This window comes from Lytechinus pictus, chromosome 5 (assembly GCF_037042905.1).
Source record: "Lytechinus pictus isolate F3 Inbred chromosome 5, Lp3.0, whole genome shotgun sequence".
Lineage (NCBI taxonomy): Eukaryota > Metazoa > Echinodermata > Echinoidea > Temnopleuroida > Toxopneustidae > Lytechinus > Lytechinus pictus.
This window is the reverse complement of record NC_087249.1, coordinates 55,106,219-55,250,397: the sequence shown is the minus strand read 5'-3', so window position 1 is coordinate 55,250,397 and position 144,179 is coordinate 55,106,219. Positions and strand designations below refer to the sequence as shown.

Genomic DNA, 144,179 nt, shown 5'->3' with positions numbered 1-144,179 from the left:
TGTTTTTAAACTATCAGTATTTTTATTAGAGCAAATGTGCTTTTTAAAACACCAAAAATGCGCCGAAGGCTTTGTATCTATGTGAAGAAAAAATCAAAACCACTCTACCATTTATTCAAACTCGGGGTAATATTCGTGATTCTTGGCAGCACTGCAGAGTAAAGTATTTTGAAATTGTAGAGAATCTTTTTTTTTAATGGTCCATGGAATAATTCCATTTTTTAGCTTCATGAAATAACGCAACCGATCTGCAGTTAAAGTGCAGAAGATGAGAAAAATCAGCACATACCCGCAGCTAATTAATCACCTGTTCATCCATTGTGACGTCAGCGCGCAGCGTGTAAACTATGCGCAGATCATAATGCGCACAAACTGTGGAACGTCCTTAAATGCCTAGTTTTGCGCGGTATAAAAGCCATGACCGCATTGCGCATTGGTCAGATCATGCAAAGAGGACGCGCACTATTGCGTATTGATGAATTAGATTGCGCGTTACATTTCAGATACGCGTCGGCATTTAAGTGCGATTTAAGTTATACTTAAATCTTTGTGAAACCCCCCCCCCCCCCCCCCCCCCAGGTTACGTTGACCATGTTTCAGTTTTAACCTAGTTACTCTTTAATGTTGGGTTACATTACAAGGCAAGATTAAGACTACATTATCAGGCCATGTTACACTTTTAGTCAGGTTACACCAACGAACGTAGAGGGCAGCAACACACAAGCGTGTTGCTCTAAGGAAGGTCAACTCAATACGCGCATGCAGCTGAGCTGCGCGCATATTTTATCATTTATGCCAACGAAATCATACGCCGATCTAATACAACAACAAATTAGTAGCGATCACGAAAACAATATGAAAGAATATGACTACAACGATATCAAAGATAACATTAAAAAATTATGTTGGAGAATATACATACATTTAAAAACATACGTTGATATTTAAAACTTTACAAATATAAGTTTTAGAAACTAAATCATTACCAAATCGGTGATTGTTGTTATCAGCGATTTCACCAGACGGCTGTATTAGGTGATTTGCGTCGAGACGATTTTGTGACCACTCGCAAAGCATTTCGGGATTGAATATGACCACCTTATTTTCTCTGAGCTCTTCGCTGAACCCATCATCACAGTGCAGCTGCAGCGCAGCGCGCAGCCAATGCAATGCATCCGATGCATGGGGTTTTTTCGCCGTCCATAGTCTCGGACTCGAAGTTGAAATTTAGACCCGGATTTCGGGGAAACAGCGCCTTTATTTCAGATTTATAGATTTAAAAGTCGAATGAAATTAAAAATTTGAAATCTAACCTTGAACAATCATCGTTGATAAACATCAGCCCTGAAGCACTTGCACTTCAAATCAGACTAGGCAAATTGGACGTCATTGTCTATGTTGCTAGAAGGTCTATGACGAGTCGCCTGAAGCCCTAGCGCATCATCAACGTCACTAGCTAGCTGCGCGACCGGCCCAGACTCGGCGCACCCAGGCCAGAAAAAGGACCTCGATTATTACGGTGGTTGTCTATGCATTTATTAGTGGTGCAGCGAAATTCAGCAGAAGAAAATAAGAGATATGAGGTATCCTCGTCATAGACTTAATATTCCAAAATGAGAAAAAATTTCAAAATCATTATTATTTAAGCTAAATATTTTCTTTAAAAATAAAAATAATATCTTTAATATTTATACCCAGAATAACCGATCTAATATTGTTCATTAAAAAATATTTGAAATCAACAAATGAAAAAAAATCAACTCGACAAATTTCCCAAAACCCCACCTTATTTTTTAGAGTGGTCACAAGATTCGAGCGGAGTTGACCTTCCTTAGAGCAACACGCTTGTGTGTTGCTGCCCTCTACGTTCGTTGGGTTACACTATAAGGTCAGGGGTGTTTCACAAAGATTTTAATACGACTCTTACATGACATGCAACGTGAATCTTTTTTATCAATACCGTACGCAGTAGTGCGAGTCCTCTCAGCATGATCTGACCAATGCGGTGATGTCTTTTATACTGCACGCAAGTAGGCCCAGATTACACTTATAGATCAGGATACATTCTAAAGCCTGAGGTTACACTCTAAAGCCTGGTTATGCTTTAAAGAAGGTAACTCTTTAAAGCAGGTTAAATTATTAGGCCAGGGGCCCGTTGCAGAAAGAGTTGCAATCAATTGCAACTCTAAAAATCATGCGCAACTTGATTTTCAACCAATCAACAGCGCGCATTTGGGACTTGCGATTGATTTTCTGACTTGCGTTTAAAAGCAACTCTTTCTGCAACGGACCCCTGGTTACACAATAATCACATGAATCACACTTAAATGTCTATGGAAGCCACATGACTTTTCAATTGCAGGTTACATTATAAGGCCTTATATTTGCCGAAAATAGCAACAACTAATGTATGCAAAGTGGATTCCAAGTATTGAAATACCATTAATAGGTACAGGTTAATAGAATAACTCGTTACTAGGCCCCTGATGGAAGAAACATCCATAAATTTGACTATATTAGTAAACCGGTCTATTCCAGGGCGTCACTGGTACCTATCTCCTGTTGGTGGTGAGCTGCTCATTGTTGGAAAGTGAACATTGCGCGTTGGATCTCAAATCAAAAGTTTTTTATAAGAATATTTCTTTTACAGTTTTATTGATCAAATTTGTATATATCCAATATATAGTATTCCTCTGGTAATTATGGAGTCAGAAGACATGGAACTGTTATTATTTTGGCTATATAGATCCATAATGTTTTGGATATTCATGTTTGTGCAATCATCAATTTCAGGTTTCTGAATGTATCAGGATTGGGTTCTGGCTTAGTGGTCGAGGATTTGGCTTTGCGTCCCACCCCCACCCACAAACAACAATATATTGTTGACTTGCCATATTATTGTATGTTAATAACTCGGGTATATGATTTTTTTTTGTATTCTAATAATTTTATGTCGTATATATAATGCTTTTGTCTAGTTTTGTTTTTAGGAGTTTCACAGAGTATTCATTTGCTTTATACTTTTTCTTTATAGATTTTTTCTTCAATAAAGTTACATCAGCACTTTATATGCACATGTGTTTCTTGAGTGCTTTATGTACTGTATCTTAAGCTTATTATAATGACTTACATTCATTCATTTTATAATGTTTAAGCCTGGTGATGCTTCAGTTACTTGATGTATGTCAAATTCATAGATGCCTTAAAATTAATGTTGGGGTGTTGCAAGAAAATATTTGCGATCAATTGCAAATTTATGATGCAAATTTACAAGTAATAGATCAATTCAAACTAAAGCAAATCAATTTATACTTGTTGATGCAAAAAGCAGGCCATCAGTCAGTTGCAAATTTGCAATGAAATGCATGAATTTCAATTGATTTTGGGACCTGAAATTGACTTGCGATCAATTGCAAGTTTCTTGCAACACCCCATAAGAGTACAGAATATATTAATAATGTGTGTGAGCACCAGCACTGGTATGAGGCAAGTAAAAGTATTGTGGAAATATGAAAAGATGTGACGAATATGAGAAAAGATGAGCATGAGAAGACTAAGAAACATCTAAAATTATCTTTGAACCAGGACTTCGATTTAGCTAATTTATAGAGAAATGCTATGCACTGAGGCCAAAAATCAAAAGAAATTAAGAAAATTATATCTTTGCAGATCTTGCTTTTCTTCGTTTACAAATAAACAATTTTCACCAAAGAGTTTACCTTATGAAGGGATGGTCCCAGCTGGAGATATTTACCTATCAATACATAGAGTAAAATTCACAAAGCAAAATGCTGAAAGTTTTATAAATATCGGATAACAAATAACAAAGTTATTGAATATTAAAGATTTGCATTTGCCGGTGAAATAGTTCTAGGCATGTATTTATGAATATTCATTAGGTGGGCTGATGATATCCTTTCCCACTTGTTCTTTTGTATTTCATTATATGAAATAAGGTTTATTCAAAAAAATTCTACCAAGAACTAAAACAATTGGATTGACAACTGATTAAGTGCATTAGTTATTTACCGCCGCAACTTATTTCATCATAATGGAGACACATCATTTACACATGTATGAAAAAATGAAACATTTATGATTTCATGTAATAACATAAGAAAAGGGAAGTGGGGATGTGACATCAGCCCACCTAATGAATATTCATGACGATGTGCATATAACTGTTTTCACAAAATATTGATAAAACTTCGTTATTTGTTATCCGATTTTGATGAAATGTTCAGCATTTTGCTCAGTGAATTTAACTATTTATTTAGATATAAATATTTTCAGCCCGGATCATCCTTTTAATGAGGATTTGTTTTGCGACTATTTGAAATGCTAACTTTCATTTCTGACATGGCAATAAATGCCTAAGTTTACAACAAATGTGTAATCCTGCTTTGTTTAATATTTATGAAAAAATGGTTAGCTTATTAAAGGTCAAGTCCACCCGAGAAAAACATTGATTTGAATAAGAAGAGAAAAATCAAACTAGCATAACTGAAAATTTCATCAAAATCGGATGTAAAATAAGAAAGTTATGACATTTTTAAGTTTCGCTTATTTTTCACAAAACAGTGATATGCACAACTCAGTGACATGTTAATAAGACAGTCGATGATGTCCATCACTCACTATTTTTTTTTCAATTGTTTGAATTATAAAATGTTTCATTTTTTACAGTTTTAACATTAATGACCAACTTGACTAAACCATATTTTGCAGGGCCTCTTTGTAAATCAGTTCTATAACTGAAAGGGCAACCCTGCGTGAAAACTGAAATAAATAAATATAGCATTAAATAATTCTAATTCCTCATGTTCAGGGAGGAATTAATCCTTGTATTACTTGACAATAAGGAGAAAATGAGAATGTTTCATATTTCAGATAATAAAATACAAAAGAAAGAGTGGATGACGTCATAAGTCTCCTTATTTGCATACTGACCAGGATGTGTATATAACTGTTTTGTGAAATTAAGCGAAAGTTTTAAATGTCATAACTTTCTTATTTTTCATCCGATTTCGATGAAATGTTCAGTGTTATGCTTGCTAGATTTTTATCCTTTTATTCAAATCAACTTTTGTTGGGGTGGACTTGTCCTTTAACAATTAAAACCACTGTCGTAAAGAAGGGGACTCTGGCTCTAGTCCCTCAAAAGTTCCAAAGTTGGAGATAGAAATAAAATAAGGAAGAGAAAGATATTGAGAAGGGAAAAGGTTCAATGAGTCATTTCCTTTTTTATATAAGCGCTAGCTACCACTTGGTACAAGTGCAGTACACAGGAGAAAGGCGTGCACCCCATGAAAGTTGGAGGGGGAGTAAAAAAGGGAACTTATGGGCATTTGGTGCAAACGGATATTTTCACCATGAGATTATCATCTGCGTGAAGTAGTTGTGAGTTTTGTGGTACTAAAGTTGAGCAAAGCCTTCAGGACTAGTGATTGATTGCATAATTTTACGTAGGCTTTATTTCTTCCGCGAGCAAATGGTCAGGAAAAATTTAAAACCTGAATATGTGAAATTCGATTTTTGGTCAATTGTGGTGATTACTGTCAAAAGAGCATCCTTGCGAGATGTTACAGGCGCGAATCACCATCTCAAACTTTTGGATATTTTATGTAATAAGACAAGAAAATTAAAAATTACTACCAGTTTTTGTTATGTGTATCAAATTAACTAAAGAATTTACACAAGCGCAAAGCGCGAGCATTTAGTGACTGATGAATAGGATACATCTAACAAATCGGATAGGGAAGAGTGGGGCTAATCCGCCCCAGGTTCAAGTCCGCCCACCACTTGATTTGACACTTTGCTATGACTGGATGTAGGTTTTGTTGATGTAATGTTAACATACCCAAGGTAGCAACATAACTTGGTGCGAGGTCATCTGTTCGGAATTTCAGAAAACTATTAAAGGCGGCTCCTCCATTTCGAGGCCATTTGTAAAATGAAATGTCTTGTATCTTTTGTATAGGCACTCATAAATGCAGTTATATATATATATATATATATATATATATATATATATATATATGCAGGAGTGATATTTGTTGCTTACTGAAATATGCATTTGATATTTTAAAATATGTAAGTATCTTGTAAGTTTTGCGAAAAACAAGAGAACAGAAAATGGCTGCATATATCATTTTGCAAAAAGGGAACTTTCAATTTTAAAACAAGTTATAGACTAAAGTGCGAGTCCAGGATTGTTTTCTTTTTGGGGGGTATCTTTTTATTCTTGTAATCGAATGTAGAATGGGCCATGAGGTATCAGAATTACAATTTTGTCATCGTACTCGCCAAATGTGCCAAATCATTTTCTTTACAAAACTTACCTGCATGTATCTAAAATAAAACAAGCCAGCACAACGCAGGAGGAAAGATGTACAATATCTTTATTGGTACCATACTTTTATTTGATTTGCATTGTTTCATTTACAAATTCATAGTAATAACTGGAGAATAATTATAATTCACAATAATACATACATACATACATGATAAACAAAGAACAATTGGATTAAAATGTCAATTTTAAAAAGTGATCATTGTATAGAAAATTAGCAACGTATTGAATAACTAAGTGCAGTATTAAGTCGGGGAAAAGGTCCCTAGATCCCGAAAATATGAACATGACGAATAGTAGGCCTATAATTTGTTTTTCGTAAAGTAAAATACATAATTAGCCAAACACTGTTTTCATGACTGCATACATTGAACACTTACAATGTTACATATAGGATGTAAATACAAATGACACGCACAAATTGAATTATATTATTGTGCATATTAGTGCAAAAATAAATAAAATAAAAAAGCTGATGTAAGAGTAAAAGAAAGAGGGAGAGAGAGAAAATGATTCTTCAAGTCAGTCACTGTTGAGGTTTATTTATTTGGAAAACAATGTGCTTTTCAATTTTTGTTTAAAGCTATGCAAGCTTTGGGGAACCTTTAAACTATATCATCTAATGAAATCCAGAATTTAATCCTAATTAACGAAAATATCTTATTTGCAAAAAGATATTGTCATTTCATCGTTAAGTTACACAAAGAAAATAATTGGATAATTTTCTCCTCTTTAATACTTCTTTATCCTTATCACTTGTTATTTTCATGAAATAATCTATATATTGGACAATTCATATTTTTATTGATAATTCAGTGTTTTATGTTGATCATTTAGTACCACAGGGAAAAGGAGGCACATGCCCCCAATTGCCCCCACCCCCTCCGCCTTGTCCCCCCCCCCCAAATAACCATAGGAAACTATTTTTTTTTCTCCAAAATTGAGGCCTTTTTTAAATGAAATATGTCTTTTTCTAACAATATACTTTTTAAGAAGTAAAATGATACATTTTACGTTAAAAAATCACTAAATTTTTGGCTCGTGCTTCGCGCTCCATCAATTATCATTATTCAGTAAGGTAGTACTTATCCTGTTTACGGTTTTCAAAATGTTTAGAATGTCCAGTGTCTAAGTTTCTATTATTTACAATTTTTCTCGCGTTTCAAACTTAAATAACTCGAAATAATGCCCTTTTATTTCAAAACTGATTAGCACCATGAAGCGGATTTCGCAACTTCAGATTTGAATTTTTTCCAAAGCGCTTGCATGCTATACTCTCTCGCGGAAAAGCGCCTATATATCTCAGAAATCACTGAGTTCAAAAGACTCTCCTCAACCTATAAATTACTACAAAACATCCAACTACTTCATGCAGATGGTAGTGTCATGGTAACATGTACGTTTCCACCAAAATGCCAATCTTGACATACTAAGTAGTAAGTACTCTTTTTGTCTTTGCCCCCCCCCCCCCCCTCCAAACGAAAATATGTTCAGAGCCGCCCCTGCTTTTACTTTTTAAATGCATGTTGATCTAATTTGTAAAATACTCACGCACAAACACTCTGTATAGGTTATGCTTTTTCAACTGGTTAAGTTTTTTTTGGGGGGGGTGGGGGGGGTTGTAGTCCATTAAAAAAAAAACATCTTTCTCATCACAAAATAAGAGATTAAAAAATAGTGCAGCATATTTTTCATTTAGAGAAAATCATAGGGGATCGATCGTGTACGTGTACATGCAGTGGATCCTATGCGTGCATCCGGTGCGTTGGTGTACAATCAAATGGTACCAAACAACACAGAGGCAGTGCGCGCACACACTGGACATATTTTCAATAAGCTAGGGAGCTAGTTACGCTATAGCAGGAGTTTACAGTTTAAGACCTCAACACACGACATATATTAGGCCGATTCTCGAATACGCTTCCCGTCTGGCACACTTCTATCACAATCAAAGAATCTGATAAACTGGAATTTGTTCAAAAGCGGGCACTCAAAATAATTGTAGGATAGGACATTCATTACTCTGATCAATGCTCTGGTAATTAGCAAACTCACTTCACTATCTTCCAGGAGGGATTCACTTTTATTAAATTTTGGACAGAAATTGATGAACTCTGATCATCATAAAACATCATAAAACATCTACTTCCAACACGAAGGTCCGTTTCTTGTACTAGGCAAGTACGCAACATGACTGGTTTCCCCACAATCAAATGCAATACTGAAAGACACCGTAAATCCATCATTCCTCACCTTGCAAAGATATTGAAGTAGTTTTCTGCAATATAGCCATTCCCTTTGTCACCATGTCAGCCCACGTTCCTAGCTGTCTCCTTTTTGTTAGTGTTGTTACTATGTTAACTTACTCTCTCACCTTATTTTTTCTCCCTGTCTTTCCCTTTCCTATAGTACTATGCTCTTTACCTATTTTAGTCCTTTCCCTTACACTTTTCTCTTTTTATTTCATTGTCTGTCCCTCTTTCTTTATTTACATCCTTTCCTAAGCTTTCTATCGGGTTTTTTGTAGGTTAGGCCTACGTACATGGAAAATTTGAAATGATTAGTTTTCGTCTTGCTAAAATGTATAATACTAATTGTTCTTATGTTAAATCTATTTATATATATAATTCATTTTGTATCTCATATAGGATATTCATATCTTTATGTAGTGTCAATCATAATTGACAATATTTTGTCTTCTATGTTCTCCATGTCACTCTCCTCTTCTTCACCACTTTCTGTTTATCTCTCTACCTCACTCAATTTTCTCTTTCTATTTGGAGGACATACCCCCTCTCTCCCTCTCTTTCTTTCCATTACTCTCATTTCTATCTCTCAATCTTCTATTTATGAGATACATCCTTTAATTGGATCTAAGTTTTGATATACAGTGCGTATAAAAAAAACGGGACAGATCTGACATGTCTGAAGTCTATAAAATTTTTGTTTCAAATTATGATGTCTATATTTTGGTGTTAATAGGTGCTCTGAAGTCTTATCTTTCAAATGCCATTAAAAAATTTAGTTTCGTTCATGCTTGAGCGAACACGGAATGTTTTTGTATGGGATTAAAAAGGAGGCTTGCGCCAGAATGGGATAAAATGATAAATATGATGATCGGATCGACTTTTTGCTAATCAGCAGACTTCCTCTTAACCTTTTCATTATCTTTGCCACAATTTTCAAATTATGCGGTCAAAATTCATTTTCAAATCTATTTGTTTGCTTGAATTGTTCGGTTGTTTGTTCTTAATATGTTCTCTTTTAGCTTTGAATATTCCTTCTTTAAGCAAAAACATTTTTTTTTTCAACCGAAGTATGGGAGAGCTTGTATTTTTTTTCCAAATCCTCTCATTGTGTACTACAAAGGTTATGGTGCCTTTTGAACAGTTTCATACAGATGGGCGGGGGTTCGGGGATGCCCCCCCCCCTCAATCTAAAAAAAATCATGACCAAGAAAAAAAGTGGAAAGGAAATTAAAAAAAGATAAAAAGTAAAATATGATATTATTTTCTGAGTATTATGTCAAAATCTATCACAAAATTTGATATTGTATTTGTAATTAAAAAATGGGAATTTTTGTGTGCTCGTTTCACTTGCTCACAACCTTTTATTACATTTTTTCCCGATCTGCCATATCTAGCTCCTTCAAAATTGACTCAATACACCATTGCCATTGAAAGACATGAATCCCTTCCCGTTTGTCCTGTCAAGCATAATAATTAAACTTGGTCAAGGAATCAATAACCCGTTGAAAATGGATTCATGTCTTTTACAGGTACCACAACATAATTTGTTTTACATAATAAAAGGACTTGAATAATACAAGTTTTCCCAATTAATAATGCAAATCTTCTTGCTTGGGTTGACAAAGTCTTCTTTTCTTCCTTATGAGGGAAAATTCAAAGGTAAAAGAGATTTATTTGAAAAAAGAACAAAATAATTCAAGTAAATAAATAAACAAATTTGTAAATAAAATTTGACAGCATAATTCGAAAATTATGGCACAGATAATGAAAAACTTAAGAGGAAGTCTGCTGATTAGCAAGAAGTCTGATCATCTATTAATCATATTCTGCCATTCTGGCGCAAACCTCTTTTTGAACCTCCGACAAAAGCGTCCCGTGTTCGCTCAAGCATGAAATAATTTTTTTTTTTATTGCATTTCAAAGATAAGATTTAAGAGCATCTATTAACATCAAAATATAGATATTAAAATTTGAAACAAATTTTGTATAGACTTTTCAAAACTGTCCCGTTTTTTATTATACGCACTGTAGAATACTGTAATTACGTTTTTATTCATTTGCTTTGTTATATCTGTATATTGTACTCCATGAATTTTTGTAAATTGGCCCTTTCAGCTTGTGCTGCTGGTCAATTTTTATTTGCATATATACCAATAAATAAATAATGATAAATAAAATTAGTAAAATATTTTTTCTTATCAAACCAAGACACCATAATACATAAATAAGGTAAATGCATTAGTAAACCCATGACTGTATAACCATGTCCTGAATAAACAGGGACATTTTATAATGAAACATACGCAAAACAATAAATCATTAACTTCACAAACATTAAAATGGACCGTTCCACAACCGTCAAAATAACAAGAAAGATTCTGTGCACAGTCAGGTGAACTGCTGACACACTGGATACCACATAGTTATGCTGATTAAATTACAAATAACGTCCCGTAAATAACAATCAAAGCTAAGGGATAAGTGCATATATATATACATCAATAGTGTGGTGAAAATAAACATGTGAAACACAGCAAATAATGCAGGATTCTTGACACACATCCTGGAAAAATGATGTTAGACATATCACATACAATCAAATAAGAAATGGATTAGAATAACATCTACATGTCACTTCCCCTCAACAAACAAATACTAAATGTAGCACACACAGCCAGTAAACACTGAAATGTGAGAACAAACAACGTTAACGCAACTCTGCCAGTCCATGAAGCCAAGTTAAATGGCATATTGATTACATGCACACATCAAAAATAAATATTACACACATCCAGCTGCGCCACTTGAACGTTTTAATAGGCTAATAAGGGGAAATGTGCATGGTAGATCTACAAACATACTTCCTAAAAATGCGGTAGTAAAGAGGGAATAAGACAAAATAAAACAAGACATCTTGCATAACATGTAAAGGACAAAAACAAAAGGAAAAAACAAAAACGATCCTACTGTACATTTTAAAACATAACAATATGTATGCAATAAAAATACATCAAACATGCAATTAAGTGTCCATAGTACGCTGCATCATAACAGTTCATAAACAAAGAATGTAGAACACCAGCAGTCCAAATAACATGTCAATAACATGCTCGCGAATGTCCAGATCCCAGAGTCAAAGGGATCATGAAAGTCTCTTGGTAAATCAGGACAATGTCTGGAGGCTGGCCGGGAGGGCGTCCTACAAATAACAAAAATGTTGAGAGGCCTGGTCGCTGTTGCGAAGGAGCGATGCTCGCGGACGACTTCCTACGACCAAGGAGATGAATCATAACTATAAGAACCGCTCCATGGGACGGGATAAGAAGAGTCATGAGAACAAGTATCCCACCGCTGCCACCACGACAATAAAGGAATGACACTTCACTCACAATAGTTGTATAATTGTACCTTAATTTATTAGGCAGCTCATGACTTCAACCGCGGCGCCGACAAGGGGCGAATTACCGTCGTTGCATTAACGCTAAAACTAATCCACCACAAGGTGGCGCTATAACACAAACATTGGCGCAGTTTCAATATCATTATTGGCTAGTCACACGAATGACTATGTGATGGTGATGCTACAAGAAGGCATGTCCCCTCCCCCCTTTCATTTCATGATAATTCACATAATTTTTTAAATATTTATTCAGCATTCAAAGGTTCAGAAAATCAGCTGCAAATTAAGGGTTCAACCGATACTGTATAGAAAGGCAGCTTGAAACGGGGCGAAAAGATTTTAAGGATTTTATTGTATTACTGTCTTTTCCTATTATCAATGTTTTATGTTATTTGGTTTGGCCTTTGCATGATGCAGAACATGTTGTGACGGCAGAATGTCTCTCATGGCAACATACCACTGCTTTACATCCCGTTTGGCGATATTTCATTTGTTGCCACACCATATTCACTTGTACAGTAACTTTATCGGTTTATCAAAATTTATCAAAATGTATAAATACAGGCTTCCTGAGAGAAAATATGATTCTTGTATAAAAGAACAAGGATTATTAGTGCCAACATTGGCCTGGGGGGCTGCGGCAAGCTGATAATTTTTTTCGTAGATCAGCCTGTGAATGGACGTTTAACTTTTCCTTCTTTGGCCATGTGGTAAGCTAGGAAATCTTGCCATGGTTTTGGGTAAGCTAATAAATGTTACCCATAAAAATTTGAACTTGGCAAGCGGTGAAATCTTGCTCATGTTTATGATTTCTTGATTTTGGCTTATCACTTATTCCCACCTTTTGGTTGAGTTTTATGTACAGTATTTACAGAAAATCAGTAGTAGTTATCTCAGGAGGCCTCCACATGTCTTTATGTGTTGCAAAATATGGTTGACATTTGTCAATGAATTGAGAATATGAATAAAGGCATGCCAACATTTGAAAATGAAAAAAGGAGTCCTAATAGCACAGCAAAAATTTTATCTGCTCGCTGGCGTGACCCCCGCACTTTTTTAATTAACACATGTTTAGAATTCTCATTAAATTACAGAGAAATTACATACAGATTTATGTTTCAAAAAATACATTTTAACACTCTCAAGCCTGGCCACGTACACCCACACAAATACAAATGCAGGCTTATATATTTCTCATCTTAAATCCATAATCCACCCCCCCAAAAAATAAAAATAAAAACGCATGTTTAACATGGGTGCGGTGTGGGTGAGTGTGTGTATATGGGGTTGTGTGTGTGTGTGCCTGTGAGTCGACTAGATATCCATATATAAGTTGAAGAAATTAAATCAATAATAATAAATGAATCTAAGTTAGTCACAACTTTAACTCCGGTTCGTAAAGATAAATCTACATGAAAAATCACAATAATGTACGGTTAGTATACTTGCTCATCTCATACATGGAGATCTACCTCCTGTACAATTCCACGACTGCATCACAGAATTGCGATATCCCTATTGAAAATATGTGTATTAGAAATTGCACATGGCATGGACTATAACAGCCCCCTAAAACAAAACTAATGAAGTGAAATGCACTGAAAACGGAGTGCTCCATTGATTGGTTGATCTGAATTTTACAAAAGGAAAAATCTGTTTTTAGCGGAAAAGTTTGGCAGGCCTGTGAATGTGACGATGCTACTCAATTATTTATTAAACCATAAAATACCGCATATAAGCGTTAAATTTTCTTTATCTTTGTGTCTGGGCTTGAATAATAAATGAAAATAAATCCAAGGATCTGTGAAGTCGTTGATATAAAGTATGAATAGCAGCAAACCCTGAGGAACCCCAAAATTAATATTTCTGTTGTGACAAATCATTTCCAATGCAACCATACTGGTGGCGTTCAAGTAAATAGTTACGGAACCATTCTAAACCAATACCTGTTATACCATGTGACAGTTTATACAAAATAATTCTATGGTCTATCATATCAAACACTAGAAAAATCTAAGGACATTCTTCTTGTGTGAGAACCCAGGTCAAAAAAGTTTTCTACTTTTTCGATAAGAGACAAGATAGCATGTGATGTATCATGACTACCGGTACCAGAAGGAACACTTAAACTATGAATGACAGACTGCTGTCACACTAGAAAGTCCAGATGGTTCTCAAAGACTGGCCAAATTCACATAAGAAAATCCTTGGCTTCAACTAGACACTGTGTTGCTTGATACTTCTTAAGCATTTCCTTCCATCTCTGATGGCATCGTAGCAGGTACTGGTTACCTGAAGTAAGGAAGTTTGAAAGATTAAAAGACAGTGTCAATTATATCATAGCAAGATATTCCAACAAAATATATCTCATAGAAAAAATGCATTGACAGATTTAGATTTTAAAAACAGAATAAAGCAGATTATGGCATGATACACAGCAAAACTCAGTGCTGCAAGATCACAATTTGTTATTTAAAAGAAAGGCAATGAGACTAGGTCATTAGCAAACCACAAGTCTCATCTGATTTTGCAATCAGTAAAATATGCAATATGATCTTTTGACTCCTAGATGACCTTTGACATTATCATCCTCATGATCACACATTGTATTACCCAAGGATCATTTGTAACAAGTGTAAACACAAATGATGCAGAAATAAATAAATGAGAACAAGTTAAAAAAACCTTGATCTTTTGACCCTTATATGACCTTTGACCCCATCATCCTCAACAGCACACATCACTTGAAACAAATGTTATCAAAATTGGGTGACACAACATTTGCTCCGGCTACAATTTTGTCTAAGATACATAGGGTTAAGGGTAGGGTTTACAAAGGGTTTCATGTTAGGTTTAGGGCATTGTGTTACACCTGGGGTTGAAGTTGGTGATTTGATTAGTGAGTGTAGCAAATTGTCACTGGAGCAAATATCATGGAACCCCAAATTGTTGCAGAAAAAAAAAATTAGCGCAAGTTGAACACTTCAAAAAGGATGGACATGAACTCAGATCATTTGACCTTTTTGCCCCCAATGACCTTTGACCCATCATCCTCATGGACATACATGTGGTATAACCAAAGGATCATTTGTAACAAGTGCGAACATAATTGATGAAGAAATAAAGGAATGAGAGCAACTTGAACAAAAATTTAGCCTTTTGTCTCCTATGAGATGACCTTTGATCCCATCTTCCTCAAAAACATAATTGCTGCAGAAATAAAGAAATGATCGCAAGTTGAACACAAACTTTTTTAAAATATGGACATTATCTCATATAATTTGACTTTTTAACCCCTAGATTACATGTACCTTTGACCCCATCACCCTCATGACCACACATGTGGTATTACCCAAGGATCATATGTATATTGAAGTATATACTCATAGTAGGGTTGTAATAGGGTTTTATGTTAGGTTTTTAGGGTAGGGTGTAGTGTTAAACCAAGGGTTGAAGTTGGTAATTTGATTAGTGAGTGAAGTATAGAGCGAAGTAATTGCTACTGGAGCAAATGTTATAGAACCTCAAATTGATGCAGAAAAAAAGAAATGACAGCAAGTTGAACAAACACTTAAAAAAGGATGGACATGAACTCAGATCATTTGACCTTTTGGCCTCTGATAACCTTTGACCCATCATCCTCATGGACATACATGTGGTATAACCAAAGGATCATCTGTAACAAGTGCGAACATAATCGATGAAGAAATAAAGGAATGAGAGCAAGTTGAACACAAATTTAGCCTTCTGACACCTATAGGAAATGACCTTTGACCCCATCTTCTTCACAACAAAATTGATGCAAAAATAAATAAATATTCGCAAGTTGAACAAAAACTTTCAAAAATGGTGGATATGACCTCTAATCATTTGACCTTATAACCCCTAGATTAGCACTGATCCCATCATCCTCATGACCACACATGTGGTATTACCCAAGGATCATATGTACATGTATGAACATAATTGATACAGAAATAAAGAAATGAGAGTAAGTTTAAAAAACTTTTAACAGTTTTGTAACAGACCAAGAGACATAGCAGACCAAGAGGAAAAGTGATTACTAGGTCTCTGCCAAACTTCTTTCAGGCCAGACAAAAATTGCCAGGAAATGCAGTGTCAACTAGTTTATGTGGTGCAGATACACAGGGTAGTCAGAAGGACAGATTCTTAGTTTTAAATACGAAAACTACCCTGATCCTAGCTGCACCTTCAAACCAAGCTGTAGATGGGTCAGAGACAGGTGGTACCATAAGTCTTCAATGACTAAATCTATATACTATGGTATCTAAATACAGGAACTTCTTATACGTCACAGATATGAAGATTACCGACCATCTTTATTTAAAAAAGATCTATATATTGGGGGAAACAGCAGTCGCCTTTGATCCTACATGAAACATTTCGTATGCTGAGGGAGTTCTTTGATCTCTTTATACTTTTTCAGAACACTTAACATTAGGGTTAAAGAATCCAGGCTATTTTACACAAAGGAAATTAAGAATACTTCAGGGCAACAATATATAATTGTTATAATCATTGTTGTCAGCATTGTTAATACAATAATTGTCAAGAGATACATGAGTGTATATATACTAAGTTTTTTATGTCTCACTCTGTATAAATATGTGTACTTTTTAATTGATTTTTTACTTCATATATGTTTCTTATAACAGGACCACAGTAATTGAAATTTTGAATCTGACAAAATAAATGTATGAATGGAATCTTGCTATAGCTATAGCCTATACTTGTTGCTCACCTATGATGATAAGACCTCTCTTGGCTCTTGTCAAAGCCACATTCATCTGGTTCTCATCATTGATGAAACCCAGATGTTTTCTCTGCCACCCTCTGCTTGGCTTCTCTTCAATCTCAATCCGAGGTTTAGAGCGAACTGTTGAGAAGATTACATAGTCCCATTCACTCCCTAGATAATAAAAAGCGATTCAGACAATCAATTCAATGGTCAATATAACAATAAATGCATTGATTTAAATTGAAAGTTGACAGAGATATGTATTAATCACTGGAACAGAGTATAAAAATCTAGTGAAAATAAGAGCAAATTTTAAAAACCAATAACTAGTATCATCTTTGGTTCAATTCTCCTACTTGTATTTAATTTTCTCCAGATGAGAACATGTATTGATTGTTTGTGACCTACTTGAGACATTGCAAAGCAACCTCTCCAGCAAAATCTTGCATCAAATGGGGACTTCCGTTAACAATGAGACATCAGAATGTGGACAAGAAAATGAAGACATACAATATGCGAAGTTTTCTCCCATGTTTCCTTAAGCTCATGATCTGATTAAGGAATTTTTAATTTCAGTTACTGGGAACTCAAAAGGCCTTGATATGTGAGTGTTTTCTCATTTCAAATACATGTACTTTTCTTTTCCAAACATCCATACTCAGGAGACCAAATTTGACCAGAAGACATCATCAAATCATCGGGAAAGAAAATTGTTTGATTTTCCTCATCCCCACTTGTGTGCAGATACATGAATCAGGAAGTTTGTTCGAAAAAAAATAAAAATCATTTAAAGTTTCCAATTGAATACATTAAAAAAAAATTAATCCAGTGTTCAAACATGATATAGCATTGGGAGTTAACCGTTGAAAACATAGTATAGACACCACAATCATATCAGGTGGATTTTCAATAAATTTGTCTTTTTTTTTTCAGTCACAGCAGTCAATTAAGATTTTATTATTGGAAGCCATCGTGGATTTTTGGACCACTGGCTGTCCTTGTAACTTGTGTCAATATATTATTTGGCTCTTTGAAAACAGTTGAATTGGTCTATAGTCATATTTTCTCGAATACATTACAACATTTTAAAAACATTCTTGAAAGGCACAGACTGCCAAACTTTAAGCAGGATAAGAAAGAAAATTAATCTTAAAAAATAATGAGTGGAATGCCTCTGACAGTCTCGCGCCTGCATTACATGATTCATTTAGGAGCAGTGCTGAATTGCAAAATGAATAGTTTCTCATAAAGTGAGAAAAAACATTGATACTATAATTCTCAGTTGGTTGACCTCAAATGTTGTTTTACCTTGACCTATAAACTTGATATCATTAGCGGTATTACATAATCATCTCATACACTCTCAATTTATTTTGATTAATGTGTTTTTAATAATGAACATATATTTCTTTTTAAGGTTAATTGATATGAAAATACAATTCCCCTTATTTATGACACCTGTAAACCCTTATATCAAAGTTTGAAATGATTATTAGTCCTCCATTCCTTATAACTTCAACATAGTATTAAACATTAAGTATTTACATTTATTAGGTGGTCTGTCTATTCTTTACACCTATGTTTGTCGCCAAGTTTTCTCCAAATTGGCTGAATCAATTTGGCTGATTTTTCATAGAGACGGCATACTAAGCTTTTCAAGGTCATCTGATTACGATGACGTCATCTACGCGCCATTTTGTAAAATTCTCAATTTGATCATATCAACATAACGGATCATCAATAATCAACCATATTTACATCACATAAACTTTAGGTTAAATGTCATCTGTCAATGTCATCAAAGGTCATGTAAAGGTCATGACGCGCGCGTCAAAGCCAAAAAAATTCTCCAAATGGCCTATCAAAATTTTTGGGTACGTTTTGAGTCATTTTAAGCATTTCAAAAATGTCCGCGCGTAGCTCCATGACGCAACGCAGAAACACAGTTTTTTTATATCATTGCATTGATGATATAATTCTGAGCAATTTGATACCTTGATCAACCTTCTACGACCATTAATAACGAAATTAACACCCGTTAAAGTTTGCAGCACGTGTGCGCGCGAGCTCTCACTACAGGCCATATATGGGCAAAAACATGTCTATTGAAAATTCACTGTAGCTCTTTAAATAGTCCGTTGACCCCAATTTTTTTATCAAATATATCGATAGAGTATGAGTTGTAGATTTGATTTCATGTCACCATTGTCCCTCAATTTGATCATGACGTCATCAAAATTGCGCCTAAACTGAAAATTCCATTTTTTTCAAAAATGACGTCATCAAATTTATGCAAATTTGATCATAACTCCGTAAATATTGATCGTTTTTCGCCCAGATTTCGATATATTGTAGTTTAGAACGTACTCTTTCTCCTCAGTTACATGAATTTTCATTCTGAAAAACGCATCATGGCGTAAAACAGCGATGAAAAGAGGCATGTCATTTTTCCTCATTTTGCGTGTAATCTCTATGGGACATGACTTTTTCTCAAAACTAGATTCTACATTCCTCTATTTCGTGAGCTATATCTCCATTTTTTCTTGTTAGTTATCCCTGGGCTTTTAGTATGTTGTAGCTGAGATTCTTAGCTTTCGGAAGTGTTGCCTTAATTTCTCGATCAGATGCCGAGATCATGCCCGTTTTTCGCTTCCAAAATTGGATTTGTAATTCTCAAATTTCCTTACGTGTAATCTCTATGGGAACGTATAATTCCTATGGGGAATATCGTGGCTCAATGGATAACGCACTTGACTAGCGTCCTCGGGGGCGCAGGTTCGAGTCCTGGGGTGAACAAGATGATTTTTTTTCCTTTTTTTTTCTTTTTGCCACCTCGTACATGATCCTTTATGACAATTAAAAGGTATAAAAGTTAAAATTTAGCAAGATAAAACAGATTATACTTTTTTCATACTTCAATTGTCATATATCAATGAGACCTTTTTCTCAGTGCTTTATCATCTCCCCTCATCTCCCGTCTTTCACAACTATTCTATCCATAATGAACATTCCGTTGTCATCATGATTATCATATTGATCTACATGAACATGGTGATAGTGATCATGATGCCGAGAATAAGGACAGACTACCTAATTCGTCCGCATGACGAATTAAATTCTAGTTTTTCTTTAGTTTATTGACCTAAATGGGGCTTTGACTTGTGGCTAGTGACATATAAAATTGCATTTAACTATTTTGCCGATATTTGTTAACCTTGCATGTAAGTTTTATGCAATAGGGGATGAAGCTTTCAACATAGGCCAAGAGCATTAGGTTTAACATGGACATTTTTGGTACCAAGCTGATTTTTTCAAGATGGGTCCAAAAATATGTCTAGAATAACATACTAAAAAGTCCTCATATATCCTCCTTCAGGGTTCTCCATAATCCAAGATGGCGTCCAAAATGGCCGCCATTCACAGAAAATGGACATAACCCACTCATCATTCACCCTAGACATCCAATTTTGGTGCATATTTCATGGTTTAAAGGTGTTAAAAGAGCTATTGATACAGGTTAGAGTGAACATAAGCAGACCAGTATACCTAAGAATCCAAGATGGCATCTAAAATGGCCGCCAAAGCCTGAAAATTCACAATTCATCGATTGCTAATGTTAGTATCTTTAATTTTGTTTCTATTCAGTGGTGTTACGGGTCAAGTAGTACATTTGGACAAGTTACAAGGACAGTCAATGGTCAAGTATGTCAAAAAATCCAAGATTGCTTCCAAAAATGGGGTCTAAAATGGTCGCTATTACTTACAAATGGACATAGTATTTAATATCTGCTTGAGATATATGATTGTGGTATCTAAACCATGGTTTAAAGGGTCAATAATACATTAGGACAGGTTAAAAGGAGTTTAAGTGGTCCAGTATGTCAAAAATCCAAGACGGTTTCCAAAATGGGGTCTGAAGTGGCTGCTATTCCTAACAAAGGGACATAGTTAATTTTACATCCGCGTGAGAGATATCATTTTAGTGTCTAAACCATAGTTTGAAGAGTCAAATAATACATTAGGACAGGTTAAAAGGACAGTCAGTGGTCCGGTATGTCCAAAAATCCAAGATTTCTTCCAAATATGGAGTTTAAATTGACTGCTGTTACTGAAAAATTGACATAAAAATCGAACATGGCTTGTAAAAATGGAGTCTAAATTGAGATAGTCTATCTATTATCTGCCTGGGAGATGATATTTTGGTGACAGCCCGCTAGACCGAGGGTCCGCGAGACCGAGGGTCCGCGAGACCAAGGGTCCGCGAGACCGAGGGTTTGCGAGACCGAGGGTTTGCGAGACCGAAGGCCCGCAAGACTGACCTTTTTTCCCCTTCATCGGTTGCCGCGGTCGAGTGGTTTAAGGCACCTCGTTGCAGCGGCGTAACAGGTGCCTGTTATCAGAGGGGGGGGGACAGAGCCAAATATTTCCCAGTAATTCCGTCTACAATATAGGATTTCAGTTTAGGTGGCAGTAGTGAGCACGGGAAGCGCGTTTCTGGGAGGGGGGTGCAGGGAGGGGAGTGTACCTACCCCCCCCCCCTGCGAGAAGCGCGGAAGTTCCAACGTTCGTTTGAATTGTTCCTTATCTGCTCTCGCTCATCTTTTTTTTTATTTGTATGTTCTCATTTACATCGTCACTGTACACTGAACAAAAAAGAAAAAACAACAGCATGATATACATTAGAATTCAACATAAAAATTGACATTATATAAATATAGCAAGAAAGAATATTAGATACATGTTCAATAGTAAGCAAACATAATGCCTAAATTGACTTTTCAATAATTTTTCTGCAATTTTTCCAAAAAGTACTTTTTTTTATATTTGCTCTCCATTTTATTTCTTCTAAGAATATTTCAAATATTTCTATAAAATTTGATTTTCTTTTTTTTTAACAAATATGTATGTATAAGAAGCTAAATTGATTAATACATGTACATTAAAGAAAGATATAATGTTGGGTCCATTACCACCGTGTCTACCAATCACAATGTCTTTATAACTTATATCAATATTTTTAATATTCAGATTAATGGTAGCACAAAATTTACTGAATTTTAACCAAAAGAGTCTAGAATAATGGCAATCATAAAATAGGTGATAATAGTTGTTAATAGTTTTACATTTAAAACAAAGTGGAGATTCTGCCAATTTAAATCGAAACAAATATTCATTTGACATGAAAAGTTTATACGAAAATTTAAAGTTGAATTCAGCTAAACGATATCCTTCAATGGAAGTAACTTTTCCTTTCCAGATATTGTTCCAAATAAAATTTTCTTTGAAATAAAGTGACCAATATTGTTCAACATTTGCGGCTATAAACTTTTTATCCACAAGAAAATTGTATAATCTTTTAGAAAGTGTAATTGATAAATGTTTACTTTGTTTTATATGTAAAACAGGATCATGGTCCTTCAATTGAAAGTAGCTAACAATTGAATAATTTGAGCAATGTTTATCTTTTACCGTTTTTTTTTCCATTTTTCTGGTAAACAACTCCAAATTAATTTCGATTCACATAAATAATTTCCCTTTTTCTTTAATTTTGCATGAACACACAGTATATCAAATAGTCCATCGTTGTTAATATCTCCAATTACAAGAATGTCTGAGCATACCCAATGCTTCCAAAATAAACACTTATTCTTATACAGAATGTTTTTATTACCCTATAACAACTGCTGTGTAATATCTTCACCTGTATTCTCAAAAGATGGTTTGTTATTACACATTTTCCAAGCAGTTATACATTGAGGATAAAATAATGGAAGTTGTTTCATTTCAGGCATTTGGCTGAACTTCGCTAGATCACTGTATTGTAACTTCCGTGACTGGTTGCCCCAAGGCCAGAGTTCTTTGAGGCAATTGAGACACAGTAAGAGCATACGTGAAATCAAATGCAGAACAGAACGCTATAAAAAGAGCGTCTTACCCTATTTGGTAAGGCTCTTAAACCAGCAATGATATAACATGATTTTAATGATTCAAATTTTTACCACTTTTTTTAATGTATGATTACTTATCTAGTATGTATGTCCTATGTATGTATGTATGTATCTTGCAGGGCTATACCATTTTAATTTTTTTTGCCATATTCTAATTTCTGCTTTTGTTTGTCAAACTATTTTTCAATTTGAAATTCGGTCTACAATGTTTTAACAATGTGTACCGGGTATACCATAATTCTTTTTATGAAACAGGCAACATAATTCGAAAGTAGAAAACAAGTTTTGTACCGGCTGCGATTCAACTAATTTCTAAATTATACTGATCAAGAAAAGTGATTGGTAAATTAACTTTACCCTTACGTAATAATTCTATTTCTAAACATGTCTATTTTACATTTTTAAATGAATTTTATAATTGCCTTTCCATGATTACCAAATTTAAAATTTACCTTTTACATATCAGTACTCTGTATTCTCATTTTGCAATATCTTATGTGATCTTTTATCTTCTTTTTATTCTTCTTCAACTTTCTTTTTTTTTCTTTTTCATTGTCTTCTTCTTCTCCATCTTCTTTTCTCCTCCTCCTTTTTCTCCTTCTTTTTCTCTTTCTTCTTCTTCTTTTCTTCCTCTTCTTCTTCTTCTTTTTTTTCTCTTCTTCTTTTTTTCTCTTCTTCTTCTTCTTATTGTTATTCTTCTTCCTCTTCTTTGTTTTAATTATGGGTGGGTTTTACACTACTCTTTTATCGTAAATAATATGTATGGTTTAATATACGCAGTAGTATATTTTTTATTGCATTCAGTCTGATATACATGTATGTGTACTTTTTAATTATGTAATTAATTCCACTGTTTTGAGACTGTACATTTTTATATCCATGTGCAATTCAGTCTTTGTTACTGCAATGCATGATTTAATAAATACCATACCATACCAAAGACATTATTTTTCAAAAGACATTTTAAGAACAAGTGAATTCCATCCAAAGTAATTGAGGTGTAGTTCAGGAAGGCACTTCCACCTAAAATTGTGATCCTTGTTTTCAAAAAGATTGTTTAGCCAAACTGTTTTAGGGCATTACATTGTAATACAAAATCAGGCATATTCATTCCTCCTTTTTCAGTTCTACCAATCATTATTTTTCTTTTTATTTTATCACGCCCTTTCCATATAAATTTAAATATAATTTGTTCATTTTTTTATTAATGTGATCAAGCAGGGGAAATACAGTCATTAAATATGTTATTTTTGAAAGAATTAAATATTGTAGTACAGTAACTTTTCCGAAAAATGTTAAATATCGGCATTTCCACAATAATACTTGGTTTTTAATTTTTGTAACTTTTTCTTTCCAAGTTTTTTCATAAGCATCAAACATATTTTTACTAAAATACACCCCTAGAGTTTTTATAAACACACTTTTCCAATCAATCTTTTGAAAAAGATTGCTCTTAAAATTTCCAAAGCTAAAACTCGAGCTTTTCGAAACATTTAACGATGGTCCAGCAACTTTGCAAACCTTTGGACTCTTTCCATTACAGTTTTTAAAGACAGTTCATCTGTTACAAATACTGTGGTGTCATCAGCGACTTGACTTATCTTGATCTCAACTGAATTATTTACATTATTCGTCAAAATAATACCTTTAACTTTATCATTCTTATTCAAATCAACTGATAAAAATTCTACAACTACTAAAAATAACAGGGCAGACACTGGAAAACCTTGTCTTACTCCTCTAGTTAGAGGGAAATAAACTGACTGCCAATTTAAATTCATTATACCACTCTCTGCATCAGCATATAAATCTTTTATATAACTTATGAATTTATTACCAAAATTAAAATTTTCAAGGGCTCTATAAAGAGCTCTCGCTCATCTTATTACGTCCTCTGACTGTTATCGGAGGGGGGGGGGGGTAGAGCAAAAAAATTCCCGGTAACTAAGTCCAGAATCAGTGGCTTTGCTAGGATTTCATTTAAGGCATGTTAGGGGGCGGTGGTGAGCACGCGAAGTGTGAGAAACACTTAATAATGAGCGCGCGAAAGGCGATCCATATTTAAAGGGGAGTTTTCCCCCTCCCGCGCGAAGCACGGAAGCTCTGACGTTTTCTTTGAAATGTTCCTTGCCCGCTCCTGCTCTTCTTACGTTCTCTGCCTGTTAACGGAGGAGGGGGGGGGAAGAAAAATTTTGAATTGTGGAAGCTCCGACGTTTCTTTGAATCGTTCATTGTCTGCATCCGCTCTTCTGCCTGAAATGGGGAGGGGCACAGCCAAAAATTTCCCTTTAACTAAGTCTAAAAATATTGACGAAGCTAGGATTTAATTCAAGGGGGGCGGTAGTGAGCACGCGAAGCGTGTGAAACACTTACTGAGCGCGCAAAACGCGTTCCCGGGGGGGGGTAGGATCATGCATGGAGGGAGAAGCTGTGACGATCCCTTGAACTACATGTATTCCTTGTCTGCTCTCGCTCGTCTTACGTTCTCCTGTACCTTTTTATTTTCTCGCTCACGTTTCCCCCTTTTTTGGGGGGAGGTGGCGGTTTTTTTTTGTTGCTACGAGGGTGTAATCAATTAATGAATATAATTGTTTTTTTTTTAATTAATTCATTCATTCAACTAACTATTCATTAATAGATTCCTTTTTTCATATCAATTTTTTAGATAACATTTCAGCTTCTGCCGGAGTATTATTAGACTGGGAATAGTTTGCAAAATGATTTTCATAATACTACGAAATCGGGCATCCCATCCTCTCTCTCACTTCATCGTCTAACGAAATCATACCGTAGTCTCTGAAGAAATCTACACAACAGAGGTGAAACCAAAAAAAATGTTACAACAGTTAGACTGATAAACCCAAATACAGTGGCGCCGCATCGGAAGTGGGCTGTTGCAAATTTCAAGATTTTTTTAATAGAAATATCCTAAACATATTTTGCATAGAAACGCACACACTCATTCCACACACTGATAGACACAGAGCACATTCAAATAAATGGGATATTCTTCCCAGTTCTTTTCCTCTGTACTTTTCTCACAGCTCTTTTTACTTTCAATTTCTCCTATCGTTCCTCTTGAACCCCCCCCTCTCTCTCCAAAAGTCTCTGTTCCCTTTATATGCTAACATCTTATTCATAAATAATTTCGCTTCTTTTTTTCTTCGTGATTTTTGTCTACGTCTTTTCTCTATGCTCTAGGTGAACTCGGCGCTTCTATTAATTCATTTTCCTTCCCTTTTGCGGCCATTTTTTAAAATATCATTTACCTCACCTACAATTTTTTTCTTCATCTGGATTTCAGAGACATAACTTTAACATACAGGACTGTTTATAAAACATTGTCTGGTTTTAGAAAAGTATTCATCCATTTATTTGGAGTGTCGGTTTTAAAAATTGATTGAATAAACTAAAGTGATGAATAAAACAAAGGAGACAAAATGAAACAAAGCAAAACAAAAATGCTGAATAATGTTAACGATTTAAATGATAATAATAATAATAATAATATTAATAATAATGATAATGATAATAATGATGATAAAAACAACAATAATAATATAACTGCAAATACTACTACTACGACTACGACTACGACTACTACAACTACTACAACAGCAACTACTACGACTTCTAATTCTACTACTGCTGCAGCTGCTGATATCATGATAACAAAAATAGAAACAACAACAATAAAAAATGGGTTTTAGTACAACTCCCCGAGAGGACTACTCCTCCGGAGGGCGACTCATCATGACAACTCCCCAATTAAAACTCCCCCGAAGGACCATTCTCCGAGGACAGGCTTCCCGTAGGAAAACTGATTTAAACCGGCACTTCCATTTGAGTGACAAATTAATGTACATTCTTTTCTTTAGAACTTTCACCTTCTTGTTCTTATTATTCTGTTTAAATGAAAAAAAAATGCTAAGATAGGATTGCCCATAATGAAGGTTCAGTGTTCCAGGTGTATGTATTTCCATATTTCCAGTTTTCTTGTTAAACATTAAATGCACAAGATCATGAAGCAGAATTACCATAAACGTTAAATGAATAGAGTTAATGATTAAGTAGTGTCAGTGAAATAAGGCATCGGAAGTTTATACTGTAAGTAGCAGAAACACCCCTCCCTGCACCACCCCCCCCCCCCTAGAGAGACGTTTAGTGCGCGCAGTACGTGTTTCGCACGATTCGCGTGCTCACCACTGCCCCCTAAAATGAAATCCTAGCAACGCCACTGATTCTATTAAGTTACCGGGAATTATTTGGCAGCCCCCTCCCCCCCCCCCCCCCCCCCCCGATAACAGGCACCTGTTCCGCCGCTGCAACGAGGCGTCTTAAACCACTCGACCGCGGCAACCGATGAAGGGGAAAAAAAGTCGGTCTCGCGGGCCTTTGGTCTCGCGGACCCTCGGCCTGGCAGACCCTCGGTCAAGTGGTCGGACCCCGATATTTTGGTGTCTAAAGCATGGTTTAAAGGGTCTAATAATGCATTATGACAGGTCAAGAGGACATTCATTGGTCCAGTATGTCATAAAATCCAAGATGGCTTCCAAAAATGGAGTCTATAATGGATGATTTTACTTACAAATGGACATAGTTCATTAATAATAATAATAATAGTGATATATTATTGAGCGTGCACATTGTCCAGAGACACTCAATGGCGCTAGCGCAGCAACGTTCCTTTAGATACAAATAATTTATACACGTACATTACAAACAGCTACTTACATTGTAGATATAAATAGAAATCTTAAATCACTACCAGTACCATCCTGCATCACCATCTCTGAAATCCCTAGCTACATCCTGGTGGGGCCTGGTGCCCTTGTGCTTTATATTTTTTTTTATATCTGCCTGGGATATATGATTTTGGTGTCAACACCATTGTCAAAGGGTCAAATAATATATTATAAAAGTTCAAAGGACAGTCAGTGGTCCTGCATGTCCAAAAATCTAAGATGGCTTCCAAAAATGGAGTCTAAATTGACTGCTGTTACTGAAAAATGGGCATACTTCATTGAAAATCCACCTGAGAGAAATGATTGTAGTATCTATACTGTGGTTAAAGGGTCAAATAATACATTAGGAAAAGATAAAAGGACAGTCAGTGGTCCAGTATGTCCAAGAATCGAAGACGGCTTCTAAAAATGGAGTTTAAAATGGCTGTTTCTGCATACTAATGGACATTGTCCATTTAATATCTGCCTGGCAGATATGATTTTGGTGTGTGAACCATGGTTTATACATGTAGAGCCAAATAATATATTGACACAAGTTACAAGGACAGCCAGTGGTCCGAAAATCCAAGATGGCTTCCAAAAATAAAATCTTAATTGACTGCTGTGACTGAAAAAAAAATGACAAATTTATTGAAAATCCACCTGATATGATTGTGGTGTCTATATCCCTCTTGGATTTTAATGCAAATGGACAATTGCATATCATTGTGAGGGGTTCCAAAGTATTATTTGACTCCTGAAACTACATGTATAAACACCAAAATACTAGTAATATTTCTCACGCCGATGTAAAATATACATGTACTAATGTCCCTTTGTAAGTAATAGCAGCCACTTTAGACTCCATTTTTGGCATCCATATAATGTTGTAACCTGCAAGTGAAAACCCGAACCGTACCGTCCCGTATAATCCAATAATTTGCAAGCGGGACCCGCTGACCCGTCGGGTTTTAACCCCGAAGTCAATTTATCTTTGAAAAATGAAAAATATTATTTCTGCAATCCCCACACTATACAGGCTCAAATCAGGAAAATATATGCCAACTACTAACCTAGCCTAGAGTGAATTTACTTACAATTTGGATTTGACCTTTTATTCCGGAGAGAAAATATTTTTTTGGGTGACTTTGTACCACGAAATGGGTCCGCTCTGATCGCGAAATTAAAAGCATTACGCAATTAACTCCTCTGATTGGAGCCGCAGCTCAGGGCGCGCTAGCTAGCCCAGGCTGCCCAGCAAAGATCGGCTATGTTGTTTTTCATTCCAGGTCGGTCGACACGGCGACTCACAACAATCATAATTACAATATTCAATTCTATGGGACCTCGTCTATAAAGTAATCAAAATTGAAATAAATACCAGGATAATGATACAGTCAATTTTTTCTTGTATATCTCCATATTATTTCCTTCTGTTTTTGTATTTCTTCCAATTCTTTGTAAACTAATACAAACGTGCATGAGGGCGCCCATGAACTTACGTAAACAGCTCGTGTTACTAGTGCTTAGCTAGCATAGCTAGGCTTTTATTTATTTTTTATCTCTCTCGATTGATCGGTCAAGAGAGAGGTATTTGCAAGAAACTTGCAATCCATTGCAATCCACATTTACATCTTCAGAAATCTTAAAGACTTTCAATCAATTGTACATCGGAAAATTAAGAGATCTGGGCATTCAGGGTGCGGGGGCTTCAGTTTTCATCAGAAAATGTATGAAATAACGAAAAGGAGGGTTAGGTAGCCACTAGACTAGACCAGCTTAGCATGTCTTCAAAAATGGGCAGCTAACACTCTGACCTGACGGCACGCTCTATCAGGTCATGACCTAATTTGGTAATCCAATAAGCAAACAAATGTCTCACTGCCGTGCACCGCAAATCCCTCGAGCTCAAACAGCGAGCGTTGCCGTGGAAACAGGCTAGACTCGCCCCACTCCAAGTCATAAAGCATTTCTTTCTCTGCCACGTGGCCTATCACTCGCTCCTTGCCAGACATGATTACGCAATGTATTCTGGCTTCTGTTTACATTCTCCGAACACATCCCCTCCCCTCTCTCTCTCTCTCTCCCCCTCTCCCAGTCGTAAAACATTCCTTTCTCTGACTGCGCTGCACTGGCGCTCCTTTGAAAGAGCAACTCGGTGTATTATGTTGAACTGTCTCAGTCCTGTTCACTGTTCACAAGACAAAAATACGCCGGCATTTTTTTAAAGGAAATATCTACGTCTCTAAAAGAATCCGCCACGTAAGAAGCACATGATTCTAACTCAATTTTCATTGTTAATGTTTTTATTATGTGGCGTTACTTCTCCCTTTTTTCGTATGAGGGTCTGCGGGTTTGAGAATGAACTCGGCCCGGCCCGCAACCCGCGATCGGGGGCATACCGGCAGGTTAACCCGTACCGCAACGGGTGCGGGTTACAACATTACATCCATATTTGATATTTGGACATACTGGACCACCGAGTGTCCTTTTATCTTCTCGTAATGTATTATTTGACCCTTTAAACCATGGTTTAGACACCACACTATCATCTCCCAGGCAGATATTAACCCGTTGCCAACTGGAACCGGGTTATACATGTACAAAGTCTATGGGAATGACAGAATTCAGTATTCAACGGGTTAAATTAACTTTGTGAATTTGTTTGTAACAACAGCCATTTTAGACTCCCATCTTTCAAGCCGTCTTCGATTTTTGGACATACTGGACCACTGGCGGTCCTGTTTTTCTTGTCCTTGTGTATTATTTGACCCTCTAAACCCATTTCGAAAATTTGTGTTTATACATGGAGCTCATCTGAAACCCCAATTTTAAATTCCAAGCCACTGGGTACGCAGTTCCGAAATTACGCAACATTTTGTAAGTATGATTAGAATAAGATCCCTGACGAATTCCATGAAAAGAATAATAAAACACAAAGATTAAAAAAGCAAAGAAATACATTAAGAAATAAAAAAGATAAAAAGAAAATAATTGTGATAATGAAATCTTTTTGTAGTTCTTGTTGATTGGTTTTTAACAGCGCTTTCATTTAAAAAAAAGAATATATGCGACAAATAAGATCGATGTGTGAATACAGAATTTGCATCCTAGGGGCATTATTTTGTTAATTAGAGCAAACTTGTGATTTTACGTATAAATTAATTTCTAATTAATTAATTATAATTTGCTATGAGATTTTTCGTTTATATAATTTACAGTTTTGTAGATTATGCCATGGGTAACATGCACGCCAATTTTTGTCACGATCGCATGATTGACGACCGAGATCATAAAAGGGGCTAAATCAGCCCATCCCCCCCCCCCTCAATCTTCTTAGGCATCCTTTTAGGGTTAATAACATACATGTAAGACATACATGTAGATCTTCTGACCTGAAAATCATATAAAATGATCAGTGATACATGACCATCTTCCTCTCCAAGTGTCATGAAATAGGATACAAATCAAGTTATGATGACATATATTAAAAACTTAACCTTGGTTAAAACTTAGTGTTGACGACAGCACTGCGATTGATGCCGCAGTCAAATGCAGCGCCTATGTCATGCTTCTGTCTTGCAAGCTAAACAAACACAGTATGCAATCTTACTGCACCTTGACTTTTAACCACCGTGCTGACTTTGACCTGTTGAAGACGTCGATCCCTGTCATCTCGGAGCCTCTCTTCAATCTGAGCACACTGAAGACGATACTGAGACAGGATGATTATCTTAGCAGGTGATACCTTCCTGCTGATCAATGCTTGGACGATTCTCATCTGCAGTGGTTTATAAAAAGGTAGGAATGGTCTCATCAGATCAGTAACCAAAAATAAGAGAATTACAGAACTTCAATGGCCAATCAGAATTCTCGCTACCCCAAATAGGAACAAAAATCTCATAATGCGCGAGACGAGATAATTTTCACTCCGTCGGGTCGTCATCACCACTTCCGGTTAAGAGTCATGCTCGCGCGGGGTTCGCGATACTGAGTTTTCCACCACGCTGAAATCGATGCCAATCAGCGTAATATGTACAGATTATAATACTTTTTATTTAATTTGGTCAGTTTTTATTCCATTTGAATTATAAATAAAAATAAAAAATATATTTCACGTGAAATTAATTTTTATTCATGTTTTTATTTGGTTATAAAAAATTAAACAAAAAATGAATATCTTAAAATTTTGCATTTAGCGACCGGCCTGACACCACGATCGTATTCGACTAGACGCTAAATATATACAGCGTTCATTCCGTTCAATTTTTTGTCGACCACAAAATGGATTAAAAAATCAGTTTCGGAACTTAAAAAAATCTTAACTGACAAAGGAATACCTTGCAATGGAAAGCGTCGGGCAGAATTAGTGACTTTAGCAGAAAAGGCCGTTAAACTGTATCGTGAAAGTGAGGGTTGTGATCACGAACTTTCCGAGCGAAAGCGACGTTGTGTTGTAGTGCATGACGGCACTGTTGATCTGAATGACAAAACAGTGCATTGGACTTCCGAACAGGAAGTTGTAATACCGAAAAAGCTATCCCATAATGCAATGCGCGTTACAGGGATTTTCCCGGATCTCGGCGAAATCGCTATTTGGGGTAGCGAGAATTGTTGCATGCACATTTTATTCAACATGCCCCTAAATTAAAACGAGTGGAACGCCTCAGGCAGTCTCGCCTGCATTACGCGATTCGATATAGCAGCAGTGCCCACTTTGAAAACAGATTGAATAATTATTTACAAAAGAAAAACACTTGTATGATAATAAAATACTACATGTATGTCAATTGACCAAAACTGACATTTGACCATGGTCATGTGCCATAAGATGTGTGTGAAACAATCATTCATACTTGCTTGCCCTTATGTCTATGTTTCATGAATGTAGATCCATAACTTTTTTTAGTTATGATGCCATTTCAACAAATACCCCAAAAATGACCTTTGATCTTGGTCATGTGTCCTGAAACATGCACAGGATATTCAGGGATACATGTACATGGTTACTCTTATGTCCAAGTTTCGTGAACTAGATCCATATACTTTCTAAGTTATGACAACATTTCAAAAACTTAACCTTGATTAAAATTTCGACATTGATTCCCCCAACATGGTCTAAATTCATTTACCCTAAATGACCTTTGACCTTGGCCATGTGACCTGAAAGTCAGGCAGAATGTTCAGTAATACTTGATTACCCTTATGTCCAAGTTTCATTAACTTGGTCCACATACTTTCCAAGTTATGATGACTTTTCAAACACTTAGGCTTAGCCATGGTTAAGAATTCAATGTTGACGAAGCCACCATCTGAAAAGTGGTGCCTATAGTCTCGCTCTGCTGGGGCACATGATGCGCTCACTTGTAACATGGAAAATGAAGTTATTGGTCAAGCAAGAAAAGAGGAAGGTGGCAACTTGACCTTTGACCTTTTGACCTCCAAATCAATAGGCTTCCTGGGATCCATGCTACATGTAATATCATACACACCAAATTATATGGGCCTACATGTAGCTGTAGGTTAAGTTAAAATAAAGTTATCGCATTTACAAGGACTTCAGAAGGGTAAGATGAAAATATGTCACTGTGACCATGACCTTTGACAATTTGACCTCAAAATCGATAGGCTTCCTGGGATCCATGCTAGTATCATACACACCAAATTATAGGAGACTAGATTATGTTAAACTAAAGTTATCGCGTTTACAAGGACTTCAGATGGGTAAGACGAAAACATGTCACTGTGACCTTGACTATTTGACCTCAAAATCAATAGGCTTCCTGGGATTCATGCTATTATCATATGCTTATTATCATATGCTTTGCTTAGCTTTGCTTAAAAGCAAACTCCCATCATTTGTTGTTTTAGAGATAATCATACACACAATGAAAAGTGTGTAAAATTGTGCCGTGGAACGTCAGTTACTGTGAAAATGCCCTTAAGTAATACTTGATTACCCTTATGTCCAAGTTTCACGAACTAGGTACTTTGTAAGTTATGATGACATTTCAAAATCTTAACCTTGGTTAAGATTTCAATGTCGACGACGCCGCCATCGCCGCCGCTGTCGGAAAAGTGGCGCCAATAGTCTCGCTCTGCTATGCAGGCGAGACAAAAAAAAACAATGTACCTAAGAGAGTTCTAATTCAAAAATTAAAATTACTTGTGATTCATTTTCCAGATCAATATCCCATGCATGAATATGAGATACGAAAATTCCTTTGTGCATTTTCAGATCGCACAATGAAATAAACACTGCGTTCCAACATCACGCAGTTGTGTAGTATATGTGAATTTAGTGCTGGGGTCAAGTTTATCCACCCCCCACCCCTTACTTGTTCTAGAGTTGAGCCAACAACCGGGACTATGAAATTTATCTTCAATTCATCCATACCACATGTTTAATTTCAGCACCATTGCTCTTTGACTGTTCATTGCCTTCTTCTGTCTTTACTGAAAGGGTTTCCTCTTGCCCATTAACATGACAAAACACTTGAGGTGTATTTCCATTATTGGGCCATATCCTCCAGATAGGGTCAAGACTGCGACGTCTCACTGATTCTGCTGTCTCTAGTCTGTTGTCATAAAATGCAGATGATGGAAATTCACATATCCGCTCGTGCTGTACATGAGGAGGAATGAATGAGGAACATATTTGGGCATTTTCACGGTAACTAACGTTACACGGCAGTTACCGTGAAAATGCCCATTTGAATAGTGAGATATTAGAAAGGAAATATTTCATGATTGGTGATGAATTGTAAAACATTGTTTTCATCTATATTGATGAAAACAATTTGCAATACATATTACATTAGTGGTAAAAATGACTTAAATGGAGAATACTTAGGACACTCTTTGATATGCTGATGTTGATCATGCCTTAAAAGAAAAAAAATTGTATGCTGCCTTCATCCGACAAATCAACCTTAAAAAAATGATTAAAAAACATGGTTACAATTCTTTCTTTTTTTGGGGGGGACAGACCCAAAATATACAAAGGCAATGTTTTTTATGAGAAAATGAAAGAATCTGCTCAAATTTGTATTCAATGGCTTAAGAAGGCACTTTAATGTGTGTCTTGACTGCATATACAAATAATCCTTTGAGTGATTTCCTTTGTGCAGCACAGCAGCAAAGGTATCCAAAAAAAAAGAGAAGAAAAGACAGATGATCCAAACTGTCAGATCGTCGAATTCACAGAGGCAACATAAAAAAATTTCTTAAAGGCCTTATAATAAGGTAGGATAAACATAATTTTGATCATGTGAATATAAGACATTCAGGAATCTGTAAAGCATTCAGTCTTTATTTCATTGCAGTGTGAATATTATGTGGCAGACTACACTTTCAACCCAATATATCACTATCATCACCATCATCATGATCACTACCAATATTATCATCAACATCAATCCTAAATCATTTTTATTATCACTATTATCAGCATCACACAAAATTTCCCCTCATCACCATCATTATCAATGTCAGTCTGACTTCATCTTTCATAAATCTTATACTCTGTGGAAAAGTCTTGAAAATTTAATATATCATACATGTAAGGGCCTGTATTGGGCTAAGCTCCGAAAATCATTTTCAGTCACTACCATTATAATCACTATATTATTGACACTACCAGTACCAAAATTATCATTCCATCATCATAATTATCCCTACAAAAAGAGAGCTGGGTTTAATATAAAGGCTCATCTCACAGCCGGAGGGGGGGGGGGACTTTTGCTCCCCCCTCCCTCAATGACTACCATCCACGATTCCCCATGCATATGCAACAAAAATTGGAATGCAAATTACCCAAGGTGTAATCTACAAAACTGTTCAATTTATCTATTATGCAATAAATGAATGAAAGAAAGCAAAAAAGGATCAACTTTTTTAAGTCTGAGTTACATGTATTCTGTATTTTTTTCTAATGATTTTACTTAATTTCATAAGTAATTTTTCAAAATTATAAGTTAATAATTTTAAAATTACAGTGAAAATAATGATAATTTTATGATCTTTTACTAAAAACACAATTCGTATTGGATTTGTACATGATATCATGTTTTTTAACAGTTTGTCGCAAATTTGGTCTGAACAGTTGCATATGACTTGAAAGAAAAGTATCGTGGAACGACACATCAGATCTTCATACTACAAACATTTTGTGTGAAATGTCAAGGCGCGTCATGAGCATCTTTTTATGATGGATATCGGCGCATTGCAAATGTCCATATTATCATTTATTATATTTTAACCCACCACCAGTACAGCACCAATTATTAGGCCTATCTTCATCACCAAAATAACATCACTATCATCACTATTATAATACTCACCATTCTGTACTGAATAGTGAGCATCTTGGCTTTATCCTTGTATTTTTCAAGCAGAGAAATATCCATTCCAAGCTGCTTAGCATTGGGTTCTGTGATTATCGACCTGTAAAAATAATAACATCACATTAGGAGTGGGCTATACATGGGTCAAAAATACTTTTTTTGTAATTTCAATATGACAACAGTTTTTTTTTATTCCTTGTAATGTATCTCAACATGAAATGACAATATTTTTTGTCTCGGGTCCGAGAAAAAAGTGTGCCGGGCCAAAATCCAAAATGGCCACCAAAACCCCCCAAAATCACAGTTTTGGCCACAACTTTTTTATTTGGTGGTCAATTTCTCTGGTTTTGGTGTCTATTCATATGTTTTGGGGGGCAGGCAATTTGTTTTTCCTATAATTAGTACTTTTAAACCATTATTTGTAGAGTTAAAAGGTAATTATACTTAAATTTAGCCTTTTTTCAGCCAAAAAGTAGGTTTTATCATCCTGGGGTTCTGGGATATTAGATGGTACGAGGTCAACAATAGCAAGCAGCTTCATATAGCTATATTGCTTTTATTCCTCCACTTTGGGTTTCACGGATATTTGTGAAATATATCTTATTAAATAAAAAAAAAGTCAATTATCCATTGGGGCTATACAGTATACATATATGTACAATGTACTGTACATACATACTGCACTGCATAAATGCATTGGCCACCATGACAGATAACAAGGCTTGTATAAACTATAGTGTCATAGAAATGAGCTCTCAGGTTTAGAATTAGATGCCTCAGAAATTGAAGATATGTTTTGTCTCAGAAATTGAGGACATGTTTTGTCAAATATGCTAATTCAGGGGGCGGAGAGGTAATTTACACTGAAGCTATTCTGGGCCCCATTGCATAAAAATTTACCATTATGTTAACTTAACTTAATGGTAACTTGCATGCAATCCTTTATTCTGATTGGCTGTTGATCAGCGTTACCATGATACTAGTAGTTACCTGACCCCATAAACATAGGCCAGTTAGACACCAGAACCAGATTAAAAAAGCCTCCAAATGAAGAAGATATGGCTAAAAATGTGATGTAAGTATATATACATGTATGTGATATTTAAATGTAAGTGTAATTTACGTTGCTGGTTTCACCATGTACATCAGCTGACAAGGAATCGAATTCACAATCTAATTCTAAACATTTGAAGCTCATTTCTATGACACTATAGTTCATATACAGGCCTTGTCATATGCCATGGTGGTCAATGCATGGATACATGTATATGCAGTGTAGTATGTACAGTGCATTGTACACCGTATAGCCCCTATGGATAAATGACATTTTCTTTTATTTGACAAGATATATTTCACAAATATCCGTAAAACCCAAAGTGGAGGAATAAAAGCAATATAGCTACATGAAGCTGCTTGCTATTGTTGACCTCGTACCATCTAATATCCCAGAACCCCAGGATGATAAAACCCACTTTTTGGCTGAAAAAAGGCTACAAAAATGGGAAACTTTAGGTATAATTTTCTTTTAACTCTACAAATAATGGTTTAAAAGTACTTATTATAGGAAAAACAAATTGCCTGCCCCCCAAAACATATGAATAGACACCAAAACCAGAGAAATTGACCACCAAATAAAAAAGTTGTGGCCAAAACTGTGATTTTGGGGGGTTTTGGTGGCCATTTTGGATTTTGGCCCGGCACACTTTTTTCTCGGACCCGAGACAAAAAATATTGTCATTTCATGTTGAGATAAGGTAAAAGGAACACAAAAAAACTGTTACCACAGTAAAACCAAAAATCACCCATTTATAGCCCACTCCTAATCACATGTGATTATCACAAACCGGTTCAATAGTATCCACAACCATACAAAAATTCAAATGAGGTAAAATCATATTAAAACTAGATATTTGACATGCCCCCACTTAATGCGATCAGAAATTCATTCAATATGATTGAAAGTAGTATCGTGCAGAAACCAATATGCATATATAAAATGATCAAATTTAGATCTCTGAACCAACTAGCATACATAATGAGCTGTGACCTTTGACCTGCAGACTCCAAATTCGAACTTACAATGTAACCTGTATTTTGGTGTCATCTACCTACACACCTATTTTTTTTTAATCTGTTGAACATTTCATAAGTTATCATGCAAAAACCAACTCGCATATTTAATGGGCTGTGACCTTTGACCTGCGGACTCCGAATTCAAACTTAGCCTGTATTTTGGTGTCATCTACCTACACACCCAATTTTTTTTAATCTATTGAATATTTTTTGAGTTAATGCATGGAAACCAACTCACATATTTGATGAGCTGTGACCTTTGACCTGCAGACTCCGAATTCGAACTTGGCCTGTATTTTGGTGCCATCTACCTACACACCAAAAATTTTGAAAATCCATTGAAAATTTTCAGAGTTATTGCGCGGAATCCAACTCGCATATTTAATGAGCTGTGACCTTTGACCTGCGGACTCCGAATTCGAACATAGCCTGTATTTTGGTGTCATCTACCTACATGTACACACCAACAAATCGTTAAATCCATTCAATATTTTTCGAGTTATTGTGTGGAAACCAAGTGGAAGGACAGACAGGGGCAACGCTTAATGCCCCCTCCAGATTTCATCTGCGGGGGCATAAAAATAATAAAATGAAACGAATGAAATACGAAAAAAATATGTAACCTTAAATAAGGTGTAATCTAGACATGACAAATTTGCATTAACACAAAATAGTTGCAGTAAAAAAACAAGTGGAGCGCCTCTGGCAGTCTCACCTGCATCATGCGATTCAATATACCAGCAGTGCTGACTTTGAAAACTACTATAAAATAATTATTCACAAAAAACACCATTCATATGATACAATACTACCTTCATTGACAATAAATGACATTTGACCTTGATCATGCGATCTAAGACTTGTCAGTGATACTTGATTACCCCTATATCCACATTTTACAAACTATATCTACATGTATGAACTTTGAAAGTTATGACAGCAATCTAATAATAACCTCCAAAATGGCCAAAGTTCAATGACCTTAAATGACCTTTGACTTTGGTCATGTGACCTGAAACTCGCATGAGATGTTTAGTTATACTTGATTACTCTAACGTCCAAGTTTTAGGAACTAAATCCATACACTTTCAGACTTATGATGATTATTCAACAAATACATGTACCCCCAACATGGCAAAAGTCTGTTGACCTTGGTCATGTAACCTGAAACACGCACAGGATTTTTAGTGATACAGTACTTGATTACTCTTATCTCCAAGTCTTATGAGCTAGACCAATACACTTACAGAGTTATGAAGGTAATTCAATAAATACCCCCAACATGGCAAGTTTATTGACCTTAAATGACCTTTGACCTTAGTCATGTAACCTGAAAATCACCCAGGATGTTCAGTGATACTTGATTACTCTTATGTCCAAGTTATATGAACTAGACAAATAAACTTTCAAAGTTATGGTGGTAATTCAACAAATACCCCCAACTTGGCAAAAGTTTGTTGACCTTAACCCCATGTATCTAGGCCGGGGTATTTTGGGAGTTCATATGGCCGGGTGGGGGGGCCTCCCAGGCCCCCCCTTGAGATCTCGGCCGTCGACCGCGCGATTGCGCCGAAAATTGGCACGCAGGTTGTCTCGGATATAATCTACAAAATTGTATAGTAATTTATTTCATGCGAATTTTTATTAAGTAATTATGCTAATTTATGCGTAATTAGTATGCGAAATCATACTTTTTCCTCTAACTCCATAAATGAAGCTCCAAATGTTCTAATTTTTGGCATAGAAACTCTTTGTGGTGTTCTTACCAGGTTTACATGAAAAAAATTGTGATATCAGATCAATTTCTTATGTATTATATTGTTTTTTGCAATTTCTTATGAATTTCCTTGTTTTTTGGACCCTTTGTTTTTCATTGTTTTTTCAATGAAATTCGTTGGGGATTCTTCTAAGATCATAAACAGCATAAAATACATACATTTAGACTAACAAAACTAAAAATAATGATACATTTATGATTTTCGGTTGAAAACACAATTTACATTGACTTTGTACATGAAATCACGTTTTTGAGCAATTTTTGATCCGACATGCACATACATAACGTTGCGTAATTTCGGAACCGCGTACCCGGGTGATGCAAAATTGGTCTCAAAAGTTGCGCAAGACTTGAAAGTAAAAAGTCAGCGAGCAGCGCGGTCAAAAAATTTTGCGCGGCGAAAATATTGCGCGACTCGTTGAGGGGGGGGCCTCCGAGGCCCCCCCCCCCCCTGGCCTAGATAGGGTTAACCCTAAATAGACTGAGCTATTTTGACACCTAAGAAGACTGGGGGGGGGGCTGATGATCTCGGCCGTCGATCGCGGAGTTAGGTGTCATAAGAGAGTCTTGCATGGAAACTTTAACGTTGACCTGAAAATGACCTTTGACCTTACCATGTGACCTCCCACTGCAGCCTAACATGCAGGTCCCCCAAGTCCATCTACAAGTACCATCCAAGTTTGGTTGAAAAGTGACTTACGGTTGCGGACTTACATGTAGGTGTCATAAGAGAGTCTTGCATGTAAACTTTAACGTTGACCTGAAAATTACCTTTGACCTTACCATGTGACCTCCGACTGCAGCATAACATGCAGGTCCCCCAAGTCCATCTACCATCCAAGTTTGGTTGAAAAGCGACTTACGGTTGTGGAGTTATGTGTCATAAGGTTTGTGACGGACGGACGACGGACGCTATTTGGATCCCTAAGTCTCGCCTTCACCTCTGGTGGGCGAGAGAAAAACCACCTTGCGATGTAGTTTTCAAGATTGCTTTTAATCCAGGATAGGCCCCATAGAGAAGGGGTCGAACCTTGTTTTTTTTAGATATACAATGTTTTTTTATCATTATGTTTTCTTGTCAATTCGAGGGTACTGATTCCGAATCTGAATGCCACTCTTGCAACCTTGAGCATTTTCCTCAAATTGGCAAAATCTAATATGGCCACCAAAATATGCAAATTACCCATGAAAATCATAAAATTGCCCACACATTGACTATAAATGCATGAGTGAAATACCAATGAGCATTTCACTCCGGCAGCACAACAGCCAATGTGTGGGCTGTTTTATGATTTTCATAGGTAATTTGCATATTTTGGCAACCATATTGGATTTTGTCAATTTGTAGTAAATGCTCAAGGTTACAGGAGTGGCATCATTCAGATTCGGAATCAGCAACCTCGAATTGACAAGAAGCCATCAAAAAACATTGTATATCTAAAAAAAAACAAGGTTCAACCATTCTATCCTGGACTATTTGTCTCGTTAAATTGGTTAGGCGTTCTTCAGGAAGCGATCTTTACAAGGAAGTATGAGAGCGTAGGCATGTTGGTTGCTACTCAGTACACACTGTATGTAGAATGCCTAGATCCTGCGGATTAAAATTTTGCATGGAACATGTGACTCCGAGAGCATTTTCATAGCAACATTACCAACTGATGTGAAGAGGTTCTGGAACCTAAATGAGATGGTGATGAGGAAGCCAAAAAAGCAACCTTTTATTGGGTTATTTCAGAACAGGATATATGGGGGGTAAATTTGACCCCCCCCCCCCCCCCATGAGTGTGGAGTGGGATGTAAACTACAAGACTATAGCACAAACTTTTAAAAAATATATATATTTTCCATTAATTATTTATGCAAAAATGCTTATGAAAATTGCCTTAAATTTGTCTTTGGTGTATATTTTTGCCTTTATCTCACTCAAGTACAAGTAGGTAGTACATGTAATATGCTAATTTTTGGTTTAAGTATCAATTTTTACATATCTTACAAATAGCTACGAAAAAAATTGCCAAAACATTTGCTATATAATTTTTTTTTTCAATTCTTATGTATTTCATTGCTTTTTCAAATGTTTGTTTTTTATTCTTTTTATCAATAAACTTTGTCAGGGACCCTTTTGCCATTTAAAATAGCATAACATAAATCCATTTCAACCAACAAAAGTAAAAATAATCATATTTATATGATTTTGGTTGAAAACGACAATTTGCATTGACTTTGTATATGGAGTCAAGGTTTTGAGCAATTTACAAAATGCTTACCCTGGTCTCAAAACATTTGCAAGACCTGAGAGTGAAAAGTCAGTAAACAGCACGGTAACAAAAAATTCATGCGCCGGCGTGGTGACAAAATATGTCGAGGGGCGTCAATTTGAACCCCCCCCCCCCCCCCCCCCAGTTAATTAAGGGTTAACCCTTAATAGACTGGGCTGTTTTAATGCCTAAGTAGACTGGGGGGCTGATTCAGCCCCCCCCCCCCTTATGATTTCTGCCGTCAATTACATGATCGCAACGAAAATTGGCACATGCATTACCCATGGCAAATCTTCAAAACAAAATATAAGATCAAATTCCGCGAATAATCTAGTTAATCATGCTAATTTACGCGTAAATAATTGTTCTAGTTAGCTAAATTATTGACCCTAAAATGCTAAGTTTTTTTTGTACAGACTCTTTAAAGGAATCTGATCAAATGTACGTTAAAAACATTTCAACATCACATATATTTTCATATGTATTTTTTTGTTTCTGTATTTCTTTGTTTTTTGACATTTTATTTTTACTATTTGTTTATGGAAGTTGTCTGGGACTTTGTTTTACCATAAACAAGATGAAATTAATTGATTTCAATCAGTAACAGGAAAATACATAAATGAATTTTAGCTAAAAACACTGTATTAAACTTGTACACAAAGTCACATTTTGAGCAATTTTAGGTCTGCATGCACTCACAAATTGTTGCGTAATTTCTGGACCGCATACCCAGGGTTTGCGATTTTGGTCTCAAAAGTTGCATGAGACTTGAAAGTAAAAATTCAGCGATCGACAAGATGAAAAAAATGTGCATGGCGGATTTATCGTGAGAATGTCGGGGGGGCTGATTCAGCCTTGTAAGGGTAAAGGGAAAACAGTTTAAGAAAGAAGATGAGAGCGGGGTCATATTATATTCCCATATTTAGACTTTCATGTACACTGTAGGTAGAGTGTGACATCAACTGAAAACGATCTTTCAGAGTTAAGGTAGAGGGGAGTATTCTTTGATTCTTGAGTTCCCAACTAGATCAAAACAATTTCACAGAAATGCAGAAAAAGATGTTTATTTCATGGATGTAAAGATGTGATGTGTAAAATTTCAACAACTTAGGGGGGAGGGAGTTTGTAACCCCCCCCCCCCCCATTTTCCCTAGCTACCCATTTATAAATAGTGTTTCAAAGTTTTTTTTTAATAAAAACAAGAATGAAACTAGAGATGCTCGGCAGGTCGCGCGGCCGAGCACATGTACATGTATCCCCCGAATCCATCGCATCATCCATCATTGCTATATAGAGCTCACACAAATATTTGACAAATAAATACAATTATCATGGCGACAATGACCCTGCCCACATTTTGCCTGTGGGTACCAAATTTGATGACAATAATATGATGTAGCAGCGTCACTCAGCAGAACCTAAAGTATTGTCCAGTATCACCTGTTGGGGAATACAATTATAGAGTAATCTGGATGTATTTTGTAAACCTAATCCTAAGACCTCCCACTAAAAATGATAGGCATCTTCGCTTCACCTTCTAATATTGCTTCTGTGTGCCAACTGTTATGACAAACTGGAAAAAAAGCAGAAGTTACAGGTTTTACTAAATTTTCAACAAAAATATGGTTACCATGGCAACCATGTCTCCACCCACTCCAAAATCATTAGGCAGCTTTGCTTTACCACAATGGACCGTCATGACAAATTTGAAGATAGTTGGAGAAGAAATGCAGCCAGTAGAGCACTCACAAGGAAATCTCTGCTATTTCCACAAAAACTCGTTATCATGGCAACGATGTCTCCGCCCACACCATAATCAATAGGCGGCTTTGCTTAATGGACCTTCATGCCACATTTGAAGATGATCAGAGAAGAAATGCAGCTGGTAGAGCGCTCACAAGGACATTTCTGCTATTCCACGAAAACTCTTGTTTCCATGGCAACGATGTCTCCGCCCACACCAAAATCATTAGGCGGCTTTGCTTTACCACAATGGACCGTCATGACAAATTTGAAGATACATGTAGTTGGAGAAGAAATGCAGCCAGTAGAGCACTCACAAGGAAATCTCTGCTATTTCCACAAAAACTCGTTATCATGGCAACGATGTCTCCGCCCACACCATAATCAATAGGCGGCTTTGCTTAATGGACCTTCATGCCACATTTGAAGATGATCAGAGAAGAAATGCAGCTGGTAGAGCGCTCACAAGGACATTTCTGCTATTCCACGAAAACTCTTGTTTCCATGGCAACGATGTCTCCGCCCACACCAAAATCAATAAGCGGCTTTGCTTTACCATCATGGACCTTCATGCCACATTTGAGAATGATCAGGGAAGAAATGCAGCTCACAAGGACATCTCTGCTATTTCCATAAAAACTCTTGTTACCATGGCAACGATGTCTCCGCCAACACCAAAATCGATAGGCTGCTTCGCTATACCATACTCGACCTTCATGCCAATTTTGAAGATGAGCGAAGAAGAAATGCAGCTGATAGAGTGCTCACAAGGAAATCTCCAAATCCATAGTACTGTACATGTACATGTACTGTACATGTACATGTATCCTCCGAATTCTGTTCGGTGGATACGACTCAAGCCTACAGTAACCCATAATGAAATTCAAAGGAATGCAAATAGCTCCACTGTTTGAATGAAATTAGATTTCAGAATATAGGGCAAAGTTTTCAACTTTACCTAAGCTGTTGATGATCTCCAACTAATACCACTTGATTAGGTTTCACTGAAACCAGAGGGATCATAGTCTCTGGCTCACTGCACATCCCGGCTTCATCAACAATCACCTGGATAACACGTGTCAGTCTTGAGATACGTCGTGCTCCAGCAGCATTGCAGGTACTCAGGACTATGTGATGGTTTTGCAATTCTTCTTTCTGTAAAAAAAAAAATATATATATATCTTATAACCGATTCTACAAGGAATGCTACTCTTTAGCTTTATGAAAAGGCTAGAAACCTCTTCAGCGCGTCCCCCAAAAAATGTCCCTCTGACATAGGGCTGAATTAATTCTAAAATGTGGTAGTATTCTCAAATAAATGTTCAAGAGTAGAAAGCACACTTCATGATCTAACTTTTATGAAAATTTAATTGGTCGCTCTTCAGCGGTTTTGAATACACACTCTGTTACATAAAAGTGGGGCAGTTTAGCCCATTCCAAGTTTGCAGCATTGATGCACTTCTGCATTGTCTATGGCATATTAACCCTCATTTTTACATCCAGTATCTGAGCCGGGACATAACCCTAATCATATCCAGGCTCATCAAATCATAAACTTTGGCATGTTCAGAAAGACAAGAAACATTAAAAAAAATAAGTTTGTTTGATAATTCATTAGAAGAATCAGTGCACCAACTTGGAAAGAAAATGTGAATGATGGATGAGTAAATTAAGCTGAAAAATAAAGGGGAATCCACAAGTTAATCACCCTTTTGAAAAAGGAACTATACCTGGGAACAAAAAATTACTTCCTTTTCTTTTAAAAAGTTACATTGAATTTACTTGACCACAGTAGCTTATTAAGTAAAATAAGTAATGAAAACAAAAATGCAGTACTAGGCATGAAGGAGGCATGAAACAGACATGACCCGTTGTCTTAATCATTGTGCCTCTCCTGTTATCAAATAATAAGGCAGCATATGTCATGATTTACCAGCTACTTCGACAAATTGGCTATGTCTGATTTTTCACTTTTATGTGATTGGTGACATCACAAGGAACAACTTTCAACTTGGTGACAAATTTCTAATGGTCATCTTGACTATGTGAGGGGTCAAAATGGGGTCAATAGGGGTCAACTTTTGAAAATTGCCTTGATTGTGTTGAGTGACACATCAAATTGTTTGTCTTGTTATACTGAACAAGAAAGTGTACACAACCATATACTCTTAGCAAGTTATGACCGAAAATGTCAAAAAGTCAAGGAACTTTCGGTAAATGGCAAATTACACTGAAAGCATTAAGAAAGCTCTTTTCCGTGTTTTTATGCATGTGTGTACTTTTTTATTTTCAATTTTGATAAGTCCATCGTCAGAAGTCCTTATCCAGAAGATATAAAGGGTAAAGACAAGGTCAGGGAAAGGTCAAAAAGTCAACAAACTGTCATTGGAAGCCAAAATACACTAAAAGTGGTTAGAATTTTAGAAGTCTTATTTTGTGTGGGTTCTTTATTTTGTAAAGTCTCTATCTAAGAAGACATTATATAAAGGGGTCAAATGTGCTTATTTAGGAACAAAATAGATAAACAGAGATAGACGTCGAATACATTCAGTGTGGTATCATGGTATTGCATGAATACCTTGAAACGACTTGACAAACCCTTATGCCATTGAAATCTTATCTTCATGATTTATAAGTGCAACCAGGTCTTTCCGAGGTTTTATTTATTTAGTAATTCAATTCAAATGCAATTCATTTTTCAATTTACTAGTCTTTGATATGTAAAGAAGTATTTCCTTCATTTGCTTTGTACAGAATATTTTAATTAACAGAAATTATTGTAATGTATTGAAAAGAATAAAAGTTTTGAACCTTTGTGCAATGCAAAATATTTCGTGAAATGAACAATTTAAAAGTAAAGAAATAAGAACATTCAAACTGTCATCACTTCTATATAAATTATCATTTCACATACTGATTACATAATCAATTCCAATGAATGAAAATAAGTCCTTTTAGAAATGCTGGTAAAGCAAATGCATCATTCCATTATTCATGGGTGCCCACTCACAATTTAACTTTTCACGATGCAGTGAAAGTGAACCACCTGCTATATTCCAATACTTTGGGAAAACAAAGTATTCAGTTATGCTTGATAACAGAAACTTTTTTCATGGTCAGGTATCACTCAAGTAACAGAAGTTTTAGAATTATTCTTTGGATAATTTCATCACAAATACAAATGAATGTTCATTCCTTCTTCATCAATAAACCCTGTACAAGCTTCATGGTATATGAAAACCAAATATTACATTTCAAATGAGGTAATTCATCTCTATATCAAGAAAATTTAAGATCATTGACATACATGTATTAAGCATTTGAAGTGATTTGTGATATCTAATAACCATCTCATACAAGGTTCATTAAATTTGATCAAACCATTATTGTTTCAAAATTACTGTGCTAATTCATAAATTTAGCCTTCAGTTGCTTTTTTAAGTCAACATTGCAACATGGTCAAAGTTCATTGACCTCGGGTGACCATCGCCCTGGGATTTGTGGCCTTAAATTCATGATAAGTAGTAACTGGCACTTCATTTCTCTTTTGTCAAAGTTTCTTTGAATGAAACCTTTGACATTTTTAAACTTCTCTTTCAGTTGAAAGATTTTGAATAGGACGACACTACGGCCATCAGTAAAGCATCCCTTTCTACCGCTTCTGCTAGGCAAGTGAAATAAAAACTTACAGTGGCCTCAAAAATAGTGCTTTTGTAGTCTTTTATGCTGCGTGGGCTTATTCTATCTGGACGAGTGCGAAATTTCCTCTCATAGCCCGCTAGCTCAGCTGCATGTGGCTTCCCACGCATTCTGATCAAGTGATGAAGAGCAATGTCTTTCATTTCCACTGGCATGGATGATTCTTTCCTTGACCACTTGGAGACCAGTCCTGGAACACCAGGGATGGGAAAGTCCTTTCGCTCTATCTGTTCACTGTAGACTCGCACGACAGAGATGTTTGGAAACTTCTTCAGGTATGCTGGTGAATGTCAACATGATTAAACAATGAAAATATCAGACATTCCTGCAATACCATAGCTCTGATGAGACAATAAGTGACACATATTTTGAACCAAATTCATGTTCTTAATAACATGTTTTCATATATATTTATTATATACCCCAAGAGAGGATCACCAGTCATTCTTAAAGCTGCTCTTAACTTATGATCAGCTATATGAAACAGCCCCCAGGGACTGTACAAACAATCAGGCAGTTTCTTAAGGGAGTAGAATTATGGGTGGAATTAACATATTTTCAAATTTCATAATTGCACCTCCTATGCCGAAGTAGCAAAGGGGCATAACTGTATCAATAAAATTGTGATAGTGCCCTACCTAATGAAATGATTAGCTGAAACCAATCACATAACCAGTCAATATATTTTAGTCAACAGAAAAATTTGCTAATGATGAGTTCTATGTGCCAGTCATAGTTTGGAGATGAAAATGGTTTATCAACTATCAATGATCCATGAAACCACCTTGCAAAAAATACAATTAACATAATTTAGCCCTGACATTAGAATAATTTCATAAATTGTTACCTCTGAAATTGTACAAACACTCTCAGCAATGCCCTGGTCATGCTAAAACATTTCCAATGGTAACATCTAATTCTTACTAATTCTTACTACTCATGTGGGGGCATCATGGGCTAGTGGTCAGGAATCTCGTCTTTCAATCTGAGGGACGTGGGTTCGATTCCCAGCCAAGGCGTGTTTTCCTTCGGCAAAAAATTTACCCACATTGTGCTGCACTCAACCCAGGTGATGTGAATGGGTACCTGGCAGGAAGAAATTCCTTGAATGCTTCAGCGCCTATGTGGCAGCACAGCTAAAGCCGGGGTAATAATAGCAGCGCTTTGTATCCTCAGGCAAAAGTGCTTAATAAATCCAGCTACTATTATTATAATGCCTCTGCTGGTGTGTATTATTTTTATACCATTCACCAGGGTTAAACTGCACTGATTGCAACCTATTATCAATCAAGTGGTTAAACATTAAAAAAAAACATACCAGCTACAACATCCACTGATTTGTTTGATGGTCCACAGTACAACACCTGAGGGCGCATTTTACCAGCTCGTAATTGTTGATTGAGGCGAGTGAAGAAATAAGCAAGGTACGCTCCAGTAACAGTTTTACCAGTGCCTAACAGAAAGAGAAACATTAATTGGAACAATATGTAATTAATACATTTCAATAGTAAATTTACATTAAGAATTGTGGTGAAAATATTTGTGGAGATTTGATGCATTAATATCAGAAATTAGCAAATATCAGAGAGGAAGATAAATGATTGGTAGGCAGGAGTATAATAAAATAATAACAATTATGTTCGCACTATCAAACTTGATTTTCAGTGAGCCAAGCATGATGACATTTGAATATGAAATCAAGCATAATTCCAAATGAATTTTATGATGTGCATTCAGTTAAAAATAGTTTTGTACTTTGCATGAAACTCATCTTCCTTTTCTTATTGTAGTTTTTTACAATGTTTGGGGATCCAAAACACTGTTTTTCAACTGAGTCAAAATAGGGATGGGGTGGGGTAAATTTGATAGGCTCCTGTCAGGTAGGCTTTAATTTGCCAAAACAATTCTTCAGTAATGTCTCCTTTATCTTTTCCAGGAGAATAAAACAGGTTTAGGTCTTGTGATGTGGTAGGATTGCCATTATGCAACATTGGGGCAGTCAGATGGTAAAATGGTCTATCTCGAAAATCGCAGTTCTGAGAAAAATGACTATAAAGTTTAGAGGTTTGAGCTTTTTTATGAGACGGGAATAATGCATTTTTAGCAAGAAGAAAGAAGAAGCACAATAAAAACTAACAACTGAACAATTTTGTGCCTATGTGGGGTTTTAATTATGAAATAAATGAGATTTTTGTGTAGATAGACTGTTTAACCACAGCACATGTACATGTACATGTATACACTCATACTACACATCATAAGATGGTAAAAAGGTCTATCTTCTAGATAGACCATTTTACCATCTTACCCCAAATAAGCACAAAATTCTTCAGTTATTAGTGTTTATTATGCTTCTTCTTGGCCCATTGCTAAAAATGCATTATACCTGTCTCATAAAAAAGCTAAAAACTCTAAACTTTAAAGTCACTTAAGACTAAGTTAAACACACAAATATATGTAGGTACCAGGGGTAAGCGATTTCCGAGATAGACCGTTTTACCATCTGACGGCCGTGTGATGTGGCGGTAAACTGGTCGAACTTGAAGATAGACCATTTTACCATCTGATAGTGATGATTCAAAAATCTCAATTAAGAAGGTTAAAAGTTTTTTTGGGGGAGGGAGGTTTTACCTCCAAAGGATATTACCGACAATGGGCTAACTCAAAGATAGACCACTTTACCATCAAATCTGAAGGAAAAATACAAAAAGTACCAAGATAGCGGAAATTATCTCTAAATCAAGACATGATGGGATTTTCTCGATAGCACCATTGGAAAGAGCGCCCCCTCACATTACCAGGAAAGTGAATTTACCTCAAAAAGTCAAATTTTCGAGTTAGACCGTTTTACCATCTGACGGCCGATTGAGGCCCTAAAAGCACCATATTTTAACAGAGTCAAACTATGGATAAGGATGGGGTACCTTCGACAGGCTCCTGCAAAGTTCGGCTTTGAGAAATCTCTCTTCTAACATTTCCAAGACGTTTCATAGAAATATCAGTTGCTTTATCATTTAGAACAAAAACTCTTTGCCCTTATATCCATCTTGACAATATACCTACGTACATTACATCCATTATGGTGTGTTAGTCACACCAACAAAAGTGATGCCAGATCAATCAAAGCTAATGATCTATCCCAACTGGCATACATACATGTACCATTGATTGCCTTATTGTTGGTTTAAGTGGTGTAAATGCAACAAGGTTATAAACTTTTGGTTTCATTTTAGTGCAATATTTTCTGACGTTTTTGCCCTTCCTTTATCTAGCAAAATATATCAATACGGTCATGAAGCATTTCAATAATCTTATTTCTCCTCTTTTGTGACAAACGCTGACATTATGTACTAATTAATGATGTTCATAATAAAAGAGATCGATAACAATGCACACGCAAATTTTGGAATTGAAAATGAGAGGATGCGTATGTGCAAGCTGAGAAAGAGAGTAAAAATGAGAGAGACAAGGGGGGAAGAGAAATAAATATAGAGAGATACATGTAGGTAGAGGAGCGAGAGATTAAAAGAGAGAAAGAAGAAATGTATACAGATGGAAAGACATACGTTTAAAGATTGAAAGAGATGGAGAGATAAAACAAGTGAGAGAGATTCGGGAGAAAGAGTTATCTTCACTTAAACTTTGTATCAGGGTGTATTTATGGGCAACAAGCAAATGAGGTTCAGCATTACCTGACTTACCCCTTCTTTGCACGATATTTCCGAAATGAGAAAAGAACACGCCGCAAAATGTTATGACTTTTTTTCTTTGAAGTCTCGCGCAACTATTGAGACCAAATTTGCAACATACGGGTATACATGTAGCATCACGATGCCACGTGACTTTTTACGAGACGAAGTCATGCCGAAAATGTTTTTTTCTTATACTTAGTGTACAAAGTCTATGGGAGATGAAATTTATAAAAGGGTGATTATTTTTCATTCTAATTGGTCTGCTTAATTAACTTAGGGTTTAATTTAGTTGTTAAATGGTCTGTAATAATTTCCATTGAAAAACCAATGAAAAACATAAGATGAAAAAACAGAGAAATACAATTCTACAAAACATTATACATGTCATAAATGAAGAAACAATGAATTACATGTACCAATAATTAAAATGCAGAACTGAAGTGATCTATTAAATAGCACAGCTTGTAAGATATAGAAGGAAAAAATTGGCTTTTGCAATTTTTTTTTAAACCTTTGAATTAGATTACAAAGATGACATCTGGAAAAAAAAAAAAATTTGAAGTGAAATTTGGTGTTAAATATGCAAATAATGTTTTCCACAAATGAATTTGCACATTTTATTCATAATGAATAAAATAAAAACTATTTTCAGAATTTTTTTAGACCGGATTGCAGTTTATGTGGTAAAAAATTTGCATGCCAAATTTCGACATGATCACAAGAACGGCGGCTGAGATCAGAAGGGGGGCCATCATGCCCCCACCCCCCAGTCCTCAATACATCTCAAATAGCCCAGTCCTTTTCAGGAATGAGCAAGTAGGTATATGAAGTTCATATTAATTTCTTATTCTGTTTATCTGTAACCTATTTTGTATGTAAATATATATTTCTAAAGTTGGTTATACTATTTTGGACTGAACCTTACCAGGGGGCCCTTGAATGAGAGAGAATGTATGTTGTAGTGCATTCTTGACAGCAGCTCCTTGGGAAGAATTCAGGGCAGGTAATGTACATTCTGGTACATTCAGGTCTGTCAGGGCCTCGGCTTCTCTTTTTAAGATTCTAAGGGTTTCATCTTGGACGAAAAAAATTGAAAAAAAGCAAATAGCACAAGAAAACACTCCAACAAGGAGAAAAAGAAAGTTATCATTATGAAGATGAAAATACCATGTTCCATATACCATCTAGTCTTGCCAGCATACTTCACTTTGTCCCAGTACCCGTTTCTAAAGTATGTCACTTCTTTCTGCCTATAGACCATACACATGAGTGAAGGTTTCATTCATTCCTTCTCTTGTAAAAAAAATAAAAATAAAATAGAAACATTAAAGAGGGGTAAAAGTTACATTTACTGGTAGGTTTGTCTGTTTCTATTGTTTTCTTAAGGTGCCGGGACACTTATTTTGTAACACTGTCAACACTTGACCTTGATTAACAGTTGGTATAAGTTATTGCAAGAATGACTGGTCTCTATGTTACAGATTTCAATTGTTTTTCAAGATAATTTTATCAAATGAAGGTGATTCATTAAACACAAATGTATGTATATTATGCATGTAATTATTTCCTATATTTTTCAAACAGTGTTACATGTACCATTACAAAAGAAATATATAGAAGTTTTTAAGTTACCTGAATGCCAATCAGGACGATTAGGGCGTTGCAATGCAATGTCTTTAATCAACACAGGCAATGATCCAGAATCTAAACCATCAATAGCTGTTTCTTCTCGTCTGCATAAAAATGTTAATACAAATAAAAAACAATCTTTACATTGGTAAATAAATTTATTCATGTGAAATGCAAGCATTTTTGATGGAATGAAGGTATATGAGAGTGTGGGTGTGTGTGAGGATGTGTGTGTCAGGGTGGGGTGGGTGGGTGTGTGTCTGTTAGATTTTCTTAACCCTAAAAAGACTGGGGGGGCTGATTCAGCCCCCCCCCCCTCGACATTTTTCGCGATAAATCTGTAACGCGAAAAGCTGACGCTGCGCCGTTCCATGACTTTCTTCTTTCAAGTCTTGCGCAACTGTTGAGACCAAATTTGCGACGCCCGGGTACGTGGTTCCGAAATTACACAACATTTTGTAAGTGCATGTCGACCCAAAATTGCTCAAAAACATGAATTTGTGTACAAATCCAATGCAAATTTTGTTTTTAGCCAAAATTCATGAATGTATAATTATTTTCAATTTTACTAATCAAACTCAATTAATTTCATCTTGTTTATGGTCAGAATAAAGTAGCGGACGATTTCCATTGAAAAAACAATAAAAAACAAAAAGTTGAAAAACAAGGAAATACATACATGTAAGAAATTTTAAAAACAATAAAATACATAAGAAAAGAATTGTGATATTGAATTTTTTTTAAAGTAGGGGAGACCGGGGTTAGTTGGAACATGGGGTAAGTTGAAACATTGTAATTTTCTTTAACGTCTTTAAATAAATTTCTGCAATACTGCCCTCAAGTTATTGTCATTATCAACGGCCATCCACCATATTACAGACAACACATGTGCAACAAGCCTGGTGAAGTTAGAAACAAATTTTTGTTTTTTGACCTTCTGAGTAAATTTTTTCTCATTCAGAAATGTTTGATTATCTCAGAGAAGTTTACAGATCAAGTTGGCCAGTTTAGGGGTATAATAGACACTTATACCAAGCTACAAAATGAGGTTATTAATATGCCATGGTGAAGTCCCTTTTTTGTGCTGTAAGCTTATAAACGTCAAATGAGCCTCCGGGGTTAGTTGGAACAAAATTGAAGGGGCTAGTTGGAACATGTTCCAACTTACCCCAAACATAATTATGAATGAAAATATTGGATATGAGAAAAAAAAAAAGTATTTCACACTCTTCTGAACATGTATTGTATACCATGCTTGTTTTGTTTATCAGTTAGGTCTGAGTGTGCATTTAAGGCCTATTGTAGGCACCTAATGCAATGTTAACCCTTATCAAAGGGGGGGGGGGGTCAATTTGAGCCCCCCTCAAGAAATTTTGTCACTACGCCGTCGCACAAATTTTTTTTATTACACTGCTAGCTGACTTTTTACTTTCAAGTCTTGCGCATCATTTGAGACCAAATTTGTGATGCCTGTGTGCGCGGTTTCAAAATTACGCAACAAATTGTATGTGCATGTTCGGACCCAAAATTGTTCAAAAAGGTGATTCCATGTACAAGGTCAATGCAAATTGTGTTTTTCAATCAAAAGTCATAAATGTAGGATTATTTTTTACTTTTGCTGGTTCAAATAGATTCATTTTATGCTATTTATGATCGCAAAAGACTCCTGACAAAGTCCATCGGAAAAAACAAAGTTCAAAAAAAAAAAATACATAAGAAATTATATTTTTTGCATTTTTTGGTGGATATTTGTTATAAATGTGAAAATTGATACTCTCACCAAAAATTCTATTAGCTTAATAAATAGAGTTAAAGGCAAAAACATGAAGGAAAAAAAAAATTCTGGAAAATTTTATAATCAATTATGAAAAAAAATAAAAACAATCAATTTTTGTCTTATATTTTGATGCAGAAGTACATGAAATTGCTGATAGTACACTTAATTGCATGTAAACTCAAACGCACCCAAATATGCGGAATTCTACTACACAGTCTGCTTGCGTGAGTGGCTGTATAATAGAAAACATAAAGTTCAACGAATCCACACTTTAATATTTTGAACTTGAATAAGATAAAGCAAATAGGCTAAAACCATGTAATATTACAGTTTTAAGTAGTTTTAGTATAATTCTTACATAAAGTTTAACGAATCCACACTTTAATATTTTGAACTTGAATAAGATAAAGCAAATAGGCTAAAACCATGTAATATTACAGTTTTAAGTAGTTTTAGTATAATTCTTAATTGACCATGCAGTGTTCCAACTTACCCCATACCATGTTCCAACTTACCCCGATATGGGGGTAAGTTGGAACATTTGCGATAGTCTTGTTCAAGGTGGATTTTTTCAGTAACCATAATAGAGTTAAAAATTTTATTGGGTACATTTGAAGCCCTGAGCTATATGCTTCAAGCTGATATATTGATTGTTTCTCGAATAAAATCTATTTGGATTTTACAGCCATTTTTGTCAAAAATGTTCCAACTAACCCCGGTCTCCCCTACATTTGATCAGAATCCTTCAAAGAGTCTGTGAATAAAAATTAGCAGTTTAGAGGCCTTATTTAGTTAATTAGAGCAAATCTTTGATTTTACGCATAATTAGCATAATTAATGAATTATGAGATTTTTCGAAAAATTTGATCCTACAGTCTTGAAGATTATGCCATGGGTAATGCACGTGCCAATTTTCGTCGCGATCAGCCCCCCCCCAGTCTTCTTAGGCATCAAAATAGCCCAGTCTATTTAGGGTTAAGATATGAGAATCAATTTAAAATTCTTTTTCAAAAACAATGCCCAGGCAAGTAGAAGCCATCTCTTGGGATCATATTTTATTTGGCCAATTATATTCTAATAGAAGATTTGATCACAGAAACTCACTGGTTTATTCTAGCTTTCTTTTTAACTAATCAAGATTCATTGACATTTCATTATCATTGGCTAGGCCAACAGGTCGGGGGGTGGCAATTTGAATTTCAAATTAAAAGTTAACACATTTTATCATGGTCCGTTGGGTTAGGGAAAATAAAGGGGTTTCTTTTTTCTTTTTAGGGGGTGTCCTTACTCATAGGTGCCCTCAGCTCCCACCCCCCCCCCACCCTTAACCCCAATAAAACTGGGGAATCAGACCACTTTACTTCCTGTTGAGAGACTTTTTGTTTTTTGTGGGATTCTGATCAAATGTACATTGTAAACATGTGTTTTCATTTTTTTTTTACTTTTTAAAATTATGCTACACTGACACATAAAACTTTTGGCTAGAAACAGAATGTGCATTGATTTGTACATATAATTAGGTTTTGGAGCCATTTGGGGGAGGACATACACTTTCAAAATGTTCCATAACTTCTAAACTGCATACATGCTCATTAATTCAACATTCAGTCTCAAAGGGTGCACAATACTTTCTTTAAAGAAAATATTCATAAAATATTGTTACATGAGCTTTTCATATCACAGGTTTATCAAGATAAATATTGAGTCATAAGGAGTCAGAAATACATCTGTTCTGCTACTGACAAGCATGCATTGATTTACATGTCTTTTCTAGTTTAAAGGTTATCTTCATCTGCCTTAACCTTAACACTAACCCCCTCCTTGACATTTTTCGCGATAAATCCGCAGCACGATTTTTTCTGTGTCGCTCGCAGGCATTATTTCATTTATTAGAGCAAACTTTTGATTTTACGCATAAATTGGCATAATTAATAAGCAATGATATATATTGCAGAATTTGATGTTATAGTTTTGTAGATTATGCCATGGGTAACGCGTGTGCCAATTTTCATATAAAACAAAATGAGTAAAACATACCGATTTGGCTCAGGTTTTGAAATGAATTCCACCGTGCTTGCAACATGACGACCATTGATCCTTTGTGGAAGAGGGACGGACAACTGATGAACAACAAAATGGACTACGATAGACTTCTCACTACTGAGTCGCTGGCAAGTACGGCAATCCTGACTCTCTTTGCCTTTTACTATCTGACTGTGTACAACACATGTTTGCTTCTTCCAGTCACTGGCATTGAACGGTCCTCGACATTCTTGTCTCTCTCTATCATACCCCATCATTTTCAAACGAGGTTTAGTTTCCACTTCAAGATTGGTCAGGTGTAGGCAGAGGTAATCATAATTGTTTATTGTTATTCCATCATTAGTTTCCCAGATTGGGATATGGTTCACTTCAAGGAATTCCCTGTCTAGCTCAATGTGGCCTGTGACTTCATTTGAAGCCCTATGCCATGTGACTGGAACATTCTGTAGAACAACGGTGTCATCGTTGCTAACAGCACTGTAGCAAGAGGTCATAGACAGGATTGAAAGCCACTTTGACTTGTACGTTTTCACATTTTTCTCCCTGCCTGGAATTTCGGTAGCTATTTTTGAGAAGCACTCAATGGGTTGTGCTCGATGCTCTGCACATACATCCAATTGAGAAGTCATGTTGAAGAGTTGTATCTTTGGTCTGAGCATACCCTTCATCATGTGTGCATGCATCTGGACCTTGCAGGGCTCACCTAATTGATAGTTTCGTTGGAAACTCATAATTCCCATTTCTTTCTTTTCTGGACCGTTTTCCTGATTTATTCTTCTCTTAGAGAAGGGGTTACCACTGCCTTGGGCATGGATGACTCCAGCCTCAATGGCAGTCTTGACTCCCTCTATGTTTCCATCGATGTACATACTCTTAATGGAATGCAAGATCTGCTGCCATTTATCTTCTGGAATAGTGTAAGACAGGTCAAGGTATGGGACTCTTGTGCTAACTGGTGATTCTGCTTGGCATTTAGTGCTGTAGTCATACATGCGACATTTCCATGCCATTTGGAGATTGGTAGATTCTACAGCAGGTTTCTCAGAAGGCTTCAGTAACTTAAAAGGGATGTTCCTCTGTCTAGATTGAATATATCGCCGATATGGAAGAAGCAATTTCATAGATGATTCAGAAATACCTTCAACAAAAGCTGTAGCCTGGAGAGGAGCTTCTTTCAGCTTCAAAGCCATCTTGAGTTCTTGCGTTGATTTGTCAAATCGCTTACTTTTGGCATTCTGGTAATTGCAATGATGTGTGATGTCGGCCATTTCTCTGGGGGAGTACGGACATGGCCGATTCTCCATGGAAGCAACAAGCAACCTGTGCACAACAAGGTCAATGAAACGTCTGATCGGTGATGTGAAGTGAGTGTATGCTCTCATTTGCAGAGAATAGTGTGCTCGCTTCTCTGGCTTGGTTTGGCTTGTTGAATCAACATATTCTGCAGATTCCATGATCTCATAGCAGCTAGACAGAGCCACCGCATGCAGAGGGTGGTTTTCGTCCTGAACAATGAGATTGGCAATAGACTCCATATGACCTTTTGACATTTGTGACTCACACAATTGCTTGACCATTCCAAACACTTCAGCAGCAACTACAACATCCTCTCTGTCTTCTGTATCTTGGTCTTCATTCTCAACACCATTGTGGTTATGATTGAGAAGCTCAGGGAGACGGATGCTGTTTCTTGCAGTCTTCTCATAATTTTCTTTCCATCTCTCAACCTGATCTTGAGATGGTGAAAGTTGTCTACGCAATGGAGCACAATCAGGATAACTGGAAAGAACATGTTCAGCAACAGCATTGTTTGTCATCAGCATAAGTTCTTCTATCAAGCTGTGTGCCAATGGATGAGAAAGTGCACCCCCATCATCATCATCTGCATTGTACACTATCCATCCATCACCTAATCGCTGCATTCTGCGGTGTCTTGACAGCGCATATAAGATCCTAACAGGATCAGCAACAGCCATGTATTCATTAGATTGTGTATCACTACTACAGTCAATCAATTTATCTGCCTCTTCATAGGTGAGCTTCTGACATGATCGAACTACAGATCTTGTAAACACCGGCTCCGCAACAATCTGTCCTTCTTGATCAAGAGTGAAAATGACAGACAATGCCAGCCTGTTTTGATTTGGAAGCAAGCTTAGAAGCCTAGTGACTATGGCCTTTGGTAGCATATGATAGGCATCACCTTGGAATGGATGATAGAACGATGTAGCCCTGCTGTAGGCATCTTTATCCATAGGACTGTCTTGTTGAATGAAGTAGGACACATCTGCTATATGTACACCAACTTCATAACGTTGTCCAGCAAGAGGGGTACAGCTGATAGCATCATCCAAGTCTGTAGAACCAGGAGGATCAATGGTAAAGATAACCTTTGTTGAACGGAAATCCTCTCTTTTCTGAAGAGCTTTCTCTGGAAGACACCATCCTTCAGGGAACTCTTGCTGCATTTGATCTCTTGCAGCTCGCTTGCATTTTGCTTTGATGCCGTACATGAGTCGCAGGATGTTCATCCCATTTTCTTGTGTATCTCCTGGTTCTAATTCTTCAACAACTACTCCTAGTGGATATGGATCTCTCTCAGCCCACTCCAGATAGCGAACAAGAAATAATTTCTGGCGCCTCTCTGATAACTTAACTTCTACATCTCTTCTAGAGCTACCTGGTTTCCGTGTTTGTGCGCTCCTTCTTGTTATCTCAAACAGTGGAACAACAGCAACATTATTGTTTTTACTGTTTCTTTTCCTTCCTTGTATTAGCATCTTGGGAGATGAACGGTCAAGAGGTACCATCATATTGTTGCTATAAGGATCCAGGTAGCAGACAAATTTTCGGAACCGGAGATTAGCTTTATGTTCAATGATGCCTTCAATTTTTCCATAGATCTTCCTTTCCGATCCACCCTCACCATCAGTTTCTACTTCTTGTTCTTCTCTGTTTTCCAAGACCTTTACAAGCACCTTATCATTGTTAAGGGCATGTCCACGACGTTTAATACTAGTAATGGTTATTTCATCTCCTGACTGTCTGTCAAGAGGAACAGCATAAGTATGCCCATTGATATCTTGGCGGAAGATACAGATTTTATATATATCAGGGCTTTGAACATTCTTGCGAAGAAGTTCATCAACATTGGTCTCCCTTGCTTGACCTGTGGCAGCAAGATTTGATTCATCATCATCTGAATCATATAACTCATCCTCAAGAAAGACATCGCGGTCTTCCCTCTCCATCCTGTGTAGGTCCTGTAGTAGCTGTTCACGTGTAGGAATTTCTACATTTTGCAATGCAGTTCTTGATGCAGATGGAGGTCTTTCTTCTTGCTCTGCTGTATGCAATCTTACCCCAGCTTCAAGCTCCTGGTCATGTATGGCTGGCTGCGTTGGTCCTTGGTCACCAGCAGCATCCCTATCATCAGAACCTTGTGTTAATGCATCTTCCTTCTGGTTTTCAGTCAATGTATGTGACCTTTTATATTCATCCACCTCCATCTTCAGATCCTGAAGCCATTCATCAATAAGCAACTCCTCTTCATCATCTTCATCATCACTTTCTACAGCAGCAGCACTAGTTACCAATGAAGGTAGCATTTCTCTTTGTTGATTTGTAGATCTTGAAAAGCAACTTTGCACTTCAATTGCTCTACTTACTGCAGATCTTCCAGTAACAGTAGATATTCTCTGGGAGGCTCCACTGGGAGCTGAAGCTCGAGGAACAAACGTCTTTGCAGCGGGATTGAGCAGATGTTTAGCACTGGCAATTTCATTCTGGATAGAAGCCATTGTTAGATCTTGTAGACTATGGATGCCACCGTTCTTTTCACATGTTTTGATATATCTCTGCCAAGTTTTCTGGCATTCTCCTGCAGAGCAAAGTGCAACAGGGTCTCCCATGACAGTTATGAGTGACTGTGCACGAGTGAATGCTGTGTTCAGTAGTCCTTTGTCCGATAAGAAACCGTACCAGATCTTGTTCCTCACATTGCGGCCACCCAAACGGGGAAGGGATGTCGTGTCAACAATATTCAACGAGGACCTTGTTCTCACTGTGCTCAAGAAGACGGCCCGATACTGCTTCCCTGTACAAAGTGAATGAAACATAAAGTACGTTAACTAAAAATACCCCTCATCCATTAATGATTTCAACAACTAAAAAAAGTAAAAGCATTCTTAAACTGTCTTATTTCAGTTTCTTATAGATAAGCCTGTAAATATATATTTGACACTTACTGCAGGAAATCAAACACATGCATTGATTGTCTTATAACTGTACACTAATTTATCCACTAGAAAGTAGCATTTGTCAACTCAAGATAGTGTACATGTTATTCACATTATACTCTTATTGTATGATTATAAGATTCAATTTTGAATAATCTCAGAGATGCCAACCTTTCAAAATCAGATCCAAACTATGTGTTAGATCTATAAAAAAAACTATTTAAATTATACTACTTTTTTCAGAGAATGTTTGTGGAATTCTTATCAGATGCACATTAAATTGCACACCTTTCATATGGATTTATCACTAAAAAATATATCAAGAGGGGCTAAGACCCCCCCCCCCCCCCCCTTCCCCTTTTTCAGCTTTTCAGGTTAAAGCAATACTTGATATCACACTAAATGAAGCACTACCTTGTACATTCTGCACTGTCTCTACTGTCACAGCATGGAGGCCTTTCTTCCTCATCTCCTGTCGGATTAATACCACCTTTCACAAATACAAAGATAATAATAATAAATATATGTATAATCACTAAAATACCCCTTAGCACTTTCTTTATCATGACTCTCTTAAGCACTCTACAATAAAGCAGCATTACTACCCTAGCTTTAGCAGAGCAGCTGTTTAACTGGGTTTCAAGGGAGAATATGCTGCCAGGTACCTGCAGCACAGTGCAGACCAATTTCTTACACTACATGTACATGTAGGTAATTAGGTTATGGCCAGTATTCAAACCAACGACCCTGTTTTACAGTAAGGAGACTTATCCACTGTGCCACTGTGCTCCACTACCCTTTTATTGAGATAAAACTTGATTAAATTGCACCTTTATCAGAAAGCAATCAACAAAATAGGAACCATAATTCTTGTTTTTAGCAGAGTTGCGCATGCTCTCCCATTCAAAGCAAGAAATAAATTTCATGCAGATTCACATGATGAAATCTTTAACAGGATTAAAACCAATGTCTCTTTAATCAAAACACCAGTCAAGAACACTACAACACTTCCTTCAAATATTCATTTTAACATTTTAATATAATAAACAAATTTACAGAAATGTACAAAATCTACCACTGTAATGCTTCATAGATTAGTTTGAAAGGCACATACAACCTTACAAATTTCTAAACAGTATAGACGAATTTGAAATATCATTTAAATTGTGGGAAATATACTATACACTACAGTAACAAATATCCTTATCATGAAAATCATTCAAAATGAGTTAATGTGATTGAAAATTATTATAGGCAATTCCATAGAGTATGTGGGACTTCGCTGAAAAGCCAGCCTTTTGTTTGTTCTTAAGAAAACCTGCAATACTCTCAAATTATCATGACTAGAGCAAAGCATGAATAGAGAAAACTAGGGGTCAGACATGCAATTTTTTTTATGTAATTGCCTGGGATAATGATTATCATGAAAGATCTGCCTTATGAACCTCCCCCCAACTGTTATATTTTCTGGTTGTATGAAGTAAGATATTGACAAAATTACAATTCATACAATGGTAAATGCATAGACCTGCACAGGATATCTTTACACCGTTTCCACAATTTGAATTAAATGCTAAGTGAACTTTTTTTGTTAAACATGCCATACAGCAGAAACACAAACACCTCTAGTGGGTGGAGGCATAATAATGTCTGAAATTTGAATTTTCGTTACGTTACTCGAGAAGAATGTTTCTAATTTGCATATTATTCGCATAAAGGTGTTTGGAATTCTCTTAATTGACCCAATTAGTTTCATAGAGGTCGGATGATCGATGTATGAACGCTTGTTCTAGTTTTTTGCCTAAGTAATTGATGGATTTTGAAGATTTGTTTTCTTTCTTTATAATATTAAGTCAAACAATGAATATAGCGTTTATTCTTTTTTCATACTGGCGATAAATTGACTTTTACTTTGAGAAAGTGTATCAAGTTTTTCGATAAGTAATAACTTGCAAAATGTGGGGATATTTATTTACAATTTTACTTTTTGCTGGACATTGTTTTAGCAATGTTATGTATAAGTAATACCCGATAATTTGAAAGGTCTGAAATTTCTTCTTCTCTAATTGAAGCGAAAGTTTTTAGATTATTCAAAAGACCATGTATGGGGTATTCTACAGTAAACATTGAATTTCAAAATGGCAGCAACCATGGTTTGTGTAAAGGCTTAATTGTCAGAAAAATGTAGTTTGACAGGTTCTCTACTTGATAAAAACATTAGAAATCATGAACCTAATTTTACTAATTTTTTTTTTCCATTCTTGTGACAGAAAATAACACTGGTATATGTAGGTTGATGTTCTAACTCATGATTATCTCAACCAAAGAAGTAAAAAAATATTCGAGAAATCTCTTTTTGGTTATTCAGGGAATCCTGAGCATTTATCATGATTAACCCTTTGCGTGCGGGCCCACAAAACCGGATACCTCTCCCTGCGGCGGAGCCGTTTTGGTACATTGCTGGTATTTGGATCTGTGGTGGTGTTTTCCTAAACAATTGCTAATTGCACCAAACTGAAGTATTTTCAGGATTTTTAGTAAATGTAAAGATGAAAGATCAGACATTTTTCTTTCTAGAAATGAAGGTTTCGCTTCTCAAATCAACAGAATAGTTAAGAAATTTACTAGGAAATAGTCGTGTTATTTTGTCAAATCTTCGCTTTTTCCCAAGTCAATAGGCACTGTGTACAAAAATGCGTAAGGGCATTCAGCACGCACGGACGGGTCGGGTTCGATCGATACCGCTTCGTTGTCTGCTCTAGTGCTTTTTTCTTTGCCTATTGTCACGCTACTCATAAATGGTCTCTTTAGCCCCTTGTATAGAGATCATTTGCAAAGTGTATAATTACGACGATAATCCGTTTTGGGTGAAATCACAGCATACCAAATACCTTTATTTTCCAGAATGAATAAAAAAGGGTAAATATTCCCTTGCAAGTACAATGATGATGCTGCGCAACGAAAGTCCGAGACAAATTTGTGATTTTTGGCTTCTGGGCTTCAAGACGGTGGCCTCAATGTTTCACTAAAAATCGCCTTTGGTTTCTTCTTTTCATGAAGTATTGTTTGTAATAAAAATACTTTTGTTCCTGAAGATTGCATACCAGTATTCGATCTGTTTTCCTGTTGCAATTTCAAAGAGTGAAGGGGATAAAATTAATGTGATTTGAATAGTGGATCTGAAATCATACCTCCCAATGCTCTCCTCGTCTCGTTCTACGTTTCATTTTTCTATCTCCCTTTTCCCTCCAAAAATAACCATGCTACCGATTACTGTTCGCCACAATGAGAGAAAGTAAATTATTTTTATCTATTGAAATTGTAGCATCTAAATTAAAAGTGTTTTATTGTGTTCTTTCATTTTATTCATTTTTTAACCGTTCTGGGTTTTTTCACAACCGAAAACAAAAGTAATAAATAAATCATGAACGTTTATATCCCATTTTGTCTCTATCTTTTTAATCGTACTATTAAATAGTACAGAGGCGTTGGAGTCTGTAGGAGCCTTCAGTCCACCCCCCCCCCCCCTCTCCATTCAGCAAAAGTACATGTATACAAAAACGCAACGTCCATAAACTTGTGATTTTGTTTTGGCCAGATCACTCCCTCCCACATTCAGCTAATCTATAATTCTCTATAAGTAAATATTCATGCAATAGCAAAAGCGCACATTATGGTTTACATTATACATGTACCTGTTTGGTCTATTTCCTCTTTTTCCCCCTCTCATCCTTCTGTCGTTTCATCATTCTCCTATACATGTATCTCGATTTGCATTTTCTATTCTTTTTTTAATCTCACTTGCATCTTCTTCCATCCCTATGTGTATCATCACCCAGGAGAAATTGTATTTTTAATGAAGAAAGCACTGTCATACTCAAGAAGAAAATGTTCTTGCCATGTCTTAAGCGCCTGCATGTTTTGTCAATAAGTGAATAAACATTTACTTTTTTTTATTTTACTGTCGTAATATGAAAAGCAGTGTTCCTAAGAGATTTTTGTATTGCTAAATACGAAAAGCATTCAGTAGGTCATCCTGACGAAATACACTAATCTTCCTTTTATTCAGGGCGTTGGCTATTTGTCTCCTGCTCTTTTTATAAGGAATTTGTTTGAGCGTCCACCATGACTTTCTTTTGTTTTGAGTGCCGAGATCAAGAACTGTGTGGACATTTTCACTTTCAAAAGAGCAGAGGATAAACGGTGTTCTAAATTGCTTTATTTTCTGTTTACTTCCTTTGAAATAGAATACAAAAATAAGAGCAATAAGATGAGAGAACGAGAGAAAGCGGGGGGGGGGGGTTCAAAAGTGTACCAGGGTCCCGTTTTAAAAAGCTACTGAAATCCTTCTATTTGACTGGCGGATGGTAAATTTGTTTAAATTATTGCGCGTTTGTCAATATAAGATGTACATGTATTTATAAAACGGTACCAATTAGGGATTTCCTTGTTTTCCCTATATCTGGTTTCTAACCTGTAACTAAATGTATTTTCTACCGCTTTCATTCCCTTTCTTATATCTATCGTCTTTCTATATCCCCTCCCTTCTACACCCTTTTTTTCTCTGAGTTCTTCTCATTTAAATTATATCTGTATCGTCTTCCTTCTCCCCGATTTGGATTACGAGGTATATACCCGCCCCCATCCCCCTCAATCCTTTCTCTCTATTTTTTTTTCTTCTCAGTACCTGTCATTTTACATTACATCTTACGTCTCCCCCTCTCTCTCTTCATCGGAAACGGTTCCGAGAGTATGCCTCGATTTTGCCAACTTGTATTGATTGGAGATGGTTGCATTTGTGGGCCTCTCGTCCAATTGCATTGTGGTCATCATGTCGAAAATTAAATGGTCCCCCCCCCCAGTTTCTCAAATGAATATCCCGAAAAACCTTTTAAAATCACTATTGTAACTGTCACTTCACAATAAATTTTATATCATCTTCCATTTTCTATATTGATAACGTACATGTAGGTAGATATCTTTCGCAAAAGACAAAATGATGATGAGGATCATCGTATAAAAATGCACGACTAAACTATTTATTATGAACTTGGGGCTTAGGGTTATGGCAAGACAGAGGCCTCAATCTTTCACTTAAAGACATTTTTGAGATTTTTTCATAAATTATATGTCTCATTTAATTCGATTTTCCACGCAGCTATGATAATAAAATAATTTTGTTCCTGAAGTTTGCGTACCGGTATTCAATTTGTAATATCCTGAAATTATTTCAAAGAGTTAAACGAGTAAAAGTGACTAAAATTGTAAGTCTGAAATCATACCTCCCAACTCTCTTCTTGTGACTTTCTACATTTCTTTCTTTATCTTACTTTTCCCTAAAAAAGAGCCATGCTAGCAATTACTGAAAGTAAGAGAAAGTATTTTTTCTTGAATAAATTATAGCATCCGCAATCAAAAGTGTTTTTTTTTATTTGTTCTTTCGTTTTGTTCTATTTTTAATTTGTCTCCTTGATTTCACAACCGAAAACAAAGTAATGAATAAATTATAAAAAAACATTCCTAATAGTGAGAATTCATTTTTGTCTCTTTCGTTTTAATCGTTCTATCTAGTAGTACAGAGGCTGCCGAGTTGGTAGGAAGTTTCAGTCCTCACCCCTTTTAGCAAACATGTACAAAAAATCAGAAGTCTATATAAATTTGTGATTTTTTTTGGCCAGTCCACTCCCTCCCACATTCAGCTCAACCCCTCCATTATCAAAACGCTCAGCAGCCCCTGTTTTTATTTTATAAATCAGATATTTTGGTTTTGATGCTAACCAGGGTAAGCGCCCCAAATGTTTGCAGTAACGGAAACAATTCTACTACGCTATTTGCCGGTAAAAAAAAAAGAAGAAAGAAATCAATAAAATTTGGGTCGGTATCAACCCTTTTTTTTGGGGGGGTGTAGGTCAAACATGAATAAAAGTTTGTAGGATTGAGAGGGTTCTGTCGGGTGACAAGCCAGACAAACGTGTTTTCTTTATAGTGGGTGCCTTAACGTAATTTCTCATCATATACATGTATCATTCTACATGTATTTCCTCCATTTCAGGTGAGGAAACTTTTTGTTCATTATTGGTTTTATCATTTGAAGTGATTATGTTTCCGTCAACTTTTCAATGCAAAAATTCTCATCTGGGAGAACAAAGGAGAATAAGATAAAGAGCTTCTAAAACCTAACCTATTATAAATTCAATCTGTAAAATGACATGAATTAAAAAATTTAGATTTTTTTTGCTGATTCACCCCCGTCCCACAGCTCAAACCCTGCACCATAAAAAAACATTGCTGTCCCGGTATAACATAAATCTTTTTCCAAATATTTTGGTTTGGATGCTAACCATGGTAAGCGCCCCAAATGCGATATTTTTTTTGTTTATTTTTATTTTTTTGGTCGTAACAGGGAAAAAAACTGGCCAGGACGGTCTTTATTCTTATCTTTTCTACCGCGTTACTCGCAATTAAAAACAGAAAATAGGAGAGAGGAGACAAACAAGCAATATTAGAGTGTAGGTCAGAACATTTCGATGGGGGGGGGGCTAGGTCAAACAAGAATAATAATAACAAGTCATCAGTTTGACAAGGGTCTGAGGACCAAGTTGCGACAAACAAACGTTTTGGGAATTTTTTTAAATTAATCTAACAAAAAATAAAGTCATGTTGTTATTCGTTTAAGTAGATATTCATGGAATTTTAGTAAAAGCGCACTTGTCTATTTCCCCTTTTATCTCTGTCTCTCATTGTCTCTCGTTCTCTGTGACATCTGAACATTTTTTTTCTATCATTTCCCTAAATGATTCTTCTTTCATCCTTATATGCATCATCACCCAGGGGAAGCGCTTTTATGCAATATGAATCACTGACTGATGTCATAAGCACCTGTGTTTTCGGTAATTGAGACAATTTTTTTTTCTTTAGATACGGTATGTTGGTCAAAAAAAAAGTATTCATAAAAACTTTTTGTACTGCTAAGTACGAAAAGCATTCAATAGGTAATCCTGCCGATAAACACTAATCTTCCTTTTGTTAGGGACGTAAATTGACCATCTGTATCCTACTCTTTTCGGAAGGAATTTGTTTGAGTGGCCGCCCAGACATTCTTTTGTTTGGGTAGTGCCGATATCATCAACTACATGGACGTTTCCCTTTTGAAAAGAGCATAAGATGAATGGTGTGCTAAACTGCTTTCTTTTCTCTTTTTTCAGAATAGTAGACAAAAATAATGAGAAGAGGGATGATGGGGAGGGAAAAAGTTCAAAAGTACACCGAGATCAGCTCAAAGTACTAAGACATTACAAGCTTTTTGTTTTTCTGAAAATACAATCGATCGATGAAACCAAGGAGATATCATTCTATCTAGAGTGATATCTCCTTGATGAAACAAATAAGACGAAAATGGTGAATAAACGCGTAGCTTATTACGTGACGATCTTGCAGAAAAGATTTTTAGCTTATCTTTCAGAACAACGATATGGATCAAATCACGTGATCAGAACAAAACACGTAATCAGGCCTAGTGCGCGTGCGTACGTGCACGTCACAAAATTTATCCTCCCCGTCTGACTCCCAACGAAAAATTCGGGTAAAGTTGAAATGATTTCCTATTTTGGGGATTTTTCCCCACGTAGCTGTATGTTTTTTTCATTTGGTTATCGAAATAGGTTTATAAAGGAAATAGTGGCAGAGGTTTTAGTACATAACAATTACAAAAAAGCTGAAAAACTTCATCGAATTAAACCAAACAAATCTCGGCTTCTGTAGAAGCCCGTTGTAGCTACATGTAAGTGAACAACTTGCTGGGCTTCTGTGGAAGCCCGTCACACGCAAAGGGTTAACTAGTAGATAAGATTGTTTGATGTTTTCCTTATAGCTGATCCTACCCAACATTTGATCCTCGTCTATGCTAAGATTAATGACGAGGTAGGATCTGCTGATTGATTGTGGTATAATGTGTGATGCCAAATGACTAAACCTGAGTTCTTATTTCTATCATATTGCAAACTACTGAAAAAAATTTGAGATGATAGCTACAAAAATAATGCATACAAGTTGTTCCTGAAGAATACCTGAATTAATTTGGATAAATGATAAAGATGAATACATTTCCCCTTCAATATCAATATTTCAAAAAATAATTGCCATATCTAACATAGCTTTGCAACAATGTATGATGCATTTGCAATAACACATATTTTGAAATGGTGGTATTGACATTCTGTTTAATTTCGCTGTCATTGCAGGGCTTCTGTTTTTGATGGTTCTGAATGAAGTCTATGAAGCTCAACCCATCCCTTGACAATAAATCACAAGACACTCACCTGTACTCTGTATGGTGATAGAACCACTACATCACTCTGTTTACATCTACCCCACTCATCAGGCCAGTGATCCATCAATGACTTGACGTATTCTGATATGATCTTTGCCTCTTCTGCATTCATGTATGACGTCCTGACAAGCCTATCCTCTCCCCTCACATCTACAAAGTTAAGGGGGAAGAGATTGGGATGCTCCTTGTTTGTGCTCTTTGACATGAAAGCTGTGCCATAGTGCACCTTTAGGAAATCTAGGATAGGTTGGCAGCTGCGATAGTTGATGATTAGGTTACAGCTTGCATGACAATCATTCTGTTTGTCATATTTGAAGAGACGCTGCAGGAGAGACATATTGAACTTGGCATCTGTGGTACGGGGAGAATACACCTGAAGTAAAAATAGATACATGTATCACCAAAGCTGATCAGTTTCAGAATTTAAACAAAAAAGGTGTCAAATTAAATCATCATTTTAACAACACTGAGCTTTATAGATGGGGAGAGGGGTCTAATTTAAGCCCCTGTGACCAGACCTTCATTTTGAGGAGCGCGATCGTGCAAGCGCCCCTACCGCGCTCCTAAAAAAAAATAATTAAAAAAAAATTGCTAAAATTTCACATTTTACATCTTTAAATCCATAAAATGGCCATCTACATGTACTTTCCATAATTCCTTGAAATTATTTTGATTTAGTTGAAAACAATCAGAAAAATGAAGAATATTCACCTCTATCCCGACTCTGATTTGAATTTAACTCAATAAATATTGTAGTCCCATATGTAGATTTTCATGGCAACACCATGGAAGTCTACATTTCAACTAAATCAAAATAATTTCAAGGAATTATGGAAAATAGATTGCCATTTCATGGATTTAAAGATGTAAAATGTGAAATTTTAGCAATTTTTTTTTTTTTGAGCAGGAGCGCAATATTTTGTAAACATATTGTCCCAGGCCTAGTTTCACCACAGATTAATAGCTACACAGCTATTGCATATACGATGTTAAGAAAAATCTACAATTTATCATACATGTATTGTATTGAATTGATTTGAGCTCCTCAAGGAGAGCGATTCTGAGGAGCTCAAAAATATAAGGAGAGCAATTTATTGAGCTCCACAAAATTATAAACGTGAAGGACTGTGTAACATGAGAATATTTTGAGTTCTTATCATTTTTTTAAGTCTCGCTACACTTATGATGTCAAACAAGGGTTTCATGAAATTTATTCAGGCGACAATTGCTCCGCTCTAGATTCCTCAAACTAATCGAATGACTAACTTCAACCCTGGTATTAACACAATACCCTATAAACCTAAACCTAACATGAAACCCTGTTGCAACCCTTACCCTACATCTTAGACCAAATAAAGCCCAGAGCACTTGTTGCAAGAGCAAATGTTGTGTCATTCAAACAAGCCAACCCCTCCCCCACCTGAGCAATGCAATTTGAAAATACTCTTGGCTGTAGGGTTGACATAAGTCAAGGCTACGTCTTTCAGTAGGAATCTTACACAGCATTATCTCCCCACTCATCCTCTCATTCAACGTTGAACAAAAAGCAATGGAGAATCCATGTACCAGCTGTCAAAAACATCTATTGGGATGGCAGGGCATAGGTTTTCATAATTGTCCTTTGCCTGCCTCATTGCTGACATGGCAATGCTCATGAGAATCAATATAAACTCCTCAAAAAAAAGTTTGGAAATCTCACTTTGATCGATAATCCCTCCTCGATTTTAGTAAATGTCAACGTGTAATTAATATCAATGAATAGAACATTTAATTTTCTTTAAAATGATACCCTACATGATGTGATTACGGTTCACATGGAGGTGCAGTGCCTTGAAATGTTAGGCAAGGTCAAAATTCAAAAGTTGCAAAATTACACAATATTGAATGTCACTGTTCTCTTTTTTCAGTGGTGATGAGCGAGTTTCTCAGCGGTTTCTTTTCATTATTCTCATGCACCTTCACAACGACATTAACATGGAATCAAACACACCTCTGCACAAGCAAACACATTACAAACAAACATGCATGGGTATTTCAAACCACGACTCAAACCATGTTATCTCACAGAACCATCACTACAGAAGCAGGGGCTTGATTTGAATGGATTTTCATCTGTATTGACACAGACAAAAGAATCATGTTCTGTATTGACCCTTCATGACTATTTCTGCTCGTTTTGCAGCTTTTCAGTTCAGACCTCATCCAACGCTTTTGAATCCTGCTCTTTTCGTGATGGCATGAATCTTAACAAGCATGGTATTATTTTAAGGAGAATTAAATGATCTTTTGAATGATATAAAATATGCATTGTGTAAAATTGGGAGTTGGGAGAAATTAATGGCCAAAGTCAGATTTCCAAACTTTTTTTGCTCATTTTGCAGCTTTTCAATTCAGACCTCATCCAACACTGTCGAATCCTACTCCTTTTGTGATGGCATGATCTTAACAAGCATGGTATCATTTTAAAGAAAATTAAATGATCTTTTGAATGATGTCAAATATGTATTGTGTAAAATTGGGAGTGGGGAGAAATTAATGGCCAAACTCAGATTTCCAAACTTTTTTTGAGGGGTTTATTTTCATTTTTTATACTTTCCTACATATGCATGCTTAGATTTGAAAATCATAATAATGACAATAACAATGCTAGTTAGCAGTCATTGATCATCAACAACTACCTAGGGAGCACATTATAATAAAGAAGTCCAGATAAGCACTCTGTAACAATCTGCATGTAACATGCATAACCAAGAACATCATTGATCCAATGACCACCAAGACCATTGCATTGAATGCCCCATAGATTGGCCATAAGACCCCTCTCATTGGCACGTCAGTTCCTTCATATAGAATTAAATCAATGTACCTTCGGGCTCATCTGTTTGGGATCACCAGCAAGTACAACACTTGTATGTTGCGTTGCTAGAGCAAGCGGAATGATAGCTTCCGTCTCTAGGGCTTGTCCAGCTTCGTCTATCAAAATGTGAGAGAAGTATCCATGCAGGGTTGCTGTCAGTGTAAGGCAAACTGCTGTGCTCAGGGTGACCACTACTATACTAGGGCCTTTACTGGACACCCAATCTGAAAACAGAGCAAATGAGTCAATAACTCATGGATTAGCTTGAAAGCTTACTAGACACACAGCAATGGAAAAAAACTATTTTAATTTCACAACCTTTAAAAGTCTAATTTAATGCCAACACCAGTGCCAGATCCAAATATTATCAATCAAAAAGCTAATAATGACCAGTGACCCTTGACCTTGTGAGCCCAAATCTATTCAGATCATTGGCCCTCTAATATGCATGTATGGACTAAGATGTCCCTCAGACAGTTCATAAGTTATTGTGAGGATGATGTATTCTTATGTACATAATGACCAAGACAATCTTTGACCTTTGATTTTTGGTCTCATGACCCCCACATTTAATCAAATAAATGTCAGTCCCATATGCCAATTTTGGCCTCGTTTGAAATTGACCACTAAAAGATTCTTTAAAGGGCAATTCAATCCTAACAAAAAGTAGATTTGAATAAAAATAGAAAATTCAATCAAAAGCGGACATCAAATAAGAAAGACAAAAGAATGAGGATTTGATGGAGTAATTTCAAAATAATAAACCAAAAATTATTAATCTTTAACAAGCTACACATGTTTCATCTTGGTTTGTGAAAATGTTAAAATCTTCAGTTCACAAAGCTAGCCAGTTTTTTTTTTTAATCTGAATTTATATTCAACCTTGACGTTGTAACATGAAAATGAAAAAAAAAATGTAACAATACTCATCTAATTTCAGAAATCTATTTCATTATATCCAGGATTAAAATAATGCAGATTTATCATTTCAACATTATCTTGAAAATTCTTGTTTTTGGTTAAAGATTGATATCAGTTTAACATTTTATGACCCTTGATCTTTTGCCAAGTGACCTGAAATTTCATTCACCTTTTTGCTGATGAACTGATAAAAATTTCACACAATAATGACTCACACTTAAATATTACCTTGAAAATTCACAATCATAGCACTGGTTAGGTTTTTGATGATGATATCATAGCATGGACAAATTACCTTGAACTAAAATGACCTTTGACCTTGTTCATGAGGCCCGAAACTCAAACAAAATGCTAAGTGATACAGTGATACTTTCCCAACCTTTAAATGTATACAAGTTTGAAGCTTCATGAAATACTAGTAGGTCCTCATGACATTGCAAAACAAGAATGTCACTAAGGCGAGCACAAAATGGAGTTATTGGTCAAGAGAGAAAAGTGGAAGTTGGCGACTTCACCTTTGACCTTCTGACCTCAAAATCAATGGAATTCCTGGGACCCATGCTAGTACCATACCCACCAAATTATATGAGCCTAGGTTAAGTTAAACTGAAGTTATCGCATTTACAAACACTGCAGAAGGGTAAGATGAAAACATGTCACTGTGACCTTGACCTTTGACCTAAAAATCAATAGACTTCCTGGTAATGTTGTAACCCGCACCCGTTGCGGTACGGGTTAACCTGCCGGTATGCCCCCGATCGCGGGTTGCGGGCCGGGCCGAGTTCATTCTCAAACCCGCAGACCGTCATGCGAAAAAAAAGGGAGAAGTAACGACGCATAATAAAAACATTAACAATGAAAATTGAGTTAGGATCATGTGCTTCTTACGTGGCGGATTCTTTTAGAGACGTAGATATTTCCTTTTAAACAAGTGGAACGCCTCTGGCAGTCTCGCCTGCATTACGCGATTTAATATAGCAGCAGTGCTAACTTTGAAAACTACTATAAAATAATCATTCACAAAAACACCATTCATATAATGACATAATACCACGTTCATTGACCATAAATGACATTTGAACGGTGACTTAAGACTTGTCAACTACACCCATGTCCACATTTCATTCACTCTATCTATAAACTTTCAAAGTTATGATGGCAATTCAACAATTACCCCAACATTGCCTAAGTTTATTGACCTTAACTGACCTTTGACCTTGGTTTTGTGACCTGAAACTCACAGGGGATGTTCAGTGATACTTGATTACTCTTATATCCCAAGTTTTATGAACTAGATCCATAAACTTTCAGAGTTACGATGGTAATTCAACAAATACCCCCAACATGGCCAAAGTTCATTGACCTTTGACCATGGTCATGTGACCTGAAACTTGTACAGGATGTTCAGTGATACTTGATTACTCTTTTGTCCAAGTTTTACGAACTAGATCCGTAAACTTTCAGAGTTAGGATGGTAATTTAACAAATACCCCCAACACGGCCAAAGTTCATTGACCTTAAATGACCATTGACCATAGTCATGTGACCTGAAACTCGCACAGGATATTCAGTGGTACTTAATTAACCTAATGTCCAAGTTTCATGAACTAGATCCATAAATTTTCAAAGTTATGATGATAATTCAACAAATACCCCCAACTTGACCAAAGTTCATTGACCCTAAATGACCTTTGACCTTGGTTACGTGACCTGAAACTCAAGCAGGATGTTCACTTTTACTTGATTAACCTTATGCCCAAGTTTCATGAACTAGGTCCATATACTTTCTAAGTTATGATGTCATTTCAAAAACTTAACCTTCGGTTAAGATTTTGAAAATAATTCTCCCAACATGGTCAAAGTTCATTGACCCTAAATGACCTTTGACCTTGGTCATGTGACCTGAAACTCAGGCAGGATGTTCAGTAATACTTGATTAACCTTATGTCCAAGTTCCATGAACTAGGTCCATAGACTTTTTAAGTTATGATGTCATTTCAAAAACTTAACCTTAGGTTAAGATTTGATGTTGACGCCGCCGCCGCCGCCGCCGTCGGAAAAGCGGCGCCTATAGTCTCGCTCTGCTATGCAGGCGAGACAAAAAAGCTGGCGTATTTTTGTCTTGTGAACAGTGAACAGGACTGAGACAGTTCGACATAAATACATCAGTTGCTCTTTCGAAGAAGGAGCGCGCGCCAGTGCAGCGCAGCACAGTAGTCAATCTAGTCAAAAGCAATCGCATAGGCCAATGAAACTCGATGTCGAGTTTCCCGTCCCATTTTTTCCAGCTCATAATGAGGATTTCATTATTCATTATTTTCCAGAAGATGAAAGTTTGACCTTTTGTAACCTTTGAACGCACGTTTATTCTGTGGAACTGTCTTGAAGCCAGGGAGCAAATCAATCATTTTTTTTCGGGGGTTCCATTTTCATTTTTTATAATATTTCAGGGTCTCCATTTCTACCGTTTTGGAGGCTACTTTTTTCATTTCGGGGGCTCTTTTCAAATGCTACGTTTTTGTATTTTGAGGAATCCCTGTTCACTTATTAAATTAATTATTACTTATTGTTTAATATTGCATGATTTTAAAGTTATTTTTTTCATGCTTAGAATCTTGGATGTGGGTGTGTTTGTGTGGGTGTGACTATGAGTTGAACTTGGATATAAATGAATTCAATATCTAATTTCTACTCCATCTAATTCCAGTACTTGGCCATGTAATAAAGGCCCACATACCCTAACTTTTCCTGATGTTCTTTGAAAACGCAGATCTCCACGAAAATTGCATTTCTCTATGGGGGAGTCTAAATTTGGTGAGAATGAACTCATTAATAACTTAAATATACATGACAATGAAGAAATCATCTAACTTTATTGGCAGTTTTGAATAATATCCCCGAAATATAAACTCTGTCTGAAACATAAAATCACCATCATTGAGGCCTTTACAGAGCGAATTGTCCCCCAGAGCTCTGGCAGAGAGACAGAGCTCAGACTGGCTAGCTAGTACAAGCGCCAATGCGTACGTGCGTGAGCCTCCCGTCGGCCTTGTAAAACAGATTGAGTTTTGTTTGATGATTTTTTTTTGTCTGATATGCCGTATGACAACTCACCAATGCGAGGTTACTAGACTATGGGATTTATTGAGGTAGCTCGACCAAAACCTCGAGCGATGTTCGTGCAGGCTCCACTCCACTTCACTACCGCTACATCGGGTAGGTAGAGCGTAGTGTAGCAGAAGTGAAGTTGAGTGGAGCCTGCACGAACATCGCTCGAGGTGTGGTTGAGCATGCAGTGTCATTCCATTCACAAGAAAAAAACAAGAAAAGAATTACAGGTATTTACATGATATACAAGTAATTGTGACTGAAAAGCTTATATTAATGTTTTATATCAGTTCTGAATCTAGATCTATGTCAAAATAGTAAAATAATGAATTATTTTCAGAATTTGATTTTTAAACGCGGTCCAAATTTCATAACGCGGGCGGGCGACGGGAAACTGAACATCAAATTTGCTGGGCAGCCTGGGCTACATGTAGCTAGCGCGCGCTGAGCTGCGGCTCCGATCCGAGGAGTTAATTGCGCAATGCTTTCGATTACGAGATCAGAGCCGACCCATTTCGGGTACAAAGTAACCCCAAAAACATTTTCTCTCCGGAATAAAAGGCGAATTTGCAAATTGTAAGTAAATTCACTCTAGGCTAGGTTAGTAGTTGGCATATATTTTCGTGATTTGAGCCTGTATAGTGTGGGGATTGCAGAAATAATTTTCATTTTTCAAAGATAAATTTACTTGCGGGTTAAAACCCGACGGGTCAGCGGGTCCCGCTTGCAAATTATTGGATTATACGGGACGGTACGGTTCGGGTTTTCACTTGCGGGTTACAACATTACTTCCTGGGATCCATGCTAGTATCATTCACACTTTATGTGAGCCTAGGTTAAGTTAAACTGAAGTTATCGTGTTTACAAGGACTGCAGAACGGTAAGATGAAAACATATAAATACTGAAATCAATATCATACGGCCCCAAAACTGCTTTCTTTTTATTCACAGACACTTTGTAGGACCCCCATCAAATGTACTTTAAAAAATTTGGTATCGCATTTTTTTTCTTCTGCATTTTATTGTTTTTTCACTTTCTTCATTATGTATTTCTATGTTTTTCGACTTTTTGTTTTTAATTGTTTTTTCAATGGAAATTGTTGCAGACTTAATTCTGATCATAAACAAGACCAAATAAATTAAGTTTAACTAGTAAAATTAGAAATAATGATTCATTTATGAATTTTGGCTGAATACACAATTGTTATTTGATTTGTACATGAATTCATATTTTTGAGCAGTTTTGGGTCTGACATGCACTTACATGTACATAATGTTGCGTAATTTCGTGACCGCGTACCCAGGCATTGCAAATTTGGTCTCAAAAGTTTGAAAAATAGTTTGAAAATAAAAAGTCAGTGAGCAGCGCGGCTGAAAAATTTCGTGCGGCGGATATATCATGAAAAATGTAGAGGGGGTGGAATCCCCCCCCCCCCGCCTTTTAGGGTTAAACGTACCTTTACATTCCTCTTCTGTGGGCAAACGTGGTCCTTCAGCATTGATAAGCATGTACTTCTTCACTGTTTCACTTATGGTATTCAGTTTCCGCATCGTTGTATAGATCCTCACCATCCAGATATCAGTTCTATCTTCACAAAACTCATGAAGATATTCTCTGATATAAAGATCAGCAGCACTGTATACCAAAAGCACAGGACAGGAAGTAACAAATATTATTTACAAGTTCCAAGAACGCCAAAGGTAATTTTGAGCTCTGCAAATGGACGAAATATGTCTGACTTTAAATGATAATGAAATAATTAAGAATGATATTGTCTAATAAAGGAGCAACATATAAAACATACTGTAGGGGAAAACTGGGAAATAATATTGATATTCAGGAATATCATGAAGTCCAAAAAATATCAGTATCAATTTAGCCCCTCCCCCCCCCCCCCTCTCATTATTAATAATTATAAAATACACACCTATTTGAATGAGTGCATATCAGGAATTTTGCATCTTTTCTCTCTGTAAGCGTTCTCTGTATTGCATTGGCCAGCGTATGCGTCTTTCCTGTTCCAAAGGGTCCAAGAATCATGGTTGGACCGCTGTAAGATGTAACTTCTTTTTCAACAGTTCCTAATGACTTGATAAGACGAACCACCTGCTCTTGTCGTAGGTTCAGACCTTCATGGTGTTCATCCTCATCTACTTCTGGAAACCTGTTTCATCATCAAAATTTATATTTTAGATTTGGATACATGTATTTCCTTCGGGATTACCATTTTAGTGTGTAATTTGTTTTGTGTCTTTTTGTTAAGTTCAGTTTATAACTGCCAATCTTAATTTTGAAAAAAAAACTTATTGTCTAATACTTTTTCTCCTTTTATCAAGCCTTTTTCTTTTCTTGAAAACTTTGAAAAACATACCAAAAATCATCCTTCTCACGATTTTCAATATCCTATTTCTAGGGGGAAACCCTATTTTATGTCACTTTCCACTTACAAATTCCTACTTAACATGATAAAATCCTACTAATTTGTAGCTCTGCAGTTACATTTCCATGTTCATGTTCAAATTAAAACTAGATAATTCTCATCTGCTTAGTCAAACTAATTCCTTGACCAATGCCTTATCTGAAGAACATATATATTATCACATTAACCCTCAATCTCCCGGGGTATTTTGATTCTTGTCATTCCCGGAGTCTTGAGATGTTTCTTAAATACTTCCAAACAAGGAGAAAGTCGCATTCTTGGAAGGTCATTCCAGAGTCTTGGGGCACATGTCTGAAAAGCATTGTCACCTGGTTTAGTATTTGTCCGTGGAATATGGAGTAGAGTAATGTCCGTACTCGAGCGAAGCCCGGGACGTTCTGACTGATGTAGGCGGATGAGAGATTTCATGTAGTGTGGAGCTTCATTATGGACAATCTTGAAAACAATGGTCATAATCTTAAAGACAATACGTTGCTTCACTAGAAGCCAATGCAACTCTCTTAACAGAGGAGTAACATGATCGTGCTTACGAGCTTTGAAAATCAACTTGGCTGCACGGTTTTGGACCCTCTGAAGACGTTGCATCTGTGACGAGTTGATTCCATACAAGAGTGAATTTGCATAGTCAAGACGTGACAATACAATGGCTCGAACAGCATGTTCACATACCTTGGCAGTTATGTAGGGTCTTATGCGGGCTATGTACGAAAGCTGACAATGAAGTCCCCGACAAAGTGCTGAAACTTGTTTATCCATTTTCAGAGTCGAATCCAACTCAACACCCAGACTCTTTGCATGAGACACAGGAAGGATGGTCATACCGGACAACGTGAGAGAGACATCTGCTACATATTGCCGGGCTTGTGGGGTAGAAACAACAAGAAATTCAGTCTTGTCACAATTAAGTTTCAACATATTGGCAGCCATCCATTCCTGTAGATTTTCAACACATTTTGTGAGTGATTGAAGAGCTTGACACAATGATTCAGGACTTCTAGGATCAGCAAATGTATAAAGAGAGACATCATCTGCATAAGAGTGATAACATACTCCATCGTATTGTCTGATAATATCCGACATTGGCAGTGTGTACATGCTGAAAAGTCGCGGTCCAATTACCGATCCTTGCGGAACGCCATACTGAAGCGACTTCGGTGAAGACAGTTCACAAGTAACTTTACATCTGCTGGTACGACCTGACAGGTAAGAAGTGAACCAGGACTGAGCATTACCCGTGATGCTGAACACTTCAGACAGACAATTGAGGAGAATGTTATGATCCACAGAATCAAACGCAGATGAAAGGTCAAGGAGAAGAACAAATGCAACACGTTTCATGTCCATAGCCTGAAGGATATCATTCTTTATTAATTCTGCTAATTTATTCATGAAATCATACTTTTTGCTCTGACTCACTAAATAAAGCTCCTAGAATGCTATTTTTTGGTGAAAATATTCTTTATAGCATTCCTAACAATGGTGAATGAAAAAAATTCCGGTACCAAGACCGATTTCTTATGTATTTTATTTTTCTTTTAATTTCTTATGTATTTCTTTCTTTTTTTACTTTTTGTTTTTTTATAGTTTTTTCGATGGAAATCGTTCCAGACTTAATTCTGATCATAAACAAGGCAAAATTAATTAAGCTTAATCAGTAAAAGTAGAAATAATGATACATTTATGAATTTTGGCTAAATACACAATTTGCATTGGATTTGTACATGAAATCACGTTTATGAGCAATTTTGGGTCTGACATGCACTTACATAATGTTACGTAATGTCGTAACCGCGTACCCGGGCGTCACAAATTTGGTCTCAAAATTTGCGCGAGACTTGAAAGTAAAAAGTCAGTGAGCAGCGAGGTAAAAAAAATTTGCGCAGCAGATATATTGCGAAAATTTTCGAGGGGGGGGGCCATAATGGCCCCCCCCCCCCCCCCGGGAGAATTAGGGTTAAACTTTCAAATTTTGAAGAAAAAAAATATATACCAGTAATCTTACCATCATTCCAACGTTCATACACAAGACATGTTAAAATGTCTTTTTTTTTTTTTCTTTTTCAATTGTGATCTTTTAACCCTAACTAGGCCGGGCTTTTTTTGCTGTTCTGTGGCCGGGGGGTTGATTCAACCCCCCCTGAGATCTCGGCCGCCGATCGCGCGAGCGCCGCAAAAATTTGCACGCTGGTAGTGTGCGATGTAATCTACAAGGCTGTATGGTAAAATTTTCCAAAATAATGAGATTTTATTATTAATAATGAGAATTAATTATGCTAATTTATGCATAAATCATACTTTTTGCTCTAATTCACTAAATAAAGCTCCTAGAATGCTAATTTTTGGTAAAAATATTCTTTGAAGCATTCTTAACAATGGCAATTGAAAAAAACTTCGGTTTGGAAATCAATTTCTTATGTATTTTATTGTTTTATGAATTTCTTACATGTATGTATTTCTTTGTTTTTCAACCTTTTGTTTTTCTTTGTTTTTTTCACCAGATTTATTGCACAACCTTTTTGAAGCATAATTATGCTAAAATCAATTGCTTTCAGTTGTTTAAAGTAAAAATAATCATATCTTTATCAATAAGATGAGAAAACTCAATTTGCATTGACTTTGTACACAAAATCAAGTTTTGGAACAATTTTTGGTCTGACATGCACTTAAAAAATGTTGCGTAATTTCGGAACCGGGTACCCGGGCGTAAAATATTTGGTCTCAAAAGATGCACGAGACTTAAAAGTATAAACTCTACGAGTGGCACGGTAAAAAAATTCGCGCGGCGGAATGATCGCATAAAATGTTGAATCAACCCCCCCCCCCCGGCCAATTTAAGGTTAAGTTTACATCAAGTAATTTTATTTCTGATCTTAACGCTTTTATTCCTGAATTATTTGGGACTTTCTTGACCCTCACCCTAAAATATTTACAGATATCAAGATTATCTGCAAAATGAAATACATGACATTTAAAATAAATGATCTCCCATTTCTGAAATTACTTCATTTTTCAAAAAGGTCACCTGATATCTAAAACCCTTGCATTTTGAATCACACGACTTGAAGCCAGTATTCCAGCTTGCAGGGCATATGTGCGTTCATGGTGAAGCTGGTTTGCTAGCTTTGTAGGTTCAAAGGGTTAAGAACCTTTGACCGCCCCCCCCCAAAAAAAAAATGAATAAATAAATGATATTATTAACAATAATCTAATCACCGTCCTTTCCCATCAAGTAGATTTGAAATTGACTCACCAACATTCATTATTTTTGTTCTTTTTGTTGTTGTTTACAAAAAGCCATTTTCTTGAATTCAATGACCTCTGTAGCCTTTGACATTGAAACCAAATATCTCATAGGATCATAGTCATTACCAAATGCTTACATTAGTCAACTTCGAAGTTGATCCATTGTACAGTTTAATCACTGCGAGAACCTACATTTGGCTTACATTTTGTATCCTGATATCCATTTCATATCATCTGTGAAAATTGATTACCCTCATGACCAAACTTCATACCATAGAGCCTGACAATATAAACAAACACAATTATAGTTACTTTGATTTTGACAACTCTGCCATCACCACCTTCGGAAATGTGTGGAGCAATCTAGCTTCTGCGATGAAGGTGATACAACAAAACACTTACCTATTGGGCTGCTGTCCCTGGGGTAGCACAGTGTCCATACATGTCACTCTGTCAACAGCATGGTGCATCCGCAAAAACCGCTGACGACTAATGCAACATTGAAAGGTCACTGGAACATCTCTATCAGCCTTCAAATGAAGCTGCTTCACACATGCTTGCCCTAGGGATACCACAAAGACATCCTCCTCAAACTGAACCCTTGAAGCCTCGTACACATCTTCAGACTGCTCGTGAAATTTGATGAAGACGGTCTCAACCAGCTCGTGGACAAGACGGGAAGTTTCTGAATCGTCATGAAGTGGCTTGTCAAGGGAGATAGTCCCAAACAGTTCTCCTACTGGGGCACTTATGAGGGAATCTTCCAGTTGAAGTTGCTGGGATACTTTTATCTTGGTAACTGTTCGGTACCTTCAAAGCAAAGGAAAAGTTAGAGTGAATTAACTAATAGTAACAAACAGAACAAGTGGAACGCCCTTGGCAGTCTCGCCTGCATTACGTGATTCGATATTCATTGATCCTATTGACCTTTCACCTTGGTCATGTGACCTGAGTGATATACCATTACCCGCATGTCTAAGTATCATGAACTAGGTTCATATACTTTCTAAGCTATGATGACATTTCACAAACTTAACCTTGGTTAATATTTCAATGTTGACGACGCCGCTACCGCCTCCGTCCGAAAAGCGGCGCCTATAGTCTCGCTCTGCTATGCAGGCGAGACAAAAACTAACAATATATGTATATCAAATCATTAGATGGTGCGATCTCTTTATTTTTTACTGACAAAGGGAAATCTACTGTCAGCCTACAGTCATGTAATAATCAGCTAATAGGACAGACACATGGCACCGATGAATGGTAACATGTTTTGGGGGGTTTTTTTGCATCAAAAGAAAAAAAATTAACCACATTAATATAAAGTGTAGATGAGATGCACACTGGCAATTTCATTCTATTTCATTGTCTACCAAGACATTATTTACTACCATCTTGTCAAAAAACCTACTACCTAAATCTGCAAGACTGGATGAACTTTTAATCCTACATGTATCTAGGTTGGGGTGGGGGGGCCTTGGAGGCCCTCCCCCTCAACGATCCACGCAATATTTTCGCCGCGCAAATTTTTTTGACCGCGCCGCTCGGTGACTTTTTACTTTCAAGTCTTGTGCATCTTTTGAGACCAAATTTGCGACAACCGGGTACGCGGTTCCGAAATTACGCAGACCAAAAATTGCTCAAAAACGTGATTTTGTGTACAAAGTCAAATGAATGCAAATTGTGTTTTCAACCCATAATCATAATTGTATGATCATTTTTAGTTTTGCTGGTGGAAATGGATTTATTTTATGCTGTTTATGATCTAAAAAGAGTCCCCGACAAAGTTCATTGAAAAACAATAAAAATCAAAAGGCCCAAAACCGAAAGAAATACATAAGAAATTGCAAAAAACAATACATACGAAATTGTTCTGATATCGCAATTGTTTTCATGTTCATTTGCTGAGAACACCACAAAGAGTTTCTTCACCAAAAATTAGAACATTTGGAATTTAAATCAGGGGAGGATAAAGAATGATTTTGCATACTAATTACGCATAATTAATTAATAGTGATTTGCATGAAACAAATTAATACAGAATTTTGTAGATATGTTCCAGGCAAGCTGCATGCCAATTTTCGGCGCATACACGATCGACGGCCTAGATCTCGAGGGGGGCTCTGAGAGGCCCCCCTCCAGCCATATGATCTCCCAAAATAACCCAGCATAGATAGGGTTAAAGCATGTCTTTAGCTCCGGTTAAGGGTCAGAATTATGGGTTGAACATTTCAATAACTCATAGTGGTCATTGACTGCAGGTTTTACCAATAAGAATTGATGTAATTTTTTCTGGCTGTTAGAATTCAAAAACTCATAGTGGTCACTGATTGCAGATTTTACCAATTACAATTAATGTATGGATTTTTTTATGGCTGTTAAAATCTCAAATTAAATCTAGCCCCCTCTGTCAGTAATGCTTTTATTTTCATTGAAAATTAGCAGTTTGAGCACTTACTTTACATACAGGATTGAGTATTGGATATTATAAAGCTAAGTAAGATTATATCCTCAAATTTTCAGCCCATTCCATAGTTGAGATGGTGTTTCATACAAACAAAACAAAAACAGGTAGGTATTCTTTTTTCAATGGGCACATTTTGGGATTGTCAAATCTTTCACACTACACCCGTTTTGGGGGTACATGCCTTAATATGATCTAGTAATGAAATGGAATAGAGATATTCACTTTCACTAGGTCCAGGTGGGTGTTTAATAAAGCTGTTCGTAAGATAAGAGCGACTTTAAGAACGACTGGTGATCCTTTCTTGTGGTAAATGGTATATTCATTGGCGATGGTTTAGCGCATAAGAAAGGATCACCAGTCGTTCTTAAAGTCGCTCTTAACTTACGAACAGCTTTATGAAACGGCCCTCAGATACTTTCTAAGTTATGATGTCATTTCAAAAACTTAACCTCCGGTTAAGATTTTATGTTGACGCTGCCGCCACCGTCGAAAAAGTGGCGCCTGTAGTCTCACTCTGCTAAGCAGGTGAGACAAAAGTGATGATACAGTAATTCAATTTAATTAAGAAACAGGAATTGCGTTGGATTTGTACATGAAGTCACTTTTTTCAGCAATTCAGTGTCTGTCTTTCACTTACACATCCAAAATCCAGAGATTACAAATTTGGTCTCAAAAGTTGCCTGAGAATTACTACGCAGCATGAACCTTTCACGTTATGGATCCAACACAAAATTCTGTAGTTAATAACCACATCAGACTGAAATTACATGAATACTATACATTAATCATCTTAATTTTTCTACAATATACTCCTAAAATCTTACTTGGCCACCAACTCCATACAAGCTCTCTCTTCCTCTGTAAGCATACCATGCATGAATTGTTTGTATGTACTCCGGCTAAGACTCTGTACATCACCAATCATTGCTGGATCTCTGTTTAGGCCAGGTGTCGGATATTGCTGTTCCAACCTAGTATTACAATCAAAACATTGAATTATGATAACATCTTCCACAGTAATGCATTCACACAAAACAATTTCTGAGAAGCAATAATACAAAGTCATGTACATTTTTCTGATCTGTTGATCCTTTGAAACTTGATTAATGTTGTAATCTATTTGCTTGTCTTGCAATATTTCATTATTTGGTATTATACTTAAATAAGTTTAGAAAGTCAACAAGTGGAATGCCTCTGGCCGTCTCACCTGCATCACGCGATTCAATATAGCAGCAGTGCTGATTTTGAAAACTACTATAACTCGTACAAGATGTTCAGTGATACTTGGTTACTCTTATTTCCACGTTTTATGAACTAGACCAATACACTTATAGAGATATGATGGCAATTCAACAAATACCCCCAACGTGGCCAAAGTTCTTTGACCTTACATGACCTTTGACCTTGATCATGTGACATGAAACTCGCACAGGATGTTCAGTGATACTTGATTACTATTATGTCCAAGTTTTATGAACTAGGTCCATATACTTTCTAAGTTATGCTGTCATTTCAAAAACTTAACCTCAGGTTAAGATTTGGTGTTGACGCCGCCGCCGCCGTCGCCGTCGGAAAAGCGGCGCCTACATGTATAGTCTCACTCTGCTATGCAGGTGAGACAAAAAGGGGCCTAAGCTTTCGATCCTAGCAGAATCTTCGTCGGAGGCAAAAATTAACTATATATAAAGTGGAACAACCATAATAAAAACCACAAACAAGCTACAGCAACACTAGAAACAAGGAGACAAAAGGGGCATTAGTGAGTAGAGAAGACCAATCAGGTTAGTGAAGGGGATGAAAGAAAAGGAGTAGGCAGACACAAAGGGAAGTTAGTGTAAGTAAGGCCAGTAAAAGACCTCAAGCCAAGAGGGATTAAAATAATGAGGCAGGCAACATCAAACAGGATCTGGAACAAAACAGTGATAATGGGATGAAAAACAAGAGAATTAGTGAGAGGTGGGTCAAACAGGTTACAAAGAAAGGCTTAATAAACTGGTGCATAAGAGTGGGAAAAAAAAAAAAAAAAAAAAAAGAATGGGGAACAACTGACAACGCGCAAAAGACATATAAGTATATATGATAAAGCATTAAACAAACTAAGAGAAGAAGGTAAGTGTAAATATGTATCTATAAGTGATATGTATATAAATATATCCAAAAAAGAAATGTATATGAAAAAATATATAAATACACATATGGTGTAACTGATATTGTAATCCGCTAGGTGTGACGGGAAAAAAACATAAGACTACATGTATATAGTAGGAAAAAAAAAAAAAAAAAAAAAAAAAACCTGTATATGTAAAAAGAGGAAGCAAATTGCCAAAAAAGGTAAAAGCAAATATAGAAGAGAGGGGGTGTATTATGAAGAAACCATAGTATACATGTAAATAAGCAAATGTGGTAAATCTAAAAGAGGTGAGTGGAGAAAAAACAAATATATATATATATATATATATATATAATAATTATTATATCGCCTGAATAAGGAAGGAAAAATTGGAGCTGAGCTTGTATGAGATATGGGAGGAAAGTAGAGTAAGAAACTATAATGTAACTATTCAAAAGAGCTGAGGGGAAAAATTATATGTATATATAAATTGAAAGTGGATAGGAAAGAAAAATCAGTCGTTCCCCTCTTGGATGTTCAGGCCATGAGGTTGGGTGGTGCGAAGTCGTCTCATCCAGAGCTTCTCCCTGCTAGTACGGACTGAGTCAGGACGGGTACCTAAAGATTCGATGCCCTGTAGCATCATGTCAGTGATGGAGTGGTTGGGGAGGTTAAAATGGCGGCCAACTGGAGTGTCCAGCTTTGCTGTGTTGACGGTGGATCTGTGCCCGTAGAATCGTTTCTTGAGTGTGGTCTTGGTTTCCCCTATGTATTGTACCCTACAAACTCTGCAAGTGATGAGATATACAACATTAGTGGTAGTGCATGTGATGTTGCCCTTGATTTGGTGAGACAGGCTGGTAGAGTTGCTGGTGAAAGTATCGCCCTCGTGAAGGTGTATTTCACATATGATGCACCTGTTGCTGGTGCATTTGAAGGTGCCATGCTGTATGGGAAAAGAATGGTTAGTGAGGGAGGGCACTTCAGCAGGAACAATGAGGTCCCTGAGATTCGGTGGGCGTCGGTATGCTAGAAGGGGAGTATCGGGAACGGCCTGTTGGAGACGATCAGAAGTGTGTAAAATGTGGTGGTTATCAAACAGGATTTTGCGGAGAGGGGGTAGATTGGGATGGAAGGTGGTCACAAGCGGTATTCTGTCGGTGGTCTCCTTGTCACTTTTTGGTTTGAGAACTTCAGATCTGGGGAGAGAACGAACTTTGTTAATTGCCAGTTGGACTGCCCTGGCCCCGTGGCCCCTGGCACAGAGATGTTTCTGCAAATTCCTGGCATGGAAGGAAAAATCAGGGTCCTCGGAGCAGATACGGCGAAGTCTGAGGGCTTGACTGTAAGCGATGCCGGTTTTGCAGTGACGGGGGTGGCAGCTGGATGAGTGGAGGTACTGGTGGGTATCTGTGGGTTTAGAGTATAGGGTAGTGGTGATACCATTAGACTTTTTCTGGACTGTAACATCAAGGAAGTGGGTTTCCTGTTGGGAGAAATCAGAAGTGAATTTGATGGTCCTGTGGAAGGAATTGATGTGGTCAATGAATGTATGGAGGCTGTCTTCATCCCTGGTCCAGATGAAGAAAATGTCGTCTATGTAACGCCACCAAATCCATGGGCGACAGGGGGCTGAATCTAACATCTGCTGTTCCAGCTTCGTCATGAAGAGACAGGCGAATGAAGGAGCCATCCGGGTGCCCATTGCTGTACCGAATATCTGTAGGTAGTGCTTGCCCATGAATGTGAAGTTGTTTTTTGTTAGTACATGAGACATCAGAGATTTGATATCGGATATGGGGGGACTGGAATGGCCACTGGCGGCCAAGGCTTCACATGATGCTTGGATACCTTCGTCGTGGGGAATGCTGGTGTACAGTGAAGAAACATCGAAAGTGCCGATGATCGCAGTCTCGGGTATCTGGTCCTTGATGTCATTTAGTTTCCTGAGAAAGTCTGGAGTGTCGTGGATGTACATGTAAGAGGGTGCACGTGAGACAAGGGGCTTAATGTGGTAATCAACAAAAAGGGAGATGTTCTCTGTTGAGGAACCATTTCCTGAGAGGATGGGTCGACCGGGGTTGCCAGGTTTGTGGATCTTCGGGAGGAGATAGAAGCGGGCAGGTTTAGCATTAGTAGGGGAGAGAAATTTGTGGGCCTTCTCAGAGAGATGCTCGTGTTCTAACATATGAAATATGTTAGTTTTCTCCCCATTGTAGTATGACATAAGCTTGATTCCTTTCTGAACATGTGGAATTGACACTGTTGAACCTAATAAGAGTTTTCTTTATATTATCAATTCTACAAATATTGAATTATATATTTATTTAATGAATTACAAACAAAATACTGAGCGTGTGACATTATTCTCTAATTTCCATACCAATGTGTAACTTCTCAAATTACTTTTTTTAGCTACATGTAAGCAAAGCTTTGAAATATAGTTAATTTGTTATTTTACATCTGATTTTCATGAAATTTCAACCCTAACTACATGTACACATGTACATGTAGGCCAAGGTATATGACAGATATGCGGGAGAAAAAGTCACAAAACATTGCGATGAGAGCATTTCACACTGCATTGTGAAACAATGAGAGGGAGGCTCTTGACAGGGGAGAACCTCCAAGGCACCCCCCCCCCCCCCAGTTAGAGCAAAACAACAAGCTTAATATTTGTTGGGTTGGATATTTGGGCCCTCTGCAAGACCATAGTATGCCTACTGGACAGTCAAACTATTGCATTGTACATGCATAAACAGGCCTATACATGTACAATGTAGCTCAATATGGTCACATTACTGTAGTACATGTCTGGCCACTGCAGATGTTCACAACACATCTCTATGTATTTAAAGGGGTGGTCCGGGCTGAAAATTATATCTATATGTAAATACATGTAAATAAGAGTAAAATTCACTGAGCAAAATGCTGAAAATTCCATCAAAATCGGATAACAAATAGTGAAGCTATTAAATTTTAAAGTTTTAGTAATTTTTCGTAAAAACAGTTATATGCACATCGTCATGAATATTCATTACATGTATGTGGGCTGATGATGTCACATCCCCACTTTCCCTTTTCTTACGTTATTACATGATATCATAAATATTTTTTTAATATTTTCATACATGTGTAAATGATGTTTATCCATTATGATGAAATAAGTTGCGGCAATAAATACCTAATGCATAATCAGTTATCAATCCAATTGTTTTAGTTCTTGGTAGAAAAAATTTGAATAAACCTAATATCATGTAATAAAATACAAAAGAACAAGTGGGGATATGACATCATCAGCCCACCTAATGAATATTCATAAAGACATGCCTAGAACTGTTTCACCGGAATAATGCAAATCTATAAATTCAATAACTTCGTTAATTGTTATCCGATTTTGATCAAATTTTCAGCATTTTGCTCTGTGCATTTTATTCTATTTATTGAGATATAAAATATCTCCAGCCTGAACCATCCCTTAAAAGAACAAGGCATAAGCAATAATCGCCCACTTACAAAAATAACAAGAAATATTGTGAATTGCAAGGGCACGCAACAGAATTTTATCAAAACTTCATTGTGAAATAACTGGGATGGAATAACACTTGACATAACAGTCCAACTTGCCCATAAACTTTAATGTTGACCTCAAAATGAACTTTGACCATATACTGTACCATGTGACCTCCGAACACAATAACATGCAGGTCTCCTCTGTACACCTACAACCCAAGTTTGATTGAAAAGTGACTTACGGTTGCAGAGTTACGTGTCATAAGAGAGTCTTGCATGTAAACTTTAACGTTGACCTGAAAATTACCTTTGACCTTACCATGTGACTTCCGACTGCAGCATAAAATGCAGGTCCCCCAGGTCCATCTACCATCTAAGTTTGGTTGAAAAGTTACTTACGGTTGCGGAGTTAGGTGTCGTAAGAGAGTCTTGAATGTAAACTTTAACGTTGACCTGAAAATAACCTTTGACCTTACCATATGACCTCTGACTGCAGCATATCATGCAGGTCTCCCAGGTCCATCTACCATCTAAGTTTGGTTGAAAAGTGACTTATGGTTGCGGAGTTAGGTGTCATAAGAGAGTCTTGGATTTAAACTTTAACGTACAGCTGTAGACCTGAAAATTACCTTTGACCTTACCATGTGACCTCCGACTGCAGCATAACATGCAGGTCTCCCAAGTCCATCTACCATCCAAGTTTGGTTGAAAAGTGACTTACGGTTGCGGAGTTAGCTGTCATAAGAGAGTCTTGCATGTAAACTTTAACGTTGACCTGAAAATGACCTTTGACCTTACCATTTGACCTCCGACTGCAGCATAACATGCAGGTCCCCCAAGTCCATCTACCATCCAAGTTTGGTTGAAAAGTGAATTATGGTTGCGGAGTAAGGTGTCATAAGAGTCTTGCATGTAAACTTTTAACTTTGACCTGAAAATGGCCTTTGACCGTACCATGTGACCTCTGACTGCAGCATAACATGCAGGTCCCCCTAATCCATCTACCATCCAAGCTTGGTTGAAAAATGACTTACGGTTGCGGAGTTATGTGTCATAAGGTTTGTGACGGACGGACGACGGTCGACATTTGGATCCCCAAGTCTCGCCTTCACCTCTGGTGGGCGAGACAAAAATGAATAACTATGACAATCCTCCAATAATGACACTTTTCAGAAAGGAAAAATGTCAGATAAAGCATTCATATTCTGCCATGGGTAGCATTTCCAAAGGACAATAACCCTGAAGGGAATAGACCAAAACTAACCTCTTAGTCCATTCATCTGCTTGTGAACATTTGATTATCTTACTGTTGGTCTCATTCCACAGATCTGCTGTGTTGATTGTCTGCTCTTTAAACTCAAAATCTTTCATTTCACATTGAGAGCCAAAGTTCACAGAGAGCTTCAAGGCAAGGCATGGCCGATCACCTGAATTGTGATTGTGAAAATGTGAAATTATGTTCTCATAATTATATATTCTGGCAAATATGATACTTAGATAATATTGGATAGCCTAGAGAGGAATAGAAAGGCCAGGGGCTTAACTGGCCAATAACTGGCCATGATCTAAGGGGTGGCTGAATCAGCCCCCTCCCCATGCCATTTTGTGCATATCCTTATTATCTTTTGATATAAGAGCCGGGTTATTTTGACCCATTTAATAGCCGGGGGGGCTATTGTTCGCACGAGCATGGCAAATATTCACACAGTGGTAGAGTGTGATGGAATCTATATGGCTGTATGGTTATTTTTTTTCCAAAATAACTTTTACATGAATTAAGATTGCTAATCTACATGTATGTGCAAAATTAACTAAACATGGGCCCATAACTGCTAATGTTCTATTCAAAGACTCTCTGAAGTATTCTGATAAAATGTCATTTAAACAATTGGTATCTGATTCGTTTTTCCTAATGCAATTTTTTCTTTTTATTTCTGATGTATTTCTTTGTTTTTTATGGAAATCATCAGCGACACTATTTCAGTCATAAATATAAAATCAATTGCTTTTAGTCACTAAAAGTAAAAGTAATGATACATTTACCACTTTTGGCTTGACACAGCCTTTGCATTGGATTTGCATAAGAATTCACATTTTGGAGCAATTTTAAATCTGATATTAATGTTGCTCAACTTCAGAACTACAAACTCAAGTATTGCAAATCTGGTCTCAAAACTTGCACAAGACTTAAAGTCAGCAAGTGGCAAAGTCAAAAACATTTTGTGCGGCAGATTTATCGCTAAAATCTCAAAGGGTCACAGATTCCCCCAGGCCTTTTAGGGTTATTAAGGCAAAAGAGCTTTTGTATGGTAGTATAATAGAAATGTATTTTCTCACCAAAGTCAAAGACAAGCCACTGCTTGAAAAGGCCAGAATGTGATGGGATGAAGTTGACAGTAAGGTTGTAATGATCAGAATCATGAACTCTTAGTAGTCCACCTGGACATGTCTGTGGGTGAGACTCATTCTCAGGCTTAGATAGATGGAAGTTAGACCGATGTTCATCATACAGGAGCCCTACTCTCTTCAGTTTTTTCTACCATAAAATATAACACGATGAGTTTGTTTATCACCTTAAATACAGTATGTGTTCTTGGACAATCTGACTCACCAGTATCCTCATATGTGTTGTCATTTGGATATCATGCTACCAGGTCTTCAGGAATGAAGGAACCTATCTTCCCAGGAACTCTTCTCCAGGAAAGCTCTGTCCATCTATCTATCTCTCTCTATCTACATGATTTTACTACAGGGTCAAAGTGACTACCCCCCCTTCAGATCTCGGTCGATGGTTGCGCAATGGCCACCAAATAAAATGACTTTCCAAATGTGAAAGCCCATCTAAATCTTTGGTAAAGGATCAATAATATGAGAAAGCATCTCAAACATTTCAATCTTACAGAAGTGTAATTATGGTTGAGTTCTCTTTTATTTGTTTATTCTCTGTGAAAATTTGAACTGAATATTATCATTTGAATAGGAATATTACTTTATAATTATCAGTATTATTATCATTATTGTTAAAATTTGCCCTCTGTACTGTTTTTGTTTTCCTGTTTAAAAGATCCATGAACACAAAACAAATTAACAATTGAAATTTTGTACAGACCAGATAATACATACTTCACTGCTACAATGGAGATCCACATGCCATTGGATTGGATCAATTTCACAAGTATCCTTGGATGAGGTCAATTCTCGAACAACATCTGCAGCAGTTTGGCAATTCAATTCAATCCCAAATATATCCTCAGTAATCTGATGAATCATAAAGGGAAACAAATGGAACACCTCTGGCAGTCTGCATTACGCAATTCAATATAGCAGCAGTGCTGACTTTAAAAACTCTCAAATAATCATTCACAAAATAACAACATATAATAATAATATAATACTACATTCACTGACCCTTAACCCTAAATCTCCCGGGGTATTTTTATTCTTGTCATTCCGGGGGGGGGGGCCATTATGGCCCCCCCTTAAGATCTCAGCCGCGGATTGCGCGATCACAACGAAAATTTGCATGATGGTAGAGAATGACGTAATCTACGCAGTTGCATTGGTAAATTTCACTGAATTCATATATTTTTATTTGATATGAATTAATTATGCTAATTTATTCATGAAATCATACTTTTTGCTCTGATTCACTAAATAAAGCTCCTAGAATGCTATTTTTTGGTGAAAATATTCTTTATAGCATTCCTAACAATTTTGAATGAAAAAAATTCTCGTACCAAGACCGATTTCTTATGTATTCTATTGTTTTTTTATTTTTTATGTATTGCTTTGTTTTTTTACTTTTTGTTTTAATATTGATTTTTCGATGGAAATCGTTCCAGACTTAATTCTGTTCATAAACAAGGCAAAATTACTTAAGGTTAATCAGTAAAAGTAGAAATAATGATACATATATGAATTTTGGCTAATACACAATCTGCATTGGATATGGACATGAAATCACGTTTATGAGCAATTTGGGGTCTGACATGCACTTACATGTACATAGTGATGCGTAATGTCGTAACCGCGTACCCGGGCGTCACAAATTTGGTCTCAAAATTTGCGCGAGACTTGAAAGTAAAAGTCAGTGAGCGGCGAGGTCAAAAAAATTTTGCGCAGCAGATATATCGCGAAAAATGTTGAGGGGGGCCATTATGCCCCCCCCCCCCCCGGGAGAATTAGGGTTAATGACATTTGACCACGATCATGTGACCTTAGATTTGTGCAGGATGATCAGTGAAACGTGATTACTCCAATGTCCCCATTTCATGAACAATAACCATAAAATTTCAAAGTTATGATGGCAATTCAACAATTACATGTACCCCAAACATAGCCAAAGTTCATTAACCCTGAATGACATTTGACCTTGGTCATGTGACCTGAAACTTGCATGGGATGTTCAGTAGTACTTGATTTCTCTTATGTCCACGTTTTATGAACTAGATTCATAGACTTTTGAAGTTACTATGGTAATACAACAAATTTGTAATTCAACACCAACAAAGTTCATTGACCCTAAATGACATTTGGCCTTAGTCAAATGACCTAAACCTTAAGCAGGATGTTCAGTAATACTTCATTACCCTTATGTAAAAGTTTTATGAACTATGTCCATATACTTTCTAAGTTATAATGACATTTCAAAAACTTAACCTTGGGTTAAGATTTCAATGTTGATGTCACCGCCGTCACCCCCGTCAGAAAAATGGTGCCTACTAGTATTAGTTGAGTCAAAAATGGAGGTTCCCATGCACCATCATGATCTATTTTTTTAACCAACTTTTTTGTATTGCCTGAAGTGTCTAATCTTGATGTTCCCTTCGCCAAATCGTGTCCCATGGGGTTCAAAAACTGGCAAATCGCATTTCTGCTTTGCAGTAAACTCAATTTTATTCCTTTGAAACCACTTGGAGACGAGAGAGTAGACTATCTTCTATCAGCTACATATAAAGATGTGCTGGCACAGACTGTCCAGAAAACGATTGCAATTGATCTCTACTACATGTATCTAAACCATAGTGAAAAGCATATTCATTTGAAGATTTTGCCATTGTCTGTGGCAAAAATATGAAAATAATTGATTTTCATGAAAAATCCAAGATTGCTGCCAAAATTGACTATTTGAACCCCACGGGACATGATTTGGCAAAGGGAGCATCAAGATTCAGTAACTAGACACTTCAGGCAATACAAAAGAGTTGGTTAAAAAATATATCATGATCGTGCACAGGAACCCCCATTTCCGACTAGATCATAAACTGGTAAGGTCCATCAAAAACTCTGTAATGAACCTTCTTCTACTGGGGGGCCTTGGACCCACCATCATTGCTTCACGTGGTATTATTCCATTGTGCAAGACAGCCCACATGTTAATTCAGGACATACATGTATTTATTTTGAGTCATAATGTAATGGTTAAATGACCAATTTCAAACCTGGGTTTAACACCATACCCAACCCCAAACCTAACGTAAGACCCTATTGCAACCCCAACCCTACATCTTGGATGAAATATAGACCAGAGAAATTGTCGCAAGAGCAAGTGTTGTGTCACCAATATGATTTCATACACATTCACTGAAAATTGTGTTTCTAGCCAAAGTTCATTAATGTATGATTATTCAAACTTTTTAATGATGTAACAAGAGTAAATTTTGGGTAAACTAAAATAAATTTATGATGATTTTCATTTAAAAATATTACAGAAAAAAGGTATATACTTCACATAAAAACAATAAAATACACAGCATGGTCAAAGTTCATTGTCTCTAATTGACCTTTGACCTTGATCATGTGACCTGAAACTCATGCAAGATGATCAGTGATACTTGATTACCCTCATGGCTATGTTGCATGAAATAGCTCCAAATACATTCAAAATTTTCATGACATTTCAAAATCTTAACCTTGGTAAAGATTTCAATGTTGATGACACCTACTTGTAGGTCTCTATTTTACTATACAGGCAAAAAAACTAAAAAGAATAAAAAGATTGAGTGTATTTATAGACTATACATGTATGGATTACGCTACTTTCTACCATTATACAAATATCTGCCACAATCGCACAATCGAGCGATTAATGGTCATGATTTAAAGGGGGACCATAATGCCCCCCATGTTACAAGCGGGGGTAATTTAACATGGCCAGAAATACCCTAGGAGTGATAAGGTCCATTCATTCAAGACATAATTCCTTACCACATCTCCTTCATCCTCAGTAGACACTTTCTCCTCAACTAGATTATCCAACCAAGAATATAACTTCATCTCCCTGGCTTTTATAAGTTTCATCACACGGTACTTGTGCCTTTCTTTCCATTCCATCAACTCGTCCATGCTATGTGCGTAGATGCACTCATTTTCTTCCTTGGTTCTTCCGGAGTGTTCACACTCCTTTGTAGCATTTCTAGTAAAAGAACAAAAATAAAGTCAAATCAAATAGATAGGTGAAGGTTTGCCAGATTAGAAATATATTGCAAAATTTAACTTCCACAATTTTGAAAAACTATAATCATCGAATCAGATCATCACGTCCATATCTACATTCATGAACCATTTTTGATTTTGATTCATTTATTGGATCTTTTAGCGACCGTGGCAATAAAAAATTTCCCCTACAGCCTTCGAGTTTATGATCCCAAATCAAAACTGATCGATCACTCCAATATACAATATTGATGTATCATCAGTGCTTTAATTATCATTTTTTCTGTACACAATGAATAATGTGACTTTTGACCTAATTAACCAGAAACTGCAATCAGATCATCATCGCTCCCATACATGTATACATAGGCAAAGTTGGAAACTCATTAGCCTCGCCTGCATTGTGAGATTCAATACAGCAGCAGTGCCGACTTTGATGCATTTGATAATAAAATACTAAGTTTGCTGACATCAAAAGACCTTTGACTTTAGCCTAGTTCTTCATTCATCTGTTTACCAACTCTTGATAACAGTTTCATTTCTATGCATTCCGTTCGATAGGGACTTTCAATATTATCCTGAAAATTAAAATAGCTTTGGTTAAGTTTTTGATGTTCATACCTCACTATTTTCAAAGTTCATTGACCCTAAATAAACTTTGACCTTGATCATGTGATCTGAAACTCATGCAAACTGATCAGTGATACTTTAAAAAAAAAATCTTATGTCATGTTTCATGAAATAGGTCCAGATACTTTTTAAGTTACAATGACATTTCGAAAACCGACCATGTTTAGATTTCAATGTTAATACCCCTATGTTCATTGACCCTGAATGACATTTGAACAGGTGACCTGAAACGTCAAAATGATCAGTGATATTTGATTACCGGTACCTTTATGCCCAAATTTCAAGAAATATGTCCATATACTTTCTACGTTATGATGGCATTTCAAAAACTTAACCTGGGTTAAATGAATATTTCAATGTTGATGAAACCGCCATCGCCGTTAGAAAAGCAGCACCTATAGTCTCGCTCTGCTATGCAGGCACGACAATAATCACTCTGTGAAAACGAGCCATTAATACCAATATGTTTTTTTTTTTCAAACTCACTCTTTACACATCTCATAGCAACCATCTTGGACCAGGTTCGGGGGATCTCGTTCCTTCCAGAGACGATCAGAATCAGAAAAGATCTTTGCCTTATGAGCATCAGTGACAAGATGATTCTCAAACTCTGTCTTTGACGTAGAGGAAAACTTGCAGAAAGAGCAAATGTGCTGTGGTTTCTCTTCTGGTTTAGGGAGGGGTGTGCTTACTGCCTCAGCTTGCTGTTGTAAGCCAACCACTTCTTCAAGCTTGGTGACTGATCAAAAATTAAACACAATTGGTGATTCCAAGTTTAGTGTTGGTGTTAGTCTAGAAAATGTTAATAGTAAACTGACCACAATAGCAAATGACTGTTATATAAGTTTACACAACTGATGCCAGAAACATTACATGTCACCCAGGGCCCATAACACAAAGCTTATCAATCAGAAGAAGAATAACTTTACGATTGATTGCATTGACTACAATATTCAATCAATCATGGAAAGGAAGCACACAATCAATCGCAAACCTTTGTGTTACTGGACCCTGGTGACGTTAGGCCATGCACTAAAATCTTTAATAAGTTTGGTGCTGTTGCTGGTGTACAAATCAACCTAACACAAACAGTTAAAACACAACACTTAATATGACCTGGGGCCTGTAACACAAAGCTTAGCAATGATCTTAGACACATTTTTCTACGATTGATTCCATTGACTACACTGTACAATCAATCGTGAACATCAAGCGTATGATCAATCGCTAACTTTTGTGTTACGGTACCCTGGGGGTGCTTCAAACAGCTTTAACCCTGGCTCAGAAATCTGTACTGTACTGAAATCATTATTAATCATACAAAAAATGATAATTTTGCAATTTTATTTTCTGGGAAAAATATTTAGCAGCAAACTCTAATTAACTTGTTAACTTGACAAACAAAAATATTGTCAGTCTATATTTTTTCACACTGTGTTTTCTTAACCCTATACTATCACTATAAAACCTTGTACTATCCTTTAATAATCCCAGACTATTTTTTGTTTCTTTTCACACAGGCCAAAATGTGGAAGCGCCGTGGGGTAGCGGTTCTGACTCTCGCCTTGTAATCAGAGGGTCATGTGCGAATCCCACTATGGCCTAGCATCCTTTGGCAAGTTGTCAATCCACACTTTGCCACTCTCACCCAGGTGCTAATTGGGTACCGATAGGAAAAAAACGTCATTGTGGTTTGTTTTGCATGTGTGTGCCCAAAAGGCTGCTAAAAGCTATGAATCCAGTGACCAAGTAATAATAATTAAGAATCGCTTTGAGCAGTCGTAGATTGATAAATTGCTATATAAAAACCAATTATTATTTTTATTAGTATCTGTCAAAGCGAAGGAAAAGCTTGCTTTTCTCACACAAAATTCAGCAATTCCGGACTAGCAGTAGCCATTCTGTGCTTATATCGCATTGGAGCATACATTGAGCATCATACTTGGCTTAGCCGAATTTCTTTTCCAACAGTGATTCTTAATCCCAGACTATAACTCTTAGCACCGCTATTGTTTGGCTGACCCTGCTATTTTGCAGGGCAAAATAATCATGTACTGTAGGTTAGGTTAGGCCGTTTTGCAAAAACGCTGTGTGGAAAGAGAATTGGCTAAGCTTAACCCTGTACTAGAGGTGGGGCTGAATTGCAATTTAGCCCTATCTTCAGTACAGAGTTAAGGAAATTTTTCCAGTGTAAAAAGCATCATATTTATATACAAAACTTACTATCATGTCGTTGCTGGTACTCCCACAACTGAAGTTCCTCTTGTGTATGAGGATGCATGCAGGCTGTTCTGAATACGCTTTCCTGAGTACACTTTTTTCCATGCCGACACAGATTCAGTTTGGTGTCTGGCCACAGCCGTGGATGGCGGGGATGGACACAAACCCACTGCTTGTCTTTAGAGGACCATACAACATACACAATGTTTGCTTTCCAGTAGTGTCGGTTAATCCCACTCCCACTGCAGTATGAACGGCTCTTAGGGTTTTGTTGCTTAATGTAGTATGGATCCATCCGCAGGCATCTACCACAAGCACGCTGAAATGAATGACAAGTAATGATTATTTGCATTTTGCAATATATTTCCCTTACAGCATTTATCATTACAATCTAGCTTGTGTCCAATATGATGCTTCTACTAGATGCCAAATTACTGTATGAAGGCTAATCATAAAAATCCAGGTGAAAGAGACTTGCATGTGCATGGCATTTAGAAATCAGGCTTGCAGGGTTTTTATGCTATCCTTTGTTCTACAAAATATCATTAGCAGGCAATTGATCAACATATCACATCATGTGTTCCCCATTGAGTAAAGTGCCTGCAATGTGTGGAGATAGATTCACTTTTCACACTAGCATATTAACTCACACACACACAGTCACTAACATGTAAGCACTGACTCTTAAACTCTAGTTTTGTTGAAGCAAATGAAAATGAACTTATTCAAAGTTGCGAGGCCTTGTCAAAAGGCTACTATGAGGTGATATTTTGGCAAATAGATGTCTTTAGATTTTCAAATCTTTCACATATTCAGCATATTCACAAGTCATTCTAAAGATTCTGGTAGTGTTTTCTTTAATATGCAGCAATAGAAATGTACAGACATGAAATTCAGATTATAATGGACACTTGACATCAGGAAAATGCTGAATGTTTCGGCTCATAACGTACATGATAATTGTTGTATTGCTCCAGGACTGAAAATTTTAGATTTTTCTTTGTTTTCATTTTTCATGGGTAAAGCTGGATGTGAAAAGGCTTTTGTGTAGAATAATATACATGTATTTTGTCAATTTCACTTTTTTTCCGCTTCAGATAGGGTCTTCCACACAGAAGGTTCTTCAATATAGACCAAAACACATAAAAATAGATATAAAATGAAACAGGAAAACTACAAAGATTTTAAACTCCTATTTCTTTTATTCTCTTATGAATCTGTCCAATAAGTTTAGCATGCCAGTGAACCATCTACTAATTTGCATAACATTTTCAGAACAGTGATCAGTGATGCATGATCCCAGACACCTGTATCATTTCAAGATACACAATTTTTAAAGTCACTGCCAAAGGACTCACCTTGATAGCATGGGAAAAGGGAACCTTGGTGCTACAGGATTCAACAGCAATCGCACGAGATACAGGAGGCGGCTCCTTCTGAATGCTGCTGTTGGCTACTCTGTCACTATTGGTAGTGATGTCCCATTTGTTTTGGTATGGGTTCATCAGATCCTTAGGGTTGGACATTGGTGAACTGGACAGTCGGTATTCTGCTGGTTGATTTAGTTCTATGCAAGCATCAGTAATCTCATCCCGATGTTTACCAAGCCTTGCTTCTAACCACCAGACCTTTGCCTCTGCCTGGCTGTGAGCAAACTGACAAGAATCTTCTCTCTCACATCCGTAGAGCCTATCGATGTAACGACAGACAGCCCTAGGCTTATGCATCACCCTGAAAGGACGCTTACGAATCTTGGTGAATCTTCCATGCCCAATCTGATGAATAAGGCTTCTGTTGATCATGGAGTGGTTTTGTTTGTAGGAGCAGACTTGAGGATTATTCTGATGCGGTGGGCTTATCTTCATAGGTTTACATTCAAGACATTGTGAACAGACTATAAGGAACTTTCCCCGTATCTGTTTGAGTTCATTCATCAATGCCTCATCCGACCTTACTTTAGATTGTCCAGGAATGTTAGGAAACGTCTGTGAGTTGTTGCCATCAATGTGCAATGACCTACGAGAATTGCAAACAGAAGAAGCACTGGATGTTCCCATACAAGATGATACGTGTATGGCAGTTTGCCAAGCTGGCAATCCAGCAGATTTGTTGAAGTTACTTCGGTCATCACTTCTGCTCTGATTAGAACGCGGAGAGGAAACTCTTAAACTGCTTCTCTGTTGGACACTGTTGGCATCACTAACAAGAATTTCAAATTGATTCTTCAAAGGCATTGGAGTTGATACAACCTCATACATCTCTTTGCTATCACCTTCATCATGCAGAGATGGTGTATTGGCATCTTCATTCAGAAGTGAGGAACTTCCTACATGCGATGTCTGCAGACTTCCACTTTGTGATCTAACTTCACTATTGCTCCTGATCTTGGGATCACCATTATCATGATATACCTGACTTTGTCTTCGAGGTTTTGCACCATTGTTACTCCAACTCCTGATGTCCATATGGTCTTGTGAGGCAAGACTTTTGCTTCTTGATCTGGCAGGAGTATTAGTCTCTCGGTTAGACTTTCCATCATAGCAATGTCCTAGAGTCTTCAAGAGAGCTATCACATCATCTCTTGGAAACCTGCCTTCTCTTTCAGCTTTCCAGATATCTTGTTCTTCCCTGCTGTGACAATAGCAGCAATCCAGTTCCTGCAATTCATTTGAAAAAAAAAAGCATGGAAGAATGAATAATTACGCTGATTTATGCATGAAATAAGGATTTGGATGTACATCTGTAAACAAACCCCTGCACTTCTAATTAATTGGAACTGTTTGTAAAATTCTGATCAAATGCAAATGTAAAGTAAAGAAATCAAAGCCAACATCTTCAGTTTTAAACTTTTTATATTAACAATTTTTTTTTCATGGAAAATGTTTGCGAAAATTGCTCAATCATGAACAACATGAAATCAATTTATTTTATTAAGTAGAGTAGAAATAATGATATGAATTTTGGCTGGAAACAGAATTCACATAATTGGATTTGTTCATGAAATCACATTTTCAACAATTTTTCTAAGACGTTGCATAATTTTGGAAGTGCATATGTGGGTGTTGCAAACTTGGTCTCAAAAGTTGCCTAAGACTTGGAAGAATATACATGTAGTCATGAAACATCAAGAGCTTTTCACCTAATGACCAAAATTCTTACTGAGGACTGATATGGTTCATAGGGAAGTCCATCTCAACAAAAAGTTGACTTGAATAAAAAAGACTAACTAAAATTAAGAGAATAGTGCTAAAATTTCATAAAAATAATAAGAAATTTGACATCCAAATTTTCGCTTATTTTCTACATAACGGTCACAAATACAACACAGAGAGCCGACAATGCCACTCACTATTTCTTTTGTACTTAATTGTATGAATTATACAATGTGCCAATTTCTGCAAATCTGACAAGAAAACTCCTAATCAGGTCAAAATAGGTTACAATGACAATTCCACATATTCATAGATGAATAAAATTTGTTTCACATTATATGTATGTGAGGAAATTGTGAGTGGGTGATGTCATCAGTTCCCCCGTTGCCTACTAAATATAATATGCATACATGAACCTACATGTATTCATCAGTTGACTCTTTGTGTATTGACCTGTAAACCCTGTGTGTTGCATTATTTTTAACAGCAGTGAGCCCTTCTACACTGTATCAGTCCTTCACGTTTATAATTTTATGGAGCTCAATAAATCGCTCTCCTTATTTTTTTGAGGAGCTCGATTGAGCTCCTCAGAATCACTCTCCTTGAAGAGCTTAAATCAATTCAATACAATACATGTATGATAAATTGTAGATTTTTCTTAACATCGTATATGCAATAGCTGTGTAGCTATTAATTAATCTGCGGTGAAACTAGGCCTGGGTCAATACGTTTACAAAATATCGCACTCCTGCTTAAAAAAAATAATACTGTCCAAAAAATTGCTAAAATGCCCGTGGGGGCCACTTCCATTTACCAGTGGATACCATGCGCGACCATGGGGTCTCGAAAAGCACCCTAAACACGTAATTTCCATATTCTGAAAATGCACCCCTTAACAAGTATTGGCGTGTGAAACCCTACCCTTAACAAGTATTGGAAACAAAACGATCCTCTTGGCAAATTCCTGAAATGAACCCCTAAACAAGTACAGGAATGTTTTTATTGTTACGGGTCCTTCGGTCGTCGGATTTACCTTATTTGGTTTAGTACGACCCCAACTTCTACACCTCGCGCAAATCGGACTCTAAACACGAAGTGTTGGGGGCAAAAAGGACATCCTTTATAAAACATTTTAATTTTGTTTTATCATCCCCGCAAATTCGACCCTAAACACGTAATTTTCCTAGCGAAATAGATACCCTTTTTTCATTATTTTTGTGTTTTTGACACCCTTATCACGTTACGTACGTAACGTGCCCTATCGTGAAAAAGACATCCTTTTTACGTGTTTTTTTGGTCGCGCATGGTATCCACTCGACAATGTAAGTGGCCCCCCCGGGCTAAAATGTCACATTTCACATCTATCCATGGATGAAATGGCCATCTATTTTCCATAATTCCTTGAAATTATTTTGATTTAGTTGAAAACTATCAGAAAATCTACATATGGGACTACAATATTTTTAACGAGTTTAAAATCAAATCAGAGTCGGGAAAGAGGTGAATATTCTTCATTTTTTCGGTAGTTTCCAACTAAATCTAAATAATTTCAAGGAATTATGAAAAACAGATGCCTATTTTTTTTTAGGAGCGCGATTTTCTGTTCTCCTGTTCGCCGGCACAATCGCGCTCCTCAAAAATGAAGGTCTGCTGTATGTGGTATAATTCCCTCTTTTACAAAGAGGGCTAGGCCTACAACTTTTATCTTAATATTTTCAAAGGAAATGTTGTGTAGCAAACTTGTAGAGTGTGTCACACATGTGCTTTCTTGTCATGTGTAAATTTATTGCATTACTAATGTAATCCGGAAATGTAATAAAGCACAGTAATATCATTTTTCTATGAACTCTTTCTTCTTATACATTTCCAACAAAACTATAATCCTTTGTTTTGCTTCTCATGTCAGTGGCATGATTGTTTTGTATTCACCTGGACAGTTCGTTACACAAGCTATTGATTCGAAAATCATGATAATCCAATCAAAGAATACCTGATAAAAGCACCTCTTTCACATACATGTAGGTGTCATGAGTCATAACCCTTAACAATGAACTTGACCACAGTTTTGTTTGTGAAGAGTGATTTATTGATTTTCTCCTCTTTTTCTATGAACTTCCTGGGTCTGGTGGAGGATGTTTGAGTTTTAACTTGTAAAGAACATACAATAACTCTCCTTTTTAATTGGTTTTTATAGACAAAACAAAACATAGCTAAGCTAGACAAAGGGGCATCAATATGGAAATACCTGGTTGTGTACAAAAGCAGCCAAAACATGTCTAAGGGTATGCATTGATGTGAACAAAACAATGAATTCACGAACATGTAAAGTCATTTTCATCTGAATAACATTCTCTTCATATTTGTCTTCTTTGATCGTACTGTGTTCCTTCCTAAAATAGGCAATGAGTTGAAAGAAGCACTTGGTGAATAAGCCTGTTCACGGTTGTAAACTGCACACGAGCAGAAAAGGGTCATTGGAGACAACCATGAAGGTGGCTTTCAAATTCACTGACATAGGCATTTGTGATTTGATGATTATTCATGTATTCCTTTCAAAATATTTATCACATCCAAGCTGAAGAGTAATAAATAGAGCCTTCATAATCACTGGTATTTGACAGTAGCCTAAACAATAGTCAAATATGCCAAAGGTAGACATAAAACAGATTTCCAAACTTTATCCCTGATGTACTATTCTAGTCACCTGGTCTATACAATGCCTTTTGTTCTTAGAATTTGAATACTCTACCGGTAAAGCTTACGCAACATCTACATTTGAAAATGATAATGCTTATCCTAATGAAAAATCACAAAGGTCATTTGAGAAAAGTTGATCATGAGCTAACCGTGAACTGGCTTATTGTGCACACTGTATGCGCAGAAGATGAAAACACTAAAATCCCAGAAAATCAATGTGCAGTTCTAGGGACCGTTTCATGAAAGATGTCAGCACTGACAAGATGTCTTTCTCTGACAGTTACCACAGTAACAGTCAGTGGCCAGAGCTTCTCAGCCAATCAAAAGCAAGGATTTCACTGAAATTGACAACTTTCATGAAACACCCCCCAGGTTTACCTTTGGTAGTCTTGGTTCCATGTGTTTTTTAGGAACTTGTACATGTATGCATATATTAAGACTGAGGCAATATTGTCATTGATTGTTTATCGTGTAGAGATCTCTCAGTGTTATTGAGGTCATTATTAAGTTTACAGATCAGAAAATAACATGTAATATCATAAGAACTGTCTGCTTCTCAATTTTGCTTTATCCTGAAGCATGTTGACTGGAAGGCATATTCTGATACAGGAAGTTAGCCAACAAAAACCAAAACCAGGAAAACAGTTCTTTTGTACATGTAAATGAACAGATATGCCATGCTGGTATTGTAAAACACCTTTTTTCTCATTAAGATGTACATAATCATTAGCCTGTGGATTTTGTTCATTCAACAGAAGAATCGAATGATAACTTTCTTGAAGAAAAATAATATATTTTCAAACTTCCAATTTGGTTTTAGGGAGAAACATAGTACTGTTCACGCTTTAATGACTTTTGTAGAAAAGGTTGCTCATTCAATTGACTCTTCTTCTCACACAGTTGGTATATTCCTGGACTTCTCCAAGGCCTTCGATACGATAAATCATGACATTTTACTTTATAAACTCAATCATATTGGTGTCTGTGAAAAGGCCTTGGAGTGGTTCAGGAGTTACCTTTCTAACAGGAAACAATTTGTATATTTAAATGAGCAAGAATCAGATTTTAGAAATATTACTTGTGGTGTTCCGCAAGGGAGTCTTTTAGGCCCTTTGTTGTTTATTCTTTATATAAATGATTTTCATAAATCGTCCAATTCACTGTCATTCATTTTATTTGCAGATGATACTAACTTATTTTTTTCACACAGAGATCCAAATGTTCTTGTTGATGTCGTCAATGCAGAGTTGCGAAATGTTTTAGAATGGATAAGAACAAATAAACTGTCATTAAACCTTTTGAAGACGAATTACATATTATTTAGTAACTCCTTAGCTTCATTACCGACTCAAATTATGTTTGACAATACCCCAATTAAGCAGGTTTCTCATACAAAATTCCTAGGTGTTTTGGTTGATAGCAAGCTCTCCTGGAAATTACATATCGAAAATATTTGCAAAACAATCTCTCAAAATATTGGTATTATTAACAGACTAAAATCACATCTTCCACAACGATCTTTGCTTACTCTTTATTATTCTCTTGTTTTACCCTACCTAAATTATGGACTTTTGCTTTGGGGAAACACTCATCAAACTCTGTTAGAAAAAATTATATTGTTACAAAAAAAAGTAATTCGTGTAATCTGCAATGCTCCGTTTCGTGCCCACTCAGATCCACTTTTCCTTGAACATAATATTCTCAAAGTAAACGATCTCTACTTGTTTCATCTTGGAGAATTTATGTATAAATTTAATTCTGGTACCCTTCCCTTAGTTTTTCATGATATGTTTATAAAGAATCAAACTATTCATAAATATCCCACTAGACAGTCTGAAGAATTTCATTTACCTTTACTAAAAACACTTTCAGCACAAAATACATTCATTTTTGAAGGTCCTTAATTTTGGAATACTTTGCGCATACATGTAGATCTGAAAAACTCCCCTTCACTCTCAGTCTTCAAAAGAAAACTGAAGACATTTTTATTGGCTACGTACAAAACCTAGCTCTCCCTGTTGTACGTAGATTGTCCCTTCTTTTATTGATTATCACTATTATCATGATTATTTTTGTTATAAGTATCATGATTACTATTATTATTGTGATTATCAATATCATCAACATTATTATTATCTCTATTATCACTATTATTGTTGATTTCGAAGAACTCGTCACCATTGCTCAACCAGGCATACACTTTGATCCGTTTCTTTTGCGCGTCTACTTCATACTCGATATCCATCACCTGTGAAACATTCTCTTATTTTAGTCCACATGCAGATATGTTCTTCTCATCGTCTCTCCTTGTGGTTATTCTTCGTAAATTACTCATTTCATGCATCATGTTATTGTTTATTTCACATTTTTCTTCCCCTCTTTTGGCCACTATCATTATTTTAATAATGTAATTTAATATTAATGAATAATTTGTTTTGAGGGGTCCACGATTTACAAGCACGGCTTCACAGTGGATCTCTCCATTTCCAGCATGTTATTTTCAGCCACAAATATTTCATCATGTTCATGATCCATATTAAGTTACAAATGTATAATTTAGATAAATATATATATTGTGTTACATGTTTCTTTATACATTTCAATTGTTATAAATGTATTTATGATGGATTTTGTATACTGTTTTGTTGGAAATGAGAAAAAATAAAACTGAAACTGAAACTGATCTGTGTTAAAGGGGAATCCAACCCAAATAAAAACTTGTTTCTAGAGGAAAAAGAAAATCCAGACAAGTTAATAGGTGAAAGTTTTAACAATATGGGACAAATAATAAGAAAGTTATCAATTTTTAAAAGTTGTCAATATTGGTAATCACTATACACATGGAGACTTCAAATTGGCAAGTGATGTAAGGCAAGGACTACTCTTCCATGTACTCCAATACATGGAATGGCTAAAATGTCATTTTATTCAAAAGTTTTGTTTCAAATTATATTTTTCTTTCATGAGGACATCAAACAGTATACTACCTGGGTTATATTTAGATTACTGCTCCAGGGGAATAGGTACATGTACTTAGGAGAAAACCAAAGATTCCTGATAATTAAGTACATGGCCTATGGGAAAGTTGTCCTTACCCCTTGTCATAATTTACTTACCCAGTTGCCAATTTGAAATCTACATAGTCTTAGGGATCTAAATTTTAAAACAGCTATAACTTTCTTATTGCTTGTCTGATTTCTTTTAAACTTTCACCATTCTGTCTTATTTATTTTTCTCCATTCCAACACATTTTATGAGCAAGGCTGGATTCCCCTTTAAACATCCATCTCTAATAGGTCCATGGTGCATATAACTGCTATGTGAAATTTTAAAATGTCATAATTTTCTTGCTCTAGAGTAGCTGCTCCGGTGTGTGGCCTTGAGCCAGTGTACAGCATGTACAGCATACTTGGTAATACAACAACACACTATACATGTTCACCACCCTAAAAAATCTAGTGCTGTTATCGATATACCTCTTTATCGCTAGTCTTGTCGATAATCGCTTGTTATATCGATAACCTTTCTTTCATTGTTGATAATACCCGCTATTATGTAGAAACACAGTGATTTTCTGCGATTTCACAGAATTCACGGAAACGGCCTTTTGAAAGTGGCTTTTCAAACGGAAAATCACGGAAAAAGTACTTTTCCTCAAACTACACAGAACAGCAACAAATATTACTCCAAAATATCAACAAAATAGGCCTACGAATGCTTACTAGCCACAAAACAGGATCTCACCCCCACTTCGCTATAATCATGACAATCCAAACATCGTGACTGCACTTGACTCCATTCGATCGAATCGAAAACATCACAAGCGCAAGCTCACTTTAGCGAAGTACAAACTGACGTAGAAGGCAGCACATGGTCTTGTGTTGCTGCCCTCTATGTTTGAAGATGTACAGCACGATTTGAAAATGGCAGATAGGCGAAATTCGTTGACTGCTCAGAACGAAATCCAAAAAGCCCCAAAATTATCGATAAAACTTCATCCAACCATAAAATAATGCTAATAACGTGAAAGGTGAGGATGTATTTATGCTAAATATGTTAAAAGATGTTATGTAATCTTTTACATCCGATGAACGCGGATTTTAAAGCGTTCTTGGTACAGTGGCAGATACAAATTTTGACAAACGCGAGTATGTGACACCGCTATAAATGCATAAAAAATGCGTATTGATTATGTTCTTTTGTCAATAGTTATCGATTACGGTAGAATATTTTAGCGATATATCGACATAATTTTCTTACCAATAACAGCACTCATAAAATCACCCAACAATATGAGCAAAATCTCCAACAACAAAAACATAAATTTTCTCACCTAAATGACCAGATCTCGGATCCAAAATGTTATAGTTGCCATTTCTTAACATCACAGTTGAGAAATAAGGGGTTTTATAAAAAGTGGACTAACAATTATTTGCCCACTGTTCCTGGATGTTGGAAACATGTACTCATGTGAATATCGCACTTTAACAAGCCAATGCCGGTCGCCATTATTTCCCGGAAGTGAATGTTACATGTATGATTGAAAAAATAAAAAAAAACATGCATATTAGACAACAACACCACAATTTGCTATCCCAGAGCGCGCCTGGTGCGTTTTATCTATATGAAATATTCTAATTTTCTCCTCATTGTCCTGTGAAACAAAGTTTTATTTTGCCCTGAACATGTGGAATTACCATTGTTTAAAATTTTATGGTTACATGTATAAAGTAAAGTTGGTACTTACATGTAGTGTCAAATATGTAAAAACTGAAATACTGTATAATTCAAACAACAAAAAAGAAATAGTGAGGGACATCATTGATTCTCTCATTTGCATGTGACAGAATTGTGCATACATAACTATTTTGTGAAAAATATTAAAGCTAAACTTTAAAATGTTATAACTTTCTTGTTTTACATCCGCGTTTGATTAAATTTTTAAGCATTATACTTGTCTAATTTTGTTTTATTGATTCAAATCAACATTCTTCTGAGGTGGACTTGACCTTTAGGTCAAATATATTACCTTGCATGGATCCCCATTCAGGAAGTCTTCACAGAGGTTGGATTTGGCATCACTGGAACAGGAGCGTATGATACCATACATAGCTGGTTGACCATCCTCACATTTCCTAGCCAACTGACACAGTAAGTAGTCTCGTGTGCACTTTGAAAAATGGGTTGGATTTGTATTCAGCCTGTAACAGAGATACAACCATGAGAATTTTATTAAAAAATCACCAATTAATTCCTGCATTTTATGTATGAAATTGTTGTTTTTTAATTCGTATCACAAATACACGTAGTACTATTAAAAAATAAAGTGGTTCATGAACCACGAGTCTCACCTGATGTCGCGATTAATAAATTATGCAATATGATCTTTTGTCCCCTATTATGACGTTTTGACCTTATCATCCTCAAGAACACACATGTGGCAATACACAAAGATCATTTGTACTATAAACACAATTGATGCAGATATAAAGAAATGAGCAAGTTAAACAAAAACTTGAAAAAAGGATGGACATGACCTCATATCATGTGACCTTTTGATCCCTAGATGACCTACATGTATGACCCATCATCATAAACACACAAGTGGTAATACCCAAGGATCATTTGTACCAAAAGTATTAAACACAACTGATGCAGAAATAAAGAAATGAGAGCAATTTGAACAAAAACATGACCTTTTGACCCCCAGAAGACCTTTGACCCAATCATCCTCAATAACACACAGGTTATGCAACGATCATTGTACCAAGTGTAAACACAATTGATGCAGAAATAAAGAAATGAGAGCAATTTGAATAAAAACTTGACCTTTTGACCCCTAGATGACCTTATCATCCTCAGGAGCACACATGTGGTAATACACAAAGATAATTTGTACCGAGTATAAAAAAAATGATGCACATATAAATAAATGAGAACAAGTTGACAACTTGAGAAAAAGGATGGGCATGACCTCATATCAAGTGACCTTTTGATCCCTAGGTGACCTTTGACCCTATGCGGTATTACCCATTATCAAAGTTTGTTGACCCTAAATTACCTTTGACCTTGGTCATGTGAATTGAAACTTGCATAGGATGTTCAGAAATACTTAATTGCTCTTATGTCTAAGTTTCATGAACTACATCCATAACATTTTGAAGTTATGATGACAATAGACCAGTTTGTAGTTACATGTACTTCATGGACAATTTTGGTCAAATGACCTTTCATTTCTTTCATTGTGATAGGCAGATTTCAAAGCAAAATATTACGTAAGCATGCCTTACATAGCAGGATGAAGAAATTGAATAGACCAGGCGACTAGAACAGCACACCAATGAACCCTCTATGAAGGTATTTGCTGCATTTCTACTTTGAATGCATATTAGAGCATTTTGTACAATGTAATTGGCAAACTGAAATACCAGTCGTCCGTGGACGCATTGTTGTTTTTTGTGGACGTAAATGAAAACATAATTCAAAAGAATATATGAATAATCAAGACATCAAAGTTGGTACTTATCTCATTAAATTTTAAACCATCATGTCACTTTAGTACCAATGACCTTCTTCTGATCATGCGCACAATCTTCTGATCATGAGCAGAGTAGAACTACGAACTGGCTTATTCCACAAATACCTCCAACATGGCCAAAGTTTTTTACCCTAAGAGACCTTTGACCTTGGTCATGTGACCTGAAACTCGAGAAGGACGTTCAGTAATATTTTATTACCCTTTTTATACAAGTTTAATGAACTAGGTCCGTATGCTTTTTAAGTTATGACATTTCAAAAACTTAACCTTAGTTAAGATTTCAATGTTGACACCGCCGCCACCGTCGAAAAACGGCGCCTATAGTCTCACTCTGCTATGCAGGGGAGACAAAAAATGTGGTGGAATGAGCTTTTTCACACATGTATCAATCAGATATGATTATTTACATCTGGGACCGACCATTTAAGGATAATGAAACCCAAAATCTCAAACCACATGTCATTTAAAATTACAGGATTATCAAAATGAATCCACTCATACCACAATCCAATTTCCAAGTATGCAGTATCATCTCTTCAAAGATGTGCTTCTTCAGGTTGGAATTCTCTGAGTGGAAATAACCATTTTCACTGGGTTACATCTCTAATACGCTTGCCTTAAGTTATATAGATTCTATTTTAGTTACCAATAATAAATCAAATATACATAAAAAACATTACTCCAAATGTGTTTGATAATATACTATAGTTTCAAAATACGATTTGATGAATTTTAATGATTAACTTTACACCCTGTCTACATGTACATGTACATTTCCCAAATTGGCTAATTACATGTACGTGTAGCTATGTTTCTAACTAGGAAAAATTGATAAGCCTAGCCCAAAACTTGTAGGAATTCTCAGTAACACAAAAGGACTAGGGCCATCTCCCCCCCCCCCCACGTTGAATGATTATTCCGGAATGCAGAAAGATAGCGCCGCAAAATTTTATAACTTTTTTCTTGGAAGTATTGTGCAACTTTTGAGTCCAAATTCGTGACATACTGTACGGGTATAACACTGCGACACCATGTGACTTTTTACGAGACAATGTCATGCCCAAAATGGCTCATTTTTATACTTTGTGTACAAAGTCAATGGGAGATGAAATTCATGAAAGCATGATTATTTTTCATTCTTATTGGTCTGCTTTTCAGTTGCTGTATGGTCTGTAATAATTTTCATTGAAAAAAAACCCAAAGTAATACATAAGAAATTCTATACACAAGGAAATACATTAGGAAATATTGGGCTTTCATAATTTTCCTTGTGAAAACCTATTAACTCTTTGCCTGCATTGTTCGACTAGAGTCATATACAGCAGACTGAGTGCCAAGTTTGACTCAAGTCACATTCTATTCACAATACACAAAGAGTGTATGAAGTTAGGAGTGGGCTATACATGTACATGGGTCAAAAATATTTTTTTTGTCATTTTAATATGGCAACAGTTTTTATTTTTTCTTTGTAATGTATCTCAACATGAAATGACAAAAAAAAATTGTCTCTGGTCCAAGAAAAAAATGTGCCGGGCCAAAATCCAAAATGGCTTCCAAAACCCCCCAAATCACAGTTTTGGCCAAAACTTCTTTATTTGGTGGTCCTTTTCTCTGGTTTTGGTGTCTATTCATGTTTTTTTTTGGCAGGCAATTTGTTTTACCTGAAATGGGTACTTAAAAACCATTATTTGTAGAGTTGAAATGTGATTTTACATAAATTTACACATTTTTAGACCTTTTTTTCAGCCAAAAATTAGGTTTCATCGTCTTGTGGTTCTTGGATATTGGACGATAGAGTTCCACAATAGCAAGTAGTTCCATATAGCTATATTGCTCTTATTTCTCTACTTTGGGTTTTACGGATATTTGCGAAAAATATAGTATAAAATAAAAAAATGTTATTCATCCATAGGGGCTGTACAGTATACATTGTATTGTACATTGTACATATACTGCACTGCATACATGTATGTCCATGCATGGACCACCTGACAAACTATAGTGTCATAGAAATGAGCTATTGAAAATTGAAGATACTGTATGTTTTGTCTCAGATATTGAAGACATGTTTTGTCAATTAAGCTCTTTCAGGGGGTGGAGAGAGGAAAATATCATTAACAATGGATTATAGTCAACCCCGGCCACATTATGGCACTTACACTGCGGCTATTATGGTAACTTTGTCATCCAATGGTAACTTGCATGGAATACTTGATTCTGATTGACTGTTGATCAGCAATACCATGGTATTTACCTGACCCCATAAACATAGGGTTAGACCTTCAGGTAAAACAAGCCTCCAAATGAAGAAGATATGGCTAAAAATGTGATGTACGTACATGTACGTACACGTACATGATGCTTATGTGCAATTTATGTTTATCATCGGGTTACATCATGTACATCACTAACATCAGCTAACAAGCAATCAAATTCACAAGTCACAATCTAATTCTTAACATCAGGAGCTCACTACTATGACACTGGAGAGTTTTAGGAGCAGTGAACGAGAACGACGTAGCAGTCATCTGATCGTTTGAGTCAACGTCGTCGTCTGCCCTTGTTCACTACAATTGCGAATACTTTAGATTTCACTTGACTTGTACGTGTACATGTACGTACATCCACGTAAAAAAACGCGATAACCAGCGGGTCATGACACGCTGCCCGTCCCGGAAGATCTGGCGTACCATCGCCTGGCGACCCGGTCGGGTGATGCGAAAGTGCAACTTGTGCACACGTGCCCTTTCACTTGCTTTGATTCCTTTTTACTCGAGTTAGGATATATATCGATATAAATTTTGGAGGTCAGAAAGCAATTCCAAATATGATAAACATAATGCATCATACAACTTACATTAATTTTGTGAATAGTCACTGAAAACTGTGTTTTAAAAGGGAAAGGTTGATCTTCATGCTGGGCTTGAACGGTCAAAATGACTTCACTCACGTACACGTCCACTATGATTTAGGAGAACCGCAAAATGGATGTGGCGAGGTTCTCGATTCTGATAATGGACGTGTGTGAGGACCTGAGGCATATGGAACGCCAAAAAATGACGTCATCTCGTACCAGTCCACTATGTGGACGTACATTTCTAAAAGTCCTCACTATAGTTTATATACAGGACTTGTTATGTCATGGTGGTCAATGCATGGATATATGCAGTGTACAGTACATTGTACATGTATACTGTACAGCCCCTATGGATAAATCAGACCTTCATTTTTTAGGAGCGTGAACGCGCCGGCGCTCCTACCAACTTTATGAAAAGGAATCTAGCAAAACACAACTTCCAAAGATTGCTTATAACATACGTATGCCTATCAAACTCTGACATGATGAATTTTCAGATATTTAAGTACAAAAAAAGTGAAATTTAAGCCACTTTTTTCCACACATTTGTAACTGTTTTATTAGGGAAATTTTTATGTACAAGAGAAACATCAGCTTGGGGAGTTTGAGAAGTACATTTTATGTACTATTTGTACTTCTTTGAAATGCTGTGGAAGAGTTTAGTTCATCTTCCGATCGCGAATTCAACAATCCGCGATCGCGAAAACAACAGCTTTTGGCCAACGAAGCGCTAGTACGTATGCAATGCATAGGCGCTATGTGCGGTAATCCGCCGCAGATGGCGCCAGACCAGAAATGCGCCGGTCTACCCATACACATACAAACGGGTATTTGAACGCGTTATCGATACGCGTTCGAACGCGTAGGTAAGTTTAACGTGATCAGCACTGTATACACGATAGTAATGTGTGCATCACATTGTACTGTGTACACACAAAGCTTCTCTTCACAATAAACCAATTAAAAGCTATTGTGAGTTGAACTAACATAGTCCATGCAAAACGGCTCTTAAGGTAGCACTTTGAAATCAATGTGGCACAGGAGTGATTCTGTGTGTAGCAGGCAAACAGTTAATAAGATTACAAAAATGAGATCTGGAATAAAAAATGAAAATCGGAATTGAAATTGGGTGTTAAATATGCAATAATGTTTTCAATAAATGAATTTGCATATTCAATTTATAATAACAAAATAATTATTTTTATGATACTTTTGTATACTGCATTGTAGTTCATGTTGTGAAGAACGTGCATGCCAAATTTCGGTGTGACCAGGAGAACAGTGGCCGAGATCAGAAGAGGGGCCACCATGCCTCCCCCCCCCCCCCCATCCTCAATATATCTCAAAAAGCTCAGTCCTTTTTAAGGCTTAAAGGAGAATGAAACCCTTGAAACCAGCTGAATCCATATCAAAGAGAAAAATCAAAGAAACATATTGTTGAAAGTTTGAGGAAGATTGAATGAATAATAAGAAAGTTATGAGCATTCGAATATTGAGATCACTAGTGCCATGTAGATCCTCCCAACGGCAATGCGACCAAGATATGTGATATCACACACGTACAACTCCCTCATTACTTTAGTACTTATTTCACTTATATTCTCACTTTTATAGAGTCTATCACAAGGTGAGGTGTTCTCTTTATGAGATGACAAGTACAGAGGTTTCACAACATTATATCATTGATGAATCGTTTGTCATATGATTAGAATGAGCAAAAAGAGGTGTTTTGGGGTATATTTTCAGTGTCCAAATGGGAGAGTTGTACGTGTGTGACATCACAGATCTTGGTCGCATTGCCAATGGGAGGATCTCCATAGCATTAGTGATCTCGACATTCAAATGCTCATAACTCTTTTATTGCTAGTCCTATTTTACTCAAAGTTTTGTTGATCTTATTCTTTGATTTTTCTGCTTTCACAAAAGCTAACTTGCTCCAAGAGTTTCATTCTCCTTTAAGAGTGGTTTTGTATGGTCTATGCTAATTCAACTCACAACTATTAAATGATTATGTAAAGAACATCTATGTGTGTTATGTGAAACATCCTGCAAGCTGATTAATGTTTTATCCTCTTGAAAGATGTGATAATTAGGGCTGTTATCGTTAATAAATTATCTATCGATATATTGCTAAAAGTATCTTACGGATATCGATGACTATCGACAAAAGAACATAATCAATACGCATTTTTTATGCATTATAGCGATGTCACATACTCGCGTTTGTCAAAATTTGTATCTGCCACTGTACCAAGAACGCTTTAAAATCCACATTCATCGGATGTAAATGATTACATAACATCTTTTCAAAAACATATTTAGCATAATTACATCCTCATCTCTCACATTATTAGCATTATTTTAGGGTTAGATGAAGTTTTATCGATAATTTGGGGGCTTTTTGGACATTGTTCTGAGCAGTCAACGTCCTTCGCCTAACCGCCATTTTGATATCGTGCTGTACATCTTCGAACGTAGACAGCAGCAACACACAGCCATGTGCTGCCTTCTACATCAGTTGGTACTTCGCTAAAATTGAGCTCGAGCTTGTGATGTTTTTTATTTAATTGAATGGAGTCCAGTACAGTCACGATGTTAGATTTGTCATGATTATAGCGAAGTGGGGGTGAGATTGTGTTTTAAGGCTAGTAAGTAATTAATAGGCCTATTTTGTTGAGATTTTAGAGTAATTTCTGTTGCTGTTCTGTGCAGTTTAAGTTAAAATAAATTTTCCGTTTGAAAAGCCACTTTCAAAAGGTTGTTTCCGTGAATTCTGTGAAATCGTGGAAAATCACTGTGTCCCTACACATTAGCGGGTATTATTGACAACAAGAGAAAGGTTATCGATATTGTTATGTGGCAAAAAACAAGCAATTATCGAGAAGACTAGTGATAAAGACGTTGTCGATAACAGCCCTAGTGATAATAAATAAATTTGTACAATAGACATCTTGCACTCTCTTGGTGTAGTGAATGAAATGAAGTTGGCAGTCCGCTGTATGTTACTCTAGCCGACAAAGCGGGCAAAGAGTTCAAACTTAAATACTCCTCGTCCTATTTTATCTTACTTTCAGACAGAGAACTTTTTCAGCTTCTTTTATTTTTCTACAAAATGCATTGAAACTCCTGTGCACATTAATAATTCTCACTTGTAACTGCTGTAGCCATGGCTGCGGGCTGCCTTGGTAAAACATTTCTTACAAGCGAGCCTGAGTTTATAGCTCTTGATCCAATCTTCTGCGGTAGAAGGACGTTGGTTTGATCCATGAACCCCTCCTCCAGAAGGTCCAAATGATCCTGCTCTATGTGATGTCACCTCATTGCCATTGGTAGATGCTGGTCCATCATGACTATCAATCTTTCTTGCACCGGAGAGTACAGTGGATCTCTCACCAGATGTTCGCCCTGACCTGGAAGTACATGCCGATGACCTCTGACCCTTCTGATTGGTAACAATTTGCTTGTTTTTACCAGAGGGCTGCGGAACAGGCTCAGGTGAGGCATGACCTGGTCTAGATTTCCCATCACGGCGGGACTTCTTCTTTTTCTGAAATAGAAAAAAAAGCATACATAAGAGCTAGTTCCGAGTTGGTAGTGGTCCAACACACTGGTTCTCAACTGACCCAGTATGATTTTCTCAGAACTAGTGAACCAAAGAAAAATAAGTCACTAAACAGGGATTATCCAATATATTTCATCATGCATGTGTACTTATTGACATTTTTACATGTTGAAATTTAAACCTTAAATGGATGAAATTTAAAACAAGTTGCATGCTGAATTAAATTTTGTTATTGGATAAATCTCAAAATTTAACATAAAACTTAGTTTGCTGAGGTGACAAAAATCAAACTAAAACATTTGCAAAGTTTGTCATACACATGTAGGTGTATTGTGTATTTGATATATTTTTTTATGAAATGGGTGTTGCAACCATAACTTTTGACAATAAGGCACATAAATAATTTTTAGAAGTCTTCTATTGTGTGGCCAAATCGATGGGTCCCATTGTTAATCAATGTCATACAAGTGTGATGTCCAAGATAACATATATGCCATCTCATGAAGAGAAAGAAACAAGAGGACTTTAAATTTAAAGAAATATTGTTTGTATTATTTGCTGTTAAAAAGCACTTTGAAAATCTAGCTACATGTAAAAGAATTTCATTTGGCATTATATTCATAGTATGGAGGAAAGAAATGAAAGCAATTTGGTGCTCTTCCAGTACCAAATTCTGAGCTGGATTAAGTACATGTCCATATATATATATGTAGAAATATTTGCCAGTGCATAAAGAGTCTATTTTATTTCTTTTATACATGTACAGTATCTGTCCTTAAAACTTACTTCAGAGATCAGAATTTGGAAAAAAAACAATTTTAATACATGACATTAATAGGAAACTGAGTGAAGTCGTGTGAAAAGATTGGAATAATAATATGCAACATTTATATAGCGCTTGATGATACAAACATTTCTATTAAAGCGCTGCATAGTTTTGCCCCGGCTTTAGCACAGCTATCCTGATCGGACACTTATGCATTCAAGGAATTCCTTGCGACTGAGTACCCATTTACTAACCTGGGTGACAGTGGCAAATGTAGATAAATGCCTTGCCAAAAAACGCGAGTACTAAGGTGGTGTTTGAACCGCAGACCTTATGGTCCAAAGTCCGGAGACTTATCAACTGAGCAACAACACCTCTACATATGATAAACGTCAAGGCCTACAGAGATTGGAAAGGCTTTCCTTCAATATATAAAGGAAACAACTAATTCAAAACATTAAAAATTTGTACACGTGTCTATGGACAATCAGTAGAATGTGTATCAACTGCAAATTTTGCAAGTACCGGGTATCCCAAAATCCAACATAAGTTACCCTTAATTAGCAACCAATTGCAAAGCTTGGGCTTGATTTATAATAGAATGGAATGCAACTTGCCTTCCTTATAATTGCAAGACTTAAATGTACAATTGGTTTGGGACTTGTGCTAGATTTGCAACTAAATGCTAGTTTCTTGCAACACCCCAACAGACTAATATTAGTTTTACTATCGATGCTAGACACATGAGGTGAAAATGAAGATTCATGCTTACACTATGATGTGGTTTACTTGAAGACTGTCTCTGGGCAATCTGTATATGCTCTATAGGAATCCATTCCGGCTCTACTTCATTATTCCCAGGTTGTTGGACTAATGAAACGGCGCCCTCTTCAGAAGTTTCAAGGATTCTCCAGAGTATGTCAAAAAGTTCTCTTGGCTCTTTAAAACCAAAGAAGCTGGCCACAAATTTCTAAACGGAAGGAAAAAATTATTACATCAAAAAGGGATTGATCGCCATTTATATTTCTACTCCATTTCACAGCATATACTACAATTTTGAGTACAATTTTTTTTAATGAGAAATTCACATATATTTTCAATTATTACAATGAAGAATTCTTAATAAAAATATTAAATTAAAAACAAACTGCAGCTTGAACTAAATGACCAGGCATTATCCACACATAAAGTCTATTTTGAGATCGAACCAACATGTACAATTCTTAATACATCAATGGGTACCTTTACAAATAGAGCAAGTGTGATGAAATCTAAAATCAACAAGTATATCATAGTCATTATGTTGCAATGTGTATGTAAATAGCCTGGGTGGAATTATTTAGCCCCTCCCCCCCCCCCCCATATTTTTGTGATAAAGCTATAGTGCGAAAAGCATTGGGCTGCAACATATGACTTTTTTTCTTCCAATAGTCATGCAAATTTAAAGATCAAATTCACTACGTCTGGGTTCACATAATTATGCAACACGATGTAAAAAAAATGCATGTCAGAACCAAGATTTCTCGGAAGTGTGATTTCAGGAAAAAATCCACTGCAAATTCTGTTCCTAAACAAGATTCAAATTAAATCATTCTTTTACTTTTGTTCATTAAAGACAATTAACTTCATGTTGTTCATTAATACAATGATTTTTTTTTTAATGATAAACACAGAAAAACAATTTTGAGAAGTATTAATAAAAAATGCCGCCATTATTTAGCAATTTTAGAGCTACATGTACATACATGTACATTTAAAATTGATAACCAAATTTTCATACTACACATAAAACAGCACATGATTTTTTTTTATGAAAACTTTGCAACACTTAAATCTAAAACTCAAATTCAAATTGTTATTAATTGTTTTGAGCAATGCATTGTGGGTGATGTGCATGCCAACTAAAATGAATATCATATCAACACTTGATGGCCAAGATCTGGGTTCGGGGACAAATAAGACCGTGGGTTGTATCTGGTTTAATAAATTACATCATTCTCATCTACTTTCCTTTTGAGTCTCAAGACCAAATTCACAATGCTCAGATAAGTGGTCTAAAAGTTACTCATTCTTTATTTAATACAATTTGAGATGGTGGCAAATATGCCCATAGATTGTATACTGAAGGCGGTACTATTCTACTACATCAGGGATTCTCAAATGGTGGCGCGCGTGGCGCACCGAGCCTTGCGGAGTGGCGCTTGGGAGCGGTATAAAAAAAGAAAGAAAGTAAAAATAAAGAATTGGGGAGGAAAATAATGTATCTACCAGTAACCTGGGCTGGAAATAGGGATTTGGTGATCATTTTAATTCAAAGAGAAAACAATAACTCTTTACTTGACACTTAATTGCTCATTTATTTCTTCAAATTTTGTCCAATTTAGCACTCGATAACCCCTTTTCTCGAGGATCGATGGTGTTCTCCTTTTAATTCATTCTATGCTGTACAAAGTTAATGTGCCACACAAGTGATTTGAAAGCCCCGTTTGTAGGATTTCTATTTCTACGGCGAGTAATTTTGCATTTCCAGAGTATACGTTTTGGTTAAGAGTAAAACATCAAATAATATGATATAAAGATTAAGAATTTGGGACATATTTGTAAAAGTGAAATATGCTCAGATGTATTGCCTGCCCTGATTGCCTGCATGCACTCTTGCTTAACACGAACTGAATGAATGATACTGCATGTGAGTTGTAGAGAGAAAGAGGGGCAGTTTGGGGCGTTAGTGCAGTGCAACGCATGATTTTCAACCCTTGCAAAATCGGGGAATGTAACTTCAGCCAGTGGCGTACAGATGGGGGTGGGGATTGGGGGCCCCCAAGTGTTTCACGGCCAAGAAAAAAAAGGTAAAAAGGAAAGAAAAAGAAAAAGAAAGAGAAAGAGTGGAATACTGTATTATTTTCTTAATATTATGTCAAAATATAGATTTTTGTATTAAAAAAAATCAACATTTTTGCCTCAGCTGCCATATCTAGCCCCCTCAGTTTTTTTTACTCATTACGCCACTTGCTTCAGCCAATAGATCTGGTGCAGAACAGTCTGAACTAGTAGTATCATTGGTATGTTGTGAAAAAGTCACTGATCATTTTTCTTCTAATAAATATTGTGTAGTTTGTTGGCATTTGTACTTCTTCTGTAGATATTAATTAGAGTCCCTCTGGGCAATTTAAAAGGCCTCATATTCCAAAACTTCTGGGGGCTCTGCCCCCTACCCCAACCAGGGGCCTCTGGACCCCTCCGCAATACTTTGCTGGTTGGCGTAATGGATAGTGGAGCATTACAGATTCTAAACAAGAAATGTGGAGCTTCAAAAAAAGTAATTGAGAATGGCTGTACTACATTCAAATAAGGTTATTCTGAACTCACCCAAAACATTTTGCTGTTAAGAAAATAAATTGTGGAAAAGAGAGTTCTCTTTGCAGCTGAGATCATTACACAGTAGTCACTATAAAGAATCCATACATAGGTGCTTCGGTTTTGCATGGGTTTGACCATTCAATGTTTTAGTGGGGAATTCCAAATACTACTGGGGAATTCCACATTTTGTGAATCTATCTTTTTCCTTTAATATGAATATTGCCCAATGACTGTTGTAAATTCTATGGTATTGCACAATAATGATGAGTTCTGGCTTGAGCCACGTCATGAGTAATGTACATGTATACTCATGCTTCCGGCATGACTCACAACATGAGCTTGAAAAAAAGCTCGTAAGTGGAGAAATATTACCTTATTACCCTTTATAATATTGTTCTTTTTTATGAAATTTGATGAAATTTCTAGTATAGAGCAGGTCCAAGCTATTTGACTTGTGACGTACGGGACGTTTAAAATTGTATAACATACAAAATAAATGAACAACATAGAATTTTTTATGGATTTTGGAAGGCCAGTTACATGTATGCCCTCTTTATTCAGTAAAAAATTAGTGATCTACAATTCCATTAACGATGTAATATTTTAATTACTATGCACTGTGACTTACGGGACCAGACAAAAGCTGTTTAAAAAAAAAAAGTTTGTCATTAAAACTCTGTGAATTTGAATAAGCTGGAAATCTCTCATTATCATGTTTTCATCTTGTATCTTATCAAGTTTCATTAGCCATGAATGAAATGATAAAACTCATTGTTAATATCATGTAATAGCTCAAAATATAAACATCTGCGCTGTGACGTACGGGACATTTGTCCATGTGTAAAACAAATGGGGAAAGTGAAATTTCATCAAAATTTATAATTAACTTGATGTAAACCAAAGTAAGTTGAGTTTTACATGGATTATTGTGATTGATGTATATTTCTATAATAGTATATGATGAAACAAAACACTTTATGACTTTATAATCATGAAAGATTTAATCAATAACATAAGACTATGTTAACAAGTATGCTAATATGCACCCTTGTTATCTATTATAAATCATAACTTTATTATCAGCCTTTTACCAATATTCAACCACTGAAATAATTATATAATATTGACTGGCCTTGAGGGGAACATCAAATATGTCACCCGCAACAGAATCATATTGGCCCGAGTCTTTAGACGAGGGCAATATGGTTCTTTTAAGGGCGACATATTTGATTTTCCCGAAAGAAGAGCCAATCAATATTGTTATTATTACCTAAGGCTGTACAATGTGTAATTCAAGCTACTATTTGCAGGCCTCTACAAAAAAAAATTCATCACTTGCCCTGTCGGGCAAGTGATAAAAAAATTTGCTTGCCCGATCGAAAAAACTGCTTGCCCAATTTTTTTTCAAAAATTCTTTTGCTCTTGATTATTCTTTTCTGTCCTGGCTGAACTTGATTTACTGGCGCTGCCCTTGGCATTTCTTTTTCTTGACTCTTGTTCAAGTTGTTCTGGTCGCCGATTACGACGACAAAAGTCGCCTATTTTAGTCTGACGACTCATTGTTTATTTGATTTGAAGTTGAAGCCGAGTCCTGGCCAGGGTGACCAGATTTCACAAAATGAAATACAGGACAATCGACAAAAAAAAAGATTAAGAAAGAAGGCTACACAGTGTTAGACTTGTGAAAAAAATATACAGAATTGGAAGGGAGGGTGAACGAAAGAATGAAGGAGAGAAAGAAAAGAGATGAATTGAGAAGAAAGAAAAAATGAAGGGGAAAATGAACGAAATAATAAAAAATATAAGTTCTAATAAAAGGATGAGAGAGAGAATAAAAATAGATAAAAATGTTTGTCATTCTTTGAATTGAATATAGAAAGAAACAAAAAAAGAAAAGAAGGGAAGATTAATAAATGTGTGAAAGTCAAAATAAAGAAGAGAAAGACAAAAAGAAAGTAAGAAAAAGTGGAGGAGGAAAGAAAGAATGAAGGAAAGAAAATGTTTCCTTTATTCTTGGAAAGAAAGAAACAAAGACAGAAGAAAACAGGAAGGAAGGAAGGAGGGAAGGAATGAAGGAAGAAAGGGAAAGAAAGTATAAGGGAAAAGAAAAAGGACAAAATGAAATAAATAATGAAAGAAAGAGAGGGAGGAAAGAATGAAGGGAGGCCAGAATGAAAAAAAAAATAATAATAATGGAAGGAGAGAAAGAACGAAAATAAAAACGAGTGGACGGGAGAAGGAATTAAGGAAATAAAAAAAGGATATGTAATAAAGAAGGCAAATAAGAGAAAGAAGGAAAGAAAGAAAATGAACAGAGAGAGAGAGAAAAGATCAGGAAATAAAAATAGATATGTAACAAAAAAGGGCAAGAAGGAAGGAGAAAGAAAGAGGAAAAAGTTCAAACTTCAAGCAAATAAAAACAATCCAATCATATAACAAAAATCCTAATGATATTTGGTGGTTTTTTTTAATATATTTTTAAAATAAAAATAAAAAAATGAGTAAAATACGGGACGTCTGGTCACCCTGGTCCTGGCCGAGTCAGTCCGAAGCTTGCATGCATTCAGCGCGATTAAGCTCGAGAGTCGACTGGCTCGCGATCGCTCGTGTACGTCCGTACATGTACTGTAGCGCCGATGTATTAGAGCATGCGCTCAGAGGGCGAGAGAGGGGTTTCCCCAGCTAGCTCCTTCGTCGATTAGTAGCGCATGCGCAGTGTAGTTTAGAAAGTAAGATGGCAGCCCCCATCGAACGGGACCGCTGGCGATAAATTGGCGCTGATTTGACATGTTTCCACTGTTTTTTTACTGGTATGACATTGTATGAGAGATAATTGGCCGATAATTGCAATTTATCAAAAAATTATTAAACTTTACAGTCAATTTATCTTTTTCATTTTCAAAACAACCACTTGCCCGACCGGGCAATTGACTTTGAAAAATGCTTGCCCGCACGTCATTTTCACTTGCCCCGGGCAAGCGGGCAAGCGGGTTTGTCGCGCCCTGATTTGGAACAATTTACATGCCTGTTTGCTCATCACTCTTTCTGATTTCAGGTTAGCGAAGTAACCCTTAATAAGCAATTGTGACGTAATTGTTACATTGCAGTCGCGCATCATGCATGGCGTGCACATACACTCAACGCGTAGAAATCTTGCGCTTAGGTTACGTTTGTGTATGCACTGGCTGCGCCGCTCATTATCTACAATGCGTTTGTTCACAAACTGGTTCCAGCCAGATTTCTCAAATACTGAAACTAGCGATCAAAATCGGCTCCTACTGCGCAAGCGCACTTGCAGAAATATGGCCAATATTGCCCTTTGTTTTGTACAGGATTCCTAAGGGCAAAGCCCGGGGAGGGCAACATGGCAAATGTTTACCTCGTCGGTCTCGGATTGTAAGTAGCGAGCGAAATATGACTTTTATTTATCTGCTAAAATACCTTGTATAGGTAATAATATCATTTATCTCAATTTTATCTTTGCTCCTAATTGAAAAATAACCCTAATAGAATTACATAGAAATCCTATGTATAAATTATGGTGTGTCCCATATGTCACACATTTGTCCCGTACGTCACAAAGCTTAATTAGCTGATATAATTAAACATGAAATTCAGTAAATTCACTTCAAAAACTCTCCAAAGTGTGAAGAAATCTGTTCAACTTTTCCTTAATTAGAATCTAAAAAAACACATGCTAAATTGTGACGTACGGGACACTGCCTGTTGGCCACTAAAACTTAATTTATTAATTTTCAAAATCATTTTTTTTCTCAAATGTTTGCATTAACTTAGCACAGCAAGTCCCAACAGAAATATTTACAAATATATAATTTGCATTATCTGCAGATCAAAAAATATGATGTCCCGTACGTCACACTTATTAATGATTTCTTAGAATCATGACCTTGGCATTCATTTACTTTACGTTTTCAGAAGAAAAAAAATTTATGGCAAAAAACTTCAGAGTATAAGCTTTAAATTGACATACAATATGTTAGATTTAGACAGATTTAATTTTGGCTTTAGAGGAGACAATAGCTTGGACCTGCCCTATATTACATGTACATGTACGCTTGTATGGTTTTGTTATAGTTCAAATCAATTTCTTGATGAGGTGGACTTAATTTTACAAGTGATACCCAAGATAACCCTCGCTAAGCTGTGCTTTTTTGGTTGATCAAAGAGCAAGGCAAGAAGTACATGTAAAGGTGTTAATATAAAACTTTTTGGTCTACACACTTTTTATAGTGGCTTTACATGTATTTGAATATATGACAAAATATGAAATTGAAATTAATTTGTATTGTATTTTTTTGACAATTTCTCATTGCTTTTTTACTTTATCATTTAATTTTATTTATGGAATCGTCAGGGGCATTATTCCAATAATAAACATGAATGAGATTTTTTTAAATAAGAAGAATTGTGAATGTAATCAGTCTCAGTCAAGCAACAATATTTTGACTCAGCATGATTTGTTTCCAACTTCAAGAATTTCAAGCTCATTCCTTAAATTTTGAAGCACCACTAGTGTATGCACTTGAATTTACAGAGTGTACACAAGTGTGGGCAGTAGCAAGAAATCCAGAGGGGTGTTTCAAAAATAACCCTAAGTTAACTGATCAACTTGACCCCCCCCCCAATCTTGTGATTATGATATTCTAAATGTTAAATTTTTTGACCGCGCCGCTCACTGACTTTTTACTTTTGAGTCTTGCACATCTTTTGAGACCAAATTTGCGATGCCCCGGGGCATGCAGTTCCGAAATTACTCTCAACATTTTTCAAGAGCATATCAAACCAAACATTGCTCCAAAAAGTAACTTCATGCACTAAAGTCAAATAATGCAAATTGTGTTTTCAACCAAATATCATTTATGATTACTTTTACTTTTGCCAGTTTAAAAAAAACAAAGCAATACATATGTAATCAGTCTCAGTCAAGCAATATATATACAAATACATCAGGAATTAATTAAATTGGGGTAATTTTTTGTAGATAATTGTTTGTTATAAATGTATATTTAACACTCAATCTAATTGATTAATACACAGTACCATGCTTCTCCTGAGCATGACCTGACCAATATGTTAACACGTTATATTCATGTACCGCACGCAACTGGGAAGTTGGTGTGATTATTGAAAGTCACACTTAAACCTTGGTGAAACACCCCCCCCCCCCCCCCCCGGCTCTAGAGATGAATTATAATTGGTTAAACATCCTCGGGTTCCTGCAAATTCTGAATAATTGTACACTGTAAGAGATTCATTCATTTACATGCAGATAAATTGGTATTTACAAAAACAAATGTATCACATGAACAAACAGAGGTTTATACATGTACATAATGTAATTTAGATCTAGTCCATATTTCGTATTTACCATTCTGTCTATTTCCAGATTGCGCAACTCAGAATTGTATCTCCTCAATTTGCCAAGCGAAACACTGGTGGAAGATTCACTGTATTTCATCAATTCAATCTTCAAATTTGCAATGAGTCGGAGGATTTTCTTATTACCCAGGGCATCAGAAACTGTTGAAATAATAAGAAAACAGTTTGACCATGATATACATGTAGAAGAAAGACAGTCTGCATATTTCTATTTTTTCACACTTTTTTTTTGGGGGGGGGGCTATGGTAATCTAGGAATCACTATGTTTCCAAATACTGTCAGTGCAGAAATAAAATTTACAAATCTCCACATTTGGGGGAAAAGTAACATTATCCTTCAGGCAAAATAACGTAACTCAATTTTTCATGACTTTCATCTATTTTTCAGGTACGGTAAAGATCAATCAAGGTTAACCCTAGAAGGACTGGGGGACATGATGACCCCCCCTCAATGCTTCGCGCGATATTTCCGAAATGCAAAAAATAGCGCCGCAAAATTTATAACCTTTTTCTTTCAAGTCTTGCGCAAATTTTGAGACGTGACATACATGTACAGGTATAGCATCACAATGCCACATGACTTTTTACAAGACAATGTCATTGCCGAAAATTGCTCATTTTTATACTTTGTGTACAAAGTCTACGGGAGATGAAATTCATAAAAGGGTGATTATTTTTCATAATAATTGTTCTGCTTCATTAATTTAGGGTTTAATTTAGTTGTTAAATTGTCTGTGATAATTTCAATTGGAAAAAACAATAAAAAACAAGGAAATACAAAAGAAACTCTTAAAACAACAAAATACTTAGGAAAAATTTGCTTTTACAATTTATTTTGTGGATTACAAAGATGACATCTGGAAAAAAAAAAAATTTGAGTTGAAATTTGGTGTTAAATATGCAAATAATATTTTCACAAATACAAGTAAATTTGCATATCTTATTCATAACAAGTAAAAAATTATTATTTTCAATTTTTTTTTAATACTGGCTTGTAGTTAATTTGGTAAGAATGTGCATGCCAAATTTTGGCGCGATCACGCGAACGGCAGCTGAGATCACAAGGGGGCCATGATGGCACCCCCCCCCCCCCCCATCAATACATCTCAAATAGCCAAGTCCTTTTAGGGTTAAGAAAAACTTAATTCCATGGGTTTCGATGATTGGCTTTATCAAGCTTCTTTGACCTTAATTATGCGACATCATACTGTTTCAGGAGAGTTGTGATTACATAGGTTTGTACATAGAAAAGATTTATCCTTTTCTTGACTTCCAGATTATAATGATTTTTTTTTCTTCAATTTGCAGAGGAAAAGGGCATTGACAATTATTCAGTGCTCGATTAGATGGAGACCTGCAGCTCTTGACTATGTTTTATGTGATTTCTTTGTTTGGCTCTTATTTGGCCTAAATTGCTATGTCTGGAAAACCTGTTACACATAATCTAAATGCAGATATAAATAGAAAGTTGTACCAAAGAGTGGGAAATAAAACATTGTAAAAACTAATCCAAAGCCATACTAGGTTTCATCAACATGATCATGCGGGAATATGAAGTGTTAGAAGCAAAGAAAATAAACTACGTAATCTGAATTTTAGGTTTAAAAAAAAAACAGTTTTGTTGTATAAACCTATAGAATCACAACGTTTCTAACACAGAATGATGTCAGTCTTGAGGCTGTTGAAAAGCACAATAAATCCTATTCTCATAACCTGATTATTGGAGCTATCCTCAAGCAAAATACTCAGCTGTCAAGCGGCAAATATACATAAACCTTTCACTACCGTGTTTAGGGGGGGTTCTTTAGCTTTTTTAATTGGTATATGCTTTGTCAATTTCATTTTAAGTCCAGTCTGGGTCTTTAATAAAAGCTTTGAATCTAACAATTATTGAGAAAAATCATAAATACCTTTCATTAAGCTCTGAAGAGCTATCTCAAGAAACTGCAGTCCACAGGTATCTTGATCAGCCTATAAAACAAACCATTTAGATTTATAAATAAACAACATGTTGGGAAAAGAAACACGAGCAGACTCTTTTTGCTTCATGTCCATGTCAAATTACAGATATGAAAAAAAAAACAAGTGGAACACCTCGGGCAGTCTCACCTGCATTGCGCGATTCGATATAGCAGCAATGCTGACTTTGAAAACAACTATTGAATAATTATTCACAAAAGAAAACATTCATATGATAATAAAATACTATCCATTGATACAAAGGACCTTTGACCATGATCATATGACTCAAGATGTATGCAAAACAATCATTCAAAACTTGATTACCCTTAGACGTTTCATGAACAAGATCCATAAATTTTCTAAGTTATGATGCCAATTCAACAAATAACCCCAACATGGCCAAAGTTCATTGACCTTTAATGCCTGTTGATCTTGGTCATGTGACCTGAAACATGCACAGGACATTCAGGGATACATGGTTGCTCTCATGTCCAAGTTTCAGGAACTGGATCCATAAACTTTTAAAGTTACATGTATAACAGTTGGATACGTAACCCAACATTACCAAAGTTTGTTGACCCTAAATGACCTTCGACCATGATCATGTGACCTGATTCTCCCACAGGATGTTCAGGGATACTTTATTGCTCTCATGTCCAAGTTTCATGAATTAGATCCATAAAATTTGTAAGTTATGATGACAATTCCACAAATACCCCCAACGTGGCCAAAGTTTGTTGACCCTAAGTGACCTTTGACCTTCGTCATGTGGCGTGAACTCAGGCAGGATCTTCAGTGATACACCATTTACCCTAATATGTGTAAATTTTATTAACTTTCTAACTTATGAGGACATTTCAAAAACTTAACCGTGGTTAGGATTTCAATATTGTTGATGACGTCGCAACCGTTGCCAAAGTCGGAAAAGCGGCACCTATTGTCTCGCTCTGCTATGCACACAAAACAAAAATGAATATAGAATAGAATGCATTCTTCCTAGGCCTGTGACTGAACTCTCTTTGGTATGCAAGTCATGACACTCTCAAAAGACCTGCAATTTTTACTGTCGAGATTTTATTCCCGTCTATGTAAGTTTAGCATTAAAGTTTCACATATAATGCCAACCAACGATACACAAACTTATATGTACAGCACTACAGCTAGCTTAGGGTTTACAGAGGTAAAGGAAAGAAAAATTTCCTTACGTAACGTATACAAGCTTCTGCATGTAAACAATAGAGACGATTCCTGTTCCTACAATCACTTAGATATCCATCTTTATCCAAAACATTGTAGAGCTGGATCCCTCTGGCAGAAAACTGAGCAGAATTGATGTAGTTCTTCTCCTGAAGCAAGTCATACGCAGTTCCGTGTAGGTGCTTGATAAAATTGAGAATACACCCCTTTCATTGTAAGAGAAACAGATTAACATTTCAATTATTATTCACATACGGTAGTTGAAATTGTGAGAATGTTAATGATTTAAAACTGATTTGTAAAGATGTAATGAACTTAAGTCACTTTCAAATATGGGCATGCACTATCTTTTGACATACTGTAAGTGTTAATGTACGTAGTTGTTGAATATCAAGAAACAGCAAACATCAAGAATAAAGCAAATAATGCATAATTTTGCTTTAATTTGGGCTATTTTTCATGAAGCTTGTCAGAGCACAGGCAAATTACATTCTCTGATGGTTTAACTGTTAAATAGTAAGAGAAAAGTTGCCCTCTACCAATCAAAAGCAAGGATATTCTCAGACAACTGATGATTTGATCAGAATTGATAATTTTCATGAAAATTGAAATATTACTTTGGTCTGTGGAATTCTTTGATCTAAAGAAAAAATGATAAATTTAATGTCATTTCCCTTTTTTCATCTGCACCTTTTATGCATATCCTCAAGAACCATCATTCCCATTCCTCAAAAACTCTCTTGTCTCTCTCTCTCTCCATAGTCATTATTTAAGTATGAAAATGTGCAGCTTCTTCTTGTAGGGGAGCGTGTCATATTCTTGTAATCCCCCTTCCCTCCCACTCTTTCTTTCTCCCTCTTTAAATTTTCTCTCTCTTTCTCACATATAAAACATTATATATACAATAATCGTTCTTGCCTCTAAAAATGGGTTATGATGCTGCCTCCACATCCAGACTATACTATCCCTGTATTTCAAGAATTAAGAACAAACAAAATACAAGGTGTTCATGCATTGCAGGTTATATACAAGTTTATCACAAAAGTAGGTCCACATCAATAGCTGTTTTCATTATATGCAATGCTCTATGCTGGTATCACATATTCAGGTATCTACATGTACACTGCTCACTGCAGACCAAAATGACTCAATCTAAATCTCAATTTCCTTTTTTTCAGCAATGTTAATAGTCATGGGGATGTATTATTAAAATAGTTCCAGCTGAACCTACAATCATTTATCCTTAGCATTTAATAGTTTCTTATTTTGACATCACAGCATGATGAAAAACACCCATAGCCCAATATAGGCCCATCTTCATATACAGTGTAGTTATAAAATAAAAAAATGTAAGATCCGGGCAGATAATACATTTACTTCAATGGGGCGACTAAGGTATTGATTCATACCAAATTTGTGCCGTGGGTGTTTTCCATCATGCTCAGACATAAAGAAGGATGAAATGTAAAATCTACTTTCATGATGTAGTTGTAAGCAGGTACTTTGAAATTTTGTCAGAATATAGAACTTCATAGGAATCGTGGGATTTGAGGGTAATGAAATAATCAATTGAATGTGATATATTTAAATCTTAAACTATATACATGTAATTTCCTTTAATGTAACTTTAAATTAAAAGTGAAAAATTTAAAGTGGCCATCAAATAAGATTTGGCACCCTATCTCATTTTTCTTCCAGTATCCTCCTGATTGTCATTAGTTTTGTTCTTTCTTTCCTCCACTTTGGTCTTCGTTAAACTTGTTTTTCTTGTGAATGAATGGAGAGACTGACAACCCACAACATACATGTACATGTACAGGACTACAAGAGGCATAGAAATGCAAATCAAATACAACAGCAAAGTAACATCGTGCACACAACTTTCAATGCATGCAGTAATCACTGTTTAAACAAGAACATAAAACTATGCAAACAATTGCACCAAATAATTTAGGCCTATAAAGAAAATGCAAAGGTTGCTTTAAACTTCTTGATTTGAAACCATAGTTTCCAACTTTCCATGCATTACTCATAATGCCTCATTTCTGTATAGTATCAAGAAAGGATTAAGAATACCACAACAATCTACCTTCATACTTGTTGCCATGGTTTGGTAATTTTCAAAACTAAATGACATATATGAAGTCCTCGTAGTCATTTCATAACAATTACTAGTCTTTGAAATTATTAAAGGTTTAAGGACAAACTGTCCACCCAAACAAAAAGTTTCATTGAATAAAAAAAATCCAACAACCATAACACTGAAAATTTCATCAAAATCCGATGTAAAATGAGAAAGTTATCACATTTTAAACTCTCGCTTTAATAATTTCACAAGATAGTTATATTCACATCTTGGTTGGTACACAAATGAGGGGATTGATGACGTCATCCACTCACTATTCCTTTTTTTTGTATGAGATGGTTACAACTGGCATTTACATGCACATGTACCTTCAATGGATCCACTGTTAATCTCTATTAAGCATTGGACTCAAACCATAACAAAGATCTTGAATTGTTCATCCTGTAACAAAACATTTACATTTTATTTCATAGAGCAGAGTAATTGCAGTTTTCAATTTCAAGTAAGACATTTATAGAAACCAACCAAATCCCTCTGATGGGACCTAATGCTGTCTGCTATATCCTCTTCTTTGGGGATACTCCTCATTATCTGGAATCCATGTATTCTTCACATAACCATCAGGAAACACAACACAACCTGCAATATATCCCTAGATTTATGCACATATGTATCCTATTCATCACAACAAGACTTTACAAATTGTAGAATTCTTAAATGTAATTTTGATATGGTTCTACTTACATTCCTTCCCAATCCATAGTTGTCCTTTTTAGTTTAACCAATACCTGTTGATGAGAAGAAAGAGTAAAATTTGATAAAATACAGGGCAAGGAATAAGCCATGTTGAAATTAAATGCAGAGCAACTTTTTGCAAATGAGTGTAAATTACCTTTCCTCTTTTTTTCAATTGGATTGGTACTCAATTGTTTGGTTGGGATTTTTTAATAACAAAGCTTGCCTGGTAAAAACAATTCATAAGTTGTGATCAATTAACTCAATTTACAATAATAAAAGCTTCTATTACTTTGTCCAGTTTAAACTATTGACTATCATTTGACTCATTGTCAAATATGTAATCAATTTTCTTGTAGGCCTTTTTAAAGTAAAAATCATACATTACACCGTGTTTTCTTTAAAATCAATTTATCACAAATACTGTAACCCATTTATACTGTCTTCTTTTGGGGGGGGGGGCAATTCAAAATTAATTGTATATTACATGGCTCATGAATGCATGAGTGTCGAAGGCATATAGAATAAACTGCAACTTATATAATTCATATAAGGTCACATGTCATGAGCTGGTACCCCAAAAAGGGTGGCGGAGTTACATTTTTCAATATGTTTATAGCGAAAAAATGTTGTAGATCACCAACCCCTGGTCCTATCAGCCTACATGTAGTTGATATCTCATTTTAAAGCTTAACAATAGAGCTAGTAAATAGTGTGCAAAATACTTTTTCAAAGGGGGCTCACAATAAAAATTGGCAGCATTATGTATGACCTAAGGTAGGGGGTGGCAGAGCAGGTGAATCAGGAGGCAGAGGAGGAGGCCGAGTAGTATAAGATTCCAGCTCGGCCAAAGATTGCGTGATCTCCACAAAAGTTTGCGTAATGGTAGTGTGTGACATGATCTTCTCGGCTGTACAGAATCTTATCAATGTAGTAGTAAAATTTAAAAATTGCTCTAATTAACTAAATATGGACCCCAATCTGCTAATTTTATATTCACATTGACTCTTGTTGGATTCTGATCATATACACTTTAAAAAAAATTGTTATGGCAATAATTTATATTTATGTATTCTATTGGTTTTTTTTATCAATATGTATTTCTTTGTTTTTCGCCTTTGTTTTTAATTGGTTTTTTTAATGGAAATCGTTGCTGACATTATCCTGATCATAATCGAGGCAAAATTAATTGAGTTCAACCAGTAAAAGTAGAAATAATGATACACTTGTACAATTATGGCTAAAAACATAATTTGCACTGGATTTGTACATGAATTGTACATGAATGTGACAAAAATTATGGTAATTAATCAAATTCCATTAACTTTAAGTGGGAGTATTTCTCACTATAAAGTTTAAGGTTACCAGTGAACTACAGTGTATAAGGGTTCTAAGAATATGCCATGTAAGTTCTGAAGATATTAATCTTGTCTAATTTTACACTTAATTTCAATCAAAGGAACCATTTTGAGAAAAACGCATTTGAAAATTGTCATTTACAATATCGTCTATGGTGAACTTGAACACCAATTGGGCAATAATGCTAAAACTAAGGTGATATTTGATGAAAAACCTGTATGAAATGAAAAAGGTTGTTGGTACCTACATATTATATGAAAAAATGTGAATTTTGCCCATTTTGATCATGTAACCCAAATTACAACACCTTATGACATGCGACTATTAATAAGAAAAAGAAGTGGACCCAGAATCGATCCCTGGGGCACTCCAAATACGATTTCAGACTTGGTATCATTGACAGTAACAAATTGTTTTCGATCAGCCAAATACATTTTTAAACAAAATTCTAAGAATACCACAGCTTTCTAACTTAAGTTAGATCTTTAAGTATTTAGTGATCGAGCATATTGAAAGCTTTACTTAAATCTAAAACACACCAAAAGTCTTATTTTCTTAAAATACAGTGTATATCAATAGCTGATCAGTAATTTTGTAAATTTTCCAACTTTTCCCATAGAAAACATACATTGAATTAGTAATTTCAAGTAACATAGATTCTCTAATCACAATATTTACCATGCGAAGATGGGTGCGATCAGAAGCTAATACCCGGTATTATCAAGAATACTGACCTAATGTAGGCCTATCTTTACTTTACTTTTTGTATACATGTTTTTGTGCATTCATTGAGGAGGTTTGGAGTAACTTTACAATCCAATGTCATAATCGATTATGAGAGCATGGATACACACAGTATTAACGTTAGCATTAGAACGAGACATCACACACACACACAATACATTGGACCCTATATCTCACATAGGATTCTAAAAGTAAGCCGGAAGTTTGATGAATTTTAAGAAAATCTTTTGTGTGATATGTTTGAATTTATGAAAAGTGTTTGGTAATACAGTCCAACAACATACAGTGTTTTGCGTGCCGTTGGTGTTGGTGATGTTGAGCAAGTCAAATTAGCATGTATGTATAAACACAATCACGAACTAGCAGGAATAGATCTAGAATCTACATGAAGGACACCCGTTACATCTGGAAATCTGGCGCCTGGGCCCGGCCCTAGTACGGTTGCAACCTTGACGGGGATTAAGTGGATTACATGTAGCTTCGTAAACGGACCTGGTCCGTAAATGTGCCTGTTTACATCACAGCATTTTTCCTCCTCTCTCCGGATCGCGGACAGACGGGTCGAGCTCAGACAGAAATAAAAGAGTGGGACATGGGACCGAGCAAATTAAACAATTACTATACAATCACTCATCTAGCTTTTTGGATGAATGTATTGAATATAGGTTGGTGATTATTGTACAGAAATAATTATGTCTTTATAAAATATTATCTTTTACTCCACTCCCTGTATACTTCTCTTTCCTCTTTTTCTCCTTCCTCTTCTCCTCCTTCCTCTTCTCCTCCTTTTTCTTCTTCCTCTTCTTTTCCTTCTTCTTCCTCTTCTCCTTTCTTTTCTTCTTTTTCCTCTTCTTTTTCCTCTTCTTCTTTAATATCCTTCCCCTTCTTCTTATTCTCCTTCTTCCTTTTCTCCTTCCTCTTCTTTCTTCTTCCTCTTCTTCTCCTTTCTCTTCTTTTCCTCTTCTTCTTCTCCACCTCCTTCAGGGGTGTGAGTGGTCACAAATAAAAAGATCTGAAAAAAGCTGAAACTTGTAGAAAAAGTCTGAAATAGAAAGAGCTCCCATACTTTTTTGTACAGAGGAAAGCCAAAAATAAGCTGAAATTAAGCTGAAAATCAAAACGAAAAAAATCTGAAATCAGATAAAAATCTGAACTCTCACACCCCTGCTTCTTCCCCCTTCTTCTTCTTTGTGTATTACGATCGACCTCAAACACTGGTTCAATTGCACACAATATTTACATTGTCATCATGACTCAAACTTGCGTTGAGCGATAGGCTACGCCCACCGCTGATGAAGAGATGGGTCCCGTGATCCGAGCTCAGACTTCATGGGCTTAGGTCACTTGGATGAAATTGTGTTAATAGTTGGTTTGTTTTTTTTTCACTAATTATTTCACTGAAGAATTTGTGTGATTGATCACATTTGGGTGAAAATGAGAGAAAGGTATAAAGCAATGACCCAAGATTATAGAGCTATTTGAATGTTTTTCTTTCGCTTGCTTTTTTCATGCATTTATGTTATTTTATTTCATCACCCTCCTCTCTCCTGTTCCTCTTCGCCTTTCATTTTTTCTTGTTTTTATTCCTTTCCTATCTTCTCTTCTTCTTCTCCTTCTTATTCTTCTTCCTCCTCCTCCACCTTCTCCTCTTTTTTCCTTCTTCTTCTTCTTCTTCTTCTCCTTTGTCATCGTCTTCTTCCTCCTCCTCCTTTTCTTTTTTCCTTCACCTTCTCCTTCTTCCTCCTCTTCTTCTTCTCATTCTTCCTCTTCTTTTTTTCTTCTCCTTCCTCATCTTCTTCTTCTATTTGTTCTTCTTTTCCGTATTCCTCTCCTCTTTCTTCTTCCTTTTCATCTTCTCCTCCTCCTCCTCCTCTATCTCCTCTTCGTCTCTCCTCCTTCTGCTTCTCCATTTTCTTCCCTTTTTTCTTCTTCTCGCTCGTCACACTTTTCGCCTCCCCTTTCTCCGGAAATTTGTGTGCTATGAAATAATTTGTGACAGCTGGCAAAAGGACCGAGACGGGTTCGAGGAAGGTTTGCGTTTAAAATCGGTGGACCTATTTTCTGATGTAACACGAACAGGGGTCTAGATCTGGTTGCATGTCATAAGTTGGGTATGCAAAAAGGGTGGCGTATGAACAAATTTCCACGCAGTGCACTGTGGATAAATTGTAGCTACATCACAGCCCATTGGCCAAATTTGTTGTGTAAGGTCTCATTTGGAAGCTAGAACTATAGGCAAAATTTATCGATTAGATCAATACAATACCAGCAACAAAACTACAGCACATTAAGTTTGAAGTTACAGGGGTGGCGGAGCCGGTGGATGCGGAGCCGGAGGGTATTCTAAAAAGTCTTGTAAGTTTCCACTTAACTTTCCTCATAAGTTACCCAATTAATGGAGCGCTAATGTACCTCCAAATTCGTATTCTGAAAACTCTATTAGCGCTCAATTAACTCCCTTTGGGCCACTCCCCTACTGAGCCGAATTAGCCAATCAAATGCGCTCTTACAACGTAAAATTTTCTATTGTATTAGCGCGCAGTGTTTCTTCACTTTGCTGGCTTGCAGTGCAGCGCCCAGCTGCTGCAGGTGCACTGCGCCAAGATAAACAAAGACTTTTTTGCTGAAAAATAATGCTATAAGTATTTGCATCGGAGATTAGAGGTTCGTTATGTTGTTGAAGTTTACTGTTGTCTTGTCCCTTTCTCTCTCATTTATTGTACCTCTGTGCTTTTCTCTTTTTTTCGAACGCGTTCTGATTATCACTTCCACCTATTTGAATCCATTTGTAGCGTCTTTTTTTTCTTTTTTTATCTCTGTCTCGGGGCTCTGATCGGGGGGGTTCTTCTTTAACTTAATTCCTACTTATTTTAAAAATAACATACTTTTCATTTATATGAGAAATCTTTACTCCACCAAAATGCTGATTTGGATAAAAAAGATTTTAAAAATCAAACAAGCATAATATTAAAAAAAGCCGAAATTTTATTTAAATTGGATGCAAATATTATGACATTTAAGATTTTATAGGTGGGGAAAACGATGGCATCACCCACTCTTTTTTTTCTTTTGCATTTTATTCTATGAGAGAATATTCATTTAAATACTATAGGGGTCTATGCTTCTTTTTTTTTTGTCGGAAACAAGGTTTGATTCACCCCTGAACATTGCTGCACCTAGCGTGATTTGGCAATCTCATTATTGTCAAAATAATGTGCAAAAACAAAACACTTTATGATGCTAATAATAAAAGAAAATATAGAAAAATAATACACAATTTCTGTTTCCCTTTTCCCTCTTTACTAATTTCTTTATTACCAAATATAGGCCTATTCCTTATTTTACTTGTTTCTATATATACCACCTTCTTTCCCTTTGATACCTTTCTCCTTTATTCTCTTCCTTCCTCCTAATTTTGGTCGCAGTATTAAACCGATTTGATGATATTTATACGAAATGAAAGTAACATTTAGCAAGAGATGATAAGACTTAATGGAGCTCTTATCACCATTATCTTTCCCCACTGGAAAGTCCGCTAATTGAGCGCTATGAGACTTTTCAGAATACCAAAAGTCTTGTAACTACTCAATTAAGTCTTTGCGCGGTCATAACGCGTACTATTGCAAGTGCACGCACGCAACCCTGCCAAGTAAGGAAAGGGGCACTTAAGTGACTTTTCAGAATACCAAAATGCTAATTGACCGCTAATTGAGCTTTCAGAATACCGCCCCCGGTGGAGGCGGGAAATTATAAAATGTTGAAATGTAATGCTAAACTCATGATTTTTTTTCATTTAAAGCATTTGTTAAGTTAAATGTCACTACCGTACTTTAAAAGTAAAGTTCATTTATTGTCAAAAACAAACTTTTGGAACTATTTCAATGAACCTATACAATTAAATTATTGATCTGCCTAATTAATATACTCGATTAAGTAGGGAAAAGTTAGCCAATGTATACAGTTAAAAAAATTCCCCCTAATTTCTTTAATTTCAATATAGATTGGGTCTAATTTCACTTTAGAATTATTTAAAGACTCTAGGCATCACTTTTTTAAGTTGATATACATTCATAAAACAAGATATAGGAATGCAGGTAAATTATGTTAAGTTAGTTAAGTAAAATAACAATTAAAACATGTATTATTATGCCATAATATATTCTATTATGTCATAATATGTACACATATACATGTGTCTACTGACTTTCAGTCTCATATTTCTAGTCAGTTTAAATGCAAAGAACAACTAAGTTTTATTCAAATTTGATAACTTTGAAATATTCAAGAATTAGCTTACATGTGCATGTTAGCTCCAATCTGCAACCTATCTAATTAGTAAATTTTAGCAAAAAATTGTTAATTATTTAATTTGTAAACTTCATTTATACTATTTTAAAGTCTTGTATCATTGCAAAAAAAACTTTTTCTATTCATGGTGTAGTGAATTTGCAAGGAATCTAAGGGTGAGAGTCACTTTTTTGGAAAAAAATTGCATAATTAAACATCGTTAAAATTAGATGTAATTAATATGCATGCAATAACAGATTACCATTTTTTTTTGTTATGGATGTAAGCATTGATGTTCAAATGATACAACTGCAAAATACTAGGGTGATCCAATGTAGCATTAATATTTTACACCATTTTATGTGCAGAAGGTCCAATTTGAGAAAAATGCATTTAAAAATTCAAATTTACATATTGACGTCAATCTACATGTATTAATTAGATATAAATTAGTCATTTTAAGAAAAAATAAAGGCATTTTAGGATAAAATCCTCCATCAGAATGGTAATACCTAAAACATATAAAAAAATAACTTTTTTTGACCATTTTTACCCTTTTCGCAAAATTGGACCATCTTATGACATGTGACCATCTATTATTATCTACATGTAGATTCTACTCTACGATATTTTCTAAGGTCAACCCCTACACTAGCCTATCTGATATGCGCAGGGCTATAGTGGGCAAGTTACTGGTCGCGTGAAGCAGACTCACGGGTGAGGGCGAAGCCCGAGCGCCTATCATCACTGGTAAAGTCATCAATATGCATATACTATGGTTATCATATGCGTGACATACTTTTTATTATGCATCATTCATGAGATAACCCTTATATGGCGATCAACTGTATTTTTTAACCAATCAAATATGATTTTATGTGGGTTCATTCAGAAAATCGAAAATTTAATAAACCTTTCGTTTCCTCATATTACTTTAATTTTTTATATATTTGATTATTTATAATAATAAATACGCTTTTGTGTTGAACATTCTATTTTATTTAGAGCTCAATTGAACAATTATTTGGTTTCTCTCCGACATCTTGTACCCGCTTCGAAGTAGTTGCACCGGGAGTTGCAGTAGATTTACCAGGGATCGAGTGGTCTTCCCTGCGGCTGGCACTGGCGGCTTCTGTCTCACTGCTCCCACTCTCAGTCTCAGAACATAGAAAGTCAAACGACAATGGCAGAGCCTGGTATATTGCACTTTTTCCGAATCCAGTCGGTAAACTTACGAAACAATCCTCTCCATTAAGTACTAAACATATCGCTGAAGCCTGCAGGTACTTAAAGTCGTCTATTCTGAGCTTTTGGGCAGCATATTTCAAACTCTCTTTAATTCTGTCAGACTTGAAATCTCTCGCGAACGTCATTTTGAGCGAAGTGAGCTCATTAATATTCATAATACGCCACGTTCAAGCCTCATCGCTTTTTGGTCCGTGTTCGCGGACAGTTATATTTATATTGAAGCTTAGTTGGGGGTTCGTAGAATTTCTACGAACGGAACAAGGTAAATAATAGAAAATTAATTTTTCGTCTTCACCAGTGATAATAGTCGCTCGGGCTGCGCCCTCGCCCGTCAGTAGTTTGCCCACTGGCCCGACGCATATCGGATAGGCTACCCCTACACCAGCCTGATTTTGGCCTAATCGTGAAATTAGTCCTCTCTTCTTGTGTGTCGGTGTATGTGCACTCATTGTGTACAAGGTGACAGCCCACGAGACCGACTTTTTTTTCCCTTCAGCGGGTGCCACGGCCGAGTGGTTTAAGGCGCCTCGTTGCAGCTGCGTAACAGGTGCCTGTTAACAGAGGGGGGAGGGGGCAGAGCCAAATATTTCCTTGTAATTCCGTCTGGGGGGTGCAGGGAGGGAAGTGTACCCCCCCCCCCTCCCCCCCGCGAGAAGCTCGGAAGGTCCGACGTTTCTTTGAATTGTTCCTTATCTGCTCTCGCTCATCTTAATACGTCCTCTGCCTGTTATCGGAGGGGGGGGCAGAGTAAAATATTTCCTGGTAACTAAAGTCCAGAATCAGTGGCTTTGCTAGGATTTTATTTTAGGGGGCGGTAGTGAGCACGCGAAATGTGCGAAACACTTGATAATGAGCGCGCGAAAGGCGCTCCATATTATAAGGGGAGTTTCCCCCTCCCGCGCGAAGCACGAAAACTCCGACATTTTCTTCGAATTGTTCCTTGCCCACTCCTGCTCTTCATACGTTCTCTGCCTGTCAACGGAGAGGGGGGAGAGAAAAATTTTGAATTGCGGAATCGCCGACGTTTCTTTGCATCGTTCCTTGTCTGCATCCGCTCTACTTACGTTTTCTGCCTGAAATGGGGAGGGGCACAGCCAAAAATTTCCCGTTAACTAAGTCTAAAATTAGTGGCGAAGCTAGGATTTAATTCAAGGGGGCAGACAAAGGAACAATTCGAAGAAAACGTCGGAGCTTCTGTGCTTTAATTGCGCGTGAGGGGGAAAACTCCCCCATATACTAGGGAGCGCCTTTCGCGCGCTCAGTATTAAGTATTTCGCCACTTCGCGTGCTCACTACTTCCCCCTAAAATGGAATCCTTCTGGACTTAGTTACCGGGAAATTTTTTGGCTCCACCCCCCCCCCCCCGAAAACAGAGGACGTATTAAGATGAGCGGGAGCAGACAAGGAACGATTCATAGGAACGTCGGAGCTTCCACGCTTCTCGCGGGGGACACTCCCCCACCCTGCACCCCACCCAAGGGAGCGTGCCTCCCGTGCTCACTACCGCCCCTAAACTGAAATCCTACATGTAGCTATGTCACTAATTCTAGACGGAGTTACCGGGAAATATTTGGCTCTGCCCCCTCCCCCCTCTGATAACAGGCATACGCCACTGCAACGAGGCGCGTTAAACCACTCGGCACCTGATGAAGGAAAATAATTTTAAAAAATTAAAGTCGGTCTTGCGGGTCTTTGGCCTCACGGGCCTTCGGTCTCGCGGGCCTTCGGTCAAGTGGTCGGACCCCATGTACAAAGTCAGACAAAGTCAATAAGTGGAAAGAAGTCACCAGTGCAGTGCGTGCTGACAAAATAAACCTTAAACGGCAGTGATTAATGGACTGGTACTATTAAAAGTTGAGGATAATGCCCGGATTTAATATTATTAACAATAACAATAATAATATAGTAAAATATCAATAAAAGCAGTTATACAAATAAACAAATTAATGACGAAGATGATAAAGACCAAATACATGTATAATAATAAAATTAATATGGTCAGTTCCCCCAAGTCTGCGCACCCGCGTATCTGCGCGATTCTAGTAAAAGAAGATACGCAACGAGCACGAACTTTACACATGCAATACATAGACAGGTATTCATAGAAGAATCCGACTCAAAATGGTGGAAAAATAATGAATTCAGGGCATTTCATGTGACGGCCTCAAAATGCAGCCTTTGTGCGCAGACATGGGGTACCATTTTTTTTTCAATCTGAAAATGACTGCCCAAAGGGCAAAGGTTTTTTCAAGAAAATCTTATATTTTCTTTCATTTTTTAATGAGAAATTTGGTACACTTACTCTTGATAGTATAAGGAACCTTATTAACTGAAAGATTTTGTGAAATAAGAAGGAATTCATGTTAAATCTTAACTCAAATTGTTAGGTGCGCAGACTTGGGGCCCACCATCATAACTATATTAGAGTAATTCGCTTGTTCATATGTTTACCTGTTTACACGATTTATTTATTTTTGACAATAGAATATAAGAATTTATTACGAGATTAATCGCAACCAAGATCTTTGCTATATATGATATTATTATGTTCTCTTTTCGATCTTGTATTATGTTCTATATTGTATGTCCTGCCTCGGCAGTAATAATTAAGCCAGGACCTAGGCTTCTTTTACTTCCTTTGTTAATTGTGTTTGTAAATTACTATGTAATTGCTTTATTTTATGTCATCTGATCCTTTATGAATATTGAAATAAAGTGATACAAAATCAAAATCAAAGGTGTTGTGGCTGGTGTTGGTGTTGTCACAACACCAACACCAGATTTCAACACCGTAGAACTGAGTGAAATCAACCAACGTCGCGCGTCTGAAACCCCAGCTAGGGCCCCTATCGTATAGTGATTGTATTACTGACCAGCCTTGTATTACCGAACGCGCGCATCATACATTGTACGCGTCAGAAAATAATTTCATACGCTCAAAATAATTTCATACGCTCAAAATTTTGCAACATCCTTCCAAAGAGAACTTGAAATTGAATAGAAAGATGATGGTCAAAAAATGGTCAAAAACACATTTTCAAAGTCTTTATAATCTAAAAATAGTAAAATATGGTCAAAATAGCTCATCAATGATTTTGTTGTTTTCTCAAATTTTCCCATAGAAAACACACGTTCGGTAATACAATAATTAATACCTTTTTCAAGTGACCAAAATATTTCACGTCATGCGAAGAGGGGTCCGATCATGCCGATTGGAAGCTATAATTAATATCGTAAAAATGAAAACTA

The 144,179-nt window shown here is 36.3% G+C and overlaps 1 protein-coding gene and 1 long non-coding RNA gene across 2 annotated transcripts; both read right to left on the bottom strand.

The window, feature by feature from the left end:
• Positions 1-10,853: 10,853 nt before the first annotated feature.
• Positions 10,854-16,933, bottom strand: LOC129261069 (uncharacterized). Its single transcript, XR_008584604.2, has 2 exons — positions 16,764-16,933; positions 10,854-14,293 (listed from the first exon to the last, which is right to left on the bottom strand). It is a non-coding gene; the product is annotated as an uncharacterized LOC129261069 (long non-coding RNA).
• Positions 16,934-30,447: 13,514 nt separating this feature from the next.
• On the bottom strand, positions 30,448-133,342 carry LOC129261070 (3'-5' exoribonuclease HELZ2-like). The gene is made up of 31 exons (XM_064099269.1): positions 133,302-133,342; positions 131,390-131,438; positions 130,480-130,677; positions 129,223-129,283; positions 127,302-127,453; positions 119,325-119,522; positions 117,374-117,771; positions 109,859-110,030; positions 100,339-101,637; positions 98,984-99,299; positions 97,247-97,499; positions 95,903-96,110; positions 92,819-92,953; positions 92,033-92,231; positions 90,960-91,122; positions 84,897-85,043; positions 82,008-82,415; positions 77,850-78,086; positions 77,379-77,557; positions 71,902-72,116; positions 69,025-69,408; positions 61,121-61,196; positions 56,463-60,564; positions 52,652-52,752; positions 51,945-52,094; positions 48,646-48,780; positions 47,318-47,607; positions 44,587-44,783; positions 35,775-35,877; positions 33,830-34,057; positions 30,448-31,213 (listed from the first exon to the last, which is right to left on the bottom strand). Exons 1-31 carry the CDS (start codon positions 133,316-133,318, stop codon positions 31,019-31,021), a joined length of 10,965 nt encoding a protein of 3,654 aa, XP_063955339.1. The 5' UTR covers positions 133,319-133,342; the 3' UTR covers positions 30,448-31,018.
• Between the last annotated feature and the right edge of the window lie 10,837 nt (positions 133,343-144,179).

Excerpts from the sequence above, each read along its gene's own strand:
- LOC129261070 (XM_064099269.1), bottom strand. Across the intron at positions 130,678-131,389 it reads ATCATAACCCATTTTTAGAG|GGGTGTATTCTCAATTTTAT; the intron begins GCAAGAACGATT and ends TTACAATGAAAG. Across the intron at positions 119,523-127,301 it reads ATCTGGAAATAGACAGAATG|AAATTTGTGGCCAGCTTCTT; the intron begins GTAAATACGAAA and ends CCTTCCGTTTAG.